The sequence below is a fragment of the Labeo rohita genome, chromosome 18 (assembly GCF_022985175.1).
Source record: "Labeo rohita strain BAU-BD-2019 chromosome 18, IGBB_LRoh.1.0, whole genome shotgun sequence".
Lineage (NCBI taxonomy): Eukaryota > Metazoa > Chordata > Actinopteri > Cypriniformes > Cyprinidae > Labeo > Labeo rohita.
Genome location: NC_066886.1, coordinates 10,176,925 through 10,309,598, shown reverse-complemented (window position 1 = coordinate 10,309,598; position 132,674 = coordinate 10,176,925). Strand labels below are relative to the sequence as shown.

The 132,674-nt window shown below is 35.4% G+C and overlaps 7 protein-coding genes across 9 annotated transcripts in view; 2 read left to right on the top strand and 5 right to left on the bottom strand.

Annotated features, from left to right (window-relative positions):
* Positions 1–15,045: 15,045 nt before the first annotated feature.
* Positions 15,046–21,891, bottom strand: alx1 (ALX homeobox 1). The gene is made up of 4 exons (XM_051134485.1): positions 21,212–21,891; positions 19,539–19,831; positions 18,538–18,666; positions 15,046–15,718 (listed from the first exon to the last, which is right to left on the bottom strand). The coding sequence occupies exons 1-4, from the start codon at positions 21,414–21,416 to the stop codon at positions 15,389–15,391; spliced, it is 957 nt and encodes a 318-aa protein (XP_050990442.1). The 5' UTR covers positions 21,417–21,891; the 3' UTR covers positions 15,046–15,388.
* Positions 21,892–25,917: 4,026 nt separating this feature from the next.
* lrriq1 (leucine-rich repeats and IQ motif containing 1) lies at positions 25,918–60,506 on the bottom strand. 2 transcript variants are annotated; one of them, XM_051134465.1, is made up of 27 exons: positions 60,474–60,506; positions 60,131–60,274; positions 58,809–58,917; positions 58,617–58,717; positions 57,482–57,575; positions 57,112–57,320; positions 56,954–57,025; positions 55,134–56,408; positions 54,890–55,042; positions 53,251–53,401; positions 52,600–52,793; positions 51,945–52,072; positions 51,771–51,844; positions 50,091–50,184; positions 47,474–47,644; positions 43,239–43,562; positions 42,812–42,980; positions 42,126–42,245; positions 41,398–41,487; positions 40,861–40,988; positions 40,706–40,762; positions 40,491–40,579; positions 38,054–38,155; positions 31,090–31,219; positions 30,902–30,962; positions 30,061–30,178; positions 25,918–27,012 (listed from the first exon to the last, which is right to left on the bottom strand). In XM_051134465.1, the coding sequence occupies exons 2-27, from the start codon at positions 60,242–60,244 to the stop codon at positions 26,879–26,881; spliced, it is 4,461 nt and encodes a 1,486-aa protein (XP_050990422.1). In that variant the 5' UTR covers positions 60,245–60,274; positions 60,474–60,506; the 3' UTR covers positions 25,918–26,878. The 2 variants fall into 2 exon arrangements, with proteins under 2 accessions (XP_050990422.1, XP_050990423.1); XM_051134466.1 differs by having other exon boundaries at positions 51,771–51,802; positions 60,131–60,487.
* A 6,574-nt stretch (positions 60,507–67,080) lies between these two features.
* slc6a15 (solute carrier family 6 member 15) lies at positions 67,081–88,421 on the top strand. Of its 2 annotated transcripts, none has more exons than XM_051134472.1 (12): positions 67,081–67,253; positions 68,922–69,398; positions 72,221–72,378; positions 72,544–72,670; positions 72,757–72,938; positions 79,160–79,270; positions 81,447–81,688; positions 81,806–81,995; positions 84,687–84,879; positions 85,102–85,261; positions 86,740–86,902; positions 87,162–88,421. In XM_051134472.1, exons 2-12 carry the CDS (start codon positions 69,092–69,094, stop codon positions 87,549–87,551), a joined length of 2,223 nt encoding a protein of 740 aa, XP_050990429.1. In that variant the 5' UTR covers positions 67,081–67,253; positions 68,922–69,091; the 3' UTR covers positions 87,552–88,421. The 2 variants fall into 2 exon arrangements, with proteins under 2 accessions (XP_050990429.1, XP_050990430.1); XM_051134473.1 differs by lacking the exon at positions 67,081–67,253 and adding an exon at positions 68,063–68,225.
* A 1,745-nt stretch (positions 88,422–90,166) lies between these two features.
* Positions 90,167–98,259, bottom strand: ctsd (cathepsin D). Its single transcript, XM_051134483.1, has 9 exons — positions 98,079–98,259; positions 96,667–96,823; positions 95,541–95,664; positions 93,515–93,633; positions 93,230–93,429; positions 92,959–93,081; positions 92,357–92,501; positions 90,934–91,032; positions 90,167–90,714 (listed from the first exon to the last, which is right to left on the bottom strand). Exons 1-9 carry the CDS (start codon positions 98,138–98,140, stop codon positions 90,553–90,555), a joined length of 1,191 nt encoding a protein of 396 aa, XP_050990440.1. The 5' UTR covers positions 98,141–98,259; the 3' UTR covers positions 90,167–90,552.
* A 3,679-nt stretch (positions 98,260–101,938) lies between these two features.
* Positions 101,939–105,602, bottom strand: bhlhe41 (basic helix-loop-helix family, member e41). Its single transcript, XM_051134482.1, has 5 exons — positions 105,362–105,602; positions 105,181–105,244; positions 104,934–105,041; positions 104,712–104,823; positions 101,939–104,244 (listed from the first exon to the last, which is right to left on the bottom strand). Exons 1-5 carry the CDS (start codon positions 105,421–105,423, stop codon positions 103,316–103,318), a joined length of 1,275 nt encoding a protein of 424 aa, XP_050990439.1. The 5' UTR covers positions 105,424–105,602; the 3' UTR covers positions 101,939–103,315.
* A 2,643-nt stretch (positions 105,603–108,245) lies between these two features.
* sspn (sarcospan (Kras oncogene-associated gene)) lies at positions 108,246–117,572 on the top strand. Its single transcript, XM_051134487.1, has 3 exons — positions 108,246–108,965; positions 113,053–113,139; positions 115,611–117,572. Exons 1-3 carry the CDS (start codon positions 108,711–108,713, stop codon positions 115,968–115,970), a joined length of 702 nt encoding a protein of 233 aa, XP_050990444.1. The 5' UTR covers positions 108,246–108,710; the 3' UTR covers positions 115,971–117,572.
* Positions 117,573–122,340: 4,768 nt separating this feature from the next.
* Positions 122,341–132,674, bottom strand: part of itpr2 (inositol 1,4,5-trisphosphate receptor, type 2) — a 104,368-nt gene continuing 94,034 nt past the window's right edge. The window contains exons 56-57 of the mRNA XM_051134464.1: positions 126,249–126,410; positions 122,341–122,749 (exon numbers count right to left, since the gene is read on the bottom strand). Coding sequence (XP_050990421.1) covers positions 122,666–122,749; positions 126,249–126,410 — 246 coding nt within the window. The 3' untranslated portion in view covers positions 122,341–122,665. The remainder of the gene's footprint in view (positions 122,750–126,248; positions 126,411–132,674) is intronic.

Below are 132,674 nucleotides of genomic sequence, written 5' to 3'. Positions count from 1 at the left end.
CAGACAATTCAATGACTCAGTGTGCAATACCCATTAAATCAACCAAGCTCAACGTATATATCTCTGCGGGGAGATTCATAAGCTATTTTGAGCTGGAGCAATTATGTGAATAGTGTGCACTCTGACTCCCCTGTCTCACTGTTCTTAAATTGATTTGGTTCATTATGGGTCCTACGTAAACGTCCAGGAGATTCAGCCTGTTAAGTGTTTAGTCACTCTTGGACAGGTTATTATGCGGGGGATGTTTTTCGGAGAGGGGTATGCTGAGTCATCCACAGGTAAATCAAAAAAGGTATTGGTCAGTTCAGATAGTTAAAAGAATAAGTTCTCATGAATTAAATGTGAACAAACATCAGGCAAGAATGACTTCTTTCTTCCTAGATGGTCTTAATGCTCCGTTTCTCCTTAAAACGGTAAACACCTAGCACCAATAAATGGTTAATCATTAGCGAAAAGAGCTATCATTTAGGAAGTTGAGTAAATACTATAGGCTTGAAAGACTTCCTGGAATGTGAGGAATGTTTAAGTTCCTGTACACAAAGAATTAAAGTGTGGAATTACAGCCTCTGGTGTAGGCTATTATTGCATTGAAATAAAGCATTATACAAAAGTTAGAGCCGGGCATCGATTTTAATTGGCTGAGCGGCGTTTAAAAAGTATAGTTTTTTTCACCAGCATTGGGACTTTGTGTATCACTCCGCTTGTCCGTCTCAGTCTGTGCAACAGTTTTAACTCTTCATGAAGGTACATCATCACACCAGAAGGTGACGAAAATTGCCCGTCTGTATGAATGAATCATTGAATCGATTCTTTCAACAACATTCAGGAAGTAGATCAGATTTGTGAATGAATCAGTGACTCATTCACTCAGTTTTGATGGAACAAAATTAGACAACGTAACTAAAATGTAAGTCCATTAACCTCTTATTTATCAAACAGTTACATTCAGGTTACATAAACGCTTATGTAAAAATTGAAATAGCCTAACAGTCGTCCAGCGTCTATATGCTTATATGAATTCGTAGGTAAAAGTTTACTAAACTTAAACTTTGCTAAACCGAAGAGACTTCTTTACACAGGCATATCCACCTAATTTTTCCCATGAGAGCGGATGCAGCCTTTTGTAAATTGTATGTGCAAAGCTTCCGGTCTCGCTTCCAGATATTTTTGCTGTACAAAACAGCTTGCTTTGCTGCTTGATATTGCGAACGGGTGTGTCTTACCATATTATTTAATGTATTATCTTTATTATGAACACACTGGCTTGTAGTGCAAACCGTTTTACTGTTTCATACGTATTGTGCAAACGACTTACTTCCACGCTGAAAATACGGTGGATTTGCTTTCCATTGTTCACGTAAGTGTTTTAACATTAGGAATGGGCAAGAAATCAGTCTTTGTGTTTTAAAAAATATAGTGTATTAGGTGAGTAACATCATTTATGCTGTCTAAACCACGAAAAAAACGTGTGGAAGTTGCTAAATCGCATAGAGAAGGACTTAGTAAGCAGGGAATGGTTAAAGATAATAAGTGGTAAATATACGTACAAACAGTATTAATTAAGATATTAGCCTAATATTTTACTTACCAGACCGGAAATGAATAAAACTAATACAAATGTTGTCAAGAATCTTCCCTTGGAAATCAGTTCAGTTTGGCCAACCACAAACGCCTTTTGATCCTCAGACAGTTTTTTTGCACTCTTCTCCTTGATTTGTCTAGCTTTTGGCAGTCTTCAAATTTTTTTCCCGATCCGACCGATTAGTACAGCCGAAATGACAATAATTGACCATTTTCAGCAGCAATAATCAGCAAAATATGCGAGATTTGTTCGGTTTTGCTCTGCATTGTTTACATTAAGTGCCGCCAATATGGAAGATTGAAGACGTGTCAAGAAAACACTATAAGAAGTATTTTTTGAGCACCTAATCATTATATTTCAAAGATTTCTAAAGGATCATGTCTAATGACTACTGAAAATTCAGCCATAGGAATTGCATAATTGCATTTTAAAATATAAAAAATACATTGTATATTTCTGACCAAATAAATGCACCCTTGGAGAGCGTTAGAGCTTCTTTCAGAAACATTAAAAATCTTACAGACTTTTTTATTTCCTCATAATAATAATTTACATATAACAACTTAAATGTATTATATTTAAACAAAATGGATTTTAGGTTGAGGCATTGCCAGGGTTAAAATTTTCTAAACGAATGAATGGAATTATTATTCACTTATAGGCTATAAACGAACATATATTCTTTTCCTTGACAGATTAAGATTGTCGGTGAAAGCACATACGCTGAGCTGATTGACCAGTATGGCGGATTGGCAGCTGAATACTGATGAACTGATATTTGAAAAACACAATTGCCCCTGGGACCCCCCTCTCCACGCCAAGCAGAAGAGGTTGGCAGAGTCCACGGAGCGTGGCCTCTCATTTCCAATCACTAGGGAGGCTTTAATGAGAGACAAACACCAGGCGCTCCCTCAGGACCATAAGGGATAAATTCATGCTCAGTGATTAAAATGGCAGACAGCACAGGTGCTGAGTTTGCTCAATGTCAGGGACATCACAACTTTCTTGTGCTGAGTTGAAGGGTCACATTTTGAGTTTAGATTTAGGCTTTTAAACATGTGTTAGACTGCCATCTGCTGGTACGTGCATAATAAAACTGCTTAGCCTGAATTTGTTTGTAGTCACAGTTGAGACACAATCAATGCAAGAACTATAAATCATATTTTATGTGTCAGTGTGTAGTTGTAAATATAAGAAGAAATGTCTGGAGTCTTCTTAAAAAAACTTCTTAAAAATGACTAATCCTGTCTGTTTGTTCAACTTTGTGTTATTTTTTGCCAGGCGTGAATCAGAAGGCTGCTCATTTAGGGAGAACTAACAGAAATGATGAGTCACCGCATGAGGTCTGAATGTATGTAACATGAAATTACACACACTTACACACACACCAATGAAATATGTTCACAGAATATGAACATCTTCACATCCATCCAATTTCAATTTGTCTTATCCAGGCATAAAAAGACAAATGACAGAGAATGTAGTTATTACAGTGAAGCTGAAAACAAAAGCTTTGTTCATTATGGCAGAATGGATAATATTTCACTCCGCTGACTTTCGGAGATCATCCAAGGATAGCGTAGGATAGTATTTCCTTTACTCCTTGGGTAGATATTTTTAACTTTGAAGGAGAAAACCCAGCATGCAACATGGGTTGTATATGCTTATATGTGAAGACGGTCTAAGGCAGTTTTCAGGTTAGCACCGCACGCACACAAAAGCACTTGTGTGTTTTTTACATCCCACTGGTGATTCCATTCTCATACTGTTCTGCTCAGTGAATGAGTCTTTTTCTATTATAGCCACTTATTTGAAGAGGAGTGCTTCTTTTGATTCAGCCTCAGTTGTGCAGTCACTGCACTGCATCCTGAAGAGAAACAGTAAAAGTACCTTGAACCTGGTTACCGTACAAGTGGGTAGTATTTCAAAGATTTCAAGTAGCTTTTCTAATCTAATTTCACCTTCTCTTCAAAGATGAAATTGTTTTTCATTTACCAGCTCAATTCCCCTGCCTCTAAGGGCCGCATCTTACTCTCACACTTGAGGCTGGATTTCTCAAAGGGTTTATTAAAATATATCATAAGATATTTTGCTCAGGAAAGTCGTGACAAGTAGGTATGAAAAATCCTCCCACCAGCCTCTATTCCTTTTTCTTTTGCAGCTTCATATTTTGACCTATATTTAACAAGGCTGTTGTTTGATATTTAAAATATAGAATATTTTGTAAATTTTTGTTTATCATATGCTCATTTGAATGCCACATCTATTTAAAATAAGGAATATTATGCGCGTTGCGCTACAGGCGTCCCGAGTTCGAATCCCACCTCGAGGACCTTTCTCGATCCCACCCCTTCTCTCTCCCACTTCGCTTCCTGTCAGCTATGATCTGTCCTGTCATAATAAAGGCCAAAAATAAATCTTAAAAAAAAAAGAATAAGGAATATTTTTTTAAATTCCAATTAAGATAATGTAATTAAAGCTAAAACTAAAACTGAAACAAAATGTAAACGTTTAAATATAACGAATGTTAACTCAAATCAAATAAAACATTTTTAAAAATGTATTAAAGATGCACTAAACTAAAACTGAAATTAATATATATAGAGAGAGGGAGAGATAGAGAGTAAGATTTTTAATGTTTTGAATATCTTGTGCTCATTAAGGCTGCATTTATTTGATCAAAAATCCAGAAAAAAACAGTAATACTGTGAAATATTATTTTAATGTAAAATAACTGTTTTCTGTTTTAATATATTTTAAAATGTAATTTATTCCTGTGATGAAACGCTGAATTTTCGGCATCATTACTCCAGTTTTCAGTGTCACATGATCCTTCAGAAATCATTTTAATATGCTGATTTATTCTCAGTGTTGAAAACAGTTGTGCTGCTTAATATGTGTAATATTTTCTAACAAAATAAACTACCATTTTAAAAGTTTATATCCAGTAAATTCTGATACTTGCTTTTTTGAAAGAAATTAATACTTTTACTTGCCAAGAATGTGTTAAAATGCTAAAACGTGATAGAAAGACTTATATTGCTAGAAAAGATTTCTATTTTGAATAAATGCTGGATCTTTTTAAGATCCACAGGTTTCAAAATATATTAAGCAGCACAACTATTCCTATATAATAAAAAATAAAAGTAATAAATCAGCATATTAGAATGATTTCTGAAGGATCACGTGACACTGAAGACTGAAGAAATGATGCTGAAAATTCAGCTTTGCATCACAGGTATAAATTACATTTTAAAATATTTTAAATTGGATGGCCATTATTTTAAACTGTAATAATATTTCACAATATTACTGTTTATTTCTGTATCTTTGATAAAGTAAATGTAGCCTTGATGAGCAAGAGAATTAATAAAAAATAAAAAAAAAACATTTAAAAAAATATACTGATCCCAAACTTGTGAACAGCAGTGTATATATAACAAAAACTACTAAAAGTGACAAAAACACAACAAAATCCAACTTTAAAATGAAAGGGAAAATTGAAATTATATAAAAATAAAACCCCATTATTTTTATATACTCATTTTATATACTCAATATGTGTTGTATCAGAGAATGCAAATTGTGGCCAACTGAAACTCAGATTCCATGTTATCAGTTGATTAGCCAATTGTCAAATGCAATTTTAATATCCAAAGCTGACAAATCGCTTACAGCTGTACAGTTACAGTATCAATGTGTAGGCTAACTGGGAAATCTGTTATAGGAAAAAAGTCGTCAATTAATGTTAACTGCAGACTTTACTTTACTTGTAGATCAAACACCACCATTGTAAAAACTCGAAACTGACACTAAAATTGAAAATCTCTATCATCTTTGAGAATTTAATATGCATTACCAACCCTGCACCAGCAGGTGGCAGGATTCATCACCCAGATTTTTTTTTAATGGCTTTACCTGTTCTATTTGGTGCAATCTATTTGACAGAGCAGTTAGCTACTGCTGTATATTTGTTTACACGTATCAAATTAGACTTTTAGATAAAGTGCAACCTGACCTTTAGTTTCCCACAGAATAATCACAGTAAAAACAGCACTACCTCTAAGCCCATCAGACTCTGGATTCACTGCACCCCATGTGGTGAAATCCCAAAGGGACTTCAGTGGGAATAGTCTTTAGCTACTTAGCCCATCACCCTGGCCCAATAATGAGAGCCACAGGGGGGTGTTAAAGCTCTTTCCTCAGACCTGATTAGAAGAACTCATTGGTTATCAAAGAAGCAGAGCTGTGTTTACAGTACAGTGCTCCAGCAGGCTCTGTTACATAACCCCCTTCAGAGTAAATCTGTAAAATCAGCAGCGTCACCTGAGAGGGGACTAGCTTGAGGCGAGAGCCCACTGTCAGTCGACAGGTGATTAGGTTCCTCATTAGGGAACGAGGACAGTAGGGAATTATTATCACCAGTCACAGCAACCTTCACAAATAAACAACGGCATCATTTCTGAAACGTCCAGAAAGTTTTCAGACAGTCAAAAGCTAAGAATAAACCCCTGACATCTACTTAAAAACTACGAAAATGTAACTCTCCCAGCTCTTTATATAAAGTTGGATATATAAGTATACACACAGTATACTAACGTAGGGCGGTATATACTATATATCACTGGAGAAATCAATGCATAGAGGACTTAGCAGTAGTTTGAAGTTCAAAACACCTTGATGGATTTGTTTTTCATTTTAAACGTGCAGCTTTTCACTTCACAAGACAGTAATTGATGTACTGGAGTTGTGTGGATTACTTTTGGATTATTGTGATGATTTTATCAGCTCTTTGGACGCTCATTCTGACGGCACCCATTAACTGCAGAGGATCCGTTATTGAGCAAATGATGTAATGCTGAATTTCTCCAAATCCGTTTTGATGATAACAACAGACACGTTTACATCTTGGATGGACTGAGGATGGAGTTGGAGTTGCTGGAAAATAAATACATGGTTTACGAAGTCTTTATTGGTTAAAGACAAGTCCAAGAATAATTTTACATGTAGGGCACTTACGCTTTATGAAGTCCTATCTTTAATATTTCTGAGTTAATCTTTGAGGTGACTTGGCCGTGAGGTTTTCCAGCTTGAGGAGAATAAACTTCAAAGCCGGTAGGAGAAGGGAAGAGCCGTGTGGGAGGACTTGGCTTGACATTGGAGATGTGGCTTCGAATGCCCACAGGGTCAGCAGATCACATCAATATACGTGATAAGAAACAAACATTTCTACCATTAGTTCATGAGATCGTGACAAGGTGATACGTCACTGTCTGCAATCTAGAGATTACTTTTGAAGGGGTTTGAGATCCTTGGGTTTTATCATCAAAGGATGACTTACTTTCTCTTTCTAGACACCACGTTTATCTTTAAACTAAAGTCTGACTTATAGAATAAAACCTTTGATATTTGGCTGCTGCCATTACTTTGAGTGAGCGAGATAGATCCAGCCTATATTCAAGACATCACATGTACAGTAATTTATTTGATGTAAGTTGCATTTAAACTCCAGTACCATGACTCACAGATGTAAACAAGAAAGGTCATATAGAGGGACATATAACTAACCGGCATATTTTCACTTCACTTGCTATTAGCTTCTTTTGCAGTGTTTGTTCCTCATAGGGTTTTATGTAGTGAAGGTTTCTCGTGATGTTGATGCAGATAGAGATGAGCCAGTGCAGATGATGGAGATTGAGGGTTTTAGATGGTTCTCCCCTCCTGCTGGGAACTCAGTGAGAGTCCAGTGACTGGAGAAGAGGCCACTTGTTTGTCATTTGATATGAGATTGTGGTTTTAGCATGAGTTGGGTTTAGATCATTTGCTGTGCGGATCATTAACTAATCTGTGGTTTATGCATGTGACCAGGGTTATTATTGTTAACTAAAACTGAAAAAATACTTAAAATAAACATCTACTGAAGCAAAGTATAATATAAAAAAAAAAAAATCCATTTATAATTTTTGCTTAGTTAAATTTGAAGTACTAAAAATAAATTCCAAGTTCTGTTATGAAACTCTATATGGCGCAGACTAATGGCTCGTCAATGCCAAACTGATGATATTCACAGCGTTAAACTACTTGGCACAAGCTGATTGGTTCATGTTGCGTACGCAGTCAATGAGATTGCTCCTTTACATCTAAATGTCTGGTTAACATTCACTAGAGCAGTTTGAAGCATGCTTTCAGAGTTCCTCTGAAACCCTCCACCTCCCCAGCTCCACCTGTATAGATCTGTTAAGGTTTATTACATATGCTACTTGTGCAGCAGCAGTATGTTTTAAACTCACAGCAGCGTATGCATTCGCTGGAACAAGTTACTGTACTTGCTTTGCAGCAGCAGCAATTCAGCAATGTAACAGATATATTCCACCAAGATTAAATACATTAACATCGTCATGTCCACTACAATGCTAAAATCTTTGTCATTTTAGAACTAAAACTAAGGTGAAACTAAAATGTAATAAAAACTATAAAGACAGATTTAAAAAATAATAATGAAAATGACAAAAACGCAACAAAATTACTAAAACTTTACCTAAAAATTAATTGAAAACAGAAAATGTATAAAATAAAATCTAATTCAAAATATTAACAAAAACTATAATAATTTATCAATGATGCTAAAATAACGTTGCATGTGACTAAATCATTTGAATGTTAGCTAAAACATAAAATCACAACTATTAATAATTCAGGGCTCCAGAATGTGGAAAAAAAAAAAAAAAAGTGTGCAACAATAATGTAAAACTATGAAAGCTTTGTGTGCATCCATATGTTTCACCTAATATTATCTCTAGCGTGTGTGCTAGTGTTTTTCTAAATGCATAACACAAGCTGTGATGTTTGATTTGCCAAAACATTTACTCTCAAGAACCGTTTCGTTTTTGAGCCATGCTGTTAAATGGATAGTTCACCTAAAAATTAAAATTCTGTAATTTACTCACCTTCATGTCGTTCTAAACCCATAATTCTTCTGTTCATCTCCAAACACAAATTAGGATTTTTCTTTTATTAAACCTGAGAGATTTCTGTCCTTTCACTGAAAGTCCATTCTGCCAAAACTTTGACGGTGGAAAACATTCTTAAAGACATAGTAAACACGTTGGCGCCAATAGTCTTGTGGGCAGCACGCCGACATACAGGGCCTTTGCGCTACATTGCGCGCCATGTTCGAATCCCGACTCGAGGACCTTTCCCCCCCTCTCTCTCCCACTTTGCTTTCTGTCATATCTGATCTGTCCTATACAATGAAGGCAAAAATGCCAAAAAATAAATCTTAAAAAATTAGTAAACGCAATCTATATGAATCTAACAGTTTAGTTCAAGTTCTTCATATCAGTTGACGCTTCGCAAAAAAGCGTTGCAGGCACGTGATGTGTCTGTTGTTTGCTACTTTTTGCGCATGTATAAATTAATCCCCGGAAAACAAATTTTGGTAATTTTAACGGGCCACAGACACTTATCCCTTCTAAAATAACTAAACTCTAATTTTAAATAATCTTGTCGGTTAACGAGCGTCGGCTGTCGGTTAGGAAAAATAACCGTAATTAACATCCCTAGTCAGATCACCTGTCAATCATGCTGTTTGCAAAGGGTCAATTGCTTATATGATGTACAGATATAATTTATGTTTTTGTTCACATCTAAACATCACTCAATACAGAGATCATTAAAAATATTAAACAGAAGATCAAACATGCTTCAGATGACTTGATAAAACTGCTCAATTCATATGGATTTATTTATGATCGACATGAAGGTAAATGACTGAATTTTATTTTTTGGGTTGCTTTAAAAACAGGAATTAAATTGAAGCATTTTTGAACAATCTTTTTCAAGCTATTTTGTAATTTATTTGGCTTCCCCTTGTCATTTTTATAGTTTGTTTGTTGGAGCTTTATAGTAAGTGTGTATTTAACATGTTATTTAAAGGCATAGTTCACCCATAAATGAAAATTCTGTCATTAATTACTCACCCTCATGTCGTTCCAAACCTGTAAGTGTTTCATTCATCTTTTGAACACAAATTAAGATATTTTTGATGAAATCCAAGAGCTTTCTGGTCCTGCGTAGACAGCAACACAACTACCACCATCAAGGCCCAAAAGGTAGTAAGAACAATGATAAAATAGTCCATGTGACATCAATGCTTCAACTGTAATGTTATAAAGCTACAAGAATACTTTCTGTGTGCAAAGAAAACAAAAATAACAACTTTATTCAACAATTTCTTCTCTTCTGTATCAGGCTACATCAGAATGCCGGCTCCTGCGTCAGCAGCGTCATGATGCTCTTGTGACTTTGTGCACAAAGGGCTTGTAACTTTACACAATTAAAGTTGAACCACTAATGTCACATGGACTATTTTAATGATGTCTTTACTAGCTTTCTGGGCCTTGAGTGTGTCAGTTACATTGCTGTCTATGCAGGGTCAGAAAGCTCTTGGATTTCATCCATAATATCTTAATTTGTTTTCCAAAGATGAACGAAGGTTTTATGTGTTTGGAACAATATGAGGGTGAGTAATTAATGACAGAATTTTTATTTTTGGGTGAACTATCCCTTTAAGGATAAATATGTTTTATCTAAAACTTCATAGTCTTAATTCCATTTAAACTAGAGTTCATGATTCTATATCTTAATGAGTGCAGTATTATTTAACATACTGATATAGTTTATAAATCTAGACGTCATAGGTAATTGGTCATGTATTGAGTTTGTTTGTCTCTGATGGTTAATTGCCCTGTTTATTGCCTCTGTTTGTCTTGGCATTAGTAAACATTGTTATCCCAGCGGGGTGCCGCCACATCTGACTATTCATGAGCACGTCACACGTCAAGCCTGACACTCTCACAATGACTCACCAGCCACAACAAATGAAGGTAGAGGCTTTCTGCCCAGAGATTTAATGAACTAGCCTACCTTGTTGCACTTTTTGTGTTTGCATGAACACTTGTGTGCTCCTTAAAAGACAAAACTATAGCTTAATCTGATGAAATACAACTCAACACTTTAAACCATTGCTATTTTCAGTTACATTTCCCTCACTCGATCAGTCTTTCTGTCCTTTTTGTTTTCAGCTCTCAGGTACTAACATTACTATTTGTTAGCGTTTACATCAATCACAGACACCAGCGTTGTGGCTTCTCCTCTTGATCTATATGACTTTATGTTGCTCTCTGAAACAGCCCAGCTCTGTGTGAAAAGGTAATAAAAAAATCACTTCGCACACAATAACTCACAGGGCTTCTCTTGCGCTGGAGACTCGGTTCAGAGAATGCTTTCATTAATCATGAAGCCCAGTACGGACTCTAGCACCGCTGCTCCTACTGAACATACATAACTGTCCTGGCAGGAAGAGCGATCGCTGGCCCCTCGCTCGGCATAGGGCTAAAAACATCACGACCCGCTGCATGCTGGGAGTTTTTGTGAATGATGGGACCCAGCTGAAATGTCCATCAGAGAATGTATGTGGCATTTGGATGGAAGGAAAACAAGAAGTGTGACTTGCTTAAGCAAAGAGCGGCATATTCTTGTATGGCTAGTCTTCAACTCGTAGCACACGAGCCATAAGTGCCCCAGAGGTCCTTAAATGTTGCATTATCCAATATTTCACAACAGGCCGTGTTTTCTTTTGTCTTCTGATGATTCATATTAAGTCCAAGTACATTTAGTATCATAAAGACAAGAGTTTTGCAGTGATCCATGCTTATGCTGTTGTTTGCTTTATGAGCTCATTGTTTGTATATTGTTTCTGATGATTGTTAGAGACAGGTCTATAGCGTTAATGTGTAAAAATAATATTAAAATGTCATACGCTATACACTAACAGTCAAAAGTTTTTGAACAGTAATAGTTTTGATGTTTTTTAAAGAAGTCTCTTCTGCTCACCAAGCCTGCATTTATTTGATCCAAAGTAACTGGATGTAATTTATTCCTGTGATTTCAAAGCTGAATTTTTAGCATCATTACTCCAGTCGCATGATTCTTCAGAAATCATTCTAATATTCTGATTTGCTGCTCAAAAAACACTTATGTTGAAAACAGCTGAGTAGAATTTTTTCAGGTTTCTTTGATGAATAGAAAGTTCAGAAGAACAGCATTTATCTGAAACAGAAACCTTTTGTAACATTATACATGTCTTTTTCAGCACTTTTGATCAATTTAAAGCATTCTTGCTAAATAAAAGTATTAATTTCTAGAATAAAAAAAATATATACTGACTCCAAGCTTTTGAATGGTATAATGTGTAATGTTTTTTATTTCAGATAAATGCTGATCTTTGGATCTTTTTGTTCATCAAAGAATCATGAATGTACTCAACTGTACTCAAAATGTACTCGACTGTTTTAAATGTTGATAATAATAATAATAATAATAATAATAATAATTGTTTCTTGAACAACAAATCAGCATGTTAGAATGATTTCTGAATGATCATGTGACTGGAGTAATGATGGTAAAAATTCAGCTTTGAAATCACAGGAATAAATTACATTTTAAAATATATTCAAATAGAAAGCAGTTATTTTAAACAGTAAAAATATTTCAAAATTGTACTGTTTTTGCTGTACTTTAGATCAAATAAATGCATAAATGCAGGCTTGGTGAGTAGAAGAGACTTCTTAAAAAAAAATCTTAAAAATATTTAAGATAAGCAGAGAATATGAAAAACTGTGATCATCTGACAATATAACAGACATTTATTTTTCATTTTCTCAAACTAGCCCACACACATTTTCTGTATTTCAGAGCCCTGAAATTACACAATCGTTCTAAAGCTCACCAAGGCTGTATTTATTTGATCAAAAATACAGTCGTATTGTGAAATATTTTTTAAAATGTAAAATGACTGCTTTCTATTTTAATATGTTTTAAAATGTAATTTATTCCTTTGATGCAAAGCTGAATTTTAATCATCACTGCTCCAGTCTTCAGTGTCACATTAACCATCAGAAATCATTCTAATATGCTGATTCGGTGCATCATTTTGGGACATTTCTTATTATTAAAGGGGTCATCAGATGCCCATTTTCCACAAGTTGATATGATTCTTTAGGGTCTTAATGAAAAGTCTATAATATACTTTTTGGTTAAAAATTCTTAATGGTACTGTAAAACACCACCCTTTTTACCTTGCCAAAATCAGCTCTGCAAAAATCATCCCATTCTGATCGAGGCTGCTTTAAATGCAAATGAGCTCTGCTCGCCCCGCCCCTCTCTTCTCTCTGTGGAGAGACAAGCCTGTTTACTGTTTACGCATTTAGCCACGTTTAGCTGCTAAACTTGCTAACTAGCACATTATTGGGAATGGTAATCGCAAAGATTCATAAAAAAAAAACCTTATACACACTTCTGCTGTAAGTGAAGCTGGATCACGAATGATTCGCGTGAACACAGACGGATATATGTTGATCGGGAGGCGCATTCCCTTCTCAAAAATAGGGTGTTTAATGACCAGTTTCAGTGTGACAACTAGCCCCACTGTCGAGCCACAAAAAGTCAGTGTGTGTGTTTAAGGAACTATTTATTTATTTTTGTGAATTTGTCCGCTTTCCAGCCATTGTGCTCTGGACTTCATTATAGCACCAGACTGCAAAATGTGACCATTGGAATGTAATTGCCCCTGATACCTTCAAATCAAATATACAAATAAAAAAACTCAAGAATTACGGTTACATATTACATCTGACAGTGACGCGACATGTCTGACGTGTGCTATTTCCTTTGGTACGGCACCAGTTGGACGTGTGGGTAGAGAGGACTGAATAAGCCATCCACAAGAAATACACACTAAATGTGTTTACTTGTGTGCTGTAATTATAAAGACCACATTGTACTTGAATGCAGAGTAGGGCCAAAAATGTCCATCAAGGAATCGTCTGGAGGAGAGCCATTCATAATCAGGACATAAATTGCTGGACAAGAGGCATCACACACTTTCCACACAAAGTCCTGTGTGTTTTGTTTTTTTCGTTGAACTTGCCAGCTTATCTTAAAAATGTCTTTCACAAAATTCATGCCTGCTGTGTACAAGCCAGATTGTTTTTATTCGTTATGTGTACTTTATTATGGTTAGTCAGTCAGAAAGCATCCTTTCAGTGATTTTATTTAGCTAAACTATGAGTGGAAATGTAAATACGACCAAATCATTTTTCATGATTTTTCATACCACCTAATCACAATAATGGAATGTGTTTTAAAGAAAACTTAAGGTAGAAATATTTAACGCACAGGTACATTTTTGTAATCAGTGTCCTAAAATGAGTTTTTTTTTTCATTCCGACTGCAGGTCTGGAGTGTTGGGCAGCAGAGAGATTTGTCTCTTTCACATGATTCACTCCCCCAAGCGTGAGAGGGTCTTTATTAATGAGCGTGGCTCACCCCAGAGGGTCAAACCCATTCGGCCTGCTGATGGATCTCATCTGCAGCAGAGTGTGCTGGGATCTTCTGCCTCACATGTGCTGCACCATCACTCTTACAGTGAAGATGTGGGTCCAGAAAACTGATGGACCAGTAACCAGGAGATGAATACAGAGATTACAAAGTAAGTACAGATACGCAAATATTAACAAAGGTTCATATAACAACAGTCAATACAGAATACTAAGAACGTAATATATAAACTTGTATCAAGAAAGTCATAAAATAAATGAAAACTCCAATTCTTCCTACTAAACTCATTTTAAAACCACTATATAAATGTAACACTCAAATGGCTAATGGTTTCTAATGGATTTTTTTAAAGAGACAGTTCACCCAAAAATAAAAATAAAAAATCATTAATTACTCACCCTCATGTCGTTCCAAACCGTAAGACCTTTGTTCATCTTCAGAACACAAATTAAGAAAATATCTTAATTTGTGTTCCGAAGATAAACAAAGGAATGTGTATGAGTAATTAGTGACAGAATTTTCATTTTTGGGTGAACTGTCCCTTTAAACTGTGCATCCGTTTTTATTTTTCAATAAATATTGATATTTACTGGGTTTATAGGAAGTATTTACACCTTAAAACACCTTCTTGTATAAATCCAGTAAATATCAGTATTAGAACATTAGAACAATAATATAAGTTTACTTTTAATCCAACAGTTGAGTAACTCAAAGTTGTGTTTGTCTCAAAAAGAGAAATATGTAGGTTTAAAAAAAGGGTCAGTACTAAACCAGAATATTTTTAAACACTGCTTATTTTGTAAATTTACTCAAAACATCTACGGATATAAGTTTATAACTTTAATTTAAAAAAAAAAAAAAATCTATTAAAAAAGGCTGTTCTTTTGACCTGTCCATCAAATAATTATTTTTTTTCTTAAGTATCACAGTTTCAACACTCAAGGCTGAACGGCAGCAAAATTTAACTTTGCCATCACAGGAGTAAGTTACATTAAAAGAAAGAAGCTAAGAGAAAATTAGAAACACATTAACTACAATTTTAATGAACTTTTATTACCATAAAATAAAAAAGTGCTCCCCTGAATGTGGCATGTGGCACACAGCTAGAGAGCGTTAAACAGCTTTGCTGCAAAGCACAAAGACATAGTGTTAGTATGTCGGGCATAACATCTCTGTGAAAGTCATGAGAGTATAATACTGTCAAGTTCTGTGCCCTTCATATTCACAACAACAAGAGATATTGAGACAAAATAAGAACAATCACTGTTTAATTAAGAGGTTTCTTAATTAAATTATTTTTGAAAGGACAGAATAACATTCTGATATCTTTGTTGTTCCAATAAAAAAAATAAAGTAACTGGCTGTATTGTTATTAGGCAAAAACTGTTCACATCAAAAGTTCAGAGTTCACATGGCCCAAGAAATGTTGGCTGCATGTTCCTTCGCCTTCATCCGCAGCACAGCAATGCTAGAGGACCGGCGTTCAAATTCAGGTTTGGTCTCAAATGCGGCGTGACTGTTTGCTGAAGGAGCCAGAAGTGAATCGGCGAAGAAGTTGTTGAGAGACACTCCGAACTGATTTTGCTGGTGATTGGGGAATCCCACGTAACCGTGCTCACCGGCTCTCGGCGAGTGGGGGTAGGGAGACGTCACGCAGGGAGGGGAACCGCGCGGGATCATGCAAGACGAGACTACAGAGCTGCCTGGAGAGTGACCCGTCCATAAGTTGTTGGAAATCTGTGTGGTAAAAGGGAAGGTGGAAAAGTGCATGAAATTATCAAATCAGAGCATTTTAGGACTTCTCACACTATAATAGTTAACCCTGGTACACCTTTATGCCTTATTTACCCCTGAAGGGTGCATATTTATCCACCTTATTTTTCCCGTAAGAGCGTACATGGCCATTTGTAAATTTAATGGGTTTGGCTTCTGGTCTCATGCACTTTGTTATTCTTTTCGCTATTTCCCTATGGCAGCTTATGAACCGTAAGTTTAACACATTACCAGAAAACAGCTTCCACATTGAAAAATAAGGTGGATAGCTTAATGGTGCATTTTACTAGGCTACCTTTTAGCTGCCACAGTAACAGCTTTTGTACCTTTTTTTTGAAAGTGTGGGTCATTCTTAAATACAGGTAAACTTAATCATGCTTCACATTTCACATTGCTCATACTTTACCCTTATTTACCCTCTACCCTTATAATTAATCCTGGGTATTTATAAACTAACATTTCACACTGTAGATTTATAAACCCCGTTAACGTTCTTAATTGGATGTATGCGGTCTCATTGATGGACAAACGCAGCACACAATCTTATCTCACAAACCTTATTTTTCAATGTTTTCTGGTAATGTGTTATAATTCTAGTTCCTAAGCGTAGGGAAATGACGAGAAGAATAACAAAGTGTTGTAAACGGTAAAACAGTTTGCACCACAAACCATTGATCATAATTAAGAAAATACATTAAAATAATATAAGACACACCAGTTTCCAATATCAAGCAGTAAAACGAGCTGTTTTGTATAGCTAAAAGCAACTGGAAGTGAATGAGACCGGAAGCCAGACACATTAAATTTACAAATGGCTGCGTCTGCTCTAACAAAAAAAAAATAAGGTGGATACAAGAAGTAAATGGAAATGTACATCTTATATTTCAACATGTAAGTAAGCCGTTTTTTGTGAATGTGCGAGACTTACATTAGCCACTGTAGGGAAATAGCGAGAAGAATAACAAAGTGCAGTAAACCAGCCTGATCTCAGGACAGTTCGTACATATTTTACAAGGTGGCTAATTCGTACGACCTCACTCGTACAAATTTATATAATTTTAGCAAAAACTTATGTATTTGTACGAATGCCCTACACCTAACCCCGCCCCTAAACCTACCCGTCACTGAAAACGTACGAATTCGTACGAATTAGCCACCTCATAAAAAAAACTATGCATTGGTCATGAGATAGCGTTATGTAAACCGTGCACTGCAAACTGCACTACAAACCACTGTGTTCATTTTTAAGATAATATATTACAATAATATGGTAAGACACCCATTTGCGATATCAAGCGGCAAAACAAGCTGTTTTGTACAGCTAAAAATATCGAAGTGATGAGACCGGAAGCCTCGCACATAAATCTACAAATGGCCGCGCCCGATCTTACGGAAAAGTCAGAGGATATGTCTGCACTATAATTCACGTGTTTTCCTTAACCACTTGACTGTTTTTCCCCTGAAACGCTGTTTATGCAATGCGTGCTGTTTCCGTGACCGTATAAAGCACGTGAATATGAGGCACGGATTGTCTGTCCGTTGCATCAAGACGTAACATTCTACAACCGCATGGTTTCACACTGCACATGTTTGGCATGGAAATATGGGGTTAACAGCGCAAAAGCTGGTGAAGTATTTCATAACCCCACTTCGATATTACACGTGTTTAACGGAATTGAAAGCAGGGTTTAAAATGACGATAAACAGGAGTTAAGCGCAGTGTGAAAAACAATTTAATAAGCACTGATTGAAAGGCAAAAACACTTTAGTACAGATTAAAATCTAGATTAAAATGCAGATGAAAACCCCAGCAGGCTTGAGTTGAAGGAGGAAGGTTTTTTTTTTTTTTTTTTTTTTTTTTGCAGCAAAAAAAAAAAAAAAATACACAATCAAAAATGTTTAGAAAAAGCATGGTACATAAACATAGATTGCGATTTGGAAAGTTAATTCAATTTTAACATATAAATCGATGCATTTTAGCATGCCTGGGAAAATGCTTCATGATAAACCGCGATGACATCATATCAGATACACCCTCAATCTACATTATACAGTGACAATTATGTCCAAGACTTTAAATAAATCCAGACCAGGCTTTTAAAAGCAAACCCTGAAGCCCGCAAAAATGCATTTGTGTTGACCACAAAAATGTGGGCATAAGACAAACACAAGGCTTAGCACCCTCCCACCTTTTCTTACAACATGCCCGGTGCATTAAGACCTGTCCTGTTAAGGCACAGGCGCTTTTTTATGTGACGATATGGAAAACACGAGTGAAGAACTCTCTACTCTCTGATGAAGGAAATTGAGGTCCCGTGGTGCCATCTAAATCTTCATCTCCTATCCTCCCAACAGCTTTTGTCATTTAGCGTGAGACAGTACTCTGCAGTCTGACTGACTGCCCACTCCCGTGGTTTAAAGCCTGACAGACTAAGGGTAGTTGTCGACAATTCATGCATTGTGTTTGTGTCAGCAAGGACCGTTTGCTATTAGCTGAACTTTGGTCAAATGTTTTGTGACTTTACAGTCAAACTTTGTGATCAGACCAATAAGTACTCTGCCACCTTGAAAAATTTAACAAAATAGATCATGAAACCTGCTTACACAATGTATGATAAATGTGTGACTTTTTAAAACAAATTATATATATATAAAATAACAATGAAGACACTAGGCCAGGTATTCTTTTACATTTGAGTAGTGTTGACCTATAGACAGCCATGCATTGGTTGACTTTTATTTCTTGCAAACCACAATGCAGATGCAGATAAATAGTAAATCACCTGTGAGTAGCTGTCTGTCCGGGGCAGCATTGATATGTCATAGGTCGCTGCAAAATGGCTTTTGGCCTGCTGGATCTGTCCATATCTTTCTCGCTTCCTCCACTTGGCTCTTCTGTTCTGGAACCATACCTAAAAAAAAAAAAAAAGTTATTTTTCCTATGATGTAAAATTAATTATTAGCAATAGCCAACAATACATTGTATGGGTCGAAAATATATTTTTTTTTAATGCCAAAAAGCATTAAGATATTTTGTACATTTCCTACCATAAATATATCAAAACCTAATTTTTGATTAGTAATATGCATTGCTAAGAACTTCATTTGGACAACTTTAACTGTGATTTTCTCAATATTTAGGGTTTTTTTATGTATAAATCTCAATTTCAAAAAATGTACCTTTGGTTTTGTTGTCACTTTTTTTTTGTGTGTTTGTTATGTAGCCTACCATTTTTATTAAAATATGTTGGTGTAGTATAAATGTGAAGCCATAATTAATTACAGGGCTGTGACATTACCTTCATCAGTTATGACAGGGAGAGTTACTAACTTTATCTGTTGCAAACAAATACAGATCCATAAATAAAGGTAATAAATGCCAGGTATGTTAACGCTTTTATCAGAAAACATCGTTATATCCGTCATAGGTATAGGTTAAACTTGATTTTATTAATCGGTAATTACATTTTAAAAATCGGTAGGTACCGTATACTAAGCGCAATAAAGTGCAGGTTGTGCATCTTTAGCACCACTTTCATTTTAACTTAAACATTTAAGGTAGAAATTAAAGTTGTCTTCAATTGGAAATGATGAATGCATGCATTAGGACTAAAAAGTGTTTAGATTTTTTAAAAAGTGAAAAGTAAGGCTTTTCCTCAAATGTAATCTTTAAACGCTATTCACAGAGAGGCCTAAATTTAACATTCGGAATTTCTATTAAAAATCTAGAAGAACACATTCAGCGAATTTTAGAGAATTATCACAAATGAAAGTGTGCAGTTACCTGAACTCTGGCCTCCGTGAGCTCTGTTCTCATGGCCAGCTGTTCCCTCACATACACATCTGGGTAATGGGTTTTCTGGAAGACTTTCTCTAGTTCCTCTAGTTGAGCGCTTGTGAAGGTCGTGCGATGGCGTCTTTTCTTGCTGCTCGAAACGTTGCTGTCGCATTTTTCGCCGATGTCGTCCAGGTCGGTTTTGTCTGGTCTGGCTGTGGCGGGTGAGACTCGGATACTGCAGCAGTTCTCCATCGCATGCAGGCTGCTGTCCTCAGTTTTAGGAGCGCAGTAATTCACGCCTGAGCAAAAATAAAATATGAGTAGTTGACATTAAATTACACACATTTTTAGCAGTCGTTTTTTGTTGTTGTTGTTGTTTTTTACACGGAATAATTTTCTCATGAGAAACCGCATGGAGTAGTTTTTATCTTATATGATCATTTCAAAAGGTTAATAAAAACTATAAAAACCTTACAACCATAAATATACGTTTATCTATATAAAAAGTAAGGAAATGCTCACGGACATACAGTCAAACCAAGAATTATTCAGACACCTGATATAATATTTGATTTTTTTTATTAGTGGGTGCAGTACACTATAGTTCATTTATGTAAGAGATGTAGCAAAATAAAGTAAACCGTGACATATTATACACAAAAATTCTTCATGTAGTAAAACTGGTAAAAAATTTGGGACCAAAAATTTGATTTGACGGTGTGACCTGCCAATGTTCTGTTACATAACTTTCTATCAAAGTTATCTGACATTATCAAATGTGTTTGTTCTGACAGTTTAACTCCGAGATCTTGTCATATTTTATTACAGCTTTCTAAACAATAGCGAATAAACTGTTATAATGTGAGAAATGTTTAAGGTGTCTGAATAAATTTTGGTTTGACTGTATGCCAACAGCCTATGTAACTTTATAATGAAGAGAAAGTAGACTGAATATATGTAGCCTTGTGTTTGCCTATTTAGTCAAGGTACGAGTTAAAAATGACGTTCAGGCTATTTATTTGAATATTTAACTTAAAATTTACATTAATCACTTATTTCCAGCATTATGTTTACGAATTACGTTTTAATGAAAAGTTACAGATAGCAATATGAATAAGATAGCAATATTTCTAAAAGTAGGGCAAAGTATATTTAAAATTGTAAAGAATCAGACAAAGTCCATGCTCCGTGAAAATATGTAAAAGTTTTTCAGCTTTTCTCACTTTCTTTTTTAGTTTAACAATTAAAAAGTAAGCTGTTGAACCTTTAAAAAAATGCATTTAATTCTTACAAGTTATTTAATTCTAAACGTACTAAAAGTAGGCTGCAGCAACTAGTAAATAGTGAAAAAACATTTACAACATTTGTTCAAAACTGGCCAGGCTTCTAAATGTCTATCTTTTGTTTTACATATAAAAATAAAGGTTATTAAAATTGCTTTTAGAGATAAAAAATAACTTTTTATTTTCCACTTATATTGGAACTTAAAATAATCTACTTTCGACTGCAGTGCATCGACTTGAAGAAAGTTTTAAGAACTTCGTTAATGTCTGGAGAACCATATAACAAGTTCTTTACCAAACCAAGGTGTTGCAAATATTATGCAGAATGTTTTGTTACATTTTACAAAGACGACAAAAACTTCGCGTGCTTTTTTTTAACAAAAAAGTCGGACTTACTGTTTTGGTTGTCACACGGAGACGATCTGTCCATACTGGTGTGTTGGTCATTGCTTTGCATGGAGAAGGCCTGGACGCATTTAGGTGATGTCTTGTTGTAGTACTGCACATTGTCTAAAGTGTCCATGACTTGGTCCATGTAGTAATCGCTGCCTTTAATCGCTTGACTTTTCAAGGAGAACTTGTCGCTCAAGTACTCCATCATGGTCCTCTGGCCTCGTCTCAAGCATGAAGCGCGTCAGTGGACACCATAAATGTTTTAGTGATGTCAAAAATGAAGCAATGCGGCCAATTATTTGTACAAGTCGTTAATTTGTCTTGTCTTAAAGAGACCGAGGGCTTCGCTTTATACGGCAAAGAGTGCGAGCTTCAAGCAGCCACCCAACTTCTGAATATGGAGAAGTTGAAGCTCCACCCACGCGCATGCACAAGCACTAAATAAGATTTATGAAACTCTGAGATGACCCGAAATGAAACAATTACACTTGCTTTCGCTTTCAGCGTGTTTGGATATCCCTAATGATTATTTAACTGATAAATCAGACTCGAGTAGATGGTATTGCGCGATATTTAGGCTAAAGTGTTAAAGCAATAGCATTTCGGTAAACATATTAAAGCCGGCGAATATTAAGAACAGTTAGTGTAAAAAGTAAATCTTTGTATGTTAACAAATGTTTCTTAACCTTTGATTAACGTATTTGCAAAGTTATTTAATTTTAAGTTAATAAATGTAGCATAGGCTAATATCAGGATGACTAGGGGAAAAAAAAAACATCAAAACTTTCTAACGTTTGTCGCAAAAAACAACTGTATTTCATTATTATTAATCCAAATAATCAGCATATTTAACTTTGAAAATACCACATTTGTTCCAAGGCATAATCTTTGCCTTTTTAATATGCTTTATTGTAACTACTTTTCTGTTTTCTTTTCTGTAGTGGGGAAATAACTTTAAACTACCAATTTGAATTTTTCTATTTTATTTAATTTTATTACTTTAATTTACGGTAAATACAAAAAAGGTTAGCTGCGGTTTCCAGAAAAGCATTACGGGACGGCATTTGGGATGGCGATTAATACATTTACTTTTTCAGTTTTGTAGGTACACTTCATATATCTTACACTTAAATATCTTATCTGAGCTATTATTAGAATGATTATAAATCGATTTATATATTTTATTTCACTCATCTTAAGGATATGCATATTTTTTGTTAAATGCACATTCAAGGAATTTTTAATGTATAAAACATACGTTTTACTTCTATATACTTCCAGTAAAACAAGCACCGTCTTTTTGTTTATTTTTGGTATTCTTTTTCTTCTTATAACATTCTGTTCTTATAAAATTTTATATAATGTGCACCTAACAAACTATAAACTTTTTTCTCAAAAATGTAAATATATAGTCATTATGTTCCATATTAGGTGAAATGAATAGGCTATGCATATTAGGTCTCATAAAATCTGATATTAGGTGAAATGAATAGGCTATGTATATTAGATCTCATGAAATCTGAACGAAGAGATGAGTAATAACGGCATTCAGCTCATGTGATGATGAACGGGCACATTCGTAACGGGCATATACGTAACTGCAAAGAAATCCTGTTACTATGACCTGAATAAAAAAAAAAAAAAAAACAACCAATAAAAAAGTTATCACTTTGTCACACCTAAAATATCCTATATTTTCCTATATCCTATATCCTCTCGAAGTTCAAGATAACGGATCATAAATATTTAAATGTGGGCTAAACATTCTCAAATTATATATATATTTTATACATATCTCATAGAACCTGCAAGAAAAACGATAATACGTTTGATAATAAACGCGTAATATTAAAAAACGGGCCATTTATATAGCGTCATTTATTCTGCTACTTTAATCAAGTGTTTCGTTCAGTCGACAAGCTTGGCTTTGTCCAAAAAAAAATTCACACACTCCCGACAGCAACAGACCTATGACGCACAGTGAGTATGAGACCGATTTTTTGGATGCAATATTGTAAACTCGGCACCGAAATGATTTTTTGCGACCACCTGAACGTCTGTATTTCAAACAGGAAAGGCGTCATCCGATACCACCCTCACTCTAAAGACTGTGTAAGAGATCACACATAGAGTAGCCCTCTTCTCTCTGCCAGCAAACCTTACCACCTGCCAGGCTAGCCATATCTAAGGGTCACTTACAATGCTTGGGGTTTGATGGTGCCACTCCGAGAAAAAATGAAAATAAATAAGGCTGCTCTTAAGTAGCAGGGGGGTTACTTATTAAGGCTCTGAAATGACCTCCTATTTGGACCCCTTGCTGAGGGGAAAATGTGAGAAATTCTGTGTGGTTTGTTGAAATTTTGTCTGCACATTAAAAGGAATGAACATGAAAGCATAGAAGATGATATGAGTTATGGCCTAATTTCATTCAGTTGAGTTTGTAAGTACATGCAGTACTGCTAAATCAAATAAGTGAGCATTAAAGCAATAAGTTATTTGAAACATTTGATGCTATTTGTTATTTTCAATAACCAAAAAAATTAAAAATTGGCTTTTTTTAAACTTTTTTTTGTACTTGTTAATGTTTTAACAAATGCAATTATTAATTCACATATGCTAACATCACACAAATATTAATACAGCCATCTCTAAATTGTATGTAATGGTTCTTGAATGTCCTTGAAATTATAAAATTATATAATAAGTGTATACACTACCATTCAAAAGTTTTTGAACAGATTTTTAATGTTTTTTTTAATCCAAAATTTATCCAAAATTCTGAAAAAATTTTACTATTTAAAAACAGTTTTCTATTTGAATATATTTTAAAATGTAATTTATTTCTGTGATTTCAAAGCTGAATTTTTAACATCATTACTCCAGTCTTCAGTGTCACATGATCCTTCAGAAATAATTTTAATATGCTGATTTATATATATATATATATAACATGTAGACCAATTATATAATGACTGAGGGATGTCCTCAAATCTGTCAAATTGCTACAGAGACAAGTTAGTATTTTCCTTCATTATGAAGGTGCATTCTTAAATCATATTAATGGTTTTGTACAGGCCACGTGGGGCCTTCAGGCCACTGACATTTTTGCCATTGTTTATTGCCTCTCTCTATTTCTCGCTCACTCTCTTACGTACTATGGACAGAATGAATCTCTGGTGAAAGTCAGAGGTCAGTATGAGCGTGTCAGCTGGGTTTGTGTACATACGCCTTTGCAGTCACTTAAGTAATTAAAATGATAATAAACGGTTTGGCCACAGCCACTTCTTCCAGCTGCTGTGATTGAGCTGCTCAGGTCAGGCCAGATGTATTGAGCTTGCAAAGTCAAATTCGGTTTGAAAGGCCTCTTCACTTTAGTGTGAAGGATTATTCAATGAATATTTATTTTCCCTATAATGTGTTCCCGGGAAGTTAAATACAACGTAGTCTATTAGAAACTCAAACAAACCAATAGGATTTATATGACTCTGAAGGGTTTTACTAACCCTATTCAGATCTGCTCTCGCTGGCAGTTGAAAAGATTATCTCTTCGGGTTTGCCTATGTTTTTTGTGGGTAACAACTGGCATGAATTACCGCTGGCATCAGTCTGCAGATTCAGTCTGTTATTCTGAGATTCAGCAAAATGGAAACTTGGAAATGTCTTTGGAGTCCACTCAAACCTTTTTGCAGTCATTGTCTGTCTGTCTATCTATCTATATACTTTATCTGTTCTACACCTCAGAAAAATGACTTTTTATTATTTTTTTACTAAAGAAAAGCTGTCCGGGAGTCCGCATTTCTCTCGCCTCCCCTGAGTCCATTGAGTTTTAACAGACCCTCTAAAGTGTGCGGTGAGTGGGGGGTAATTGAGAATGAACGGAAGAAAGTCACATGATAGGAGGCAATGCTTCCATCACGATATGATTGGATATGACTGGTTATGTTCGCCTATGATTGGTTCATGCGATAAACCCCGCCTCTTGTGTTCATGCGCGTTCGCGAATCAATCTGTATGAACAATATAATAGCGTTAATAGGAAGACCAACTAAAAAAGTAACCACTTTGTGGTTTAAGACTTAAAATGGCATTAAAACATGATTTGTGGAGTTTTTAGTGAGTAATCAACTTAAATCCCCATGTCTGTAATCAGTGTTTACCGAGCCTTGATGACTCTTGATCCGGAAATTAAAAAATATTTAAAAGTTAATTATTAAAAAGAATAGCTAAAAATAAATAAATACATTGTTTAAATTGTTAGTACACTGTAAAAAATAAAAAACACAATTTGTTGAGTCAGCTTAAAATAATTTGTTACACTGCAGCCTTAAAATTTTAAGTTCAGTCAACTAAAATAAGTTTAGTCAACTTGAAATGTTAAGTTGTACTAAGTAACAACTTAGATATTTGTGTTTGCTAAACTTAACAGATGGGTAACCCAGCTGCCTTAAAGTTGTACTAAGTTGTCACTTAGTATAATTTAACATTTCAAGTTAAATAATAATCTTTTTTTGAGTTGACTGAACTTAAAATTTTAAGGCAGCCAGGTTACAAATTATTTTAAGTTGACTCAACAAATTGTTTTTTACAGTGTACCTTGAGTTATTATTCTGGAATAAATGTAAAATGCTTAAAAACACTAACTTGATGAGATTCAAAAATATAAAATCGTTTTTTTCTGATAGTGTAAGTAATGTTTATTTAACCAAGAAAATGCGATTGGGACATGAATTTACATCAGTTGCAAAGTCTCTTACAGTCAGTAGTGGACTATCAAAATAAAGTATAACCTATATTTATATCTATTTACAGTATTAAAAGTATTTATGTGTATATAATTCAACAAGACAATACCACAGCAGTCAGCCAGTGTCTCTGGATTAAGTATGAGACCTATGGGCCGTCTGCCCAAACGCAATGCCAAAACTCCCACTAATAAGACATCCCTTTTCAAGATTTATTTGAGCATTTCTATAGGCATAAAAATGAGCTCCAAGCTGGTTCCAGAAAGTACTTTTCCAAGCACTGTTTGTGAACACTCAGCTTTTTGATATCCGAAATGAAAACGCACAAACAAGGATATCCTTATCTGGCAGTAACACTAAAGAAAACACTTCTATCTTTTATGAGAGACAAATATGTACAAAAACAAAAATGTATCGACAGTGATCTTTGATATATTACTTTCATTAAATGTGCATCGTCTTATTTTTAGCTTTAAGAGCAACATTCCTAGCATAAAGAAAAAAACCCTCAAGTAAATTAAAACAGGAACGAGCTGGTTTCGATTGCCTGTCATTGTCTGCATATTAAGCATGTCATTTGTAAATGGTTTCCACCCAGTCCATGGCTCGCAGTGCTCATGTTAAATGGAGTGATACTTGAAAGCAATACGTATCCTGTGACCGCCTGCAGATATTTGGGCTATATCTCATCCATTGCTTCTAATTCATTTGCAGGAGAGGAAGCTGGATTTTAGTAAAAACAGCAGCTGCAAGGAATTTCAGCGGAGATCAAATGTGCATTGTAAGTCTTGTTAAGGGCTTACATCAACAAGACATCCATCACACTCTGAATATATACACAGCCGCAAATATGAAGGGCCAAAACAAAAGAACAAACTGAATCAATATTATCTCAGTGCAACAAACACAAGCTGATGTAGTTATCGTTTTACTTGCTCAGTTTGGCTCTCTTCTTTCCTCCACCCCAGCCTCCGCTGCGTCGCACGGGGTTGTCCCGGAACGAGATGCGTTCATTTCGGATCGGAGCTGAATTGACTCTTGTGGGTGATGGCACTTCAGTTTCTGTGACGACAAAAGGTAACAAGACTTTGACTGACACTCATAGAGTTTCCAAGCACAGTTCTTTTAAACACTTAGAACAAAGCAAGCTTTTTTCCGTAGCTGATGCATTCCACGTGTAGAACCCATGGCTGCGCTCTGCAAGGAGTCATACACGGTAAAACGAAACGGCAGGGAAAACTTCATCGATTCGGGAGGCTCCCGTGCGCCACTCATCTTACATAATTCTAAAACACAAAATGATTAGTCATTTTTATTTCAAAGATCAAATGTAGTACGAAGCCAGCAGTTCTTAATAAATTTTACAAATGCAGTAATTGTTTAGCTAACACAAATTTTTGTTTTTACTACACTTGTCTTAATTTGTTCCATGCCTTTGTTGATTAAAGTGGAAGAAAGTAGACATCCGTCCTAGACGAGTATTAATCGCACTTCAAACCCTAGCCGTTTATATTCAAAGAGACACATGTTGTTGCCCAAGTTCTGTGGGCTGATATTTAATAAAACGGCCACACACTCACTTAACCGCTGTGACCAAACAAATTGTTTTCAGCCATTTTGCTCCCATTACCTTTAAAAGAGGGCAAAAAATGAGGCACCGGGAGATTTCCTCTACACATAATGAAAACGTTTATGGCTCCCTAAACTGTTCTTCATGGCTCAGCCCCAGTAAGTAGAGGGTATCTTGTTGCATTAAACCTAAGTAGTATTTATAGAGTCCTTACTGTAATTGAACATAGTACTAAGCATGACAACTTTGCGCTCATGACCTGATGACTCACAATGATTTAATTCAAATGACAAGAGGCCTGTGAGGAGCTGGGAAAATTTGTTTTATGTTAGCTGATAAACAGCCTAATTCACAACGGGAATAAAACGTTCTTTTCAGAAAATGAGTACTGATACACTTCCAGTCAAAAGTTTTTGAACAGTAAAATTTTTAAGTGTCTTCTGCTCACCGAGCCTGCATTTATTTGATACGAAGTACAGCAAAACAGTACAATTTTGAAATATTTAAAAGAACCATTTTCTATTTGAATATATTTAAAAATGTTATTTATTCCTGTGATTTAAAAGATACATATTTAGCATCATTACTCCAGTCACACGATCCTGATAATAAAAACATTATTATTAATGTTGAAAACAGCTGAGTAGAATTTTTTCAGGTTCCTTTGATAAATAGACATTTCAGAAGAACAGCGTTTATCTGAAATAGAAATCTTTTGTAACATTATAATCACTTTTCATCAATTTAAAGGATTAATTTATATATATATATATATATATATATATATATAAATGCTGATCTTTGGATCTATCTATTCTATGTCTATTCAAATATCGATAATAATAATAATAAATGTTTCTTGAACAGCTCATCAGCATATTAGAATGATTTCTGATGGATCATGTGACACTGAAGACTGGAGTAATGATGCTGAAAATGTAGCTTTGACCACAGCAATAAATTACATTTTTAAATATATTCAAATAGAAAACAGTTATTTTAAATAGTAAAAATATTTCAAAATGTTACTGTTTTTCTGTACTTTGGATCAAATAAATCCAGGCTTGGTGAGCAGAAGAGACGTCTTAAAAAAAAAACAAAATCTTACTCTTCAAAACCTTTTGACTGGTAGTGTATTTGTACATAATAGAGGAATGGTTTTGCATGCTAAGTGTAAAGTAAATTATCTATAAATAAATCTAAATTCTCTTTGATGTGTATCAGCCTCTCTCCAATAAATCACCTATAAATGTGAAAGGCTTGATTCAGTCCATCATTCAGACAGCCAGTCAGTCAGGCTGTCAGCGTCCTCGTGGATTTCATTTTCAAATCGTCATCAGAATCCAATTTACCTTCATTAGGACAGACAGTGAAAAGCCTTCACAGTCTGACATGGCTGTGTTAAATGCACTAAACCCTGCTTGTGTCAGTCAGTGGGATCTTTGTCACACACAGCGTGTGTGACAGAGCTAGCACTTAATCAGCGAGCTGTCAGAGGTCTCTCGCTGTCCGTTTCCTGCTGAAAGAGAGATTATTCCCTGGCGTCCCCTCATCGACCCTGGCATCTGTCTGCTAAGCTGACACAAACGCACATAGTCAGTTATACACACACGCGTATTCTCAAGCATACCTGCATTTACCAGAAGCATTAAGAAAAACATGTTTATAATTTTTACATGCAACAAAAGTGCTTGTTGATGTCAAGTGACTTTGGACCGTGTGAAATGGGATTTATGTGATGTTGTAATGGGCTGTCAAGTGAGCCAGATGATGTGTACAGTCATGTCAGTTTCCATCGTGCGTTTCACACCACACCCACTGCACTCTTGTGTGCAGTATTTGATTTGGCACCTGACCGACATGATTCAACTTCACATCATTGTGTGAAGTCTGCAGTGTTTTAAAATTCTTCCTTAATTAATCCCATCCCTTAACATTTCATGAATTATTACCGGGATAAATCATACAGAGATGACGCTCTGAGTAGAACCTGAAAGCTGGCGCCGAAAAAGAGATGGAGTGAAAAATGTATCCAATAGTGTGCTGTATGTATTCATAACAGAAGTGGAGAAGAGAGTTTGAATGCTTTAAAAACAGGCTTTTTTGCTTGTGTGATATTATCAACAATTCTGGCACAGATTTTTGGAATGTTAATGGCTTGTTTGCATATTTTATAATTTTTTATTTTATCAGACAAATATGTCAAATGTTTGTAATAATTAAGTTTTTTTAATTTTTGTGAGAAGACTTGTATGTTCACCAAGGCTTCATCACTGGTTTTACTGAATCACAAATACAGTAAAACCAGTAATGCTGTGAAATATATTTGTTTTCAATTTTAATATATTTAAAAATTTAATTTATTCCTGTGATAGCAAAGCTGAATTTTCACCAGCCATTACTCTAGTTATTCCAAAATATTTGACTAGCAGTATATATATATATATATATATATATAAATTCTATTCAAAAATGTCTATTTCTATTTATTATTTGTATTATTTTATTTTGATAGTATGCATTTTAGTGAAAAGACTCACTTCTGTTTTCAGCTGAGTATCTTCGAGGCTGAGTATGCTTTTTAAGAGGTGGAGAGACACTAGTGGATTCAGTCCAAAATCTTGCTCCCGAATCTACACCATCTCTGTCCCCTATGGCCTAAGAAAAAAAAAAAAAACAGATATGTGACCCTGGACCACAAAACCAGTCTTAAGTAGCACTGGAATATTTGTAGCAATAGCCAAAAATACACTGTATTGGTCAAAATTATCACTTTTTCTTTTATGCCAAAAATCATTAGGATATTAAGAGAAGATCGTGTTCCATGAAGATATTTAGTAAATTTTCTACTGTAAATATATCAAAACTTATTTTTTGATTAGTAAAATGCATTGCCAAGAACTTCATTTGGACAACTTTTTTTCTCAATATCTTGATTTTTTTATTTTATTATTTTATTTTTTTGCTCCCTCAGATTCCAGATTTTCAAATAGTTGTATCTCAGCCAAATATTGTCCTATTAGCTGTCAGCTTTCAGATGATGTATAAATCTCAATTTCAAAAAATTGACACTTATGACTGGTTTTGTGGTCCTGGTTCACATATATTAAAATATATGTTAAAATATAAAATAATAAAAAATAAATAATAAAAAAACACTCATATACACAAACATGCAAAAAGTCACATTCAAATATTTACAGGGCTGAAAGGTACAGCAATTGTTATTAAGTTTTTAAAGTATTTAATTTGTGTGAAACACTTTATGTTTAAAATTACAATTAATTAGCAGAGAATTCAACAGTACTTATAAAAAAGTAAACAGTGGCATGTTAGTGTGCAGATTTAAGTATAATAAATAATAAAAACAACAGCTCTTACCACAAGCTGCACCCTCCCACCATTAAGAATATCCTGGCCAATATCAGGGAGGAAATGATCCCTAAAAAAGTCATTGAATAGATTACATTCACAACATGTGAGACCACTGTAACTATGAACTGTTAATAACTTATCCTCCATCTGTGTGTATTTTTCAGAAGCATGTAGTTTAGAGCAGTGTGTCTCACCGTCCCGTGCCTGCGGAGTCTGTGTCGGGATGAACTGCTTGTGTGTGGAGCCACTGGTAAGTTCTCTCCTTGTAAGACTGTTTTTCCTCTGCATTCGGTAATTTGTGAACTTCATTCGCTGCTTGGTGAACTGCATTCGACATAAAACAAGCATCCATTCAATCCCATCAATTTAAATATTTACAGAAATAAAATGTTTTGATAAGCGCTAAGTTAATCAATAAAGAATAGTTTTGGACTGTAACTAAGAAGCAGAAGAAACAAGTCAGCAAAGTAGTGGATTCTAATGACAATTGTTTCGGGAACTTCTGTGGTGTATATTTACGCCTACTGAGCAATAAAAGAAAAACCAAACGAGTACGTAGGAATAGGGGGATTTATGGACAATGTCCATATGTGTCACCAAAAACCCCTAATTCAAAATAAACATGTTCTTGGTGGAAACTAGCTTGAATTGATAACGACTTCTGACGGCCAAGTGCTGGAACTAATGAGCCATTTATTTAAGTCATTTTCATGGTTTTGCCAAAAAGTAAAGAGCAGACAAGGTTTATGGGTTACAGTTGTCATGGGTTAATTGAAAATCCACTAAAAATGTCAAGTGATTAACTCCTCCCTAAGGGTTGAACGAGGAAAAAGGCAATCCACATTTATTGCTGCTGAAAAGTCCAGAAGTGAAACAATTATCCAACACTAACTGTGCGTTTGCACTTTTAACAGATATGATTTTGAGGCTTTTTCATACACTTTAGATTAGTACATGCAAAAACAAATAAATAGAATATATTTAATACAACTTTTTGGATCCTTTTGGACACTTATAAACACATAAAATGTATAAATTATATTCCATTTAATAATAAAACATCCAACCAAGAAGAAAAAAAAAGAAAGAAAAGAAGAAAACTTCATTTTTTAGTCATTTTTTATAGGGTGATTGTGCATATTTTCTTAAATGGCAATGGCAACTGGTTTGATGTTGTCTAATGCAATAATATTCATACATATTGAAGTGTAATTGCATCAAAAGCAGGGTTGGAAATTAACATGGGCTTGTGGCAAAAATGCCACCAAAATGAACAAAAACGACCCATACATTTAAGACAAAGGGGCACAAAATGCCCCTGTGCAATTAAACAATGTATTACAGCTGTCACGATTCAGATGAAATGTGAAAATGATTGAAAAGTGTCAATTTGCGATATTACATTTAGATTCGCTAACACTGCATTTGATGCTTTTACACACTGTTTTGTGCAGCGTTGAGCCTTATAACCAATCAAATGCATTTCTGCTGAACTTAAGAATGCATTGGCCAATTAGACGCGCTTAGATTAGTCAGCGCTGAAAACGCAGCAGCTGCTGTTGAGCATGCATGCTCACGAATTCCGTCATAATAGTCACGTATCTGCACTTAATAGTCACATATCTGCACTTCTGTCACAGTGCAGATACGATGTAAATGAAAGATTAATTTCGTAACTTCAGTGATTATAATGGGAATTTTTGCATAACTTGCTAGACTTGGCTAATGTCAGGGACTGACATGTTTGCTTGTGAAGCCAGAATGTGATGTGCCCAAAATTAAACAAAAATGTTTTATATTGTGTTCTATATAAATATTATTAATAATTATTACAATATAAAGAGCAATAATCTACAATAATGTTATTGATAACTGTTTAAAATATTAATTCATGTAATTGGGTAAATTTAAGTATTTGACATTAAAGACAACAGATTATGGTGAATATAATAATTGCCCTCACAAATGTAAAAAAAAAATGCACCTGGAAATCAATTTCAGGGGACAAATATTGCCCCATAATGGAAAAGTTAATTTATTATTTTTTTATTTAAAATGTTAATTAATTAGAATAGAATAGAATAGAATAGAATAGAATAGAATAGAATATTGCAGTTTAGATACTTAACCTTACATGTCATATAATAAAGTGGAAAAAAGGAAAAATTAGTAATTTGTTAAGAAAATCTTAATGTGAGATTTTGAGATCCTGTAAATTCTTGGTGGCATTGGTGCAGAAAAGCAAAAAATGCTTTATTTGAACTTTTTTAATTTAGGAACTGATTATTTAAAAATCATCTATTATCATTTTAATTTCCTTTAATAAAGTGCAAAAAAAAAATCTTAATGTGCGATTTTAAAATCCTGTAAATTCAATTTTATTTTTTTTACTTTTTTTATTATTCTGATGTTTTAAAAATGTCATGTAACATTATTAATATTAACAGCTCTTTTTTAGCATATAGCACTTTACAGAATTAATATTATTTGATATTAACAGTCATAAATATGTTACTTGTATTCATAAAAAGTGTACATTAGGACAGGTTCATAGTTAAATAGGTCTTATTATTTGGTGAAAAGTTACAAAAACAGCATAGTTTTGGGTACATACAGTTAACACAGATATAAGGGAAAGACCTAGCCACTGATATTATTTGATAGAAACACGCAGCATCCAGTAGCTGTCAAACCCGGTTCCCCCATCTATCCCACCCCCAGGACATTAGGGGGCCCAGGAGTCACGGCTGTTAGAGGGACTCTTAAGTACATTAGGCCGTGCGGTGCTGCTATGGCGGTGACAGGAGTCAGAGAATCAGCTCTTTCACGAAGGTCAGGAAAACAGAATTGAATTGCTGTGGGTGAATTCAGAGGAGCGGCTCAGAGTGATTCCCTTAAGGACAATGTGCAGGTATTTTCAGAAATCCTGCTCTTCCTTTAAACCAATACTGAGTCAATGACACAAGGTCAATCTTGACAAAATCAAGATAACAACTGCCCTGATATCCCCACTATGACATTAAATACACAGAACTTAAAAAGTAACAAATTAAATTAAATCAAGGCAGAGAATTCAAAGGCAAAGAACCACCACATAGATATTTTCTCGCCTTTAAAAGAAGTATTTAAAATGTTATAATAGTATAATACTGTAATATAATAGATTAATAGATATTCTATATATTATATATATATAGATTATATTTTGACGTTTATATATATCTCATAGCTATATATCTCATATATATATCTCAGCTTATATACATCTCATCTCATGTCTATCAAAAATGCTTTCACAGATTTTCCAGTTATTTTTGGGACTGACTTGTTAAACTGGAATTTGGTGTCTAAAACGCCTAAATTGTTTCATTGCAATGAAGTCACTCCATGCACACACGCATAGGCTATGCACAAGACACATTGTGCATGTGGGGATTGTTGAGTATGTGTATGTGTGTGTGTGTTTGTGTGACTATGAGACATACCCATGGGGCTTTGATTGTTTGGGAGTTCTCCGAGCAGACTCAAAGAGGGAGGTCAGGTCTTTTATCGTGAGGTTCTGTCTCCCACTTTCCTTTACCCTGGGTCAAACCTTCACCTCCAGAGAGCAGACCACAGGCGGTCAACCAGCGGTCAACACACACACACACACATACACGCACGCCATGGAAAGGTTTGTATGTATGCGTGAAGCTTGTCAATCAGGTCAATCTGAAGCAATTAAAAAGTGCAGCGAAATGGAGGAAATCTGATCCGTCTTCGCGAAATGGAGGCAATCTGATAAATCTTAATTTGCACTGGTGCAGAAAAGCAAGAAAACAAGTTTATTTTAACTTTTTAAGAACTGATATTTAAAAAAAATAATATTTTTTTATCTCAAAAAATCATAATTTTAATTTCCTTTAATAAAGTGCAAAAAAATAGTAATGTGAGATTTTGAGATCCTACAAATCCTTGGTTACATTGGTGCAGAAAAGCAAAAACATGTTTCATTTAAACTTTTTTTTTTTATTATTTAAGAACTGATGTTTTAAATCTGTGGTTATTAATTTGTTGTACTAAAGTGCCCAAAAACACAGACAAATTAAGAATAAGAATAAAAATAACAGAATAATTAATAATTTGTTGAGGAAATAAAAAATCTTAATGTGAGATTTTTAAAACCTATAAATCCTTGGTTACACTGGTGCATAAAATAAAATAAAATAAAATAAAAGGGTTTGTTCGACCTTTTTTAATTTAGGAACTGATGGTTTAAAAATATTTTTGAACTTTTTTTGAACTTTAAAAATCATTTTCAAATTTTTATTTTTAATGTGCGATTTTGAGAACCAATAAATAATTGGTTGCAAAAAAATTCAGGAGCTGATTATTTAAAAATCATCTCTTATCATTTTAATTACCTTTAATAAAGTGCAAAAAATGTCATTTGTTGATAAAATCTTAATGTGTGATTTTAAGATTTTTAATAAAAGATTTTTTTTATTTTTATTTTAGGGCTAATGTTAAAAATCATCTCTGATTATTTTAATTTTTTTTGTTTTACTAAAGTTCCCAAAAAAAACTTTTGGTTGCATTGGTACGTTGGTAGCAAAGCAATAATAATAATAACAATAAATAAAATAAAATAAAATAAAACAGTTGTTTTAAAAACTTTTGTTAAATTTATTTTACTAAAGTGAAAAAACACCCCAATAATAATTAGTCATTTTTAAAGATGGATGGCTAGATTTATGACCTAAGTAAGACACTGTATGCCAGTTAAACTCTTTTAACTGATCTCAAGTATTATTTTCCACAAAATCTGACTCTCTTATGTGATTTCCCCGCAAAGGAATCCACTCAAACCAAAAGCATCATCTGCTTGAGAAGTGATACAGTGCCAAGCCCAGCAGATACAGGAGACTGGAAATACATGACACATGGTGCAAATCAAACACAGGAGAGCAGTGAAAACTTGCAGGTTAATGCAAAGCAACTCTGCTGCATCTCACACAAAAAAAAAAGTGTCAGATGACTGCATTTCTTAAGATTAAGGATGCTGAAACCAACATAAACATGGCATCATGACACTGTGTGTCCTGGTTTTGGGGTTGGGTAAGGCTACCTGCTCTTCCCCTTCCGCTGACCTGCGGAAGGCACCAGCAATACAACCCCAACCCCATCAGGGACGGCCCCAAGCCTCAGGCTACAGGCTGGCCGCCGCTCCCCTGCTCTCCCCCAGCAGGGGCTTACATTTCAGCCGAGCGCTCCAAGCCCCCTTCTGGAGGTGATTAGCCCCCTGAAGCCGTGACAGATTCTTTCCGAGATATCCGCCTCACTCGTGTTTATTTTATCCGAGCTCTCTTTTGTGGATGTGCTGGACATGAAGTAACCCACTTGAAAATGGGTATCGGCTTACATACGCCACGGGACTGGCGGAGGAGTCGGAACAACAAAAAAAAAGTGAAGAAAGAAAGCAACCGTTCACATGTAAAGAGGATATCTTGCCATTTATTTGCCCTGCTCTTTAATGTGACCCTTCATCTATGCCTTATCTCTTACGTTCGACCCCCCTCGGTAGCATCGCGCTGAAAGCCCACCCCCCCTCGGGTGGCACTAGGGCTGCAGACGGCGCTCTCTCTCAGTCTGGAACCCCTAAGTGCCCTACCTCCTCTGTACTTAACTCAATTTCACACTTCAGGTCCGCTACAAAGTCTCCTGAAATACAATCATCTTGTTTATTCTCCACCATCCCAAACAACCTAATAGCTAGCTATTTACAATCCCATCATGTGCATTCAATTTGAACGGGCGATGTGTATGTTTTCGTGTATTACACGCAAGGTAGATCCAAGCTTGTTCCAAATGACTCGATGGATCCAGCCCATGGGGAATAATGAAAATGGATCAGTTCTCTAAGAACTCAGGAAATTATGCAAACTCATGACAACAACATACTTCCTATAATGAAACAATTGATTTATATGGAGAATCCGTTTATTTATGCAGAGAATAAATGCAATTGTATGGTGAATCATTCGATTTGAACTGTGTAGTATTCAAGAGATTCATTTGATGAATCATTTTATTCATATAGTGAAAAAATGTATCCATATGATAAACAAATTGATTCATACAGTGATTCAGTGGATTCCTAGGCTGAAACAGTTTTCTTTAACATATTCTTTAATTATATAATTTGAAAAATAAATAAATTGATTCAGTACAGATATTTAATTGATTCACACCACCATTCAAAAGTTTTTGAACAGTAAGACCAAGCCTGCATTTATTTGATCCAAAGTACAGCAAAAACAGTAAAATTTTGAAATATTCTTTACTATTTAAAAAAACTGTTTTCTCATTGAATATATTTTCAAATGTAATTTTTTTTCTGTGAGTTCAAAGCTGAATTTTTAGCATCATTACTCCAGTCACATGATCCTTCAGAAATCATTCTAATATTCTGATTTGCTGCTCAAAAAAAACATTTTTATGTTAAAAAAAGCTGAAGTAGAATTTTTTCAGGTTTCTTTGATGAATAGAAAGTTTGTAAGAGCAGCATTTATCTGAAACAGAAATCTTTTGTAACATTATAAATGTCTTTATTATCACTTTTGATCAATTTAAAGCATCCTTGCTAAATAAAAGTATTAACTTCTAAAAATTCTTTCCTAAAAAATAAATAAATAAATAATATTATTAATAAATAAATTATAAATTGATCACAATAATAACACATTTTTGCTGAACGGCAAATCAGCATATTAGAATGATTTCTGAAGGATCATGTGACACTGAAGACTGGAGTAATGATGCTGAAAATGTAGCTTTGATCACAGGAATAAATTACATTTTAAAATATATTCAAATAGAAAGCAGTTATTTTAAATAGTAAAAATATTTCACAATATTACTGTTTCTGCTGTATGTAGGATCAAATAAATGCAGGCTTGCTGAGCAGAAGAGACTTCTTTAAAAAACATTAAAAATGTCCAAAAACTTTTGACTGGTAGTGTATGTTGCAACAACAGATTTTGTAAGTGACTCAATTGATTTGTATAGTGATTCAACTGATTAATATAGTGAATCAATTCATGTAAATATATATGTTTCAAATGTATATAGTATTTCATTTGATTTGTGATGCATATATGCATGAATTCATACCCATACCTTTAAAGCTGTCCTTGAAAGTAGGACGTGTCCGCTTTTGAGTTTCTGTGGAAACATACTGGTTACTGTGGCTCCTGAACAGGGCCAGACGTGGATTTGGGTCTAGAACACATAACACAGACAGGAACTTAGCCACAAATGAGCTCATACTCATACGCAGGATTCATCGAGCAGACAAGCGCAAACAATAAACTGACAGAAACCAAAGCTTCACTTTCCATTACGAGACCAAAGGGCCCACAGAGCTATGGCTCTGAGAGCTTGACACAGGCCCTCATTTCATGGGGCCATGATTGGATTTGTGGCATTAGAGTCACGCACTCCTGACCTTGATCAAAGCCGGCTTCAGGCCAACCCTGGAGGATCCAGACCAGGGCCAGGACTACCGTGTCTGGGATTCTTCTCAGACTCACGGCCCATTTAACTTACGAGTGCTGATGTTTCCTAGCTCCTAGTAATGAAGCTGGTTCTGGGCCCTTGGAGCTCAAAGCACGGTGGAATATATATAAGAATGTTTGCAGACGGGCCAATCGAACATGACAAGGCATGGAGCAGGGTGGAGCTGGTTGATGTTATGGCAGATTAAGCTTCTCATGGACTCACAAGCTCCATGCTAGTATGGCACGACTGTTTACCAAAAATGTAGAGAGAGAAAAATTATAAAAATGCCTTGAAGCCTGGCATGAAGTTTTAAGGGAATGGCCATTGTTTCATTGTTTTTTTAATAATGTAGAAGAAAACTTCTGCTTTTTTAGAAGTCTCTGTGTGTCAGTACAGATTGATTGATTGAGGGCAGCCTTTTAGTGGTAGGGATTTTAATCTGACTAAATATGTAGTTTATCTGACAGGAATGTACTTACACTATCTTTCAGATGTTAATATCGTATATGGAACATAGGACAGTGGTTCTCAACCTTTTTGATGCCAAAACCCCTATTGTCCAAAACAATATTCAAAGGCCCTCAGCTGTTTGTGATTTACAGAATGCGAATTAAGGACAACTCACAATTTCCACCTAATAAAATATTTCATAGCTTGGCCTAAATAGAAAAATGTATATTTTTAAAATGTATAAAATCAAAGAGAATTTACAGACACTTTTAATATTAGTCTACCTCATAAATCCAGGTATTTCAAGATAATAGGAACCCTGGTTATTAAAAAGAAAAAAAAAAAAAAAAAAAAAACAGTGTTAATGGGGTTAATTAAAAAAAAAGCATCTATTGTGTTTAGCAGGGTATCTGCAGGATTTTTAAGATCTGCACAAATAAAATTAATACCATGAGTGGGGTAGGGCAATGTCAGTGGTAACATATCAACCTGTAAAATGATTGTAAAAACATATTTCCCAAAAACAGAAAGTTTTATAAAAAGATAAACTTTACATTTCAGCATTTAAACCATTTGTAAGAAAATGGTTATTATAAATGGTTATTATTAAAAGTTATTATATTACTTTAAACAATTATTATCAATCAATTATTATATTAATTAAATAACATACATTTATTTTATTGTTTTAATTGTTCAGATGTTTATAATGCATTATCTTCTGAACTGGTCAATCCACCAGTTCACACTTACAACTCTGCGTTTTTGCTGTATGAAAATATGGGCCGATATTAATTCCCGATTGCTCTGATGTATTCCAGATCGAAAAACTTCCATCTCCTTTTCTTCTCCAACTTCAAAATCGTCCTACATTGCTGTTTTACCTTTTTTGTAAAGGGTTTTTGATCTTCTTTGCCTGTTCACTTTGTAAACACTGGGTCGGTATTTCTGCAGAGATGTAGGACGATTTTGAAGTTGGAGAAGAAAATGAGAAGGGAGATTTTCGACATACCCTAACTGTATTGCACCGGAATACACAAAGTACATGCAGAGCTAGACAAGATGAGCATTTGAAGTTAAAAAGTATATAAATTGTCAAATTTTTTAGAAAATAACCAATCGTTTCGCTAGATAACACACTTCTTCCTCGACTGGGATTGTTTAGAGCCCTTTGAAGCTGCATTAAACTGCATTTTGGAAGTTTAAACTCAGGGGGAACCATTGAAGTCCACTATATGGAGACAAATCCTAAAATTTGTTTCCTTAAAAAACATAATTTCTTTCCGACTGAAGAAAGAAAGACAAGAACATCTTAGATGATAAGGGGTTGAGTAAATTATCTGTAAATTTTGTTCTGGAAATGAACTTCTCATTTAAGGACCCACGAAAACCCTCGTTTAGTTGTTTTAGATGATTTTAATGCTTGTTTTTTTCTCATTTTGAATCATTTAAGTCATCTTGAGGCACTCTAAGAAGTTTGCTGAGGCTTCTAGTGGGCCCTGGCCTCCTGATTGAGATGCACTGATCTAAGATTCAACAAAGGATCTATTGAATTAAAAGTTGAATGGTCTTAAGTATGGGTAAACAGATAGATAAATATGCCTACCAAATACTCTCTTCTGCTGCTGTTTCCTTCCCTTCATTCTACTGGCTCTCTTCAGCATGAGAAGGGCAGTGGACTCATTAGCGAAGCCCCTGACACAGAAGTTAACAAGAATTACTACACCAGTATAAACAGTTTTTTATGTAGTTTTTTAATACATTTGATTAAAATTGTGGCACTGAATTGAAATGACTGCACAAAGTAGAACAGAAACATACCATTCTTTGATGATTTTTTCAGATCTCTCAGACAGGGTGTGGCTTCTGAGACTTGATCTGGAAATTTGGTTAGAAAACCATAGAAATTGCATGAAAATATTAGCAAAGTGTTAATTTAAGTAATGATCAGCATTAGACATGAAGCCAATGATTACCTGCTACTAAGGTGAGGCGACATGCTTTGCTCCAAGCAGGCTGCACCCTCATTATCTGACCAGGCATGTTTCAGCTGAGGTGGAAAAACAGATAAGGTCTTTGGAGGCATCGGAAGAGGGAGTGGAGACTGTAAGAAATACAAAACCAGTCAAAGAAAGAATAGCATCTGTATGCAGTTTCCAACACAAAGACTTAACATGCACTTTTTTAAGGCTAGATAGTATTCCTGCTGCTCTGTTTGCATCTTGGTTATAAAACAGTGAAGTGTATGCAACGATCTCTACATCTCCACAGCAGCAGCTGCATCACATCACAGTGCCGCTACCGTGATAGAAAAGGCCAGCTCTCTCTAAAGAAAAGAAACCGCAGGAGAAAAAGCACCGTGCTGAAAAATGACATCTGCTGACGAGAAGGAAGTTTGAGGCGGCCTAGAAAGTAATTGTGTTTTTGGAGGCAATAAATTCGGCACTTAATCACCCAGAGAGACTCTGATTGTGCCGGCCCACAGACAGAAGGAGGGTCCGTAGGGCTGTTACCTTTGGCAAAGGCAGCTGTTCCGAAAATGGCATCATTCTGGCCGGTAAGGCTTTGGAATCCAGGGTTATCCAGTCTTTCTCCAGCGCTTTCTATTCACAACAGGACACAAACAAATCCAAGAGCTGAAAATGGACTGCGCCATTCCAAAATGGCATGTGATGGGATTTCTACAGTTGTCTACAGTGCATCTTGATGTTTTCATTATTGCTTCAAAGCAAGTAGCAGATCACATTAAGCTAAAAGCACTGAATGGTTTCCTGTGTGTGACAAACACTTGAGAACGAATCCACTTCAAAACAGATTTTTTTTTTCCCCCAAAGTCGTGACAGGCAGAAACTGGAGAGCCAACACATGGAAAACTCCACAATTTTCAGATGTAGACCAATAATACAGATCAATTTAACATGACATTGTAATACACTATAATGAATCGCCTAATAAGCTACACAGATGAGCTCACTTAGCGTAATGCATAGGTTAAGCCAAAGTTAAGCTGAGTAAACGTGATGCAAATGGGCAGAAAATAGCAGGTGACATAAGAAAAAGAAACAACGTTTTCCTTCCCCTTTCCCGCTCATTGACTGCTCTTTTTCAATACCTAATCGCTGCTGACAGCTGACCGCATCACGGCTATGAGCGCTAGTTAAAGGACTGTCAGCGCAACGGCACAGGCTATCTGTCTGCCGACTTCACCGTCATGGCAGGAGCACCAAGCATCTGCTCATACCTCATCAAATATGAATTCGTCCATGTCCACCTCTTCGAAGTCCTCATCGCTTTCTGTGATCTGAGCAGCAGCTAGAGCACAGGCCAGCTTTTTCCGCAGAACGCAGCCCCTCCATGCAGCCTGCAGGGGCAATGCACACAGCCATGAATCACGTGCAAGCATAAATATTGTGTGTTATCCCATTAGGAAGATAAAACATGTTAACCTCTGTTTAATTGCCCCGCGGTCTGCAGTTTGAACTTTCGGTGACTTTGGCTTTGTAAGACAAATGTAACACCGGGATGCCTTTAAATCTGCGTATTCCCCGCGGGAAAAAAAAGACTTAACGGATCAGAACCCTAGCGCTCCCACTCCAGCGACACGTTGGAATCTGATTAATCATTTTTTTCTTTCGGTCCGAGTCCTCGGAGACTCATTAAACACAAAGAGAGAGAAAAAATATCCCTTAGAAGTTACATGTGAAAGAAATAGCCTGTTTTCAAAAGCACTACCTACCGACTCAAAACAAGCCCTTGGCAGTAATAGGTGTTATGAAGATGATTTAATTTTATTCGAGTTATTTATTGCATTCATAAAAGGAGGTATGGAAAACACCTTTTCGAAGATATATCAAACAATCCTTGATCAAATCCAAAGCGAACGCAGGAATTTTTTTGTGGAACTAAGCTAAAAAAAATGAGTCTCACCTGAATAACAACCGCAGCATGTTCCCTTTCAGGCCTCCCGACGCAGGTATCTTCCACTTTATGAAGATTTGATTTTGTGTTAGCTTTTTCAATTAAGCCTGGGAGGCCCTCACGCCTCCGCAATACGCATCTCCTCCGCCAGCGTCGCTGGATCGCCACAGCTGCCGCTCTGAGTGATAGCAGAGAAGACAATTTTATCTGATGACTCACCAAGGTCGTGAGAGACTAAATGAATGTCGCTGAACTCAAGCCTCGGATGATTCATCTGCGTTAAAACATCTGGAAAGAGACCCAGCAGGGGTTCAATGTCATCTGAATGATTTAGAGATGAGCTTTATTTTGATTACCTTTAGCTAAAATTAAACGTACCTTCAAATTTCAAAAAATGCTGTAAGAGTAAGAGAAATATTGTGTGTGAGAGTCATACATTTTAAGGTTCGGTGCCTGAACAGGTTCCTTTTCACTTTGTGTCTGCACGCAGTCAGCAGACCATAGCTTAATGTCAGACTGAGAAAGTTTAGTCTTTTGTAGATTGTCTTTGTGCCAGTCTGCTGAAGTCTCTGGACTTTGTCCCTGTGATGTTTCAGAACAACCACATGAACTACAGTTAGCAGCTGCCGCCAATGTGGAAACCTCTGTGACACAGCTGTCGCCGTATTCATGGGCGTAACGCTGGTCCACCGCCAGTCTGAACAGGTCTGTCTGGTGACCGATGGCAAGAAGCTGGGCATCATGTTGTGAGGGCGCAGAACTGTGTGGAAAAAAAAAAAAACTGAAAATGTCACATATTAGGAGCCGTTTACACAGAATGCAGTTTTGCATTCCACTTCACTGCTTGTAAACTTTCTATGTAAACATGCGCTGGACAGATTTTTGCAGCATCTTGCATGACATGCCATTGTAAGTTTTAAGAAACGCATATCTAGAGCTTGCAATTTCTTTTTCATTCCTTTGACCTACAACGTACATTTTTTTTAAAGGGAACCAGGGTATTAAGACTTGTGGCTTAATATAACATGAAAGATTTACATCTTTTAAAAAATCCACATCGTTTTATACATAATTTGGACTATGGGGGGTGCTATTATTTCGATGACATGAAATGGTTGCACTCGGTGAGCTACTGGCGCAACCTGTTGCTATTTTTAACGCAGTAGAACTTGGAAAATAAAATACTGACCTGATTACCACAGCTACTGAAAGAGCTTACAGGTGGTGATGGATATAAACGTAGGCTTAAAACAAATGCCGTACCATTCATTTTCCCCATATGGAGTCTAAACGCCCCCGGATATCGAGTGAAATCCACACTGAGAAACTTCTTCAGCAGCTGTGGCGCCATGACAAGCATCTGAAAATAACTACCAAAAGCTGCACAATGTGGCATCGTATCAGTATTTTCTTTTCCAAATTGTGTTGCGGTAAAAATAGCAACAGGTAGCGCCAGTAGCTCACCAAGTGCAACCATTTCACTTAATCGAAATAATGGCACCCCCATAGTCCAAAATATGTATAAAACAATGTGAATTTTTAAATAACGTAAATCTTCGATGGGTTTTCCACTACATATTTCTACATTACTACATAAGAGACATTTACGTTATATTAAGCCATACTAGTTATAATACTCTACACTTTTTTTGAAAATAGGCTCATTTTCCACCTCCCCTAGAGTTAAACAGCTGTTTTCAAATCCATTCAGCCGATCTCCAGGTCTGGCGGTTGCACTTTTAGCATAGCTTAGTATAGATCATTGAATCAGATTAGACAGTTAGCATCTCGCTCCAAAATGACCGAAGAGTTTCGATATTTTCCTATTTAAGAAAATAGGCTAACTTCTGTCAACATAAACAACGTGACCACCTGCTTGCACAGGGAGACTTTTTTTCAGGTGCTGCGTAATATCACTGCACCTGCTGCATCCATGGTATGGCAGCAAAGTTCCTTGATTATTAGAGCCGGAATGAGAGAATAGTTCCTAGCCATATCGGTCTAGAAAATCACAACTTTTTATTTTCCGTCAGTCTTAGTACACGATGTAACTACGGAAGAGTCAAGTTTTAAATAGGAAAATATCAAAACTCTTTGGTCATTTTTGAGAGAGATGCTAACGGTCTAATCGGATTCAGTGATCTATACTAAGCTATGCTAAAAGTGCTATCGCCAGACCCGGAGATCGGCTGAATGGATTCAAAAAACGGTAAAACTCAACTGTTTAACTCTAGGGGAGTTGTAAAATGAGCCTATTTTCAAAAAAAGTGGAGTGTTCCTTTAAAATGTAAAATTGCACATACATGAATGGCTCATAAGAATCTTAGTAATACTTTACTTGGTCTCAATAGTTAACAATGCATTAACTAATAATAAGCAATACATTTGTTATAGTATTTATTATTCTTAATGTTAAATAATAAAAGTACTGTTCATTGATAATGGTAAAGTTACAGATGAGCTAAATTTTACTAAAAATTTACAGATAATTTATTCACCTCTTTGTCACCCAAGATGCTTGTGTCTTTCTTTCTTCAGTCGTAAAGAAATTATGTTTCTTGAGGAAAACATTCCAGGATTTCTCTCCATATAGTCGACTTCTATGGTGCCCACGAGTTTAAACTTCCAAAATTTAGTTTCAATGCAGCTCAATGGGCTCTAAACGATCCCAGCCGAGGAAGAAGGATCTTATCTAGTGAAACGATCAGTTATTTTCCAAAAAAATGCAATTTCAAAAACATCAAAATCATCCTACATTGTTGTTTTACCTTTTTTGTAAAGGGAATATGATTGTCTTTGCATGTTCACTTTGTGAACACTGAGAAAATGAGATTTTCGACATACCTGTATTCACAACTGTATTGACCCAGATTACACAGAGTTCGCATATGCATAGCAGAGAATAGACAAGATGGGCGTTTAAGTTAAAAACTATATAAATTGTTTTTTTTTTTTTTTTTTTTTAGAAAATAACTGATCGTTTCACTAGATAAGACCCTTCTACCTTGGTTGGGATCGTTTAGAGCCCTTTGAAGCTGCACTGAAACTGCATTTTGGAAATTCAAACTTGCAGGCACCATAGAAGTCCACTATATAGAGAGAAATTCTGGAATGTTTTCCTCAAGAAACATAATTTCTTCATGACTGAAGAAAAAGACACAAACATCTTGGATGACGAGGGGGTGAGTAAATTATCTGTAAATTTTTGTTCTGGAAGTGAATTTCTCCTTTAACACTTAACTTAGACTTAAAAAAAAATTAATTGTTAAATCATGTTAACTAATGCAATTAACTAATGAAACCTTATTGTAAAGTCCTCTTAGTGAAGATTTAAACTAGTGTTTACCATTGAAATCAGAACATTTCTTGTGGGATGTGAAACTGCCATATAATAAAGTTTTTCAGGAAGTCTCTACAAAGGTGTCTCAATACCACTCTGATTACTCTATTAGCCATGGCTGGTTCGGCCCCTCCTGCCCCTGACCTTTCAGCCCATTTCTGCTGTCAACATCAGAAACCAGCTCTGTCACTATAGGGTCCCTGCTATTCTAATCCTCTGACACGGTTAAAGAGGGCATGCGCACCCCTCCAACACACACTTCAGTCCAGAATAGTCATAAAAAGAGCCTTGCAAGAGTACATATGTTCTGGGAAACGAAACTACCGTCGAAACATGTTGAAATTCAGTACAAGGACGGAGATGTATAACAAAATGGCTAATTTGATTACCTCATTAAAACAAATTAATGTCAAATTGCATATACAGTCAGCAATGAACATTCTGAAAGCCAAACATTATTACAAGCTGTAAAAAGCATGCCAAGGCAAATAAATACAATCCTAGACCTTACACAGTCCCCCTACTTACTGACATCTGAAATTACCTCAGAGAAAAAGCGGGAAAGAGTTTCTTTTTTTAGATAGCTTGAAGAACCAATGCAGCTTTTGCTGTAGCACAACATGCCTATTTTCTGTATGATTCAGTGGCACAAATTCCATTTTATTGCCGTAGTTTGATGGCATCCCTCAGTCTGGTCTGTCACTCTAATCAACACAGGCATTGGTTTACCATTGTATGGCAGTCAGACAGCAGAGTCTTCACCTTGCCAAAGCTGGGGACTGACACTGGGTCAGGTCAGATGTTAAATGGCTGCAGCGGTCCCCACGGGTGTGCAAAAGACCCTTTGTGCAGAACGCGCGGCGGAAGGGTTAGGGGGTATCTCTAAAGTCCTCCAAGCCATAAGAGACCTCAGTTTGAACCATAGGACACACAGACTTCTGCCAATCATGCTTTATGAAACATGGCGAGTGTTCTGCTTTATTTGCTGGTGGTCTGCAACAGCGTCTGAGGGGGCTTTTGTATTGGCAGAAGTATACATGTAATACGTTTTAGATATTCAGCATGCATAGGCTCAAAATGCTAATTATAAATTGCTACATCAATACCATGCCATATTTATTAGAACCATAAATAATAATAAATAATTACAATTGTTTATTTATTAAATATTCATGCCTTTTAGGGCTGGAGTTTTCAGATTCTGTGTAAATACCCTCAGCAAAAATGTATATTAAACTTAATATTTTGCATAATATATACTACCAGATTTACATTTTGACCAATTGGAACTTTATTAATACTTTTGAGAAAAACTGAAACTGCTTGTCTACCTGGTCTCCATTTTTTGCTGCTGGAGAAGTGAATCTCGCTGCTCTTGCTGTGCTTGACAAAGGGCCTGGAAACTCCACTGCTGATCTGGACATTTACGGGGTGCTGTGGCAGCAGCAGTCTGCTCATTATTCAACTTAATCAAGCCAGGCACTGTCTCCAGAACCAAGGACCTGAGGGAAAACAGGCATTTAAGAGATTTACCTGATGAAAATGTAAGGTGAAACGACCACACAGTGTGCTCAAAGCTTTTTGAAATGATTGGTTTAATTGTTAGTGACTGTTTATTTTATAATGTATAGCAAAGCTAACACTTTAAAGCTAACGTAAGATAATTTTTTTTCAATTTTAAAAAAGTTTATGTATAAAAAGAATCTCCACTGAATATAAAGAGGCAAAAAATTATTTTACTTTAAAACAAAGTTTCTTTTGCAAAACAATTAGCAGTTCAGAGCTATATGTAAGGTTACCACACTGACTGTCCACTGCAATCAAAGTAATGCGTAAACTTTAGTTTCAGCCCCTCCCTCTCTCTGTCTCCATAGGCTTTCTATTGGAGAATATTTACATTGAGCAGATTAAATCAGTTAGGAAATGGGGATAAAACGTTTAATGAGTTTGACATTCTGGACCCAAGAGAATCAACAGAGCGTCTGTGCATCGACTAAGAGGTTTAGTCAGAGTCTGCCTTTCTCAATGATGACACTCGGCTTGGATTAGAAGTGAAAAAGGGTTTTCTGGCCTCATTCCAGAGATGTGACAGCCATTCACGTGAGCCAATGTTGCTTTTTTGGTCTGTGTTTTAATTTGCAAAAGCGTGTGAGAAAACACAGGTGTAGCCTAGTCTTTGCTGAACCCTGCTGAAAGAGGTAAAATTGAACCAAGGGTTAATATTCAGTACTTGCAATACTTCATAATTATTGTAGTTACTGTATATTTAATTAATTTTTTTTTTTTTTTTTTGCTCATTTGTCAAACTTTTTTAAAATAAATTGTAGCTTTTTAGCTTTTTACGAAAAAAATATATTTGTTAAATTTTTTTCCAGTTGTAGTATATTAATATTCAGTTAACTGTACAAGATACACTTGATGGTTTATCACTAGTACCAAACAAGATAAAATAAAACCAAAATTTTTGGCAAAGTGTTCTGGCAAATTCTATCCAAGCTGATATTTCCATAAAAGAGAATCACAGAGGTCAAAAACTACTTCACATTTACAAAGCAGGCATAGTCATGTGATACGCAAATGCTCCTTTTGACCATGTTGTGTCCAGCCGCCAGGCTCCTATTACTGGCAAAAAAACTGACTCTATTCATTACTCATGAAAACTTCCCTGTAAACAAAGAAACTTAGAGGAGTTTGATTAATCTAGCTAAAGTCTGCTCTCCCAGACTCTGAACGCTCGTGCGCTGTGTACTTCTTTGAAATATCCTTCAGTTCTTTAATTTAGGCTGTGTTATCACTGGACGGGGATGAAAGGGCCAGCGGAGAGCGAGAAAAACACTGGGTCTAATTCCGTTGTTGGCATTGAGGGTTAGACAAAGTTCAGCGGAATACTGAGCCTGACTCGAGTGAACTTCCTATCCGTCATTACAGAATAAAACAGATGTAAGGACACAACAGATATATTTCACCTCAGACTCCTCCTTGGAAGCCGCATGCAAAATGTGGAAAATAAAATTTAAAAAACAACTAACAAAATAAACGACTAAACAAAATATCACACCATATTCTATTTTATAAAAAAAAAGTCTAAATTTAGTAAGAAGTTTCTGTCAGGAAAATAAATGTGTGGCCAACATTAATTTTTTTAGGCCTTCTGAACTATAAACTAATGACAGTCAACAAATCTCTTGTTTTTTCCATTTTGGCTGAATGAGCTGGATTGCTTCTTGAGAATGAATTCCAACATGCTTTTATATTTCCCTGATCTTCCTATTCTGTCTATAATTATCTGTCATATAATTTGCTCATTAAAAACTTTCAGCAAACTGCTGACACTTTAGGAGCACATTTGCTTAAAAAATATTCCCCCACTGAGCAAATATTTTCGGAATTACGAGCACTTAAATCCACGTGCGTACAGATGTCACTGAGTAATCCAATAGCGGACACAGATACAATGGCTGGTGCAGTGATATGGGCCGGAAGCTCAGCGGTAAAGAGGAATGTTTATTCTACTTTAAACGCCTGGTGCACTTCCAGCCAATGTCCCTATTCACATTAGCTTCACATTCTCGGACAATTATGAAATGCTTAGTGACTTTTGCTGGAATGCACACATGACAGCTTCTGCCCAGTCTAAGATAAATCTCTCTATTATAAAAGGAGGAATCATATTTCCTTTATATAGTACATTTTTATTTTTTGGCATTTTTGCCTTTAATATGATAGGACAGTGGAGAGATGACAGGAAGTGAGATGGGAGACAGAGAGTATGGGGGCGGGATCGGGAAAGGTCCTCAAGCTGGGATTCGAACTCGGGACGCCCGTAGCGCCGACCTTTATATACAAATTTTCGCTTAGTAGTTGCAACTACCAGTAAGAAACTGAGAAACTAACTAACCTAACTGTCAATGTAAGAGGTCCCAAACTGGGTCCTTGGGTTACACCTACCTCCAGTTGCTTTCCTGCTGTAGTGGGTTACCAGTCAGATTAAGTTCTTGAAGGCTGGTGCATACCTGAAGATTCAGACAAATGTTCTGCAAATCTATATGAGAATCAGAACAGAGACACTTAGAGACACTTTGCAATTTGACAGTGACAGTGCTGGATGGATTATTTACAAATCGTAGTTTTGTTATTAATTGCAAATTACATGATGAACATTGTAGTCAGTAATGTAATTTCAGGATTACTTTTAGATTACTTATAACCTAAATTACACTACCAGTCAAAAGTTTTTGAACAGTAAGATTTTTAATGTTTTTTAAAGAAGTCTCTTCTGCACACAAAGCCTGCATTTATTTGACCCAAAGTACAGCAAAAGCGGTAAAAGTTTTAATTATTTTTACTAATTAAAATAACTGTTTTCTATTTTAATATATTTTAAAATGTTTTTTATTGCTATGATATCAAAGCTGAAAAAAGCATTAAAAATGTTTGTTACAAATCTTACTGTTCAAAAACTTTTGACTGGTAACATTAACTGATATCAGAGAACAGTAAACGTGCAAATGTATCGTTAAATGATTAAAATATTAAATCTTAGGGGGACTTCAAGTAAATATTTTAGGTCAAAAGGGTTTGGCAATCTCTGCATCACATGAACAAAAATGAATAAACATGAAAACAACGACATAAACGAAGTCTTCCAGGTTTAAGATATTTTTGTCAGAAGTATTTAGTAACTTGCGTAATCATTAATTGACTGAAAGGTTCAGTTGTCCCCAAATTAATTCACATGACATTTACATGTCCATTCGATATTGTGAATATTCAAAGCTGAACAATATGACACACAGTAGACTTTTTTTTTTTTTTAGAAAGAAAACATTTACAAGAGAAAAAAAGAAGGGAGAATCAATCAATTATATTTTACTGCTATTTTGTGAATAATTTGTAATGATTTAATCCATAAAAAAGTAACTGTAATCTGATTATAAATATTTAAAATGTAATATAATCAAATTACAAGTACTACATTTTTGGAATCTGATTACATAATCTAGATTACATGTAATCAGTTACTACCCAGCACTGACGGATAGTTATAATTCTACTGCTTTGGATGCAATCAGCCATTCTGGCCTTAATTGAAAACATTCAAACACTATGATTAAATATTTTTATGATTTAGTATACACAACAATGTTATTCTCAATAGTACTTAAAAGAACAGTTCACTAAAAAAATTACAATTATGTCATTAATGACTTGATTGTTTATATTTTATATTATATTTATATTATATAACACAAAAAGAATTTAGAAAAATATTTATGATTCTTAAAAAAATTATTAAGAATTGATGCATCTCTATTCTATATAACAAAAATATATAGTGTCCACTTGACATGCGCTATACTCTATGTTAATAATTATGTGTGATGAAAATTAAATAGAATTGGAAAAAATCAGAAAACAGGAAAAAATAACACCATACAGGTTATACAAGTGATTAAATCACTGAATTTTTATTTTTGGGTGAACTATCCCTTTAAGAATTAATGATATTGGAGATATGAGAAGAGAAATTCTCTCTTAGAGAATTATTTGTTTGTCACAAGACCCTTTTAAGCAGCCAAAAACCAAAAAAGCACAGTCAAGTCGACTTACCCCACTTCATAAGCTCACCTGATAGACAGTTGTGACTGGCATCCAACATCCTCAGAGACACCAAGTCCAAGAGTGGAATTAAATCAGTTATACTGAGAGGAAAGTCAAGTGAACCCTCATTTTAACAATTAAACATCTTAACGCTGTATATTTTTAGGTTTTGAGACATAGCCATTCTCCATTGAGGCCTACCTGTTATGGGCCACAGAGAGGTTTTGGAGCAAAGGCAGCCAATAGGATTCCAGATCATGAACAGAAGATATAAGGTTGTCATCCAGGTGAAGGTCCCTCAGAAGAACATGGTTCTGCAGGACAGGCACCTGTGCCACAGGCCAGAAACAAAAAATAACAATTCCCTCTAGACCAGGTGATTACATAGAAAGCCATTCCTTCAGTTTCAACCACGAATGTCCCATGAGCTGAAATGGGCGGAAACTCATGCCTTATCACTAACATGACTAATATCCACACATTAAGCACAACAGATAGTGATAATTCAGTTAAAGTCATGGCATCCCAGGATTGCAGATGAACGAATGGGTGTTTTTTTTTTTCATTATTATTATTATTATTATTATACGGCTATCATGTAATGAACACTGTCGATTTACGCATTTCCTGGACAATGATGGAAACTAAATAAATTAAAAAGTGGTAAAAAGTCTATGATTTCAGTCGGGCTAATTAGAAGAAAAACATAAAACAATTCTCAAACTTGACAACACTGACAACACTTCAAAATAATGGAAAATTGTGATTATACTGATCTTGAGATTACTGCTGAAGACATGATAAGTCATGATCTCATCTTTTAACTTGTTTGTTTCTTTGGTGGTATAAGATTTACCTCAGTCAGACTGTTTCCTCTGAGGTCCAGTGTGTTAAGCAGAGCACAATTCTCTAAACCCTCAATGTGGCTTAGGTGGTTGTACGAACAGTCCAGATGGAGAAGAGTATAAATTTCGTTCAAACCTCTCGTGCTGAGCAGCTGGTTATGGTCCACCGATAATCGCAGAAGCATTTTCAGGGGTCCTAAACCACCTAAGAAAGCAAAGATATATCATTTAGTCAGTGCTGGTGTAGAAGGAGTGTATGAGGATAATTCTAGGCCACTGTGACAATATCTAATACAAGCCAAAGGATAATCTAATATAAAAAGCCGGCACGGGCGGGACATCATCTAACACTGACAGCAAATACCTTTAAACTGCATTTATACTTTTCTTTATGATACATTTATTCATATTTATTCAATATGAGGCCATTGTTTTAGAAATGAGACACATCAAGATTTTAAGAGCAGAGTGAGGGCAAAAGGCCATTTGAAGACACCAAACTGGAACAATGGTGCCCTCTAGTGGACAATGAAAATGCTGAGCATTAGATACTAATTCTGTCTCACATGAGATCCAGATATCTTCAACTGACCAACAGTCAGCATATCTTTCTTGAGTGCTTTCAGTGTAAAAACATAAAACATAGAGTTAATGATACTCACTTATGCGAGAGATGTTGTTGTGTGAGAGCTGAAGAATTTGCAAGTTTTCAGCTCCATCGAGACCGTGGATGTTCATCAGCTGGTTCCTGCCCAGCAGGAGGACCTGAAGGTTGGCCAGACCTCCACAATCCACATAGGTAATCGAGTTCTCCTTAATGTACGAAACAATGGTATATATGCTACCATTAAAAAGTCTGGGGTCAGTAAGAATTTTCTTAAGTAATAAATACTTTTTATTAGCAATGATGCATTAAAATTTATCAAAAGTGACAGTGCAGGCTTTCATAATGTTACACATTTTTCTATTTTAAATAAATGCTGTCTTTTTGAACTTTTTATTTATCAAAGATTCCTGTAAAAATGCAGCAGTGTGTTTTAAACATTGATAGTAAAAATAAATGTTTCTTAAGCACCAAATCAGTGTAAAAGAATGATTTCTGAAGGATCATGTGACACTGAAGACTGGAGTAATTGCTGAAAATTTAGCTTTGCCGTTATAAGATTAAATTATATTTAAATATATGCCGTTCATAAGTTTGGGAAGTATTTTTTGCTCATCAAGGCTGTGTTTATCTAAAAAAAAAAAAAAAAAAAAAAGTAAAATATTATAATATAATATTTTGAAAAAGTATTGCAATTTAAAATAGTGGTTTTCTATTTTAATATACTTGAAAATAAAATGTATTCCGGTAATGCAAAACTGAAGTTTCAGCATCATTACTCCAGTCTTCAGTGTCATATGATCCTTCAGAAATCATTCTAATATGCTGATTTATAATCAATGTTGGAAACAGTTGTGCTGCTTAATATTTTTTTGGAACCTGTGATACTTTTTTCAGGATTCTTTGATGGACAAAACATTAAAGAGAACAGCATTTATTTGAAATAGAAATCTTTTTTTAACAGTAAAAGTTTGGGGTCAGTATTTTTTTTCCTTTCTTTGTTTAAAAGAAATTAATACTTTTATTGAGCAAGGATATGCTAAACTGATATAAAGTGATAGTAATGACTTAAATTGTTAGAAAAAAAATTTGAATAAATGCTGTTATTTTTAATGTTTTATTCATCAAGGAATCCTGAAAAAAGTATCACAGATTCCAAAAAAAATATTAAGCAGCACAACTGTTTCCAACACTGATAATAAATCAGCATATTTGAATGATTTCTGAAGGATCGTGTGACACTGAAGACTGGAGTAATGGGTGAGAAAAATTCAGCTTTGCATCACAGAAATAAATTATATTTTGAAGTAACTTAAAATAGTAAACTGTTATTTTAAATTGCAATAAAATTTCATAATATTACCTTTTTTCTGTATTTTTTATCAAATAAATGGAACTTTAATGAGCATAAGAGATTTTTTTAGAAACATTAAAAATCTTACTGATCCAAAACCTTTGAACGACAGCGTAAGTGTAATCATATTTCACAATATTACTAATTTACTTTGGTTTTGATAAATAACTGCAGCCTTGGTGAGTATAAGTGACTTCTTTCAAAAACAGTTTTTCTCATCTAAACTTCTAAACTTTTTAATAGTAGTGTATACTGTATAGCACGCATGAGTGATCACCTTACTACAAAGCATGAAAATAATGCACATAATGCAGACTGCACTGGATTGTTTGTTCTTTCTTACTTGCACATCAATATATCTGATCTGAGCGCACTGGTTCAATCCATCCAGGGATGTGAGGCCGCAGCGTCTAACGGTTAAAGTCTGCAGGTTGTTACACTCGGACAGTGTGGACAGGCTACATCCTGGCAGGTCTTCTAGCGTGACAGTCGTAACCTGATTTTTTATAAGACAATTACAATAAGGTCAGCATTAACATATAAGACACGTCACAGCCAAGAAACGGGCTTTCAAGCTTAATTTCCACCTGACTGAGAGAGCTCCAAGCTTCTGTTTTGAGAATGGTGTCTACAGACAGAGGGGGTAAACTGGGGATTCTTTTTCTTGGGCCTCTTTTTTGAGACTGCTGTTGTTTAGAAGACCCCTTCCTTTTATTCTGCAACGATAGTTTGGACCAGGGAGTGCAGCTCATCATCCAGGCCAGTCGCTTTTGTTCTGTGCTGTCAGGCAGACATATTGATATTGATTCTTGGCTTTTTGGTTCATGGTCTTCAAGCTCAATAGCTGTTGTATTTTGATGCCCCCTAGTGTCCATCTCAGGTGCTACAACATTCAAATCAGAAGCTAGTTGAGCCAAGTCCGTATCTGCTTTAACACTTAGGTGATCTGCAGTACTTGAGCAACCAACTGGATTAATACCAAGGTCATTGGAACAAACTTGATGTAGATTTATGTGGGGCTCTGCAGTGGTTTTGGTAACTTTAAGGCTTTTTCTTGACTGAGAAAGATTTACCTGAGAGTCAAGCTCTTCAGTGCTTTCAACTGTTTTTTCTTCTTCATTGCTCTTTATTCTGTCTTTAGCACTGATTGTTTGTAGTCTTGTATCATCTAATCTTTCTGGTTCTTCTGCATTTATGCTTTCAGTTTTGTCCTGTTTCTTCATCGTATTCCTGTCACTCTCCATTTTCTTATCATGCCTTATTCTTTTATCACCTTCTGTTTTTTTCTCATTTGCCTCATTGCCTTTGTCCTTTTCCCCTCTTTCCTCCTCTCTTTTACATTCATCCTTCACCCGGCTACTCCTTGCTTTACTCCTATTATTTTTGTCTACAACCTCTTCCTGTCTTCTGCAATCATCTTTTACTCTTGTAATGTGGTTCTGCTCCTGCATTTTCTTCCTCTTCTCATCTTCCTCCTCTTTCCTCTTCTCTTGTTCAAATCTTTGCTCCTTCTCCAGACGATGGCGCTCTTGCTCCTTAGCTCTTTCATAATCTGCTCTGCGTCTCTCCATCTCCTCCCTTTGAGCGCGCTCTTCTTCTTCAATCCTCTTTCTCTCCTCTTCTCTCTCCTTCTTCATCTTCTCCCATTCCCTCTTCTCCTCCTCCTGTCTCCTCTCCTCTTCTTTCTTTCTTCTAAGCTCGGTTTTGCTCCAGCGGCGTGCTAATGTTCCTCTGAAAGCAGCTTGAATCGTTGTTGCTGCTATGCAATGAAGTTTCAGGGTTCTCCTTCTCTCCTCCTCCTGAGCCTTCTCAAAAGCCTGTTTCTCCTCTTCCATCTGCTCCTCCAGTTTTTTTATTAAGTTCTGAAATTAAACAAAAAATTTTCACTGGTACACTTACTTTAACAGACATACATGATAAGATATAAGGTTATAGAAGTATATAGGAGTAAAAGGTTAAAATCAAATTGCACTTTTTTATATATAATAATTTCACTTACACTTGCATATACATTATTTACACATATATACACTGGAAATAATGGTGTAGGATTTACTTAAATGGTGAAGAATAACAATTTTCACTCAGAAATTGCTAGTAAATTAATTACTGGCTCAAAAATGAAACAGTATTTTCTTGTAAAATTGCTCCAATAATCTGGTTTATTTTCTCTGAAATTTTATTTTCATTTTTATGTACTTTGAAAAGTATATCTAGCATTATACATTAAGCAAACTGTCTAATTTTTTTTTTTTTTATTTATTTTTTTGCATAATACACCAACTTAGTTCATATATTTACAAATATTAATTTTTATACAAACACTTATTTTTGTTTTATTTTTGTATGCTTTTGCCAAATCTAATAAAAGCACATCATCAACAATCTTAGGCATGTTTAAAGTCACCTGCTGTTTATCCAGCTCCAGCTGAAGATCTTCTGTGTGGTGAACTTCGTTTTTCACTCCAAGATTCTGAAACTGTTATGAATTTTGTTACTCAATTATCTCCTCTCCTGATTTCAAAAGATTTTTTTACTGTTAAAGACAGTTAAAGACAGCCTTACCAGAGTGGCCTCCTCTATCTTCTTCAGCTCCTCCTCAAACTTCATCAGTCCTCTCCTCCTCCTCTCTTCTTCTTCTCTTTCTGAGTTCAGATGCAGCTCTCTTTCTACTTCCTGTGCTGCTAATTTCTGCTCCTCTTCCTCTGTCAGTCTTTTCTCTAATTCTCTCCACTCAAGACTAAGTTGCAGTTCACTCTCAATGCATATATCACCTAAAAACAGAGTAAAGGTACAATTCTGTGAATATAAAGAGGCTAATATGCAATCTATGCAAAACCATTGCATATTTAATGGCAGCAAAACCTACGTTTTTACTAGTGTTGATAAACTTAAAATACAGGTTTATCTAATCACATCAGTGCAGACAATATACCTCCCATCCCTGACATATCTGGAGTCTCCTGCTGGGCATCCTGCAGCTCAATGTCTTTTAGATGTCCAACTTGTTCCACTAATTCAGAGATAACCTGAAAAAAGTTATGCATATGTGACCCTGGACCACAATACTAGTCTTTAAGTAGCATAGGTATATTTGTGGCAATAGATAACAATACATTGTATGGGTCAAAATTATTGATTTTTCCTTTATTCCAAAAATCTTTAGGATATTAAGTAAAGATCATGTTCCACAAAGATATTTTGTAAATTTACTACCGTAAATATATCAAAACTTAGTTTTAATTAGTAATATGCATTGCTAAGAACTTCATTTGGACAACTTTAAATGTGAGTTTCTCAATATTCTGATTTTTTTGCACCTTCAGGTTCCAGATTTTCAAATAGTTGTGTTGTACCAAATATTGTTCTATTCTAACAAACCATACATCAATGGAAAGCATATTTATTCAGCTTTCAGATGATGTACAAATCTCAATTTAAAAAAAAATTGACCCTTAAAGGAACACTCCACTTTGAAAATAGGCTCATTGTCCAACTCCCCTGGAGTTAAACAGTTGGAATGAGAGTATAGTTCCTAGCCATATCAGCCTAGAAAATCACAAATTTTCATTTTTCGTCTGTCTTTGTACACGATGTAACTAGAGATAACTCAAGTTTTAAATAGGAAAAATATCGAAACTCTTTGGTCAATTTTGAGCGAGATGCTAACGGTCTAATCGGATTCAATGATCTATGCTAAGCTATGCAAAAAGTGCTACCGCCAGACTGGGAGATCGGCTGAATGGATTCGAAAACGGTAAAACTCAACTGTTTAACTTAAGGGGAGTTGAAAAATGAGCCTATTCTCAAAAAAGTGGAGTTTTCCTTTAAGGAGTATGCTGCATGTCTAAGGATAATTTCCAGCCTTTAATTTAAGGGAAAATTTAAAGCCTGACTGAACACAAACCAAACTAGGATACATAACAGATCATTTGCTACTGTGATGGACAAACTGAATTAAAGGTTAAAATAAAAGACAAAACACAGACACTTCTTTTTGCCTCTGTTATGACTCAGATGGGATAATAATCCCATTTCCATTTAACCGCAAACAAATAACGATGACTCACTCGCTCTTTCCATTTTATGGGGTCGTCTATGAAATCTGCAGCTGGTTCATTTGTAGGATTATCACTGTGATTAATGTGAGACAGGTTCTGGCTTGAGAAGTCTGTAAGAAAATAGAAAAGAGGGAAAATTCAATGCCTTAACATTTTAGGTACTTTTAATTAAGACCTTCAATTTCGAAAATGCTTTCTTACCGTTTTCTTCAACATCTTCAAGGATTAATTGTTCAAAAGCATTCATTCGATTTCTTGACGCTTCAACATATGTGAGTACTGAGTCAGGCAGCTCGTCATCTAAATGCACCTTTTGTGAAAATGGGATTGTTAATGCTCTACTGACAGGTATTAAGTAAACATGCCTTTTAGGATGAACTCCTCGAATTATACTGTCATCGTAATGTCATAGACGTGGGACAGATGTAAACATATATGGTCATTCTATAATTAGTTCCACATTAGAATTTGACAATGTGAAGAAAAAAGTTTTCCTTTTTCCCCAAAACCCAAACATGACCTTACATAGCTGGCTTGAAGTGCTGTATAAATAAAGGTGATCTGTAGGAATATGTGCATAAAATAGCATCTATGTTTGCTGCTGTCCACCATGTTGTTACCTTTACTGGGTAACACAGCTGACAGGTAACTTAGTTGACATTTTTAGTGTTTTGGGCCTATACTCAACATGGAAGCCTAGAACTACTAAACATATGGTATGTTTAGAAATATAGTTCCATAAACAAAACATAAGTTTTAGTTAAACTGTCATGTTAAAATTTGTGGCAATAATACTTGGGTAACACTGTTGACCGTCAATTAATCCACTCTTGACACAGGCTTGCTAGTTTACCAATATTAGAGGAAAGAGAGAAAACATAACTTTTGGCGTTTCATCCATGTGCGTCTAGAGGAAATATCATCATACTGTGCAAATTATGCGAGAATGGACATACCATTCCTTTTTGAGGAGGGGGTTTCTAGTGGGTAACTTAGTGGACAATGGTTTTTCGGATACAAATAAAACAAGTTATATCACAAACACTTATTGTTTTTGAAGCACACACCCAAATGTCTTGATAACCTAATCTAACTGAAGGTAAAACTATGAAATTAATTTATATTTGAGGTAATTTTCACGTTTAAATGCAGAGTAGAATGAGCAACTTTACAAAATCGGACAGCTGAATAACAGCGCTGTATGTGATATATCATTTTTGAACAAAAGATATAGCTTTTTCAACATATAGTAGTGTGGCTGGGAAAAAATATAATTGTGTACTGGAAAATTAAGCTTCGGGGCTTTATATTAATAAAAATATATTAAAAATATACTTCATGGACTTGAGATTATAGAATGACCCATATGTTTGTTTTAATTTCTTCACCAAATTCAAGCTTCAAGAAACTCAAGTTTTACATACAAATAAAGTGAGTTGAAATGCAATGTTGAAAAGTCGACTGAATTTAAAATAAGCAGATGTTTAAGAAATAAACAACAAAGAAATAAAACAGCCACTTACGTTTCCATCCAAAACAGTGAAGTTGTCATCGTCTGACTCTGAATCATTTTCAGAGGGATGTAGGTTTAATTTCATCAGCTCCTCATTTATTTCCTGTTCGATGTCATCCATCATGATTAGTCTGGGAACAAATCAACCAACTCCCTGGGAAAACGAAAGGTATTTGACAGCGAAGCGACAACAGAGGCGCAAATTTGCAGCTGAAGTAAACTATATGAATGTCATAACAAAGGTATAATCAAACATAATTAATGATGACGACAGAAAAACATCTTATGAGTATTTAACAAACACTTCGTCTTTCTGTCTTTATTGGATGCCAAGCACCTGCTTCTCCGTTTACCTCATGTTTGTACATTCGCGTCCACCGCAGTTGCTATGGAAACAAAAGTGTACAGAGTGGCGTGAGGGACAAACTTCATGAAGAACACTTGTTATGTGCCAGGTTAAATGTGACCTTATGACCACAAAACCAGTCATAATGGTTAATTTTTGTTAGGATATGACAATGTTTGGCTGAGATAGGCCTACAACTATTTGAAAATCTGGATTCTGAGGGTGCAAAAAATCTAAATATTGAGAAAAACGCCTTTAAAGTTGTCCAAATGAATTTCTTAGCAATGCATATTACTAATCGAAAATTAAGTTTTGATATATTTACAGCAGGAAATTTACAAAATATCTTCATGGAACATGATCTTTACTTAAGTCGCTTTAGATAAAAGCGTCTGCTAATTGTCTAAATGTAATCTAATGTAATGTAATGTAATATCCTAATGATTTTGGCATAAAAGAAAAATCAATAATTTTGACCCATACAATGCATTGTTGGCTATTGCTACAAATACACCCGTGCTACTTATGACTAATTTTGTGGTCCAGGGTCACAAATATTTCAAAATATTATAATATCATGTAGGACTACTTTTTAATGCAAATAACGTTAAGCAAATAAATAAATAAATAACTGTACAGAAGTCAATTAAAAATTGTAAAATCGTGTATTTTAAAAATACACATTTTACCAGCTGTTTAAATAAATTTTTGTTTATTAGCTTATTTGTTTTTATTGAACCGCATTTTTTTTTTTTTTTTTTTTTTTTTTTTTTTTATTAGGCCTATCTGGGCAGTTATTTCCAGCATATTAGTTATATTTGTCGCCCCCTAGTGGTAACATAGTTTATTAAAAGCAGTCCCTTTTGTTGCCATGCTGCATTAGTACACACTTACAGTCATAGTATTTTGTGGTTAGCAACTATACATCAGTCACAAAATGGTTTCACAAGGAGGCTGATATTATTTGATGCACTAGCAGAATCGTTTCTCATCTCCCAACAACACACAGTAAGTATTCTGTCATTTATTTGGCCTAGACTGCTGTTGATGTTTTGTACTTTTATTAATAAGGTCGATCCGCCTTATTCTTCCCATAAGAGCGGGTGCGGCCATTTGTAAATTTTAAGGGTGTGGCTTCCGGTCTCATACTCGTCCAGATATTTTTAGCTGTACAAAACAGCTTGTTTTGCTGCTTGATATTGCAATATGGTGTGTCTTATCATGTTATTTAAATGTATTATCTTTATTATGAACACACTGGTTTGTAGTAAAAACTATTTTACTGTTTACTGCACGTTGTTAGTCTTCTCATTATTTCCCTATAGCAGCTAATTGACCAAACAGTCGTGACAGACTATTCATTTGGCATGCCAGAGCATTCAACTGCATATTTTATTCCCTGCATATGGGACAGTTTTTGATGGTCAGTTCCTCTGAGTGCCTGCTGGAGTCTGCTTTTGAAGTCAAACCAACTGTCGGTGTTTCATCAGATCCCGAAGAAGCATTCACCAAGTTCAATTGCTCAAAAAGGCCCCATCAGCAAGCCTTGTCCGCTTCAATTAGCGGAGAGTGGCATCGACCCCTTTGTTAGTGGGCAAGGTGTCCGGAGCCTTTGTCTGAGAGCATGGAACCCAGACAGAGACTAGACAGGCAGTGGCTGCAGATTTACACTGCAGATTAGGGCAGTCAAAGCCTGCTCAGCTCGGAACAGAGCTCAAGTTTGGATAGTGTCCCTGTGTTTATACTGTAAAGGGTTTTCTGTTACTGGTCTGTTGCCATTATCTGGTCAGTGCTCTTCAAGCTGATTGTTTCCATTCATTCTTTTAGAGTGGGTGAGAAGAAAAGAGAAAGAACTTGTTGAATATAAAGCGGCTCTGGCTCTGGGGTGCTATCTGTGAGTATGGAGTCTTCCTTATGGGCTACTATTATAAACCACGAAGAATTACTGGTGAAGAGTTAGACATGGCATGTTGTAGTTTGTTACAACAGGATCTTGAAAAGGTGACCTTTAACTAATATATCCCATTTGAATCCTTTGTCAACCATCTGTAGTTATTCTCACCAAAAAGAATGCATATTTTTTTGGTTAACTAAAACTAACACCATAAAAATGTTGTTACTTAAAATAATAAAACATTAAATGACATATAAAATATAACAACAAAATACAAAACTGTATATGATGAGGTCATTTGCAAAAAACAGATAACAGTTTTTAACAATTTTCAAAAATCATGTTTTTTTTTTATTGTGCATTCCAATTAATCTCAATCAAACTACAGTTGGGTATTTAAGTAAAAATAACTTTAAAAAATACAGTTAACTAACAATAAAACGCAATAAAAAAATTATAATATAATAAAAAACATGTTTTCGGAGTTATCTGTTTTTGCAAATAAACTTCATATATATATATATATATATATATATATGTATATACACACACAGTATGTATATATATATATGTATATATATATATATATATATATATATATATATATATATATATACAGTATGTATATATATAAACTAATAAAATGTCAAAAACAACAAAAAAGGTAAAAATATGTACATTAACTGAAAAAAATATAATAAAGTGTATATATATTTATTTTTTTTATATAGCCAGCAGTTTTGTGATTTTATGTATTTTTTATTATTTATTTTATTATAAATATTTGGTTTTCATTTTAATTTTGGTTGTGTGGTTTTGACATATATATATATATATATATATATATATATATATATATAAAAACCCTCATTCACACAACTATAATAATAATAATAATATAATAATATATATAATATATTAAATTATATATACTAATAATAATAATAATATTTTTTGTGTTTTTGACATTTTTTATCTAAAATATATAATTTTTATAAAAGTTTATAATGTAATTTTTTTTAATATAATTTTAAACTAATAAAAAAACAACAAATATGCAACATAAAAATAAATTATTATTATTATTATTATTTATGGAATTTTTATCTGATGTAAAATGTTTCATACCTCCCTACACACTAAAAGGTGAGGCTAAATTCAAAATTTATATTTTCAATCTTGAGAACTGAATACTCATTTTTGTTCACAATAACACTTACTTAAATCGAGTGACCAATATTTATGTTTCAAGGAATTTCTAATTCTATGTTAACCAAAATTGTTAGGGTGCCCTTTTAACCCTGTCACCACAATTTCCATATTCCATATTATGTGAATATTTCAGTTTTCAAAGTAAACCTATTGATATAAAATCTTTTTTGTCTGTTGTATCTCTGTATTTCCTTCCAGTTTCATTCCAAACCCTCTGATTATTCCATGACTAAATCGAACCCAATGACACAGACCGATTTTCCTGAGAAAGAAGACTTTAGGACCACACTGAAATTAATCCCCTCATTGTCAAACATCTCCAAGGCACCGCTGAAGGCACCGCTGTCCACTCCAATTCCCACATTAATTCCATTATCCTGGAACATGGACAGTTAAGATATGACAAAAAGGTATCGGACAGAGGGAGATAAAGATAAATGGAGATAGAAAAAACAGATGGGAAAGAGTATTATCCACCTTTTTTTCATCAGGATAAAGGTAACTACAGCATGGGTGGGTTTCAGCAATGCTATGTGAAAAGTGTCAGACTACATTAAATACTGATTCACTCAAGGCTCTTGTGAAAAGCCTCCTACTGTGTTGTGATTGCTAGACACTCATTCAGTCCAGGACTGTTTTTTATTCAGTTGCATATTTATTTAGAATAAAATCAAATAGCTTTTACATTATGTTGTTCATATATAATATCACTTATTTCAGTAAAATCAACACTCTTCAAACTTGAGACTGGGTGGAATAAAATGCCACTTTATGAAAAAATACAGGCATAGAGCTGAATACTATCAATTATCATACATCTTCGCTTCTGTTACTGGTTGTAGAAAATGAATAGAGCAAAACTTGTGACAGCAGCAAAGCATCGTGTTACCTAATTCATGGCGTAGTTAGGACATTAACTATTTAACAGTTAGTTAAAACAACCTGCCATCTGTGACTGACTTGTGTGTGTTTGTATGCTGGAAACATTCTTAAAATAATTCCTCGAACAGGAGCCACTGGGAGATGTTTAATGCATGTATATGCATGTATAATGCATAATTCCTATGCAGTGATATTTCAATATTTTAGATTTGGTTCTACTAGTCCATTGAGATATCCGTAGCATAGCTGGCTTTATGTTTCATCTAATGATGTCATGGATTAAATCTTATCACCAGTGGAATCTGCTCCAGTGGCTCACCACAATGTACTTGAGTGCAATGCAACGTCACACTAAACTTCTGGGAGGGAACATCTGACATTATGATCACCTCCAGCTATCAGCAGAGGACAATCACATGTCACAAACAGCCATTAGCCCACTGTGAACAAGAAAGCCCTTATTTACTTTAAAAATTATTTACATATTTTTCAATTAAAAGTCACTTCCCAGAACCTTCACACTCACTGTTTCTCAAAGGTAGGAGTCACTAAAAAAATTATTTTGTTTTGTTTTTTAATACTAGAATTAGTCCACAAAATGTAAAGGTAATAAACTAGGATTAGTCTACAAAATGTGTTTTTCAAAAATTCTACATTTATGACCGAAAAAAGTTTTTTTGAGGAAAACATTCCAGGATTTTTCTCTATATAGTGGACTTCAATGGGAGCCAACGGGGTTGAAGGTCCAAATTGCAGTTTCATTGCAGTTTCAAAGGGCTCTACACAATCCCAACCGAGGGAATAAGGGTCTTATTTAGCAAAACCATCTGTCATTTTCTTAAAAAATTAAAAATGGATTTACTTTTTAACCACAATTGTTTGTTTTGCACTAGCTCTGCAATGCGTGACCATGACTTCATGCATAATTGTAGTTGGAAAAGCCACACGTGGTTAATTCTTCGTCTGTATACTTCGGTACCAAAAAGGTAGGGTAGGGCGAAAAACTCAATCTAATTTTTTCCTCCAACTTCAAAATCATCTGACATCAATGTTTTACCTTTTTTTGTAAAGAGCGTTTGACTTTCTTTGCACGTTCACTTTGTAAACACTGGGTCGGTTCTTCCGCCTCACTGTAAAAAACAATTTGTTGAGTCAACTTAAAATAATTTGTAACCTGGTTGCCTTAAAGTTTTAAGTTCAGTCAACTCCAAAAAAGTTTATTCAACTTGAAATGTTAAATTATGCTAAGTGACAACTTAGATATTTGAGTTGAATCAACTTAAATTTTTAAGGCAGCTGTGTTACTTACCCATCCGTTAAGTTTAGCAAACACAAATATGTAAGTTGTTACTTAGTACAACTTAACATTTCAAGCTGAATAAACTTATTTTAGTTGACTGAACTTAAAATATTAAGGCAGCAGGGTAACAAATTATTTTAAGCTGACTCAACAAATTGTATTTTTTTATTTTTTACAGTGTATGTCATACATGCGAGATTACTTAATGTGTAGTCAAGCTAGTGCAAGGTTTGTTGCACTAGCATTTGTAATTAAAAAAATATAGCAATGTGTATTTATTTACTAGATAAGACCCTTATTCCTTGGCTGGAGTAGAGTCCTTTAAAGCTGCATTGAAACTACATCTGGACCTTCAACCGACCCACATTGAAGTCCACTGAAAAACGTCCTGGAATGTTTTCCTCAAAAACCCATTTTTCAAAAGAAAGAAAGAAAGACATGAACATCTTGGATGACAAGGGCCCTGTTGAAAAAAACAATAGAACCATCACAGAAAATTCTAATGGTTTCCACAACAAATACCATTACAAACATTACAAGCCATCAACTTTTAACCATTAAAACCATTACAAAATGGTTTTCTGTAGTGTGTTTTTGGGACATATTCCATTAGGATTTATTGGTTTTAACAAGCTACCAATAAAAGGCAACCAATTACCATTATAGACCAATAGGGTCAATTACAGTTTCCATTAAAACCAATACAAGTCTCGTTATATCAAATAAAACCAATACAAATTTTGTGATGGTGTCTATGATTTTTTTCAGCAGGGCGGGGTAAGTATTATCGTTCTGGAAGTGAACTTGTCCTTTAAGTCATTTTGTTTTCTCTATAGCGCCACCAATAGTGCAATTTCCTCGTATTTATTTAAAGAGGCGCGCTTTTCAGACCTTTATTCCAAATTTATACAATTTCCAAATGTATCTTTATATCCAAGACAACTTAAAAAGCATAACAAGAATCCAGAGGAAACTGCATTGTTCCAAAAACGTCGTTACTGGACATATACAAGCCTGTGCCTGATTTTAGTCATTATTGTAAAGCTGATGCAAGAAAGATTACCAAGCACGAGGTTACAATACCGGTACACCCCAAAAACCAGCTTGTGGGCGCTGTAGTGGGTTGTACCACTCTGTTTCATTTAATAGGGGTGGAGGATTTAGATTTAAATTAATTTTACAAACATAACCAACACAATTTAAGGCAAAATGCGATGTGATATTGTCATATTATTTGATGTGTTAAAATATATTACGTTAATATCCTACATAAGACACGCATAGTGCAGTTCTTCAGGGCACTCGAATCAGTTTCCACTACAATTTCCTGTGGGTAGGACGATACGGAGAGACAGTAGAGCATCTGCGCCTCCTGCATCACATCAGATTGTATATGAGCTATATGAGCTTGCTTATCAAACCCATCGAATATAAACCTTATTCAAGTCGAAACAGCCGATTTCAAAATCTAAGCTCATTTCCTTTTGATCTGTTGTAAGGTAAGATGATTTTTTTTCTAAATTCGATTGTGCTGATTTAACATACGGGATGATGGGAGAACGGCTGCGCAATCACATGCAGTGTGTATGATGAAACCTCGCACATGGGTGACATAGTAAATTCGGGTGGGGGGTCTAAAATGAAGTTCTTTAGAAATATATATTGTGTTTCACTCGTAAATAATAATTTCCTCCCGCACGAGCGTAATCGCCTATTTTCAGTCAGTGTAATAAAATCTCGTAATTTTTCTAAAATAAGCGGAATTTAAATCAGATCTACACATATGGCCTTTGATTATAACAAATTATTCACTTCAGCCTATATTCTTGACACCCTATGCGTGTGTAGATTTCATGACCTTGTTTTAAAAATCCCTTTTTTTTGAATAAGCGAATTTAAAAATATTTTATAGTTAATTTTAGGAGATATTTAACGGTAAATCCAGTAACGAACAGGCCAAAATGTGTTGTACATGAGGCTGGATTATAATAAGGTGCAGCCTTAAAAGAAATCTATTTATCACATGAGCTGTGACTGAGAGCGCGGCGCCGCGCAGCATCATTCACATTTGTACAATTAATGGTTCTGTATGCAATGTACAAACTAGAGCTTCTGAGCCTCAAAAACCGATTTATTCACGTAACTATTATTGTTTTCTTTTTTATTATCCATCAAATTGCGAAACCGGTATCCAAACCTGCTGTTCTGGGGCGCTGCGGCCACGTGACTATCAGAAGGCGCGCTCTTGTCTGTTTGGGTTCGTATGCAAATGAATCGACCTCGTGCTCCGAAGAGGGGCTAAATTATTTAGATGGGAAATATGATCGTGTTCCGAAGCATCCAGTTGGCTTGAGTGACGTTTAATGTCGGATGGAATAAGCGGTGATGCGAGTGATGGTTACTCACAGCCACCTGCCACTGAAAATACTGTGTTGCGCCTTTGCATCACATTTTCTGTGACTACAATAAAGGTGAAAACTGTTTTTTTTTCCGTGTAACATAATGCATTAACTACCTAAGATATTCTGGGAATTATACTTACTCAGCCATATAGGATATACAGTAGGAGGAGCGGCCAACCCTTATTTAGGCAATTAAAAAACAGCTGTGTTTGCCTGTCAGTCACCATTAGCGTTGGGTGTGACTGATGACAAAACCAGTCATGAGGGTAAATTTTTTGAAATTGAGATTTACACATATGTGAAAGCTTAATAAATAAGCTTTCCATTGATGTATGGTTTGTTATGACAATATTTGGCCGAGATACAACTGAGGGTGCAAAAAAAATCTAAATACTGAGAAAATCTTCTTTCAAAGTTGTCCAAATGAAGTTGCATATTGAATATTACTAATCAAAAATTAAGTTTTGATATATTTACGGTAGAAAATACACAATATATTGTCATGGAACATGATCTTTACTTAATATCCTAATGGTTTTTGGCATAATAGATTGTTTTGACCCATACACCCTGTGCTACTTATGACTGGTTTTGTGGTCGAGGGTCACAAATGTCTTTAGAGGGCGGGAGTTTTGTAAAAGCCGAAGATACAGGGCTGGAGTCTAGTGAAAATGATTAATATATCATGCAAATTAGTGAAACATTGCATCATGTCAGGGGAATTAACCTGTCTGGTTTCTGTTCTTTGTTTTCTGTATCTAACAGGAAACCTGTAGCGTAAAAATGAGAAGATAAATATTTTGTCAACCCACACTCTCCTCCATTGACTAAATCACACTCTCTGACCTGCCTTTGTACGTTTGACCTCAATCTGCCCTGCCGAAAAGAACTTCCTAGAATCTCTCCTTCCCCATTGCCAAAAAAGACATTTTCAAATGCCCAAAAACAGCAAAAACGTCAAGAGAGAGATTGACGATGACGAAGTTACGGAATCTGTCAAAGATTTGCTCTCCAATGAAGACAGCTGTGAGGACTCTTTCAAGAAGAGCTCTCTAATGGTAGGAGATGTTAAACAGAATAAGGAACGGGATGTTGAGGAGGGCTCAGAGGAGGAGGAAGAGGAGGAGGAAGAGAGGCCCGCCTGGAGCAGCAAGCTCCAGTACATCCTAGCCCAGGTGGGCTTCTCAGTGGGCCTGGGCAACGTCTGGAGGTTCCCCTATTTGTGCCAGAAAAATGGTGGCGGTAGGTTATGACAAATGAATTGACACATGCTTAGACACAAAGGAAAGGCATTTCTGAGACTTGTAACCTAAAGTCAGACATTTGTCTGACACATCGCTTGCAAGTTCTCATGCATTTCCTCCTTCATTTCCTTCTTCATGCCTAGTCAGTACATTTTCAGTGCCAGAGGTCTTTCAAAAAACACACACACAATTAAAAGAAAACAATGGCATTTTGATGTACCATAATTCATATTATAACTAAACATCACATGTTTAGTCAACACAAACTCAGCTGTAATTTCTTTTGAAACTATGGAAAGTCATTGGAGTAAGAATCGTGCTAGTCAATTAATATATAAATCAATAAAAACAACATAGGATTAGTTGTTTGAGAGAGAGATCTAAGTTCCCACAATAGGCAGGCACGGCATTGAAATGAATCGTTGCATGTGCAGGATAATCACAGGTTATATTACCCATCTCTGATTATACAAAGCTGTTTAATGTCAAGAGAAAGCAGATTACAGCTCCTTACCTGGTCTCCCTGAGAGCAATGACATACATTAGATCTGATTACTAATGTCTTTTTCTTTGTTCTCCTTATTTCATTTTCAAAAGACACTTTCAGAATGAATTAATGACTTCTGTATCGGAAAGAAACACAGAGAAGCAATCTATCATTTTATTAGAAATGCTACTGTATTTTGGGTTTCATGCATTAGTACCTATTGTTTGTACTGTATACAGTTGTACAGTAGTTTGTGTCAAAGGCCTGTTGTCTGCACGAGAGTTTGACCACAACCCTGCCATGTCTTACTTTCCAGGTTATAATAAGTGAGTGTGGCCACCCTGCTGTGCAGATCAGTAATTAGATTAAATAGGCCACTGTGTGTGGGCCGTGTCTGTCTCTGTCTTTGCCAGGGCAGAGCACCCACAACACTGCACCATCTGTGTGCCATCAATGACAGCACGTTTTGTCCTTAAAGAAACACCCCTACAACGTTTTGCTGCATCAGTCTACCAGATGTCATCTTACTCACAACCTGTAGAGTCACCAATTCTTCAGCCAGCATCCCACAGCGTCCCAATCTGACCTATATTACAAATCTTGAACAAAATGCAAAACATTCTATAAAAAAAGACATTCTACTATTTGCGCAAGACTTAGAGACCTCTATTGCTGGCTACACTAAATCTGAGCCATAAATTTAGTGTTAAAACATTGAAATCAGTGACGAAGCTCATCCTTTTCATTACGTAGCAAAGCCTGGGTTAGGTGCAAGCTCCAGAAATTGGATTAAGCCTATATAACAGAGAGAATCAATACTAATGGCCTGAAATTGGTAATGACATTTCCCAAAGCCTGAACTGCAAGGTTGGCACCCAACAAAGCTGAAACTAAAACTAAAACAAAAAATTTAAATAAACATTAACTAAAAAAAGGACAAAAACACATACTATTACTAAAACATTAGCTAAACTTAAAAAAGGGAAAAAAAGTAATTTCTTATTTGTAAATGAGACTTCAGTTTATTTACCCAGTTGGATGTCTCTAAATATAACAGATGGTGGTGTCTAAAATAATCATAATTGTCTGTAAATCTCAGTAAGTTTCTGTTAAAGCACATGACTTCATGTTGAAAGAGCAGCGGCCCTACAGTACTCTCAAAGCAATGCCATTGTGTTGAAGTTGTTCCCCATAAGGCACTGGGAAGGAATGTTCAATCCTGTGCCACTGGCAATGCTTGAACAGTTTTAAAATGTCAGTCTCATCCTTCTTTGGCTCTCTGTAAACAGAGTTTAATTCAAGAGAGAAAATACTTGCAAATAATGATAGTGGGTTACCCCTTTCATTCATAGTTTGTAAAATACTGCAGGATTAGACCAGTGTTGCTATTGTTAACAAAAATAAAATGATTAAAAACTGTACTTATAAAAAAAATTTCTTAAATTAAAAACTAAAGTTTTAAGTACTGAAACCACTAAAAATGAAATGATTTAATGCAAACAAAGGCAAGTTAAATTTAAAATAATATATGCTAAAATAACACCGGACACAGCAAAAAAAAAGTACATGATTATAAGTAACATCATAAATAACCATAAACCCAAAAAATATATTAAGAAATAGTTATTATAAATAAATAAATAAATAAATAATATAATTATTATATTATATTATATTATAATATAATTATTGATAAATAAATAAGCATAATACCAAGATAAAGCAATTTTGTTTTTAGGTGAAATATATGACACCAATAATGGCAGTTCAAAAATAATCCAAAAATTACCTTGACCATGAAGAATATTTGATTATGATGTTTAAAGGGATAGTTCCCCCAAAAATTAAAATTCTGTCATTAATTACTCACCCCCATGTCGTTACAACCCCGTAAGATCTTCATTCATCTTTGGAACACAATTTAAGATATTTTTGATGAAATCCGAGAGTTTTCTGACCCTGCATAGACAGCAATGCAACTGGCATGTTTAAGGTAGTAAGTACATTGTTAAAATAGTCCATGTGACACCAGTGGTTCAACCGTATTGTTATGAAGCTATGAGAATACTTTTTGTGCGAAAAGAAAACATAAAAACGACTTTATTGAACAATTTCTTCTCTTTCAAGTCTGTCTTCGACATGCATTCGTGACAGTACCAGAATTTACAGAATTTTCATTTTTGGGTGAACTATCCCTTTAATTGTTTTTGTTGCATTTACATACTGTCACTTGTGGCTTAAACATACTGTATCTGACACACTGTATATCTCAAGTCCTGTGTATACCAGTGTGGAAGTTTGAGGGTCATAACCATAAATTTGCCTCTTTGTAGGAGCGTATCTGGTTCCCTACCTCATTCTGCTGCTGGTCATAGGGATTCCCCTCTTCTTCCTGGAGCTAGCAGTGGGCCAGCGCATCCGACGAGGCAGCATTGGGGTGTGGAACTACATCAGCCCACGTCTGGGTGGTATCGGTTTCGCCAGCTGTTTGGTGAATATCAGTGCTTTCATACTTTCATAAGGACATACCATATTTTAGATGCAGTGTATAAAAATAGCCAAAGTTGGATACTGTCTTTGCTTAGGGGGAAGGCAACTAATTAAACCATGGGTAGATGGTGTAGCCCATATATTTGACTGCATTCTGTTATTGCAGGTGTGCTTTTTTGTGGCTCTTTACTACAATGTCATCATCGGCTGGAGTCTCTTCTACTTCTCGCAGTCCTTCCAGCAGCCTCTTCCTTGGCACGAGTGTCCCCTGGTCAAAAACAAAACTAACACATGTAAGACAGCTTAAAGAAGAACTGTAAATTAGATTTTTTAATGTTTAAAATCCATTCATTTAGACATGTGTCATGTTATTGTGTAGATGTCGAACCAGAGTGTGAGAAAAGTTCAGCCACTACGTATTACTGGTATCGTGTGGCCCTGGACATCTCTGATTCCATCTCAGAGAGTGGAGGACTTAACTGGAGGATGACTCTGTGCCTGTTGGCTGCTTGGACCATGGTGTGTCTTGCTATGATCAAGGGTATCCAGTCTTCTGGAAAGGTAAGAAAAGTGTTTTGTATTTTGTTCTAGGAAAGTCTGCCTTTGGCCACACGATAAAAGTCAGCCGAGACCTCAAGGGATGTCTTGAAAGCAGCACAGAGAGAAACAATGACCTTTGGACTGATCCTTTCTATGTTAGTGAGAACCATCGGATTCTCATGTGATCCATGCTTGTGTAATGTTGTGAAATGTGAAGCGGCGTCCATATGGATAAGACCACATGTGGTACTCTGCATGAGTGTGCTTTTGACCCAGTTCACTTTAGTTCACAGCTGGTCAAATCATGTGAGGATTGAAACCCCTTAAAGGAATAGCTCACACAAAACTTTTAATTAGCTTAAAATGTACTCACCCTCAGCCCATCGAAGATGTTGATGAGTTTGATGAGGTGATGAAGTGATTACATCACTTGCTCACCAATGGATCCCAGTGAATGGGTGCCGTCAGAATAAGTGTCCAAACAGCTGATTAAAGCATCAAATTAATCCAAAAGCAATCAACATGACTTAAATCCATTAATTCACGTCTTGTGAAATAAAAAGCTGTATGTGTGTAAGAAACAAACCCATCTATGGTAATGCTAAATTTCTACGTATCTTTCTTCAAATCTGTTCTGATGAAGAAACAAACTCATCTACATCTTGGATGGCCTGAGGGTATGGAAGTCTGTGTCTGCCACTGAATAAAAAATAACAATGGTAATTGCGACTTTTTATCTCACGATCCAGATCCCCCCCCCTTTGAATTATGAGATCTAAATTCGCAATTCTGACCTTTTTTTCTCAGAATTGCGTGATATAAACTCGAAATTGCGAGAAAAATAAAGTTGCATTTCTGTCAGAAGTCAGAATTGCGATAAATAATCGAATTTTGACTTTTGCGAGTTTATATCTCCCAGTTCTGACTGAATAACACAAAATTGGGATAAAAACTCAAATGAGAGAAAAATGAGAGAAAACGAAGTCAGAATTGTGAGATATAAACTCGCAAACGAAAGGAAAAAGTCAAAATTGTGAAATATAAACTCGCAATTGAGAGAAAAATGTCAGAATTGCGAGACATAAAATTGCAAATGAGAAAAAAAGTCAAAATTGCGAGAAAAAGGTCAGAATTGCGAGATATAAACTTGAAAATGAGAGAAAAAAGTCAGAATTGCAAGAAAAAAAGTTAGAATTGCAAGACATAAACTTGCAATTGAGAGAAAAATGTCAGAATTGTGAGATATAAACTTGCAAATGAGAGAAAACATTCAAAATTATGAGATATAAACACAATTGAGAGGAAAAAGTCAGAATTGCAAGAAAATAATTAGAATTGCAAGATATAAACTCAGAATTGTGAGATATAAACTCGCAAATGAGAGAAAAAAGTCAGAATTGTGAAATATAAACTCGCAATTGAGAGGAAAAAAGTCAGAACTGCAAGAAAAAAAAGTTAGAATTGCAAGATATAAACTCGCAATTGAGAAAAATGTCAGAAATGCGAGACATAAAATTGCAAATGAGAGAAAAAATTCAAAATTATGAGATATAAACACAATTGAGAGGAAAAAGTCAGAATTGCAAGAAAATAATTCGAATTGCAAGATATAAACTCAGAATTGTGAGATATAAACTCGCAAATGAGAGGAAAAAGTCAAAATTGTGAAATATAAACTCGCAATTGAGAGGAAAAAAGTCAGAATTGCAAGAGACAAGTTAGAATTGCAAGATATAAACTTGCACTTGAGAAAAAAATGTCAGAATTGTGAGATATAAACTTGCAAATGAGAGAAAAAATTCAAAATTATGAGATATAAACACAATTGAGAGGAAAAAGTCAGAATTGCAAGAAAATAATTAGAATTGCAAAATATAAACTCAGAATTGAGATATAAACTCGCAAATGAGAGAAAAAAGTCAGAATTGTGAGATATAAACTCACAAATGAGAGAAAAAAGTCAGAATTGTGAGATATAAACTCGCAAAATGAGAGGAAAAAGTCAAAATTGTGAAATATAAACTCGCAATTGAGAGGAAAAAAGTCAGAATTGCAAGAGAAAAGTTAGAATTGCAAGATATAAACTTGCACTTGAGAAAAAAATGTCAGAATTGTGAGATATAAACTTGCAAATGAGAGAAAAAATTCAAAATTATGAGATATAAACTCACAATTGAGAGGAAAAAAGTCAGAATTGCAAGAAAAAAATTAGAATTGCAAGATATAAACTCAGAATTATGAGATATAAACTCACAAATGAGAGAAAAAAGTCAGAATTATGAGATATAAACTCACAAATGAGAGAAAAAAGTCAGAATTGTGAGATATAAACTCACAAATAAGAGGTTTCTCATAAGTCAAAATTGCAAGAAGGTCAGAATTGCGAGATATAAACTCACAAATGGGAGAAAAAGTCAAAATTGCGAGAAAAAGGTCAGAACTATGAGATATAAACTCGCAAATGAGAGAAAAATGTCAGAATTGTGAGATATACTCGCAATTGAGAGGAAAAAAGTCAGAATTGCAAGAAAAAAGTCAGAATTGCAAGATATAAACACGCAACTGAGAGAAAAAAGTCAGAATTGCGAGATATAAACTCGCAATTGAGAGGAAAAAAGTCAGAATTGCAAGAAAAAAGACGTAATTGCGAGATATAAACTCAGTTGAGAGAAAAAGTCAGAATTACGAGCTATAAACTTGCAATTGAGAAAAAGTCGTCAGAATTGCAGAAGTCAAAACTGACTTTATATCTCGCAATTCTCACTTTATAACTCACAATTGCACCTTTTTTATGCAATTCTGAGGAAAAAAAGTCTGAATTGCGAGTTTACATCTGACTACAAGGAAGTTAAAACAACATATTCAGGGGGGGAATTTTTTAATGCATTCTTTTTACGTATTTTTAGTGTATATGTTAAAAGAAAACATGCAATGTTTCAATTACTACACAGAAATTACATTACAGAGTGCAGAGTGCATTACTAAACTGATGTTTGGTATGATCGATCATATATATGTTTGTGATAAACATAATCCATTCGGGACAGCAGATGGATTCCTACTGTTTAAGTGTGCCCTCAGTCAGTAAGGATATTATAGTATGGGATAAAGTATACTATACTCAGCAGGGGATAAGGACAGCCTGAAGCCTAATCTGGGATTTACCTCACAAAAGAATACCAATGTCCCATTCAACATTCCCAGAAAGTGTATTTCACGAAAAAAAAACAAAAAACAAAAAAAAAAACAGTGCCATTCCTTTTTTTTCCCTTTTGTAATTTTGTGTGCACAAATAGCATAGCAATGCTGGTTGCCATGGTTTTATGTGCACCATCCCCATTCACAGTTCTGTGGAGCTACACCCAATAACCATACTCATCTACAATTATTGGTGATTGAGGATAGTGTACTGTAGAATTAGAGGTGTGTCTGCAGGAATAGGGGTAGACTGATTTAATTGATCTTTTTTGTAAAACCTTCTTGAGGCTTCATTTTTGGGAAGTCACAGTGAAAGTGTGTCTTTTAATCTTCTAAGCTGTGGGATAGTTAAACTTAAGGCTTTGTTCTTACTCTTTAAGTCTGGTCCACCCTTGATGAATCAGAGATGAGTCAGTAGCCTTTTGAGCGTTATGGCCATGCAGTAAAAGCAATATCAAAGTAAGCCAATAATGTCAATCAATGTAATTCTTATATAAAAGCTGTTTTGTTTACTTTTAAAAGTGCTCTTTAACTGAAATTAACTTGTTAAACCCACGTTAATATGTGATTGCCACATTACATGTCAGTGCATGGCTCTAGCAATGCCAAGGTCAGAGGTTTGATTCCCAGGAAATTCATAAACTCATCAAATATATACCCTCAATGCAGTATAATTCACTTTAAATAAAAATGTCAGCCAAATGCATAAATGTGAGTGTAAAACAGGGTTTATTGTGACATCATAAACATGGTCTGCCCATTCTTGTATTTGTTTTCATGATCATAAGCAACTAAATTATGACTGTTCCAGTGCAAAAACTTTAATAAGTGGATCTCAGGAAAAATACCCATATAAAAAATATGAACCCATAAATTATGCATTGGCTTTAGAGATTACGCTAATTATGAAGTGCTGAAGTTATAACTCTTGTTAAGTAGAAAATTATGAAATTATGTTTGGAGTGTGACTGCATGACTTTAGTGAATTCTTAGACATAGAAGCAACTGTTCCCAGTAGTGCTGGATTCTGAGTCACACTGTTTTTATTGTAATATATTTAAATTTACATTTATTCAATTAGCAGAGGACCTTACAAATAAGGAAGATATCAAGCGATTTATCATTTATCAGGGATAAACAAAAGAAGTGCTAGTAATGTAACGGCAGCATTTGAAGAAAGTTCCAAAAAGTACAAGTTTAAACAGGAAGAAATTATATATATATATATATATATATATATATATATAGGGTGCAATACTGATTGAAGAGATCAGTTTAGTATTACTTATATATTTCTATTATTTATTACTATTTATTACATTTTTCTTGCAGTACTTCTATTATTTATTCATTTCTATCATCTATTTACACATTTTTAATTAGTATTTATTTTTATACTTTCAGTTTTTTTTTAAATTTAGTATAAGTTCTAGTAATTGTATGTACTTTTGTCTTTAGTTTGTCTGTTTTTATTATTAGCATTATTATTTTATATTTCTTTCAAGCTTTAATTTATTTTTATTTTTAATGATTTAATGATTTTTGTACTTAAACTTATTTACTTAAGTTAGTTATTATTCAGTTATTTACTTAATTTTTAAGTTAAACAAATGTATTACATTTTATTTTATTTTAGCTTTATTTCAATTACTGAAAACCATTTTAATCGTTTTAGATTAAAAATGAGTCACAAATGATCTCAGTGATGGCAATGATGCAAGATATAACAGCTCTATTTCTTTTGATGTACATGTTTAGAGAAATAAGCCTTTGGTTACAACATTCCTCAACAAACCACAATCAGCATTACCGCCTTTTTTCATTGTGTAGATGACTATCCTTGTATTGACAAGATAAGCACCTAGACACTTAAGTCTAGGCTTTGTTCAGACAGGCAGGAAAAATATATTTGACTTAAATGCATTTAGTTGCACCTCAAAAAATGAAAAAAAAACCACATTTTTTTTTTAAATTGCATTCATATGCCAGAGTTTTGGAAATATGTTTCACTCCGAACAGACTGGCCAGATCAGATTTCAGAAGTATTTTTTTGGGATGTAACATATAACATCATATGCAAAGCACAGTAGTGTCTGCAGCTGTGTCTCCATTCACTCATTTACACTCACATGTTGCATTCAAACTAGAGAGTCTAGCAGATGCCTTAAAGGGACAGTTCACCCAAAAATGAAAATTACCCCATGATTTACTCACCCTCAAGCCATTCTAGATGTATATCTTCGACTTTCTTCGTTCAGACGAATACAATTGGAGTTATATTAAAAAATGTCCTGGCTCTTCCAAGCTTTATAATGGCAGTGAATGGGTGTCAAGATTTTGAAGTCCAATAAAGCGCATCTAGGATGGCTAGGACACCTAGGATGGCTTGAGGGTGAGTAATTTTCATTTTGGGGTGAACTATTCATTTAACTATACCATCTGGCTTTAAAAAAGCATCTTTCTTCATTCAAAATTAGATGTGTATTGTGATAAAATTAAGTTTTTCACTACACTGTTTGAACAAAGGATCTGATTTCTTCACTTGAAAAATAATGGATTGTCATGGTGTGAAAACATAACAAAAATTTAAAAGTTTGAAAAAACAAATCAGAATTGGATGCACTATGAAAAAAAGCCTTACTGTCAACTTTAAAGGATTTTACAGTTTAAAGGAATAATTCGCCCAAAAATGAAAATTATTAATTACTCACCCTCATGTTGTTACAAACGTAAGACCCTTGTTCATCTTCGGAACACAAATTAAGATATTTTTAATGAAATCCAAGAGTTTTCTGACCCTGCATAGACTGCAACACAACTGACACATTCAAGGCCCAGAAAGGTAGTAAAGACATTAATAAAATAGTCCATGTTTTAAATTAGCTTCAATTTTCATTTTTGGGTGAACTATCCCTTTAAGAAAGGTTATCGTGGAGAAAAACATGCAAATGATCGTTTATGGCCTTTGAGTTATTGCAGTATTACAAATGTAATTCACATTTTACTTTGACATTTTTTGATAATCTGGTTATGTCTAACTGCAGGTGATGTACTTCAGCTCTCTGTTCCCCTACGTGGTGCTTATTTGTTTCCTGGCTCGTGCGTTCCTGCTCAAGGGTTCTGTTGACGGCATCATCCACATGTTTACACCAAAGGTAAGACCCTAAAGGACATGATCTGTGTATGTGTGAGCAGATGACACATTACGACAATGGTTAGACCAATTTACTCTACATGCTCTGGTTCATACAGCGGCAATTAATCCAATTTATTGAGAATTATGGTAATCATCCATTACTAATTCCCATGTGTATCCGTCGTCTCAGTCCGGTGGAGACCAGTAGACGTATCTATGGAAACAATACCCCAGCCAGATTTCCCAGCATGCATTTGTGATTTGACTCAACAGAAGTGAATTAACTCTTCCCTCTGCACAGACTGTCTTGTTGTGCCAGCTATTTTACACAGTACACATCCAACACAGACACAAGATGTGGTCACATTTCTTCTCAGTACAAGGGGCTGTCATTGTGTCCCTTGTTGTGCTATATGTTGCTTCAGAGTCTTATCAGTGGGTGGTTTGTATAATACACAATTAAATGATAGTATGTAGCCCTTTGTTTTTGAATAGTCTGCTATTGCGTTAAACACAATGATAAGTTGAACAGAGCCATTATAAACACTGCAGTGTAGCTGAAATATGGCAAAAAAGAGACTGTAATTTTTAAATTAAATGTTTCCTATTATATTAAATCCCATATTTAAAGGGATAGTTCACCCAGTAATGAAAATTAATTAATTACCCTCATTAATTACCCTCATGTCCTTCTAAACCCATAGTAAGACCTTCGTTCATCTTCGGAACACATATTAAAGACATTTTTGATGAAATCCGAGAGCTTTCTGACCCTGCATAGACAGCAACGCAACTACCACGCTCAAGGCACAGAAATGTAGTAAAGACATTGTTAAAATAGTCCATGTGAACAATGTCAACAATTTCTGCGTTATAGTACTCCTGTGAACGTGCGTTGGCTGACACAGAAGAGAAGAAATTGTTGAATAAAGTCATTATTTTTGTTTCCTTTGTGCACAAAAAGTACAAGAGACATGAGGGTGAGTTTTCATTTTTGGGTGAACTAGCCCTTTAAGAAGATCTTTAGCGCTTTTTTTTTACATCTTTGTTATCAAGGATGCAACTCAGTATCTAAAAAAGCTGATTAAGTATGTTTATTTAAAGGGATAGTTCACACAAAAATTAAAATTACTTGCCCATTGTATTTTGCTCCAAACCTGTGCGCATTTCCAAAAAGACATTTCTCAAAAAAAAAAATTTTTTTTATATTCCATGAATTCTGTAAGTTATGGTGTTACATATTTATATACTATTAGTTTATATATATATATATATATATATTAAAATTAGCTTTAATTTTTGTGTTGTTAATTTTCATATTAATTTTAGTTCATTTTTTGTCATTTTGTTACGTGCTGTTGCCATTTTTAATTTTTTCTTTAGGTTTAATTTTTAACAATTAGTTTAACTTTTAATAATCATCTTTAGGTTTATTTATTTTTGTTTTAGTTTTTATTTCCAGTTATTTCAGTGCTTTGGTTTTAACTTATTTTATCTAATTTTTTAAATATAATTTTCATTTAGCTTAAGTTCTTATAATAATGTCATATTTAGACATTTTTTTAATATGTTCATATGTGTCCCTAGACCACAAAACCAGTCTTAAGTAGCACGGGTATATTTGTAGCAATAGCCAAAATACATTGTATGGGTCAAAATGATATTTTTTTCCTTTATGCCAAAAATCATTAGGATATTAAGTGAAGATCATGTTCCATGAAGGTATTTTGTAAATTTCCTAACGTAAATATTTAAAAATGTAATTTTTAATTAGTAATATGCCTTGCTAAGAACTTCTTTTGGACAACTTTAAAGGCAATCTTCTTAATATTTTCATTTTTTTGCACCCTCAGATTCCTGATTTTCAAATTGTTTTCAAATATTGTCCTAACAATTTATTTATTCAGCTTTCAGATGATGTATAAATCTCAGTTTTAAGAAATTGACACTTATAACTGGTTCTGTGGTCCAGGGTCACATATGTGTTGTGTAGCCCAGTGTTTAAAGTAGCAATCAATCTATATATTGGTCAATATGATGATTTAAAAAATTGTCCATTTTTAAATTACTAGCTTCAGATATTAATCATAGCCAGATTAATACATTTTCAGATGTTTGCAGATATTTTAAGTGAAAAAAATATCACTGCGTCCAATTGAGCATGTGACAAATAATAAACAACAAATTTCTTACAGCTGGAAATCATGCTGGAGCCCAAAGTGTGGCGTGAAGCTGCCACTCAGGTCTTTTTTGCTCTGGGTCTTGGTTTCGGAGGTGTTATTGCCTTCTCCAGCTACAACAAGCGAGACAACAACTGCCACTTCGACGCTGTGCTGGTCTCCTTCATTAACTTCTTCACCTCAGTGCTGGCCACTCTGGTTGTGTTTGCTGTACTGGGCTTCAAAGCTAACATCATGAATGCCAAATGTGTGGAAATGTAAGTTCAAAGCTAATTAACCTTGCGAAGCAGTTTAGTAGAATATATTCATAACAAAAATAAAATACACAGACTGAATGACCTATAGCTGACTTTCTTTTTTTTAATATATCTTAGGAACACAAAGAAGATCATTGATTTCCTCGGAAAAGAAATCAATCCAAGCTTGATCCCACACCACATTAACTTCAGTAATGTTAGCCCTGAGGACTACCAGCAAATGACCAACATTATCCGGGGCGTGATGGAAAACGATTACCCACGCCTAGGTTTAGATAACTGTGACATCAAAGAAGAGCTGAACAAGGTGAGGAGGAGCTTACAGTGAACTGATACACCACGGGGGAAACCTAAGAGACAACTGATATACACAAACTTTCCATGGAATTCAACCCTGGTAGCTACGCTCCCACTCCAGTCATTTGTTTTGAAAGTTAATACAACACAAAAGTAGTGATGACCAAAATTGATTTTTTATAAGCGATACCGATTATTTGCATGTTTATGTGCCCGATAACCGATATGCAGAACCGATATTTATTTACTGTTATAAAGTAAATAAATGACTGAAATGATCTTCATATTACAAAAATAAAACCGTTTTATTTATAATTTTTTTTTATAAAATGCATCAACTGCAACACTAAGCAAAACAAATGTAGAAATCTAATGTTTTCAAATGGAGAAAATAAATAAAGGAGTCAAATCAACTTCATTTTAAACTACAGTTTCAGTTAAAAGCTGTTTAATATAAAGAGTGAAGAATAGCTCACTGGATAATGTTAATTCACTGAAAAATATTCTCTGAAATATTGGAATATAACAAACAAAACATTGTATTTTATTGCATTTCTAAACTGGTATGTTATTTCAGAATCACTAATATTTTGTCGTTCTAGATTCTGACATTCATTTCCATAGAGTTGTATATTTTTAGATGTGTATTAGTGAAATAATGGTTATATAGTAAATGTTAATATAATTTAAGGTGTTTTAAACAAGTGAATCTTGTTAAAAGTTACATGCGTTGGCTGTGCTGGAACATTTCCTGAGCATCAGGACACTGAACAGCAAAATGAAAGCAACTTCACGAGATTAATGATATACACAACAGAGAGAATTTAACTGACTCAATTTGTTGAGTCAGCTTAAAATAATTTGTTACTCTGCTGCCTTAAAATTTTAAGTTCAGTCAACTCAAATAAGTTTAGTCAACTTGAAATATTAAGTTGTACTAAGTAACAACTTAGATATTTGTGTTTGTTAAACTTAAAAGCTGGGTAAGTAACCCAGCTGCCTTAAAATTTTAATTTGAATCAACTCAAATATCTGTCACTTAGCATAACTTAACATTTCAAGTTAAATAAACTTTTTTGGAGCTGACTGAACTTAAAATTTTAAGGCAGTCAGGTAACAAATTATTTTAAGTTGACTCAACAAATTGTTTTTTACAGTGTAGACAACAAAGAGAGAATTAAATTCAGCGCTTTCATTTTTAACACGTGCTCATTCATGGCTGTATATTATTTAATTCAGACAAATTTACGTGTTTTATTAGGACGGATTGTCTTACGTGAGTCTGTGAGTTCGCCTATTTCGTAGATCCAAAGCTGCATAAACTAGCTGCTTATCAGGCATTTATGTAATACATCTAATATGTGCAATAATGGCTGTTATGTTAAATAAAGTTTACTAATTACAGCTAAGCAAGTGCTTTACCTACACATGCCGTTGTTGTTGTCTCGTCTCCCCTCAGAGAAATGGCGATCCTGCCGGTAATTCTCAAAACATCCACAAGATGGCGGCTTTTATCGGCAAATCCGATATTACCAAACCGATAACCGATTATGGTAAAATGCTTAAATATCGGTAAATCGATATATCAGTCCGTCTCTACACAAAAGAATACTGTCCATTAAAATGTGTTCTTTTAAAACCCATAATCCATACTTCACAGATAATAAAAAACCTGAGAAATAAACCAAATATGGCCTAAATTCATTTCTTTTATGCATTCGTGTCTGTATTTTAAATTATTTTCGAATTTGGCGAGGTTTTCAAATGTCAAAAGAAATAACCGATTTTAATTACAATTTTACTACATTTTAATTAAATTGATCAAAGGTGACAGAATACTTCTATTTCAGTCTTTCTATTTATTAAAGAATACTTTTTAATGAAAAAAACTGTAGATAAAAATCTATAAATATTTTTAAAATTTCAAAATTCCGTTAAGTTTTTTAAATTTAATTTTAAAGCATTAAAAAAAATCTCCTTTTCATAATCTCAGACATCCTTATTGACCTACAAAGAGATGTGAAATGCTTTAAAAAATGCTTTTTTTTGGACCACAATAAAGTAAACTGCAGAGGGTGTAGTAATAATGAAAGCACAGAGGTTTTCTGCTGTGCTGTCATGGAAGGAGGTGTGTGGGTGATCAAGAGGCACGGCATGATGCAACAAACGGAAATAAATGCGGCATGTATTGGCTGAGGTGATACCATAATGAGATTAAACCACATACACACTTACAAGAACCACCATAGTCTTCTAGAGTATAAGGCTCTTTCTTTACACAGTCACTATACTCTTGCTGCTTTGATGTGTTGTGTTTACCCAAATCTATTTTTGTCAGTTCCTGCTAGTTTCGAGGTAAACCCTTACACTAAAACCTGTTGAATAACTGATGCCTCAAGCAAAATACAGCATTTTAACAGTATAGAACTAACAGATGTATGCACATCATTGCTATTGCAGCAATCTAATATTTAATTTTTGGCATTTAAACATCACAATTTTAAATACTTCAACCATATGACTAAGAAAAAATGTGATGTTTGCCATTGCAAAACAAGTTACCATGATACAAGTCAAGCCTTGTCCATGTGCTCGTCCAGGTTTTTATTCATCACACTTCATCTTTGTATTTCTATGTGCTTTTACATGTTCATGTTTTTGAATGCAGGCTAATATCCTACCTTTGTCTTTCTTCTCGCAGGCTGTTCAGGGCACAGGCTTGGCCTTTATTGCCTTCACTGAAGCCATGACACATTTCCCAGCCTCGCCTTTTTGGTCCGTCATGTTTTTCCTTATGTTGGTCAATCTGGGGCTGGGCAGCATGTTCGGCACTATCCAGGGCATCCTCACCCCCATTGTGGACACCTTCAAAGTACGAAAGGAATACCTCACAGGTCAGCCAAAGCCATAAATGTTTAAATCTGCTATATGGAGAAAAGACCAGCATCCTTTAGTTCATATTTGCTCAAGTTTCAGAATATAATAGATCTTTATTTGATCAATATCTGAAGCCTATTCTAGATTTGCATGCATTTTTTTGTTTAGTTTAGTTTAGTAATACAAGAAGTAATACAGCTCTTGGTTTCAAACGTTATTTCTCTCTGCTTTGTTTACAGTTGGTTGCTGTGTACTTGCCTTTTGCATTGGTTTATTATTCGTCCAGCGATCAGGGAACTACTTTGTAGCCATGTTTGACGACTATTCTGCTACTCTGCCTCTTCTCATCGTCGTTCTTCTGGAGAATATTGCTGTAGCCTGGGTCTACGGCACCGACAAGTATGTTACGCACTCTTGCTCTATTAGAGATCTTACAGTGCCCTCTGGTGACACGAGCGTTATATTGCTATGAAGAGTATTTGTTGTCAGCTGTAAATAAAAAAATTTAATTCAAGTTATGGTCACGTATCAACCAAAGAAAAATTTAATTTTTTTTTAAATGATCGTTAAAAAAGTAATTACAAAAACCCCATAGATAGCTTTACAACACAATTAAATAACACTAAATGAGTCCATAAATCAGGAGCAAATGCTAATCTGATTGGAATTGATTGTGGCATTGGCACATCACTAACTGAATCATATTGAATCATAAAGACCAGCATGCAGTTTGAAAGTTAAGTACACTACCAATCAAAAGTTTTTGAACAGTAAGATTTTTAATGTTTTTTTAAAGAATTTTCTTCTGCTCACCAAGCTTGCATTTATTTAATCCAAAGTACAGCAAAAGCAGTAATATTGTGAAATATTTTTAGTATTTAAAATAACAGCTTTCTATTTGAATATATTTTAAAATGTAGTTTATTCCTGTAATCAAAGCTAAACTTTTAGCATCATTACTCATGATTCAACATAATAATAATAGTAATAATAGTAAATGTTTTTTTAAATCAGAATATTAGAATGATTTCTGAAGGACCATGTGACTGGTGTAATGATGCTAAAAATTCAGCTTTGAAATCACAGAATAAATTACATTTAGAAATATATTCAAATAGAAAACAGTTATTTTAAATAGTAAAAATATTTCAAAATTTTGCTATACTTTGGATCAAATAAATGCAGGCTTGGTGAGCAGAAGAGACTTCTTTAAAAAACATTAAAAATTTTACTGTTCAAAAACTTTTGACTGGTAGTGTATATCTGGGAAAAAAAATTAATTTAAAAAATGTTTGGAGCTAAAAATAAGCCATAAATTTGTGGTTTTGTTTAGAGAGGAACACATTCTATTCAGACTTTATTTTGTAGATTATTTGTAGATTTTTTTTTACTTAAAACTATTTAAGATATGTAAGACTAAAGTTAAAAATCATTCATTGATTTAAGACATTTAAAGGGATAGTTCACCCAAAATTTAAAAAAATCTGTCATTATTACTCACGCTGATTTCATTCCAAGCCCGTAAAACCTTTGTTCATCTTCGGAACACGAATTAAGATATTTTTTATGAAATCCGAGACCTTTCTGACCAAAATGCAACTATCATGTTCAAGGCCCAGAAAGGTAGTAAGGGCATTGTTAAAATAATCCATATGACATCAGTGGTTCAACCTTAATTTTATGAAGCTACAAGAATCAGTTTTGTGCACAAAGAAAACAAAAATAAATATTTTATTCAACAATTTCTTCTCTCAACAATTACGGTTGAACCACTGATGTCCCATGGGCTATTTTAACAATGTCCTTTTGTGTTGCTGTAATCTAATTTGCAGTGATTGTGGCATTGATTCATCTCTGTCTCTTGTGGGTTCATTCAGGTTCTTTGAGGATCTGAAGGACATGCTTGGTTTCACCCCATACCGCTACTATTACTATATGTGGAAGTTTATCACACCGGTGCTGCTGCTGGGTCTTCTGGTCGCAAGCATCATTCAGCTGGGACTGTCGCCACCTAGCTACAGCGCATGGAACCAGCACCTGGTGGGTAATCTTGAATAAAGCTCTGAGAAAAGAGCTCAGTATGCAATTTAAAAATACGGCCATAATTTTCAAGTTTTTCTCAGAGAGGAACATACAAACTCCTTTCAGATTTTTTGTAGATTATTTCACCAATAGGTGTTCTGTTTCTTTGTAAACATTATTCCTTTAAGCCTCGGTCAGTGCTAAGGCCTTCAGTCCACAGGATTAAAGTGGAATTATTCCTTTGCCAGATTAATCCAATTACTATGTCTGTTCTCAGGCTCAGGAACAGTCTCTCAACTATCCGCCCTGGGGCCTTGCTGTCTGCATCACACTGGTGGTCACCGCCATCCTCCCTGTGCCTGTGGTTCTTATTCTGCGCTGTTTGAACATCATCGACGAGAACGCAGGCGGCCTGTCCACCGTCTCTTATAAAAAAGGGCGCATTATAAAAGACACCGCTTGTAGGACCAGAGAAGAGGACGAAGATGACGCAAGTCTTCTCAACGCAAAGACGCCGAGCGAAGCCCCGTCGCCCATGCCAGCCAATTACCGTAAGCAGAGCGGTCCTGCTTCGGGCGCAGACGTCACGCTCAACGGTAGCTGCAGCACTGGATACATAATGCCGAATATTACAGACATTCCGGACATGCCCGAATCCGATTTGTGAGGACCTGTTGAGCCTCGTCTGTAACTGTGAGGACCAGTGTCATTTCATCTGCCCTTCATAGAGTTTCAGATTCAAATCTCAGTCACCTGAGTAACCAATCACGATTCATTCAGTCCATTGAAATGAATGGGAATGCTAACAGACAGCGTTCTCCTATAGTCCCCTTCTAACAGCCATCTTCCTTTTACACTGGTCCATTACAAAAGTTTCTAATTGTATTATATGTGTAGTTAGCACTAACGCCCCTACCCCCATCCCAACCCATTGCCCCAACTGTTGCACGCACTTACCCGCATCTGTAGGGGCCTGTCGACCCCTGGTTTATGCTCTACTGTAGAATGGCTATTTGTACAGATTATGTTGCAAGTCAGGGCAGTTACTGTCCACAAAAAATTGAGATTAGAAGCAGCTTAGCAGCTTTGGGAAAGTCTAGAATGTCAATGTATGCGTAAAACGTGGAATCCATGCAATACTTTTCTTTTGGATGTAGTTGAATCATTGTACATCAGTGTATGGATTGCATTTAACACAACCCTAACTCATTGTTCGAAAATGTGTGCCTAATTCATTCTAAAACCGTTCATAGAATACGAGGCGTGAATGTTGTACATTTAAGGTATTCTGTAAATATATTATGAATAAATCTATTCAAATATAGTTTGGAATACAGATCATGTTTTTGGTAAGAAGTGCTTAAAAATCCAGTACGCTGATTTTTTTTTTTGTTTGATTATATGTTTGCTGATGTGCTATCATTGTAAGGAGTCTTGAGATTCCTCCCTCTTCCTGTAAATATTTTTTTCATGAATTTGCTCAATGACGCAGTATTTCCTCTCTCAATATTGAGATTAAAAGATAAAAGGATTCAGATGCACTGTTTGGTTTTGCTGCTTTGTTGCACTCACGCTATCAGATATTTCACTACACGATTATCATCGCCTCATAAATTCACAATAAAATATCCACATTATTTTAATGTATTAATTATCAACTCACTGGTTTGTAGTGTGAACTGTTTTACCGTTTACTGCACTTTGTTATTTACCAAAGTGCAGTTAATGAACCGGACATCTCGCACATTCACAGAACAATAAGGCAGATAGAAATCTTGAAAAGTTAAAAAAAAATAATAATAAATCATAATAATTTTTTTACCAATGAAACACACCTTGCATACAAAAGGAACAGATGAGACTAAAATGCTAAGCATTTTAGTTCAGCAGTGTCAAAGCCAATTTATGAGAATAACTACATATTTTTACTCCAAACTTGCATTCTAGCATCGACCGAGTGTTTGAAATAACTTCCTTCTGTGAGCTGATTCTTGCGTTATAGTATTCTCTACAGTTATAAGGGCTATGTTGATTAGCATTTCAATGTAAATACACATTGTTCATATGAAAATACCTGAGATGGCTTGAAGAACACAGATAAACCATATATTGTTGTAATCGTGTGCTGATTCGCATTATTTTTCATAATACAAAATATTTCTGCATTTTATGTAGCTATGGCGACAGCTGGATTCATTTGTCCATATAAGGAATGTGCATGTGTGCTACTGATTTTAAAATATCGCCAATACCGGTATATTGTGACACCCCTAATTAACACGATAATGGTTTTTAATTATTTAAAATGTACGATTATCGTCACTACCGGTATATCATGGCACCCTATATGCATTGATATTAAAATTCTAGCTAATGTAAATTAATTTTGTTATGACCAATAACCCACAACTGGCTGATTTTTTAAATTATACGATTAAAACAACTATTTTGTCTAAATAAATCTTAAAAATAAAACCAAACATTAAAACAACTGCAGAATTAAGGCATCACAACATCACAACGCACATAATGAATCATTGAGGAGATTTGCTAAAGGCTTTGGCAAGGGTTTTGGCCATTATTCATCCAATATCAATAAATGCTACTACAACTACTATTAACAATAATAGTAAAATCTATACTACCATAATCATAACGTGTTTTCACAACACGTCATCAATCGGTCATATTGGCGGCACATCAACAACGCCGCTGAACCAAACATAACATATTTTGCTGATTACTGCTTTTGAAATAGACAATTATTGCAGTGTTTTGGGCTGTACTAATCGTTCAGACTGAAAAAAAACATTAGCAGTACTATAGACTGCCAAAAGTTATAAATCAAGAAGAATGCACAAAAAAAAAAAAAAAAAAAAAAAAAAAAAACTGTACAAGGAGCAAAAATTGTTTGTGGTTTGCCAAACTGAACCAAGATTTCCATTGCAAGAATTTTGACAACATTCGTGTTTGTTCTTATTTCTGGTCAGGCAGATGAAATATTAGGTTAATATTTTAAAAAAAATACTGCTGGTACGCATCTTTACCACCTATTAACTTTAGTTTGTCAAAACATTTCTCCCTTTCCTGCTTACCAAGTCCTTCTCTATATGATTTCGCAGCTTCCACACATTTTTTCTGTGGTTTAGACACTCCAACTTATCTACAATATCCAATATGGCCACACATCCAGGTAACTGACCAAACCATGACATAAGTGCAAATAAAGTATCGACAGATCATGCATCCCTTTTTAAAAAAAAAAGGTTTTAACAACAAAGATGGGTTTAAAATCTTTATTGTTCATATTGTCCATTTTGATTTGTCCAGTCATTGGAAAGTCATTTCAACAACAAAAATCTTAAAACAGGTAGTGTCTAAAATCAATGACATGACAATTATAAAATAAATGTTAAAACCTCATGTTACAATCACAGATATTCAAATAAGCCTCAGCTAAAACGCAAATGAGTGTAACTTGTCATCTTTTTGACTTTTCCCTGAATCATTTCATCTCCACATGCCTCTTAAAACGAAAACATTTGAAAGCTAAAAGCAGTGCAAACAACAATCATACCATTATTGTGTCATTTAGGCAGATGATGTTGACAAATTGCTAGATTTCTTATTACTCTAATGACACATCTTAAGTGTTAAGGTCTACAGGCTTATACAGACTTAGCAAAGCCCACTCTGTTATTCTCTCGATCAAACACAGTGTAGTACTGCCCAATGAACACATCACCCAGAATCCACAGGGGTCCAGCGGGGGGTGGGATATCCAGGGCCATGAATCCACTCAGACAGATCTCCTTTCCAGCCTGGCTTTCCTGTAAACACACACAAACAGACAATCCCTTCAGTGTTTTGCTTTCACAATACTGGCTAGCTGCATGTGATTTACAAGAAAATAAAACTCCAGGTACATGTTTTTTAATATTCTGACTCATCCATGACCTTTTCAAAAACAACACCTCGATTTCACAGCTCTGCTGATGCAAAGTACCACATTAAAACAACAGCACTGAGGGGAACAAAAAAAGACTGACCTTGAGTATGTACTGTTCTCCAGTCAATGAGTAAGTCTTTCCACCCAGGACAAAAGAGATGGTAGGGAGCGTAGGCACTTTCTTACAGTCCACCATATACTACAAAGAAAACATGTTTAATTAGATAACATTATCAAAACATTATAATTTTTCATAAATAAATTGCCATTAATAACAACACACATGCATGCATACTTTGTTGACCAATCTTGTAAAAATATATATGCACCACCAATCAGAAGTTTTTGAACAGTAAGACTTTTAATGTGTTTTAAAGAAGCCTGCTCACCAAGCCTGCAATAAATATTTTAACTATTTAAAATAACTTTTCTATTTGAATATATTTTAAAATGTAATTTATTGCTGTGATCAAAGCCAAATTTTTAGCATCATTTATCAGTTATCAGTGTCACAAATCATTCTACTATGCCGATTTACTGTTCAAAAAAAGGTCCAAAGATCAGCATTTATCTGAAATAAAAAGCTTTTGTAACACACTATACCATTCAAAAGCTTGGAGTCAGTATAATATTTTTTTTGGAAAGAAATCATTGAAATTAATACTTTTATTTATCAAGGAAGCTTTAAATTGATCAAAAGTGATGAGAAAGACATTTATAATTTTACAAAAGATTTCTATTTCAGATAAATGCTGTTCTTCTGAACTTTCTAATCAAAAAAACCTGGAAAAAAAAAAAAAAAATCCAACTCAGCTCTTTTCACCATAATAATAATAGTAATAATAATAATAATAATAAATGTTTGAGCAGCCAATCAGAATATTAGAATGATTTCTGAAGCATCTGTGACTGGAGTAATGATGCTAAAAATTCAGCTTTGAAATCACTGAAATAAATTACATTTTAAAATATATTTAAATAAAAAACTGTTATTTTAAATATAAAATATTTAAAATATTTCTAAATTTTACTGTTTTTGCTGTACTTTGAATCAAATAAATGCAGGCTTCATGAGCAGTCTTAAAAAAAAAACATTAACAATTTTACTGTTCAAAACTGGTAGTGTATTTATTTATATTAAGGGCAGTAATTGTTTTTTTAAAGAAATTAATTATTCAGAAAGGATGCATTACATAATAATAAATAAATAAATAAATAAATTAAAATAACTATAATGAAAATAAGGAATAGAGCACCAAATCAGCATTTGGTGATTTCTAATGGATCATGTGACAACTGAAAATTCAACTTTGTCATTACAAGAATATTTCTGTCTTTATATTTTTGATCAAACAGTTGCAGCCTTGGTGAACATAACAAAAAAAAAAAAAAAAAAAAACAGAAAAAAACAAAACAAAACATCTTACAGACCTCAAACTTTTAAAAGGTAGTGTTTAATTTATTCATTATTAATTTATTTTATTGTAATTTAATTTAATTAATATCTATTTAAGTTGCAGTACCTCTCCCTGGATCAGAGGGATTGCGCCAATAGCCTTCTGCAGGGCTTTGACTTCAGCGGCTGGGCCGGTGATCAGAGACGTCCCAGTGTCCACGATGGCTTCACATCCTCCTTTACACAGAGTCAGCTCAGTGCCGATGCTCATGCTACACACACAGAAACACAGGGCGCTGTCAACACTAGATTACTGTCATAGGGATCTTCTGCTCTGGTGGTTCAGTGGTAAGAATCTTGCCTCTCACATGACAGGCCAACATATTTCATAATGCTACATATGCACGCAAGCCATTTTTCAGATCCCTGACAAATTGCCATACTCTAATGCTTAAAAAGCCACTGCAATTGTGTGAAATGTAGTGTTGCCTTTACAACCGGTTATACTTTAAACGTTAGAATTTTGAAAATAGATACAGCTTTAATGTTCCATCTAAGCTGCACTGAGAATCCAAAAAATAAAGTTGTCACATTTATGCATTTAAGTAAAACAGTACTACATGACAGAAGAGCTTAAACAGCCAGAACTGGCTGTAATTTGAAATTAGATACTTTCATGTCTAAAATTAAACCCATTTCCTAGTTATGATTTCTAAACACATCTCTTACCTATCCATGTGAATCTGCCAATAGGCCTGTCTGCTGATGTCCACATAGTTAAAGTCTCCAGTGTAATATTTGGGGTCTGTGCCTCCAAGGAGCAACTCACCACCAGGTTGGGTTTCAGGGTTTCTGTTGGACAAATAAAACAGTCATCCACAAAAATCAGATTTATGAAGTTAATGTTACATTCAATGCATGTTTATGATATACTGTTATGTAATGATTTATTATATAAAAACCTGAGACAGATGAAGATGGATGAAATAAATAAACGTACCTGTTCAGATAGAAAGAGAAAACATTTTTCTCCACTTTCTTCTGGCTCATCATCATGTCAAAAACTGGAGGAACCCCATCCACGGCGATGCGAGGATAAGCCATGCCGAGAATACCATCAAACTTGGCTGCGATGAAGGCCACTCCTGGCTGTTTGATAGCTTCTCCAAATATCTGCTTCTCAACCACAATATCTCCAACCTAAAAGAGAAGTAACAGATCAGTTTCTTTCACCATTTCAGGTGACAAAAAAAAAAAAAGAGACTTGTTACTTGTTAATTCCTACCGTGCATGTGTCCTGGCTGAGATAACCAGACAAGCTTCCGGATCCATACTGTATGGCAAATTCAGTCCCGTTCTTCACATAGGTGCTTGACTTGCCCCCATTGTACTTGTGATGAAGCACTACAAGGTTAAAAGTAATTTTCCAATTAAATACTTTTTTGGCAAACAAAAAATGCATTGAAAGACTACGCCCCTTTTTACAATATGTAATATAAGTCTCAGGTGTCCCAAGAACGTGCCTGTGAAGTTTCGCCTCAGAATACCCCACAGACCATTTATTATATCATTCAAAAAAATGCCCATTTTGAGTAAAAGCAGAAACACGCTGTTTTCGTGCATGTCTCTTTAAATGCAAATTAAATGCTGATCCCCGCCCCCTTTTCCAGAATAGGGCTGTGCCTTTACAGCTCCTACCTCAGATACTCTGCTAAAAAACATCTGTTTTATCATCATGTCTATCACGCTGAAATAATGCGTTTTAAACCATATTAGTTTAAACTTCTGATATACGGTTTTCTAAACACACACACCCGAAGCACGTGCGCAGAAAGTGTCTGTCACGTGGCATGCGAGTACTAAACTAAGAGAAAGGCTTACCAAAACAAAGTTACTAGGTTGTCCTTTTTCATGTTTGTCTGTGTTGGTAGATGCACTGGGGACCCAATAATCACTTAAACGTGGAAAAAGTCAAATTGTCATGATATGTCACCTTAAAGTGTGTAGACCTCCAGGCTGTGTTCATTGTAAAATACTTAATTATTATTACTCTATGTAATTATTTCTAAAGAGTGCTAGGCCAAGTGGCCAAGTAAATTTTATGAAACTTATAAAGACACCCAAATTTTCACACCAAAAACCACACAAAGTAAGCACATCGTTATCACTGAGGCTGATCTGCAAGTCTCTTTTACTGCAAGAGTTAAATGCGCCTAACTACTTTTGAAAGCGTGAGATATAGTCACTGACTAGATCTTTCTTGTTCAGATTACAGGAACAAACTTGCTACCAGATTGCTAAGAGGCGGCCACAAACAAAGTTGAGCAACATTTGGCAACATCTTTTATGAAGAATTAATTTTAAAATGTGTATACAGAGCTAATTATGGTCTAGTGCTAAAGAAAACTCAAATTTCCTGAATACTGCCCGTATATGTTGTTCTTGGCATCAAAACAATTATTTTTACAATAATATAAAGTGTGTGTGTCATCTGTGTATTTTATGGTTAATAATTTAAAGGGGACCTATCATTCAAAAATAACTTTTATAAGGCGTTTGAACAGTTGTGTGGCTGCAGTTTGAGAAAACAACCTGCCTATTATAGTAAAAATCCACTCACTCATTTTTTTTTTTAAATCCCAATAAACCATAAACATGCAATTCCAGATTTCTCCCTGTGTTTACATGATTGTAGGGAGAAATCCCGGCCATTTGCAATGATCTCTGCCCTATTTGCATACACGCAGCCCTGAGTGAGAAGCAGTTTTCTTGCTGTAGCTACTAGAAATATACAATGTCAGCACCAAAGACGCACTACAAGTGTTGTGTTTTGGTATGCACCAATGACCATATGAGTCTCCACAGACAGACTCCCCCCATCTGAGCCAAAGAGGACACTGTGGTTAAATTTCATTTTTGTCAAACTCAAAATCACAAGAGGGACTGAGAGTTTCTGACATTTTCAGTGCGTGAGATTGTCCTGTTTTGTTATTGCCGGTTTGCCTGAGCAAAAGCTCTTTAAGCTCCGCCCTCTTTTGAAAAGGGGGCCGGAAGCACCAGCTCATTTGCATTTAAAGGGACAAACGTTAAAAGGTACATATTGGCTCAAATGCTAAAAGTGGCAATTTTAATAAGCTATTGTTAAAAAATGTTGGTATTTTGAGCTAAAACTTCACATACACACTCTGGAAACATCAGAGACTTATTTTACATCTTGTAAAAAGGGGCATAATAGGTCACTTTTAAAAATAACACTGATCTGACAATACTGTAATATTGAAATAAAATTCCTATGCTCCTAATAGACTTACAGCAGGCAATGTCAGTCAGGGAACAGTGGACCGAGGGCACCCACAGGTTGGAGGATCCAGTGTCAAACACCACAGTGAAGGTCTGGACAGGAGTGCCAAGACCGATCTCTCCATAGTACTGTGCCTGTAAACAGAAACCCCCAAATCATTCAAAATTCAGCGCCACAACAGACTGAGGTCTAACTAAATCTTTTCACACAGCTTAGAATTACCAGGTCTTTAGGAAATATAATTATGCCCGTAAATATTGCTTGTTATGAAGATTTGATTTCACTGTGAAACTGTGAATTAAATTTTGAAAAACAAAAAATGCAATGTCACAATGTTAATTCTTAACTAAAAATTCTATTTTTACAAAGTTACTGATATTTCAATTTATTATGACCTTTAAGAAAACAGCAAGCATGACTTAAAAAAAAAATAAAAAAATCATAATCATAATGAATCATGATGCATATCATGCAACTTATGTGATCTTTGACCCCAAAGAACTCTGTCAATTACCTAAGTCTGTTTATAAAACTATGACTGGCAATAAAATCAGCTGCTTATTGCCAAAGAGGATTGCCATGGCTTGCTGTGGTAAAGGCATTGTTACAAAAGCATGACAAACAATCTCATGACCAGATGTCTGACACAATCAAAAACACCATCATGCTGTCCATTACAGCTTATGACAGACAAGCACCTTTAATTTTTTGCTGAATAAAGACAGAAGAGGTTTCAAGTTCACTTTTTCCTACTGTCAGTCACGTTTTATACTGCCGACATAGTGAAATTTACTAATCATATGACATGATTTGGCAAAACGACTACAGGTTAAACTGTAACAACTGCTTGTTCTCATTCTTTTAACTTCCTGGATGTACAGCTTTGTGCAACCTCTGTGGTCAAAAAGAGCAGACGTTCATGTGCCTCTGACAGCAAATTAACCGATTTACAATACCAACATGCACAAATTAGCGATCTTCTAAACAAACAAATAAATTTGCCAACTAGTGACATTTGGTAAACAATTAGGGGCAATTAACTGTAATTAAATGTGCAAGATTAATGTGGATTAATGTGTAAGAACACAAACCACAATCACACTGCACAGGAAATGACATTAACAAGCAGTACTCACATCGAGGTAGTTCTTGAGGGTTTCTGGAGTAGGACCATTACTTGCTGGGAAGCCCTGGTTGTATTTCAGGGGTACAGAACCGGCCAAAAGCTCCTCTACAGCTTTACCAGAGTCACTTAGTGTCCGTCTGATGGAGCGAAACTTCTTTAAAGGAATCCTGAAGAGAAACAGACACAAAAGTGGGCACAGTTCAGTTATCTTGCAATCATAACCACATCACCTGCAGTAAACGGCAAACATTCTCATGCTAAAAGTGAGTCAAGGCTCATTTCCACCCACTTCCTCATGATGAAGATATATTTTGTATTTATAGACAATGCAACATTGGCAATGTTGAATAAGTTCAAGTATAATGTATTTGTGAGCCTGGACCACAAAACCAGTCTTAAGTCGCTGGGGTATATTTGTAGCAATAGCCAAAAATACATTGTATGGGTCAAAATTATTGTTTTCCTTTTATGCCAAAAATCATTAGGAAATTAAGTAAAGTTCAAGTTCCATGAAGATATTTGGTTAAATTCCCACTGTAAATATATCAAAAATATGCATTGCTAAGAACTTCATTTGGACAACTTTAAAGACGATTTTCTCAATATTATGATTTTTTTGCACCCTCAGATTCCATATACTGAAATAGTTGTATCTCGGCCAAATATCATTCTATCCTAACAAACCATACATCAGTGGAAAGCTTACATATTCAGCTTTCTGAAGATGTATACATCCCAATTTTGAAAAATTGACCCTTATGACGGGTTTTGTGGTCCAGGGTCACATTTATGACCAGATGTGATGCAGTAAAATCTGCTGTTTTTTGGACTTTGACATGATGACTCAAAACTAAATCTCAATATGTGTGTCAAGACAGACAAATCACTTCAGTTCCTGACACTCAAAACAAAAGTAAGAACATAAACAAAGTTCTTCCACCATAAGAACTAAGTGTGTAATGCCCATGTGTAACTGATATACACACATTAACCACGTGTTTTTGAGCCAGCCAGGATAAGATCTTTCAGCTTAAGTGCACTAAACTGGATTTCTAAAGGTTGAATTTTAAAGGGCACTTCATACTGATCTATAAACAGCTTAGTTTCTGCTGAGTCACAAACGATCAGTTTCTTTGTCTAGTGGGACACCTACAACAACCTCTGGGTGCGTTATAATCGTTCACACAAGGGCTGTGTCTCAAAACCTGCTGAGCTGCCTAATAAGCGTTTTTACACATTTAAAATTATATAAATGCTACAAAACTCAAGACATGTCTACTGTTTGTTTACATTATTATAATAAAGCAGACTAGACTGGAAAGTACAACCCACGTGAAAGAACAACAAAGATCACACTGCGTGGTCTAGCTATTATGATCCGATTTGGTCGCCGTTGTTGTTGTCAAGTTTGTTCGACCTTACCGAACAAGCGCGTCGGACGTCCACAAAAAGGCAACAGCTAGCAGCAAACAGGCGAGTCTCATGTTAGCAAGCTTTCAGGACCTGTTAACGCATCTGAGGAGTGGTATCGATGTGTTGAGAGTGTTGTTGTGTGAGCTGATATGTAGGACAAACCGCTGCAGTCAGCTGACGCGATGGCGCTGCCAAGCAACTTTTGCTCACAGTCATGTGATGGCGCTGTGAAGAACGTCAAGGCTGCGTTGTTTTCTGCGCAATCAGAGGTTGAATAAGATTCTGAAGAAATGTTTATTAGATTAAGGACGTGAAAAGATTAATTTACTGGTCATAAGTCTGATTGCTTTGTTTGTTGTAAAGGTAATTAAATCAAATTAGCACCATTTTAATTTAATCGAAATTTCAAAAGGTTTTGATCAGTAAGATTTTTAATGTTTTTTATGTTTCTTTTGCTTATCAGTACAGCAAAAGTACAGCAAAAACAGTTAAAATTTTAAATATTTTTGCTATTTAAAATAACTGTTTTCTATTTTAATATATTTTAACGTGTAATTTATTCCTGCGATTTTAAAGCTAATTTTATTGTCATTACTCCAGTCACATGATCCTTCAGAAATCATTCTAATCTGATCTGATGTTCAAAAAAAAAAAAAAAAAAAAAAAAAGTTATTGTGCTGAAAACAGCTGAGTAGATTTTTTTTTCAGGTTTCTGTGACGAATGAAAAGTTCAGAGGAACAGCATTTATCTCAAATAGAAATCTTTGTAACATTATAAATGTTTTTATAATCACTTTTGATCAATTTAAAGCATCCTTGCTAAATAAAAGTATTGATTTCTATAATTTCTTTAAAAAAAAAAGCCTAAAGTATTGTTTATAATATTACAAAAGCTTTTTATTTCTGATACATGCTTATCTTTAGATCTTTCTATTCATCATAGAATCCTGAAAAAAAAAAAAATTGTACACAAATGTTTTAATTACTGATGATAATAATAATAATTATAAATGTTTCTTGAACAGCAAATCAGCATATTAGAATGATTTCTGAAGGATCATGTGACACTGAAGACTGGAGTAATGAAGCTGAAAATGTAGCTTTGATCACAGGAATAAATTACATTTTAAAATATATTCAAATAGAAAACACTTATTTAAAATAGTAAAAATATTTCACAATATTACAACATAATGTATATATTTATACACAACACATCTAAAATATTTATACATCTGTTAAAGATCCAGTCAGAATGAAATTTATTATTATTTTAATTTGGATTTTAATTTGGATTTCCCCTTATAAATTTAGTTACACACTGCAAAAAATGCTTTTCTTACTTAGATTTTTTGTCTTGTTTCCAGCCAAAATATCTAAAAATTCTTAAATCAAGAATGTGTTGAAAATGATTGTCTTGTTTTCAGAAAAAACAAGTCAAAATTAAGTGAGTTTTTGCTTGAAACAAGCAAAATAATCTGCCAACGCGGTAAGAAAAATAATCTTGTTTTCTGCCTGAAATAAGATTATTTTGCTTACCCCACTGGCAGATTATTTTGCTTGTTCTAAGCAAAAATTCACTTAAATTTGTTGTCTTCTTTTCTGAAAACAAGACAATCATTTTTGCTTGTCTAGAAAATTCTTCTTGATTTAAGAATTTTTTGATATTTTGGCTGGAAACAAGACAAGTAAAAAAAAGCATTTTTTGCAGTGTACAATTTACATACACATTTGCATGGCTAAAACCACGAGTGACACTTAAAATAAAAATATAGGAATATGTTAGAAAAACAAATAAAAATATCACTTTTAAATAGACAAATTAACAGACATTAAAATTTGTTTATTTAATGTAATTTAACATTTACATTTCTTGAATTTCGAATGTCTGTTAATTTTTCCATTTAAAAGTGTTTTCTCCATTTTATGTTTGATTGCTAAATTACATTTTGAAATGTAATTCAAACAGATATAAAACAGATCTTTACTCTACTTATACACTTGAAAAGTCTGCTGAAAATGCACGTCAAACGTTAACTATTAACAAATGTACTCACATGACTAAGGAGAATTGTAATACCTACTTTCGATTCCTCGTAGCCTACTTTTACGCAGCTCACTAAAACGCTTCTGATTTATCCTTTCCCCTTACAATTACTTAATTAGAACAGCACATTTCCTACATCTTAATTATAAACCACTAATATGTGACCCTGGATCACAAAACCAGTCATTAGGGTCATTTTTTCAAAATTAAGATTTATACATCATATGAAAGCTAAATAAATAAGCTTTCCATTGATGTATTGTTTGTTAGGACAGGACAATATTTGGCCGAGATACAACTATTTAAAAATCAGGAATCTGAGGGTGCAAAAAAATCAAAATATTGAGAAAATTGCCTTTAAAGTTATTCAAATAATGTTCTTAATGTATATGACTAATCAAAAATTAATTTTCATACATTTACAGTAGGAATTTTACAAAATATCTTCATGGAACATGATCTTTACTTAATTTCCTAATGATTGTTGCCGTAAAAGAAAAATCAATACTTTTGACCCATACAATGTATTTTTGGCCATTGCTACAAATAAACCCCAGCGACTTAAGACTGGTTTTGTGGTCCAGGGTCACATATATTTCAATAAAACATTTGAAACGAAAAGCTATAAATTACCTGTGACCTCGCCGCTTTACCACAAGATGTCAGTGTGATCTCGATAATGTTCTTGCTGCAGTCTGAGAACGTGTTGAAGGACCGTCAGGACCGCAGAATCCACAAATTTGCGAGTTTGTGTTATTTAACTTGCTCAGCATAACCGAGTGCTGAAATATAAAACCAAATGCCCCCTACTCACAACTTAAAAGAAAAAGTAAACATGTAGCACTTTAATTGCAACCACTGGAATAACACGATTTATCACAACTCAGTCTGTTACATAAGATTTCCAGACACATTAACGTTAAATCTATAGCTGAATGTTTACATAAGCATTTAGTAGCTAAATCCGTGCTGTATTTTATTTCCCACACGCTATGATTTACAGACACTTATTTTTGAAGCATTCAGGGATTCCTATCATGTGAGTTGAGTTAACTTTGGTTGTTTTTACATTCCAACATTATGAATCTCACGTCAGCTGATTTACTAAAAACTAAAAACACTTAATAAATGTCTTTTAATGTCTCTTAATTTTATTGACATTTTGATTAATGAGAGTAAATAATAAATGGCCTCAGTTTAGTTCATCACAGGATACTTTTTATTGATCTAGGGAGTTCTGGTCAACTCCCTAGAAGTAACTGAATTTTATTGTTATTTTATTTTTAGTTCCCTTTGTCAGTGTTAATTATGCATAAAACCTGTTTGCATGTAGCTAGCAGATCTCTTGGTGTCAGCTGTAGGTGAGTGGGTGTTTCTGGGTGGTTCACATTGAAAATAACACTGTAATGGAGTGTCACATGTGTACTTTGATCTGTAATGAAGTCTGAATGACTCAGTTCGCATACTGTATAATGTGCATTTCGGGGCCCGAAATGAACGAGAGGGGTGATAGCGTTTTGTTCACATGAGCTTATGTTTATTTGACAACTGAGCTGCATAATTTCAAACAGCAAATGTGTAAAGCATTAAGGAAATGTGCAGCGGTCGCTCAGTTTATCCTTTAAAAAAATCCATAGATTTCTTCTACAACATGAACATTAAACATACAGCATATTATTCACAAACTATATACATCCACATGCCACTGTTTAGGCAAATGACAGTTGAGGCAAAGACACTATAGGGCCTATGAAATGTGTTACAATGCAGAAATGGTAGTTTCTTTGCATTCACGAAAAAAAACACATTCGGTTAAACTTCCTGATTCTTTTCAATCCGAAATGTCCGTTTACACGTTTATTCATGTCGTTTTACAGTGCTCCACAACATTTGTACAATACACAGCTTGACCCAAACGCTTCGCGAGGTCATGGTGACAAGGTTTCAAAAAAGGCAAAACACATTTGATATAATCACATCTCTTTCAACAGCTGTTTGAGCCAGCTCACATGTTTGAATATGCCAGCTCAAGAGTATTATGATGTCATACATTAATAGATACATATATCCCAACACTTGCCTTATATTTAAGAATTTCCTTAAGAAAAACATCATAGTTTTGAGTTCAAAGGGCATTGGCTTAAAAACGAAGAGTGAGGATTGTTATAGGAAACTGAGAAGGCAAGAAAAAGTGCACTTTACCTCTGGATTAAATATCTACTTTTATCAGAATATATACAGTACAAACTTTTAGATCTACCAAAAGAACACAGATTACATTCAATATCAAAGTTCCATAAGGTGCTATTATACCTTGTACATTTTTGCTAGAGGTGACACAGGACAATGATCTCAGATTGTTGGCGAAGCACTCTCAGTGATGATTGACAGGTGATTGGTCCTGCCATTCTCATCTGGAGTGTTGACAAGAGACTAATTGTTCGGGAAAGGGAGAGAGAGAGACGGGGACTGCTGTAACATTACATCAGAGGGTGTCGCTTACACCGTTCGTCCAATTGGAATCGCTCGAAACGTTACGTGGCCACCCCTACCAGAGGAGCACCTCTTAGAAATGAGTCCTGGCCCAAACACTACGGTACAGTGAGGTATGTAGGTAACTCTTTCAAGAACTTTGAAAAGAGCAAAATATAACCGAAATCCAGTCGTACTAGAATAGAAAGTTATATATCTGACAAATACTGCAGCAGTCACACCAGCCTGCTTGAGGTCAATATCAAACATTACATCCAAGAGTCCAATATGTGACTTCCAAATCTTTGAAAGGAACGTTCCGCTAGGATAAGCGCCGTTCTTTAGCTTAAAGAAGATTAATAAGTACTGCGCTAAGCTGAGTTTCTTCATAAAAATAAAGACAACTACTGAAAAAAAAAAGATTTCACACACTTTCAGTCAATACTAACACGCCATTGGATGGCGAGACATAATTGGGTTTTCATTCAAATATCTCAAGGAATCAGTGCAAAAGGCACTGGCTGTTACATTGTCCCCCATTCTCCCCTAAAAAAAATGATAAACCAATTTGTTTTGAAATTTTGAGTTCTCATAATAATAATAATGCTAAAAAAAAAAAAAAAAATAGAAACACTATAATACTCAATGACAATTAAATTAAGATAAACAGATAAATAGCAATTTATACAAGCAAACTAGTGTGCACTCAAAGGTCAAAAGATCAGCTTTATGTACCATCATTTTCATTTCTTTGGGGCTGATGAATGGCTTCATTCTCTGAGCCATGATGATCACCAGATACAGGAGAGGCCAGGTCGGCCTCGTTGGACAGGTCACCGTCTGGAGACAGTGGCTCGTCGTCTTTTAAGGATGCTGCATTAAATCCAGAGGTTTTATCAGTGGGTGTGTTGGGGAAAGCAATGGCGGCGGCCGCCGCAGCTGCGGCGGAGGCGTGTGTGGGAATCCCGGGGTAAAGCCACGGGAACGGGGTGGTTAGTGCCGCCGCCGCTGCTGCCGGATACACCAACTTCTCCAAGTGACTTTTATCAAACAAAGGCATGTACGATGCAGCTGCAGATGGGTTTATAAAGTAAAATGGCATGCAAAAGGGAGTCTGTTGTCCACCAACGCCCGCCATTCCCATCAAAGAGTTCATTAACGCCACATCCGGCCGGGTACTGCCAGAATCTGATGCACTGTTCGCAGACCAGTTCATTTTGGCTTTTTTGGTCACGCGTTCATCTCCGAATTCCTGCTTGATCTTAACTCCCTTGGCCATGTCGCATCCCTTCTCGCATTTGCCCTCGCCTTTCTCCGCCTCTCCTCCGTATCCGCTGTCGGTGTCTGTGTCGTTCTCGTTAAGCTCGAGGTTCTGAGTCCTCTGGATGACGGGGACGCAGTTGGCTTGAGTATCTCTCTGCGCGTCCCGCTCTGGAGCGTCGTCACCTGGCAACGGCCGCTGCAGGATCCCTGCGGCCGGCTGGAACTGCGCGGAAACTTTGTGCAAGTGGTTGATGAGTCGCGTGCACATCTGCTCGCGCGCCGTCCAGTTCTCCACCTTGTTCAGATACTGCAGGACTTCTTTGGCACATGCTTGAAAGCCTGAGTGGAACGCGTCTAAGTCAGCCTGGAGGGAGGACTTCAACGATCGCTCCCCTGTCATAAAAGAAAGACAAAATGTCATAAAAATCTGAAAAATGACAGACAGATAGACATAGATACCTAATATAGATGGATGTTAAAAATAAATATACATACTGATATATACACTGTAGATTTCTATACACAGATATAAATATATATATATAAATAATAAATAAAAGACAGATGTTAAAAAATAAATACATACTGCATATTTACATGGCTATACAGGCTGTATAAAAATATATAGAGAAAACAAAACCAAGATAGATAGAAATACATGCAACAAAAATGCTCTATAAAACCATTTAAGTTAGATAAGATAAGCATAACTGACATAAAAAGGATATACATAATTATGGGTTCACATATGCAGCTATTTGAAGTACAGTACTTTAAGCACCGTTTATCTACTGTTTTACTTCATGTGGCATTGATGTTTCTCTGATTGCATTGTGTGGGTTGCACATTATGTAATTTACCGTTTTGCAAAGCGATGATCTTCTGGTGCTGTTGCTCTGTGACAGCTGTCAACGCGTTCAAATGCTTCAGCGTCAACTCGAGCACTACTGCTTTCTCCAAGTGACCCAGAGTCTGTAAGACAATATGAACATTTATCGGATTTCCCTACTTTTACGCGGGTGAGATAAAATGACAAAACACATTTTGACAAGACCAAACAAAAATCAGTTGTCTTAAGTTACCGTAAGTTTCAGATGTTCCGGTAATAAATCTTTCAGCTGCCCGATACATTCATTTATTCGGTCCCTCCTCTTTTTCTCGATCAGTCTGTGTGGTAACTTATACGCGTCCTGCGAAAAACAAGTATTAGCCAGTGCAAAAAGTTCTTAAAGTAAGAATTATCACTCGGGCTTTTAATAACAAGCGACACAAGAGTGTTACGTGAACTTGACGGACATCACGTTTTCATCACGGGTCCGGTTTGCTTACCTTTCCTTCCTCTCTCTTCACCCCTCTTTTGGATTTGCACATGTAGAGAGACGAATATTCAACCCTATAAAAAGAAAATCCCTATGTTTTAATTTTCGACAGCAACCTCGCACATTAAAAAAAACGCAACATTAGTTGCGTCAATTTAAAAAAAAAAAAATAACAAATATATAAAAATTACCCCAAGAAATCCGCGTGATCCAGGAACTGTCTGCCCTGCATTCTCGGTATTCTTTCATCCATAACTTTGTCCCACTTTCTTCTTTGACAATCGGGTTTCGTTAATCCAGTATGAGCGGAGCGGCAGTGCGTTGTGTCCGGTATCGCGCAGCAGCACCTCTGAATGATGATGTGTGTGCGCGCTCGCCTGAGCTGCCACTTTGCCCAGCACTCTCGCGCACTCACTCTGCGCGTGGCCACTACCGCGCACGCGCGCCTTCGCCAGGAACCGCGCGCTGACTCACGTGTAAACTGCACCAGCTCGAGAGTCTGGGAATTAAATGAGCTTGAAAGTTGTCAGTTCACTGCTGAAGAGACGCTGAAAAACAAAACCACAGCACGCCGCTGAAACGCATTCAAGCAGTTGTATTTGAGATCTCAAGGATAATATGTACACATTTAAATGTGAAATACCAGGATAAGTATAAAAATACTTATTTATTGCTTTTATATAAAACCAGTTAGAATTATTATAGTCTAAAAAAAGGAAAAAAAAAAAAAAAACTTTTTCCTATATAAAAAAAACCCATTATTTTGTGTTTTATTTTCTTTCTAATTTAGACACATTTACAGATGCATTTGTGACCCCGGACCACAAAACCAGTCTTAAGTATACCGGGTATATTTGTAGCAATAGCCAACAATACATTGTATGGGTCAAAATGATCAACTTTTATGCCAAAAATCATTAGGATATTAAGTAAAGATAATGCTCCAGAAAGATATTTTGTAAATTTCATACCGTTTATGTGACCCTGGATCACAAAACCAGTCGTAAGGGTCAATTTGAAATTGAGATTTATTTATCATCTGAAAGCTGAATAAATAATCTTTCCATTGACGGATGGTTTGTTATCATAGTTATCATACTTGGGTGCAAAAAAAAATCTAAATATTGAGAATATTGCCTTTACAGTTGTCCAAATGAAGTTCTTAGCTATGCATATTACTAATCAAAAATTAAGTTTTGATATATTTACAGTAGGAGATTTACATAATATCTTTATGGAACATGATCTTTACTTAATATCCTATTACGTTTTGGCATAAAAGAAAAATCGATCATTTTGATCCTTACAATGTATGGTTGGCTTTTGCTACAAATATACCTATGATTAGTAATATGCATTGCTAAGAACTTCATTTAGATAACTTTAAAGGCAATTTTCTCAATTTTTTTATTTTTTTTTAGCACCCTCAGATTCCAGATTTTCAAATAGTTGTATCTTGGCCAGCTTTCAGGTGATGTAAATCTCAAATTTAAAAAAATTAACCCTTATGACTGGTTCTGTGGTCCAGGATCACATTTATAAACCTGGCTAAATGCATTTTCAAAATCATGCTTTCATATACCAATCATTACATTTACCAAATATAATTATTACAGTTTGTCTTGGCTGCTAATTTAACTCTTTGGAGAAAACATAATTATGCTTGCCAAAATTATTAATATTATAAACAATAATAATTATTATTATTAGTTGCAATCATATTTTTAATTAATCTCCAAATATTTGATTATACCTGCAAAATGTTCACACCTCCTCAATATATTTTTAAATAAATATTTTTAAATATTTGCAAATAGATTGCACGCTACATTCAAAAAAATTAACAAAAAATAAAAAGAATCCAGCGCTGGGGAAAATATGTCCCACAGCAGTTGGGTTAAATGCTTATTTAACTCAATTACTGCTTAAAAATTACTGCATTTCTTGCTTAAAATGAACCCAAAATAGGTTGGAAATGAACATTTATTAATGTTTAATAAATGAACATTCATTAATAAGTTGAATAAATAACAATTAAACAGTACACTTTCTAAAAACTGCTTATTAATAAATGTTCACCTTTTGATTTTTGCTGATGTGTCTGGTAATTATGCATATGATTTTTTTTACAACCTATTCTGGGTTCATTTTAACCCAGCCATATAGTAATTTTAAACAACAGTTGAGGTAAATAAAACTACCCAGAAGGCTTGGTCAAACATTTAACCTTAACCGCTGGGTTGTATTTAACCCAGCAGTTTTTAGAGTGTATATTTTAACTGAAATTAACTATAAATTTTTTTCATATCAACAAAATGCAAAAATTAGTAATTTATCATCATTATTTGCAGTTTTATCCACTTTTTTCTTCAACGCGGAAGTAAGCCTATGGGTGAAACGTTCAGTTCATTAGCCACTATAGGGAAATAATGAGAAGAATAACAACGTGCAGTAAATAATAAACCTGCTTGTACTACAAACCAGTGGGCTCATAATCAAAATAATACATTAAAATAGCATGGCAAAACACACCAGTTTGCAATATCAAGAAGCAAAACGAGATGTTTTGCACAGCTAAAAATAGCTGGACGTGGATGAGACCGGAAGCCAGACCCATTAACATTTACAAAAAGGTGGATAATGTGAACTTTTCTGAAGTTCTGTGCAGCATGTTTAGTTTGAACTAACATCTAGATCTACTGAGATTGCTTCGCCTATACATGCCATCTGAAACGAGGTGTGACATAACACAACAGCACATAGAATAAGCTCTCGATATAGTCTGGCTGAAAATAGACCACATTCTGTCAACATCCAACCTTTCATAAGACTTGAACCCATGAGTTTTCTAGCATAAAATGAATCAAGTTTTACAAAAGGTCTAGGTGAATACAGACATATTCATTATGAGAAACACACCCTGCATGTAGTTAATGACTCTCCGTAATTACCACAAAGTGAAATGAACACGTAGCATATCTGCACTCTCTCATAATATTCATAAGAGATTAACTGTAACCCGCTCACATGCCTGCGGGTCACGTAACTTCATCAAAATCATGTGACTGACTCCAGGCTGTTATGAATAGATTACACAGTGTGTTGCAGGAGGCTGGCAGGACTCGAGTGCTCGCCCACATGTTTGCCAGAGACAAGAATCATTTCTGCTCCGTAAGATCCCTGTTTCCTGTTTAGTTTCAGGGAGACTGGTAGCTGTCGTGTGTTGGAGTCCCCCTTTATGTCTTCCCTCTCCTTTTCAACCCTCCCTCCTTTCCGTCTCCTCTTCTGTGCTCTATATGTGGCTCTTGTGGAATCTGCTCCAAATGTTTTCCATATTAGTTCAGAGTCCTTTCTGATTCTGAATAGCAGGGATCGCGTAGGGAGAGAAGCCTCCAGTGAGGAGGGAGGGGAAGGGCAGGGCAGGGCGAGGGAACAGTCCAGAGAAAGAAAAGGAAGGACAAACACATAGAGGGCGAGCGCAAGAACGTCCAGTCGGCCTCAAAGGAAGATTAAGAATCTCAGCACGAGACAGGAGGAATTATGGGGTCGGGGACGAGTCCGATGGGGTCGGCTGGAGGAGGCAACGCAGCCGCTAGCAAGGAGAAGAAGGGACAAGCAGAAACTGGAGGCCCAGTGCTGGAGGAAGCCCAAAAGTGTTGTGGCTGCCGCTTTCCTTTGCTGGTCGCTCTGTTGCAGCTTCTGCTGGGCATCGCAGTAGCTGCTGTGGCCTTCCTAATGGTTACCATTAGCTCCTCTCTGCTGGCCAGGGAGACACCCCATTGGGCCGGCATCATTGTAAGCTTCCTTTTGCTCTTCATCAACCTCTCCCTCAACTCCCAGCATGTTTACTCTTTCGGGGCCATGCATGAGGCCGTCTCATATCGGATCCACTGGCCACACTGCCATACTGTACATAAGCATACATAAACAATGTTACAGAGAGCATGTGTGCATGCAACAATAACATATTAGTGAATGCAAGCTGTTAGGAGAATCACACAACGGATTCTGTTTGTTCAGCAGTGATTTACAAAGTATTTGTGGCTATACTTCTTGCCTTTGCTCAGAGAAGTATCCATTCGCAGAAGCCTATCCACATTATTTTTCCCCTAAGAACGGACGCAGCCATTCATAAATGTTATGTGCGAAGCTTCCGGTCTCATCGGCATCCAGCCTTTTTTTTAGCTGTAACGTTACAAAACAACTCGTTTTGCTGCCCGATATTGTTGTGTCATAACATATTATTTTAAGTATGAACACACTGGCATGTAGTGCAAACAGTTTTACCGTTTACTGCACGTTGTTATTATTCTTCCCTACAGCGGCTAACCGCTAATGAACCGCCCATAGGCTTATTTCCGCGTTGGAGGATTACGAAGAATAGGTTTAAAGTTTAAAAACATCACTGACTCCTTAGATAGATAGAAATACTATCAAAAAATGCTACAGCTTTGAGAATCACAGATCAAAGTTTACCTTTATAAACCATTTCGCTACATGTAAACATACAGGTCCCGATACACTTCCTGTTTCTTTTTTTTTTTACTTTACACAAACATCACAAAAAAATACAACCAACATAACATATGACTGAATGAAAATGTTACATTAGCACCTTTAAGATGTATGTGTATATGTGCAATAAAAAAATAATAATAAAAAACAAAAAAAACAGGAAGCGCTTCTGGACCAGTGTTGTTTACATCTAGCGAAATGGTCTATAAATAGAAAAGGTATCTTCAAACGATTCAAAGCAATCCCCCTGTGCAGACATGCATGTCCAGTCACGCAGGCCGTACGACAACACAACACGGGCTGAAACATACAGGATGATAACACTGAATGTATTTTTTCCCCTAGAAAGTACATTGATTACCCTACGTTAATCCTTTAACTAATTTGGTTTTCACAGCCAAAAATATCCTGCCTTTAAAAAATTGCTTGTAAATCTCCCATTATGCTTATTTCCACCAAATCATGGATTCAGTAATTTTGTCATAATTTTGTCAAAAACTGAGGTGGATACACTACCAGTCAAAAGTATTTGAACAGTAAGATTTTCATGTTTTTTTAAAGAAGCAAACACAGTACAATTTTCTATTTAAATATATTTTATATTGTAATTTATTCCTGTGATCTAAAAGCTGCATTTTTAGCATCATTACTTCAGTCACATGATCATGAGCAGTTTTTTCAGATGATGAATAGAAAATTTAGAAGAACAACATTTATCTGAAATAAAACTTTTTTGTAACATTATAAATGTCTTTATCATCACTTTTGATCAATTTAAAGCATCCTTGCTAAATAAAAGTTATTTCTATACCCTCCCCCCTCTCCTCCCGTATTCAACTGTTAAATACTGATAATATTGAACAGCAAATCAGCATATTAGAATGATTTACGAAGGATCATGTGACACTGAAGAGTGGAGTAATGATGAAAATTGAGCTTTGATCACAGGAATAAATTACATTTTAAAATATATTCAAATAGAAAACAGTTTTTTTACCATTTTAAATAGTAAAAATATTTACTGCTCAATTTATTATTGTTGAAAACGGCTGAGTAGAATTTTTTCAGGACATTCAGAAGAACAGCATTTATCTGAAATAGAAATCTTTTGTAACATTATAAATGTCTTTATCACCACTTTTGATCAATTTAAAGCATTCTTGCTAAATGAAAGTATACATTTCTGTAATTTCTTTCCCAAAATAAAAGAAAAGATTATACTGACTCCAAGCTTTTGAATAGTATAGTGTATAATGTTACAAAAGCTTTTTATTTCAGATTCACAAGTTCGCCTGCCCATCCTATCCTGATGAGCAATGGTAAACAAACTTGGCTTGCTCTCCTTAATGGAGGCTCGAGTGCTGAGTTCAACCCCCCATTGCGATATTACCTAGAGGGATAACAACAAAAATAGAGGAGGAGAAGGGGAGGTGGAGGGATGCCGGAAGAACTCTGACGCTGGGACGGTGCAGTGAGAACTGCTTATATAGGCTCGTAATGATGATTGACAGGACTGAATGATTAGGCTCCTCCCGAACCTACTTTGGAACTTCAGTAAATGCTGATCTTTGGATCTTTCTATTCATAAAAGAATCCTGAAGTAATGTACTCAACTAAAAAAATGTTTCTTAAACAGCAAATCAGCTTATTAGAATGATTTCTGAACGGTCATGTGACACTGACAACTGGAGTAATGATGCTAAAAATTCAGCTTTGAAATCACAGGAAAAAATTACGTTTTAAAATATATTCACATAGAAAGCAGTTATTTTAAATAGTAAAAATCCTATATAAAAATACTGCTTTTGCTGTACTTTGGATCAAATAAATGCAGACTTGGTGAGCAGAAGAGACTTCTTTTTAAAAAAAAAACAAAAAAAAAACATTAAAAATCTTGAAAAAGCTTAATAAAAAGTTAAATTAATTAATGCTTTAGAATTGTTAGTTCAAGGTAACTAATGTAGTTACCTAATGTTGTAAATTGTTACAAAATTCATATGAATTTCTTTACATTTTTATTTTAAATTGCAATTTTGCATCCTGTTTGTTACCATTCAAATTCAGGGATTTACCTGAAATTTAAAACACATTCTCTCTTCAATTATGAATGCCACACAATCCTAGTTATACAACAGTTTTATTGTTTTATTATATAAAACATTAGCTATTGTGGCAATAAAACATAAACTAACGTCTTTATGAGATTGCTGTGTTAAATACACACATTCACACGGAAAAAAAATACACACACAACTCACGGATGCACATACTATAAGTGATAAGGTAGATCAGAGAGCATCTCTGTGTGCTGGTATCTCAAGTTCAGGTCTCACGAGACCTGGAGAAAAAAAAACGCTGAGGTCACCAAGACTTCCCTGCCTCAGAACCTGGGAAAAACAATCAAATTAGATACCGCACGTTAGTCACAAGACTCCAATCACGCTGAGAAAAAGAGCGGGGAAAACAGAGAGAGAGGGAGGGAGAAGAAAAGAGTGAGATAAAAAGCGTGAGAGATAAAGATATCTCGGAGGGTGGGGGGTCAAGCTATTCAATTTGCAACGGCAGTCAATATATTATCAGATGACAACTCAATGCGGAGTTGCACAATGCTGATTACAATAAGGGTTATGGTTGGCTCATAACAAGCCTGGCAGACATGGAGAACTTAGGAGGTCTGCTTCACTGCAAATATGATTACAGCCACCCTGGTATGTGTTCATGACAACAATGGCAACATTTTTCAACAACAGACTGTGAGATGCACATGATCATGTTGATCACTCTCCAAACGGCCTGTTAAAACCTGATTAGCATGTATGATTGGTTTATAAATGGTACTTTTGGGGTCTAAATGACAACAGGTCTATATACTGCTGCAGGGACAATGTATTTTTGTAGGGCTAAACTTTAAAGTTAGCATTTTAGCACTTACATTTCATCATCCTGAAGTTTTTTGAATGTTTTTTTGATTAAATGTCTGAAATAAGGTCTGTGGTTAACACGTTTACAATCACACTCTTCAAAGAATATGTTTTTGAAAATAGTTGTGGAAAGTTTAATGGTTGTGACGTTTAAGCCATGCGACCATGGTGTAGTTCGGTCATACATACATTCGTTTTTTTACTTCTTCCAATTGTATTTAGGCTTCAAAAGTTAATTTGTGAGGGCTGTCATGATGAACGAAATGTCTGAGTATCATAAACTTTTGTCAAAGAGCTTATTTTAAGCAATAATCCAAAAGCCTGTGCACAAATTCTATTGGGTTTTTGTTGAGGGAACCAGGGTGATGGTAATTTTTGGGTTGGCCTACAAAAAAATGTCATCACTGCAGCGCTCTATAAAAATACTCTATGTTGTGTTTTTGCAGATGATTGTGGTGTCTCTTGTGGGATTCATCCTCTTCTGCATCACCAGAGTGCCTGATGAGAGAGCGTCGGCTCAATTTATTGTAAAGGTAAAAATGAACGCAATTTTTTGAAAGTTACAATTGCACCTCATATGTAAATGCTCTTCAAATGGACTTTAAAACACGCAGAAGTGCTTGCTCTGAGATCAGGAGACTTCTATGGTAAAAATATCGTAGGTATCCAGCAACAGGTCTAGAGTTATATAATTCTTAATTTCACTGTATTTTAAAGGAATAATTTGTCCAGAAATTAAATTATTTCATCATATAATGATCATTTACTCACTCTTATGTCATTCCAACCCACTATTACTTTGATTGGAAATGTAGAATGTCCATGCAGCTCTTTCTGCCATTCAGAAAAAGTGAAAAAAATGATTTAAAAGTCTCCAAAACTGCAAAAAAGTGGCATAATTGCATAATCAAAGGAGCCCATTATTACTTGTCACTTTTTATTCCAAATCTGAGTGATGAGCAATGTTCTTTTGAGGCAGATGTTTTCAATGAATCAGTTAAAGTGGTTCGCATAACTCATCTAAATGATTTCTTCTCACAGTCCTGGTGGTTCTCCAGTCAACAACTCACTTATTGAGATATGTCTTAATGGTCTAATTCAACGAGTGGGCTGATAATAAGAGTGAATATGGAATATGATTTATGTTTTGAGAATCGCGGTGCATTCCCTACTGAAATAAACAGCTAAAACCAGCCTAAGCTGATTGGCTGGTTTTAGCTGGTCATCCAGGCTGGTCTTAGCTGGTCAGCAGGCTGGTTTTAGAGGGGTTTTGGCCACTTCCTTAGCTGGTCAGCCTGGGAGACCAGCTGGAGCAACCAGCAAAAACCAGCTACTTCCAGCTTAAACCAGCTAAGACCAGCCAACCAGCCTGTTGGAGTTCTGGCCACTTCCTTAGCTGGTCAGGCTGGTAGACCAGCTGGAACAACCAGGTAAAACCAACTTGACTAGCCTAGCCAGACTAGGAGACCAGCTAAAACCAGCTACTTCCATCTTAAACCAGCAAAGACCAGCCAACCAGCTTAGGCTGCATTTAGCTGTTTTTTTTTCCAGCAGGGTGTGTTCGAAACTGCATATTCTCTGAGTAGGTATACTTCCTTTGGAAGTAGTTACTTCGTGACCATTAAAAAAATATAATTATATAGTATAATATAGCTTAATATAGTATGAATGTTAATCAGGACATACTACATTTGTCAGTTTGTCAGTTTGGGATTTTAATGCCATTCACAAAAACTCTCTTTTTGCCTCATGGGACAGTAAAGTGTCCATCTGATGCACACTTCAAAATCTCACTATTGTCTACTATCTTATACTGCTCTTTTCACATACTGTTTTTCACCTACTATTCACCTTATTTTTGACATAAGAGCGGGTGGGTCCATTTGTAAATTGTATGGGTCTGGCTTTCAGTCTCAATCACATCCAGGTATTTTTAGCTGTACAAAACTGCTAGTTTTGCTGCTTGTTATTGCAAACTGGTTTATCTTACCATATTATTTTAATGTATAGTCTTAAATATGAACACACTGGTTTGTAGCGCAAAACAGTTTTACCATTTACTGCACGTTATTACTCTTCTCATTATTTTCCTATAGAGTGTTTTCACAATGCGTCATCAATCGGCTATATTGGCGGCACTGAACGTAAACAATGCCACTGAACCTAACTCCACTTTTGGAGTACTATAGACTGTCAAAAGCTATAAAAAAAAAAAAAAAAAAAAAAAAGAAGAATGCAGAAAAACTGTCTGAGGAACAAAAAGGTGTTGGCCAAACCGAACTAGGAATTCCAGGGCAAGAATCTTGACAACATTCATGTTTGTTCTAATCATTTCTGGTCAGGTACGTGAAATTAGGCTAATATCTTAATTAATACTGCTCGTATGTATCTTTACCTCCTATTAACTAGTTTGTCAAAATATTGCGCCCTTTCCTGCTTACTAAGTCCTTCTCTATATGATTTAGCAGCTTTCACATGTTTTTTTCCATGGTCTACACAGCATAAATTAGCAAACAATGTATTCAGTAGTACATTAAATGTGCAATCCATGCTGTTGTTTACATTTGAGTATCTCCAATATGGCCATGCATCCAGGTAACCGACCAAACCCTCTATAGCAGCTAATGAACTGGAAGTCTCGTACATAGGTTTATTTTCGTGTTGAAGAATAAGGTGGATATAGCAGTAGCTTTACATTTAAAACCACTGTTTGTATGATAAACATTATGGCTATAACTTCATTTGTGTTTTACAAAAGACAGTAATACTAGGTCTGTATGGTGCGAGCGTGCTAATAACAGGTGAACTGTGTCTTTAATTAGGCATATTTTTAATATTTAATGGACCATTGACGTTGGCAGTAACATTCCTGAGTCATCAAGTCAGAACATTGAGCTGGTTTTAAATGAACAGGAATAGGCATTTTAGTCTATTTAAATCTGATTTCCAGCACCTTGCCTTAATCATCACAAATGACTGTAACCGCTTTCTCACTTATGCCCAGCTCCTGTACTTCTTCCTATGCACAATGGGGCTGGTCATCTCTGCAGTGGTCATCGCCTTCCAGTGCTACCATTACACCCTGACCAACAGCTACAGCTGCGAGGAAATGGGGGAGTATTGTTCGTGCACCCTGGACCCTGAGGATCCCATCGCCCGCACTTTCACCTACAGTGGCGTGACAGACTGCAGTGCCATCGTAAGCACTCTACCCATGTATTACCTTCTGCAAATGGTGCTGAACCTGGCTCAGGCTATCGTCTGCCTGGTGGGGGCCTTCCTCCTATGGAAGCACAGGTACCAGGTGTTTTTCGCCGGGCTACAGACGGGATCTCCTTCTGCCCAGAATTGGCAGAAAGTTTAGGGCACTGAGAGGTTTCTCTGCAGAAGTAAACATGTAGAGCGTGGGAGTGCTTGTGCCTTTAGGGAAGAAACTGTTTATTGCAATATCTGCCCCGCTGGGAGTTTTATGGCATGTGACCTTTTATCAAAGCAGTTAAATGAGTCTGTGTTTGTATTGCCATATTATAATATTTTGGAAAGTTTTATGCAATTTTTAGAGTTGTTGTATTTTTCTACATTGGCTGTTTGAAAATTTCCACTTGTCCAGGTTAACTGTTTATTTTTACCACTGCCAAGGAGAGTATTTTTATCTATGAAACCAGTAAGTGACGCAAACAAGACCTGATGTTTTAGGAAAATGAGTGACACAATCTGTTGTTGTGGTTGTTACTGCTGTGGTAATGACATGCATAAAAATTCCCAGTATTAAATTTTGCTTAAACCCCAAAACAACTTAAAATGCAATTATTCACACATTGTTCTTTACTTTTAACACTGTTTTTCTAACTTCAGGTGCAAAATTCCAGGTTATTTAATTCCCGTTGTAATTATTAAAAGTATTTTAATATTATGCAAAACAATGTATTAAATTATATTTTATATTTGCAATATAAATTTGTTTTTTTGTTTGTTTTTTTCTTTTCTTTTTTTTTTTTTTTTTTGCATAATAAAAATTTGTGCAAATACAAAATATAATTTAATACATTGTTTCGCATAATTAAAAAAAAAAAAAAAAACCTGGACCAGTCATAAGAATCAATGTTTTGAAAAAATTTGCTTTCCATTGATGCCAAAATGCAACTATTGGAAAATCTGGAATCTGAGGGTGCAAAAAAAATACATAAATAAAAAAAAATACTGAGAAAATTGCCTTTAAAGTTGCCCAAATTAAGTTCTTAGCAATGCATATTACTAATGAAAAATTAGGTTTTGATATATCTACGGTACAAAATTTATAAAATATCTTCATGGAACATGTTCTTTACTTAATATCCTAATAATTTTTAGCATAAAAGAAAAATCCCCAAACAATGTATTTTTGGCTATTGCTACAAATATACCCGTGCTACTTAAGACTGGTTTTGTTGTCCACACACATATATATAGTCTATTAATAAGCCATATTACACACTTATGAGACTACACACGAGAATACACAGGAGCAGCACTTAGATGAAACGTGATTTCTAAAATATAACATATCAAACAATTAAATACAGTGCTGTTTTACCTGAATCACTGTCTAGAGCACTTAAAAACAAAAGCACTGTGTACACAGCAGTCAGAAATAATAGGTGTGTCCAGTGATGATGCTGGACGGGTTTATAGACTGAAGTCACAGTTCATGCAGCCAGTGAACAGCAGTCAGTCAGTCAGTCAGTCAGGGATTGGGGGGGGTTCAAAGGGGTACTTTGACAAACAGCATGTCACTGCCTCCGGATTCATGCACTGGAAAGGCAAACGGTCTTTAACCTTTTTTAAATTTTACATAGATTTCTTGCATATTTTAAATTTGTGGCAAGGTGAAAACTGAGCGAATGTAAAGCCTGACAATCAAACCAAAAAGCTCTGCTTGTCATCATTAAGTCCTCGTCAATGAAGCTTGTAACCCAAATTAAAACAACTGAGTGATTTGAACACTGCCAACAGGAAGAGAGCTGTCTGAGGTGTTAAAAGAGTCTGTTGCTTTAAAGAGACCTTCGGTCTTGTGTTTGGAAGAGATGCAACATGATGCTTCATCACAGAGAGAAAAAAAAAACACTCATAAATGTAAGCTTTGTATGACTCATCTTTCCTTTGAGCTGATTTCTAATAAAAGGCATTTACATAACCCTCTCTCCTTCATCATTCAATTGCATGTCCTTTAAAAATTATTAACTGAATTTCATACTTATGTGTTCTTCTCATGTTGTTCTTCTCAAGCAAACGAAAATATGCCAACATTGGATCACATTCACAATTACACTACCAGTCAAAAGTTTTTGAACAGTAAGATTTTTAAAGTTTTTTAAAGAAATCTCTTCTGCTCACCAAGTTTGCATTTATTTGATCCAAAATATGGCAAAAGCAGTATATATTGTGAAATATTTTTACTATTTAAAATAACTGCTTTCTATTTAAATATATATATAAATGTAATTTATTCCTGTGATTTCAAAGCTGAATTTTTAGGCTTGACGATTACTCCAGTCGTCAATGTCACGTGACCCTTTAGAGATCATGCTGATTTGCTGTTTAAAAAACAATTTTTAGTTGTAGAGTACATTAGTAGTTTTTTAATTTAGTAGTTTTAGAGTACATTATTTCAGGATTCTTTGATGAATAGAAAGATCCAAAGATCATTTATCTGAAATAAAAAGCTTTTCTAACATTATACATACCATTCAAAAGCTGTAATCATGTATAATCTTTTTTGGGGGAATTTATACTTTTATTTAGCAAGGATGCTTTAAACTGATCAAAAAGGGATGATAAAGACATTTATAATGTTACAAAAGATTTCTATTTTAGATAATGCTGTTCTTCTGAACTTACTATTTATCAAAGAAACCAGAAAAAAATTATACTCAGCTGTTTTCAACAATAATTTACAATAAACAGTCATTTTAAAATATTAGAATGATTTATGAACGATCATGCGACTGGAGTAATGATGCTAAAAATTCAGCTTTGAAATCACAGAATAAATTACATTTTACAATATAATCAAATAGAAAGCAGTTAATTTAAATAGTAAAATATTTCAGATTTTTACTGTTTTTGCTGTACCAAATAAATGCAGGCTTGGGGAGAAAAAAAGAAAGAACATTAAAACTCTTACTGTTCAAAAACTTTTGACTGGTAGTGTACATTATACGTGCATGCTCTTTTTTTGAGCTTGACAGATGGTCACCATGTACTTTCACTGTACTGACAAGAGCAGCTTGAATATTTTGATAAACAATACCAAAGGGGGTTGGAATGACATCAGGATGCATAAATGACATTCTTATAATTTTTGGCTGAACTATTCCTGTATCAGAACAATATTCTTGCAGATCTCCTCTGTCTCTGCAGCATATAACTTAAGCGAGTCACTCCGTACACTATTAGATTAAACAGGAACGCTGAGTCAAATGAAAAATCCCCCTGTGATTTGCAGAGCTTTTAGGAAAGAGTGCAGCAGGGGCGATCTCTCGCTGCTCCGAGACGAGCTCATGTGACAGATCTCATCTGCTCTCCGACCAACCAGCATGACAACAACACGCACAATCACATGCGGACCCATCACATGCAGAAAGAAGGAAGGGAGGGTGGTATATTTAGATTAATGAGTGCGTTTATGCAGGATGTTTGTTCACTGCCTTGCCTTAATAATTGCACACCTGCATGACTGAACTGTGAGAAAAACTGTGAGAAAGACTGCGCGTGTTAAGCAGGGATCAAATCTACTCATTAAACCAACTGACCCTTCGCAAAGACCCGCCCCCTTCATTAGCGTTCGTTACATGGCGAAACAAAGAGAAAACTGACAACGCGCCGTCAGATAAGACAAAACATTTTACTTTTGGTATGAAACAAAGTCTCAGCTTTCAAACTGTGACATGTAAGATATTCAAACAATAAATAACGTTACCGTTTTGTGGCTCTTCAGTGTGTCGTGACAGCCCAAGCGTCTCAGTTCAAGCGGTAGGCTACGTGAACCGATCATCTCTTCCTCTTTACTAGTTACAGCGTGAAATAAACATGAATATTAAATAATGTTTCAGCCGCTGAAAGACGTCAAAACAACATTTTTCAAGTTCAAGTCCACCAACGTTAACGTACTTTCATCTTTATTGGTCGGAAAAACATCGCAGGCGTTGATTGGTCAGATCGCCTGTCAATCAAACTCCCTTGGAACGGTCAATTCAAATATTGCTAAAGGGGAAACTGAATTTGTATGTACAATAAATATGATAAATTATTGAATTAATGGTATATCCATGACATTTGTTTCTATTTGATTTTTCTTGTTTCATGTTGGAAGACGTGCCGGCCGACAGATGAGCGATCGGTTAGTGAGAGCGGCAGTTATCCAACTAACTGTCTTCTCCTCCCTGATGGAGCATTCCAGACGTGCTGGACTTTCCCCTGCTTAGTGACAGCTGTGAGCTATAATGGAGCAGTCAGGGGCTAATTTTAACCCGTGCCGGAGTGAAGGCACGAGCAGACGTGAGTCTTTGCACTCTCAAGTAACTAGGCAGAGTCCAGTACCCGAAAAACACCAGTAGTAATATAGGTTAAAGAAATAGTTCACCCAAAAATAAAATTTGCAGGACATTTACACAGCCTCAGGCCATTCAAGATGTAAATGAGTTTGTTTCTTTTTCAGAACAGATTTGGAGAGATGTAGCATTACATCACTTGCTCACCAATGGATCCTCTGCAGTGATTGGGTGCCATTAGAATGAGAGTCCAAACAGCTGATAAAAACATCACAATAATCCAGAAGTAATCCACACGACTTTAAAACATCAATTAATGTCTTGTGAAATGAAAAGCTGTTTGTCATCTTGTCTGAATCAGTTTAAATGCCTTATCGTGCAGCACTTTACAAGACATTAACTGATGACTGGAGTTGTGTGGAGTGCTTCTGAATTATTGTGATGTTTTTAATCAGCTGTTTGGACTCTCATTCTGATGGCACCCATTCACTGCAAAGGATCCTCTGGTGAGCAAATGATGTACTGCTAAATTTCTTCACATCTCATTTTGGATGGCCTTGAGTGACTATTCTTTTAAGTAATGGAAGAATGTTTTCTTTGATAGAAATTACTCTAAAATTCATTAACAAGTTCTCTTAGCTCTCTTTAATATGCAGACTTACTGATTTATAATTTCAGAATATATTTTTAGAATTAAAATCCAAATATTCTAATATTTCAAGGAAATGAAGTACAATTTTATCATCTTTTATTACAGATTTAATTGTGCCAATTTAAAGCTGCTAATTAAAAAAAATAAAACATTCATTGCTATATCCGTTTCAAAAATAAAAGAAGGAACTAGTCTAAAAATACTGTCACATGCTCAAGTTCAGGTTACTCTCCTGAACAGTGGTCTTCCAATGGTGGGTCGTGACTCAGAAATAGGTCAAAGGTCTGTTTTGAAAGGCTTGGATACTAGTATAATATTAGAAATGACTTCTATTTTAAATAATTGCTTTGTTTCCACAAAAATATTAAGTAGCAGAACTGTTTTGAACATTGATAATAATGTTTCTTAAGCACCAAATCAGCTCATTAGAATAACTTCTGATGGATCATGTGAGATTTTTTGTGTATTTCCAATCCATATTAATGCTGGATGTCTGATTTAAAAGCATTTTTGTTAATTTCTGTGCTAAACTGTTCTAGCACAGTGTTGCCATGTCCATTAAAATAGCATTTGAGATCCACTGCTTGTGTGTAAATCTGAACTCTGTACACAGATGTCATAACAGGTGCCTCGTATTAGCTATGTGCGGACACAACAAATGCATTAGAAAACTATAAAATGTGACCCTGGACCACAAAACCAGTCATATGGATCTTTTTTATGCAATTGAGATTTATACATCATCTGAAAGATCAACGCTCGACCATATTTGGCTGAGATACAACTATCTGAAATTGGAAAAAAAAAAAAAAATCGAAATAATGAGAAAATCGCTCTTAACATTGTTCAAAGTTTTTAGCAATGCATATTACTAATCAAAAATTAAATTTTGATGTATTTATGGTAGAAAATTTACAAAATATATTCATGAAACATGATCTTTACTTAATATCTTGGCAGCAAAGAAAAATAATATAATTATTTTGACCTATACAATGTATTTTTAGCTATTGCTACAAATATATCCGTGCAACTTGTGACTGGTTTTGTGGTCCAGGGTCACAAATGATTCTCAATCACAGATGATTAAACATCCCAAAAATAATTTTTTAAAAGGTTCAAAACATTTATCGTTGGGTCAGTTATTCTGCACAACATCCAGAGTCAAACTAACCACTGTAATACCAAATATAAATTCTTTATTATTTTCTGTACAACTTTATATAAGGCAAGCACAAAAATGCTAGTCACATCTCCGACATAAAATGGACAATAAAAATTATTATTAATATTTAAGAGTTAAGACTAGCGTTTAGGTCTTTCTAGAAGGTGACACAAACAGATTCCAACATACACATGATTGTGTGATTATGAGATGACAATGTTTCCAGTTTTATATCTTTCATTAAAGTAATAGTGATTTTTAATTATAAAAAAAACTACAAAATTGTTTAAAGGCACTTTATCTTTCCAGTTATCCCAGCACAGACTAAAGTCCACAATGACTTACAGCAATACTCCAGTTATGAACAGGACAGTTAAAATGTGAGGGAGTTAATACTTGATGCTTAAAAAAAAACAAAAAAAAAAAAACAGACAGCCCTTCCGAAGACGCTCCAAGTCATCTGATGAGCCCTCATACACACAGGGTTCATGATTTTCCAAACAAACACACTCTGTATATTTCTAAACATCCTCCGTCTATAAGATCTAAACGAGAAAACACTTGCAAAACGATGCTCAAGTCTGTAGGATCTAACCGGACAACTGTCATGTCATGATGTAAAGTGTGAGATCACCATGAGTGTAGTGTTGTTCATGGTGTGAACATCAGCATCTGTGTGTGAGTGTGTGTGGAGAGGTGCGATGAGTCCGTCCTCAGTGCGCAGGGGGAATTTGATGGTTCATCTGTGATGGTCCCAGGAAGCCCAGTCTCTGTTTAGTCTTCCTTTGCTCTGTCATCTGTACATGTGCAGAAACACACACACACGAAACAGGGAAGCCAATTTAGTTACATCTCAAAACTACAGCCTAAGAAGCTCAGACAAAAAAAGAAAAAGGAATTCTGTTAACTGCAAAAACTATTATAGGATTAGTTCACTCCAGAATTATAAAAATCCTGATAATTTAGTCACCCCCATGAACCAAGATGTTCATGTCTTTCTTTCGTCAGTCGAAAAGAAATTAAGGTTGAGGAAAACATTCCAGGATTTTTCTCCATATAATGGACTTAAATGGGGATCAGCAGGTTGAAGGTCCAAAATTGCACTTTCAGTGCAGCTCTACAGTGCCTTGTGAAAGTATTCATTCCCCTTCATTTTTTTTCATGTTTTATGTTGCAGCCTTATGTCAGCCTGCTTTAAAATGTTTCTCCCCCCCCCCACCCCCCCAAATCAATCTACACTCCATACACCATAATGACAAGGCACAAAACAGATTTGTGACAACTTTTTAAAAAATAAAACACTGAAACACGTACGTTGCAAAAGTATTCACACCCGTTTTGTGTACGATGTGACAAGTTTTGCACGTGTGCATTTTGCAATTATCTGCCATTCTTCTCCTTACCTCTTTACTTCTCGAACTCTGTCAAGTTGGATGGGGGCTGGCAGACATTTTCAGGTTTCTCTAAAAATGTTTCATTGGGTTCAAGCCCAGGCTCTGGAAGGAAATTCACAGAGTTGTCTATAAGCCACTCTTGCTGTGTGCTTAGGGTCATTGTCCTGTTGGAAGGTGAACCTTCTGCCCAGTCTAAGGTTCAGAATGCTCTAGACTGGGTTTTCATTAAGGTTATCTCAATATTTTGGTGCACTGAGCTTTTCTTCTCCTCTGACGAGTCCCTCAGTCCCCGCCGCTAAAAAAACAGCCCTGCAGCATGAGGCTGCTACCAGCACACTGTACTTTTGGGATGGTACTGTGCAGGTGATGAGCAGTTCTTGGTTTCCTTTAAACATGATGTTTGGAATTGAGGTTCATCAGACCAGAGAATCTTGTTTCTCACAGTCTGAGGGTCCTTTAGGTGCTTTTTTGCAAATTCCAAGTGTGTTTTCATGTGTCTTCACTGAGGAGAGGACTGAGTTTGGCCACACCGCCATAAAGACCAGATTGGTGGAGTATTGCAATGATGTTTGTCCTTCTGTAAATTTCTTCCATCTGCATATATGATCATGGAGCTCAACCAGAGTGATTATTGGCTTCTTGGTCACCAGTATAACCAAGCCCCTTCTCCACCAGTTGCTCATTTTGGCCAGGAGGCCAGCTCTAGGAGACACTTTTTCCAAGTGTCTTGACGCAAGCCAGTTGAGCTCTACAAGCAGTTACTTTGACCTCAGGGCTTGGTTTTTGCTCTGATATGCATTTTCAGCTGTTTTTCATCCTTTTCTGAGAGGTGTGTGCCTTTCCAAATCATATTCATTTAAATGAATTTGCCATAGTTCAACTCCACTCGAAGTGTAGTAACATCTACAAGCGATATGAGTGCTCCTGAGCTCAATTTCAAGTGTCCCAGAAAAGGGTATGAATACTTATGCAACGGAATCATTTCAGTGTTTTATTTCTAATAAATTTGCTAAGCTGTTACAAACCTGTGTTCTGCTTTGTCATTATGGTGTATGCAGTGTAGAATGATATGGAAAAAAGTAATTTAAAGCATAAAAAAAAAAAAAAAAAAAAATGAAGGGGGTAAGAATACTTTCGCAAGGCACTGTACACAATCCCAGCCGAGGAGTAAGCGTCTTATCTAACGAAATGATCAGCCATTTTCTAAAAAAAATAAATGCTCATCTTGCACTAGCTCGCCTTCACACATTACGTTATGTCATGTCAGAAAGGTCACGTGTGACGTAGGCAGAAGTACCAACCCAGTGTTTACAAAGCAAGCGTGCAAAGAAAGTCAAATACCCTTTACAAAAAAAGGTAAAACAACGATGTAGGATGGTTCTGAAGTTGGAGGAGAAAATGAGATGGAGTTTTTCACTCTACCTTACCTTTTTGAAACAAAGTACACAAATGAAGAACTGTGCGTGACCTTAAACATGATTACATAATGTGTGAAGTCGAGCTAGTGCAAGATGAGCATTTGTGATTAAAAAGTATATAATTTTTTTAGTTGTTAGAAAGTGACAGATACTTTCAAAAGTGATAGATAAGACCCTTTTTAATTGTCTGGGATAGTATAGAGCCCATTAAAGCTGCACTGAAACTGCAATTTGGACCTTCAACCCATTGGGCACCACTGACGTTCACTATATGGAGAAAAATCCTGGTATGTTTTTTCAAAACCGTTTATGTCTTTTTGACTGAAAAAAGAAAAATATAAAGATCTCGGATGACATGGGGGTGAGTAAATTACCAAGAAATTTTAATTCAGAAGGCTCTAATGAGACATTTTATATAACTGTACAGTTAAAATACCATTTTGAGAAGTGAAAAAGAGTCAGTGACAACCAAAACTGTTTGGTAACCAACATTCTTCAAAATATCTTTTGTTCCACAGATGAGAAAAGTTTGGAACAATATGCTGATGACAGAATTTTCATTTCTGGCTGAGCTATTTTTTTTTTTGCAACAGTGTAATTTGCACCAATATCAAAATGACCTCTCATTCCATGGGTCATTTTTGTAGTTTAAAAAAAGCACTGGGTTTGAACCGACATATCTTTTTTTGACCTCATGGCTGTTCCAGACAAAGAGAAGGAACTTCCAAGTAAACAGACCTAGCAAGACAACGGAGGTGGAACACAGTGTGCTACGCTGAATCAGAGAGAGCCTGTTTGTCTGAACACATGACAAGTTCGGATTTCGCCTACCGCATCTGAGCTGGATCTCAGCCTGGCTCGAGCTGAGAGGTGAGGAGGATCTGTTTAATTAGGCCTGGCTGTCGGAGAAGAAATCACTTTAATAAGTTATTTAACATCCAGCACCGCCAGGAGAATTACAGTAAGCCTGCTCCTCGTGACCGCCAGGAATCAGAAGGACCGCTGGAGGATGTGAGGGGCACCACAGCGTGGTTAACAGTTCTGGTTCGACCGTTTCAGGCTCACTGGTTTGGACCAGTGCCGATTCTCAATGACTGTGCAGTTCCTGTGTGTTTACAGTTCAACTCTGAAGTCTAAGGTCAAACAAACATGCAGACACTTAAAAAAAACAAGCCATGGGGCAGCAATTTCTTTTCCAACGTCATCCCATTAGAACCCAAAGCTCTCCCCTCTCCCTGTGTCATGTGAATTGGTTAAACTATTTGTGTGGAATCACATGTGGGCCAGGCAGGTGATGGCAGTGATCCGACACAGCGGAGCACAGCCGGAACATCCACATTGCCCCGGGGCACCACCCCACCCCTGCTCTGACGCACTTCCACAGCAGGGCCTAATAGTAAACACTTCAGAAGCCCCGTGATGAAAAATGTCTGTTTTGCTGTGTAAAACCGGGCCGTCCCATTGGATGGAGTGCTGTTTGTTACCTGTTCTTTAAGCTCAGACAGCTGGGCAGACAGCTGAGCTACGAGATTGACGGTGATGTCCAGTCTCTCCTGTAGGGATCGGATCTCGTTCTGCTCACTATCTCCCTCTGAGCTCACCAAAGACATGGCTCGCATCCGTGGAAACCAGTCCAGATTCTTCTCCTGAAGGAAAGAGAGAGATGTGAATGTAACTTGGAGAACTTCCCAAACATCTGAAATAGCATTTAACTATTTTGCAACAGACATCATTCAGACATACTGCATTTTACACATTGATATTATCATTCAATTCGGTAAGCATTTTTTAAAAGAAATTAATACCTTTATTTAGCAAGGATGCAAGTTGACCAGAAGTGATTTTTGCAATGTTGCAAAACACTTTTGCAATATTACAAAAAATATTTTTTTAAATACATTTTAAATAAATGCTGTACTTTTGAACTTTTTATTCATAAAAAACTTTTATATTCTTAAAAATAAATAAATAAAATAACATTTATAATAATAAAAAAATATTTTTTTAAACAGAAAATCAGCATATTAGAATGATTTCTGAAGGATCATATGACACTGAAGACTGGAATAATGGCTGCAGAAAATTCACCTTTTCCATCACAGAAATAAATTAAAATGTAAACCATAATAAAATTTACAACAGCTATTTTAAATTGTAGTAATATTTCACAATTTTACCATTTTTACTGCATTTTTGATCAGTGAGAACGATAGACATAAACATAAAATCTTACAACTTTTGGACAGGAGTGTACCCTTGTCCTTTCTATTGATTTTTAAGAAGAAAATAGAGAGAATTAATGGAAAAAAAATGTTATGATCTATGGACTAATGGGATAAGTGCAGCTCATAATCATACTCAGTACTCTACAAAACAATAACAGTCCTCACAGAAAACTGAGACTTACAGATTATTCATAATAACAGGAACACCGCTCACAGCAGGTGCTCTGAAGTATGAGCGTAATTGTCTTTAAAATCATTGCTGAACATGGTGAATGAGTAACAAAATCAGGTTTAATGGCTCTAGTATTTCACGACACTACTTACTGGAGGATATTTTACCCTGCTAACCGTCTAAGATTCTACAGTACAAGAGTTGTGTTGCATAACAGTTGCTGTTAAAGGCCTCAAAGACTGTAGCACACTAAAGCACAGCATGATGCCATCAAGAAACTACCTCTCTAAAAAGCTGTGGAAAATGGTAGGCCTCAGAAATAGTTCACAAATCTGTGCCATTTAAGATTGGGATGTCTTTTATGCTCACCAAGGATGTGTTTATTTGATCAAAAATACAGTTTCAACACACAATTCAACACAAATGTTTTTGAGTTTAAAACATTTAAAATGTCACTTATTCCTGCACTGTAAAAAACAATTTGTTGATTTAACTTAAAATAATTTGTTACCCAGCTGTCTTAAAATTTTAAGTTCAGTCAACTTGAAATGTTAAGTTGTACTAAGTGAGAACTTAGATATTTGAGTTAATTCATCTTAAAATTTTATAGCAGCTGGGTAACAAGCCTAGCTTTTAAGTTTAACAAACCAAATTGTTCGTTTGGTCAACTCAAATATTATTACAACTTAATATTTCAAGTTGACTAAACTTATTTGAGCTGACTGAACTTAAAATTTTAAGTTGACTCAACAAACTGTTTTTTTTTTTTTTTACAGTGTGTGATGCAAAGCTGAATTTTCAGCAGCCATTACACTCCAGTGTCACATAATCCTTTAGAAATCATTCAAGCAGTCATTCAAATCAAGTTTTTTCCTTCAAAAGCTGAGGCATACAGAGGTAAATCTTGACACTTTAAACGCCTGGATGCAAAGATAGCTCTAGAAACAGGAAGTAGTCATGCAAATGAACCACAGTCAGAGTTTTTTTTTGTGTGTTTTAGATAATAACAGTGAGTCATTCTGTTTGTAAAGTGTGTGTGCCCACACAGCAGCTCACGTACAAGACATTTGTTTGCATTGTACAATTTGCTGTGTGAGTGTGTGTGTGATTAGTGTGTGTATATATGAGTTTATGTCGTCTGGGGTGCGTGGCGTGTGTGAGATAAGGAGGGGGGGATAACAGTGCGGTGGCTCATCACAGCAGTTATGTAAGGTGCTTTTCACAGTCAGCCTGACAGGAGCGCTGCAAGGTGCGCAAAGAGTTCCAGGATATGTTTAGAGGTGGGAAAAGACTGCCTTCCCTTACACAATCAAGAAACACACACTCACGAGGTGACACACCCGGGCACGCGCATCTTCTGATTCAAACACAGTGCTTTTCTCTGCTATACAATAGGGAATGAGGCTTTCCTAGAAGAACACACACGATAAACACACCGCTCTTCTAAGAAACAGGCGCATGAACAAGGTCAAGCACACTTTCACACCAAATCGGGACAAAGCGACTCTATATTGCTGGAAAAGAACAGTCAGGTTTTGCTGAAGGTTTCAATGCAATCTAAAATAGGAAGAAAGGGAAAATTAGAATTAAGAACAAATTACTGCTAATTGGTTCCAGGGAATGGTGCATTATGAAAATCTGAAAAACACTGAAGGAAGTGGGGGAAAACATAGGTGAAGTGAGGACAGATGAACAGAGACTAGATTGTCAGGGGTTGAGTCTCATGAACTGCCCCATTTTTCACGAAGGATGCAAAGGGGGCAAAAAACAAACAAACAAGAAAACATCACTGTTATGACCTCAGGATGCCAGAGTGGGGACATGACACATGGACACCACTGAGTGATCGAGTCAAGGTCAGCTGATCATAACCAGTCATAAAATGAAACCATTAATAAACACTGAGCAATCAGTAATAAGGGCCTTCCTGCTGCCATATAAGCTCAAGGCAAGACAAATATTTACATGTTCATATATCAAACACACCCTACTGTTCAAAAGTTCGGTCATTAAAATTTTTGGTAACATTTTACAATGTTACATTAGTTAAACTAACATTGAACAACATCTCAGATTCATTAAAGGGACAGTTCACACAAAAATGAAAATTCTGTTGTTAATTACTCACCCTCATGTTGTTTCAAACCCGTAAGACCTTCGTTCATCTTCAAAACACAAATTAAGATATTTTTGATGAAATCCGAGAGCTTTCTGACCCTGCATAGAAATGCAACTGACATGTTCAAGGCCAGAAACATAGTAAGGACTAGTGGTGTGCAATAATGACAAAAAATGATATCTTGATATTTTCTGGAATTTTGTCAATAACAATAATTAGACAGTATTTTGCTGAGCGTGTTATTATGCTGGTATTTTGGCAGGTTTAGGAGTGCTATGGACAGCTGACTCCCAAGGCGTTTGATATTCTTCTTATTCTGTGCGGTGATTAGTTTGGAGGAGTAACATAAATTAACTTTTGCAATAAGTTTAAATAGTTTTTTTTTTTTTTTTTATCCACTTATGGGCATTTTTCTAAACTAATTAAATGTATCATCTTTTATGTCAACTTTTTAAAATTTAATCAAATTTTTAAATAGTAAGACACTAAAGTGCTGTTACCAATCAAATTATATCAGTATCAAGAAAATTTTTGCAATGCAGAGGTGGCACAGAATCTGCATGTGAAGTGGCATTTAGATGCATTCACACAGACTATGTAATGTAGTTAACCTGCAGTTACAAATGTATAAATAAGGTTTTGATGTTTTAAAAAAGTTCGATAGTGATGTTGGAAACGATTTTGGAGGAAAAAAGAGAAAATATACTTTAAATATAAACCTAAAATCGCCAGTAGGTTGCGCCAAATCACTGCATGAGTGAGTCATTGAGTCATTCATTCTACCGATTCGTTCAAATGGCGGATTGATTCAGTAACGAAACACGGTCGTGTGTTACTCAGAGACACAAAACACTTCTGTTGTGGCTTTGTTTGAAACTATTTTCATCTATGAAAAAGAGCAAAAACAGGAACTTTTAAAATGTAAGCCAAGTAATATTAACTTCTGTTTTAATTCGTGCTGTCAAATCGCTTAATCGTGATTAATTGCTTCTAAAATAAAAGTTCATGTTTACATAATGTGCACTGTGTATATTTATATATTATATGAACAAAATTGTTTATTTTAATGGTTAATCTAAAAAGACTAAATCTGTATTAACTGAATGTGCTCACGCAGTAGTCTAACCTGTGTCTCATTTCGTATCCAATCACTCCCTGGGTGTGTTTTTGTTTGGTTTTTGCAATATACTTGATAAATGTCAAAATCGCATTTCGTTTAACAACAATTGCGTTATCGTAGACAATATATATCGCACATCCCTAGTAAGGACATTGTTAAAATAGTCCATGTGACATCAGTGGTTCAACCGTAATTTTATGAAGCTACGAGAACACTTTTTGTCCGCAAAAAACCCCAAATGATTTCAACAATTTCCATGTCAGTCTTCAGTGCACGTTCACGAGATTACACAAAGCATTCTGGGCCTTGAACGTGGTATTTGTGTTGCTGTCTATGCAGGGTCAAAATACTCTCAGATTTCATCAGAAATATCTTAATTTGTGTTACGAACAAATATGAATGAAGATGGTCTTACAAGAAGGTCTTACAAGTTTGGAACGACATGAGGGTGAGTGTGATGTAATTTTCATTTTTGGGTGAACTATTCCTTTGAAAGATCAAAAGTGACAGTAGTCTTTTGCAATGTCACAATTTATTTTTAAATAAATGTTAAATGCTGTACTTTTGAACTTTATCTTCGTAAAGAAAAATTTATAGTCTTAAAAAAATAAAATAAAATTTCACAGTTTCCACTTTTAATTAATCTCAGTTTCTGCTGCTTAAAATATTAAACAACACAACTGTTTTCAACACTGATCCTAATAAGAAATGTTTCTTGAGTGCCAAATCAGCTTGCTAGAATGATTTCTGAAGGATCATGTGACACTTAAGACTGAAGTAATGATGCTGAAAATAAAGCTTTGCCATTACAGGAATAAATTACACTTTATAATATATTAACATGGAAAACAGCCATTTTAAATTGTAATAATATTTCACAATATTACAATTTTTACAGTATTTTTTTAATCAAACAAATGCAGCCTTGGTAAGCGTAAGAGAATTATTTTAAAACCATTAAAAAAAATCTTACCAACCCCAAACCTTTGAATGGTAGTGTATGCACACAACAAAATTAAGTGAAATTAACCTGCAACTATGATAGAAAAAAAAATCTAACATCAAAGAAATTATACTAATCACAAATAGCACGTTATATCAGCTAACACCTCATAAATGTACATCCACGTACATACGCTTCAGCACATTCACGCTGCTGCAGACTTGAGGGTAAGGTGTTTGGGCTGTCATTAAAATGCCATTAAACTTCTTTTCCCATCTGACAGACAACATAATCGTTCGATCACGTGTCCTCTGCTCTCATCATCATAAAGCTGCTGTTTTGTAATGGAAAGGCGGTTTCAGAGCACTGCCATCAAACAGGCTCTGGAAATAGCAGCATGATTGCAATAATCAGTTTGATTAGCATGGCTGGCCGCTGCACACGCACTCCTGCAGTCATCCGTTCACACACATACACACAGCCAGAGACGCCCAGCTGGGAGAAACGGATCCAACGGTGAATACGTGACCTTTGAACTTGCATTGATCACAAGTCTAGAGGCCAAGGACTTTTTTCTCTCTCGCTCCTGCCGACAGTGCATGACGATGGTGTTGCCAAGGAGACGCCTGACTCACTGTGTGATAATGAACGGCGTAGCAGGTGTGTGTGTGTGGGACAGGAAAGCACGTGTGAGGATAGGCTGAGCTAATAGCAGGCCACTTGAGATGGGTTACATAACAATGCTGTGACTGCTGCAGTACCTGCTCACACTCTCTTTCCAGCAGCCTGTGAGTGATAATCACACACACACACACACACACACGCCTGCTTCAGTGTAAACTTGCAGATGAAACTCAGTGCTACTTTCTTCTCTTTGAATGCGAGCAGAAAAGCAGAGATTTGCATTAGTTGTTTTCAGCTGACTGGAGTCTACACACACACACACATACATACATACACACACACTTAATTTAAAAGCCAGACTGTAGTATTTTGCATTCAGGTACTGTTTCCTGCCGCCTGCTCTACTACAAAAGCTGAAGATCCTTGTATGAGACAGAACAAACACTGAGCAAACTAAACAAGCTTTTATTTATGCGTCGCCCATGCCTCATCTCTCCCATCTCAGCTTTAATGAGGGCCCTTGTGTTTGCAGCAACTCACAGTAATTAGTTAATACAGTACTAATAGAACTCAATGTGTCATCAGTACGGCTTCGTGGAATCTGGCTGTGCAGAATCCTGCAAAAAGCTCTGTAGATTTCCAGAGAATACAAACACCTGTCTACTAACATGGCGTTTTATTGGCCAGGCTGATAAAATGGCCAACCT

Excerpts from the sequence above, each read along its gene's own strand:
- ctsd (XM_051134483.1), bottom strand. The coding sequence starts at position 98,140 with ATGAGACTCGCCTGTTTGCTGCTAGCTGTTGCCTTTTTGTGGACGTCC. Across the intron at positions 92,502-92,958 it reads TGGCAGATTCACATGGATAG|CATGAGCATCGGCACTGAGC; the intron begins GTAAGAGATGTG and ends CTGTGTGTGTAG. Across the intron at positions 90,715-90,933 it reads GAGAACAGTACATACTCAAG|GAAAGCCAGGCTGGAAAGGA; the intron begins GTCAGTCTTTTT and ends GTGTGTTTACAG.
- bhlhe41 (XM_051134482.1), bottom strand. The coding sequence starts at position 105,423 with ATGGATGAAAGAATACCGAGAATGCAGGGCAGACAGTTCCTGGATCAC. Across the intron at positions 105,245-105,361 it reads GATCACGCGGATTTCTTGGG|GGTTGAATATTCGTCTCTCT; the intron begins GTAATTTTTATA and ends TTCTTTTTATAG. Across the intron at positions 104,824-104,933 it reads CGGAACATCTGAAACTTACG|ACTCTGGGTCACTTGGAGAA; the intron begins GTAACTTAAGAC and ends ATTGTCTTACAG.
- lrriq1 (XM_051134465.1), bottom strand. The coding sequence starts at position 60,244 with ATGATGGATGACATCGAACAGGAAATAAATGAGGAGCTGATGAAATTA. Across the intron at positions 56,409-56,953 it reads TGGAGCTGGATAAACAGCAG|AACTTAATAAAAAAACTGGA; the intron begins GTGACTTTAAAC and ends GTTTAATTTCAG. Across the intron at positions 43,563-47,473 it reads CAGCAAAAAATGGAGACCAG|TTCTGCGCCCTCACAACATG; the intron begins GTAGACAAGCAG and ends TTTTCCACACAG.
- slc6a15 (XM_051134472.1), top strand. The coding sequence starts at position 69,092 with ATGCCCAAAAACAGCAAAAACGTCAAGAGAGAGATTGACGATGACGAA. Across the intron at positions 81,689-81,805 it reads AATGCCAAATGTGTGGAAAT|GAACACAAAGAAGATCATTG; the intron begins GTAAGTTCAAAG and ends AATATATCTTAG. Across the intron at positions 85,262-86,739 it reads TGGGTCTACGGCACCGACAA|GTTCTTTGAGGATCTGAAGG; the intron begins GTATGTTACGCA and ends GGGTTCATTCAG.
- sspn (XM_051134487.1), top strand. The coding sequence starts at position 108,711 with ATGGGGTCGGGGACGAGTCCGATGGGGTCGGCTGGAGGAGGCAACGCA. Across the intron at positions 108,966-113,052 it reads CCCATTGGGCCGGCATCATT|ATGATTGTGGTGTCTCTTGT; the intron begins GTAAGCTTCCTT and ends GTGTTTTTGCAG. Across the intron at positions 113,140-115,610 it reads CGGCTCAATTTATTGTAAAG|CTCCTGTACTTCTTCCTATG; the intron begins GTAAAAATGAAC and ends ACTTATGCCCAG.
- alx1 (XM_051134485.1), bottom strand. The coding sequence starts at position 21,416 with ATGATGGAGTACTTGAGCGACAAGTTCTCCTTGAAAAGTCAAGCGATT. Across the intron at positions 19,832-21,211 it reads TCCGTGTGACAACCAAAACA|GCGTGAATTACTGCGCTCCT; the intron begins GTAAGTCCGACT and ends ATTTTTGCTCAG. Across the intron at positions 18,667-19,538 it reads TCACGGAGGCCAGAGTTCAG|GTATGGTTCCAGAACAGAAG; the intron begins GTAACTGCACAC and ends TTTTTTTTTTAG.